The sequence below is a fragment of the Pelmatolapia mariae genome, linkage group LG20 (assembly GCF_036321145.2).
Source record: "Pelmatolapia mariae isolate MD_Pm_ZW linkage group LG20, Pm_UMD_F_2, whole genome shotgun sequence".
Classification (NCBI taxonomy): domain Eukaryota; kingdom Metazoa; phylum Chordata; class Actinopteri; order Cichliformes; family Cichlidae; genus Pelmatolapia; species Pelmatolapia mariae.
In genome coordinates this window covers 28,662,077-28,792,177 of record NC_086244.1, presented here as the reverse complement: position 1 = coordinate 28,792,177, position 130,101 = coordinate 28,662,077, and the positions used below count along the sequence as shown (strand labels likewise).

The 130,101-nt window shown below is 40.9% G+C and overlaps 4 protein-coding genes across 4 annotated transcripts; all 4 read right to left on the bottom strand.

The window, feature by feature from the left end:
• Window positions 1-19,117: 19,117 nt before the first annotated feature.
• Window positions 19,118-44,214, bottom strand: ctnnbip1 (catenin, beta interacting protein 1). The gene is made up of 4 exons (XM_063463406.1): window positions 44,051-44,214; window positions 33,088-33,202; window positions 32,484-32,574; window positions 19,118-22,443 (listed from the first exon to the last, which is right to left on the bottom strand). The coding sequence occupies exons 2-4, from the start codon at window positions 33,181-33,183 to the stop codon at window positions 22,385-22,387; spliced, it is 246 nt and encodes an 81-aa protein (XP_063319476.1). The 5' UTR covers window positions 33,184-33,202; window positions 44,051-44,214; the 3' UTR covers window positions 19,118-22,384.
• Window positions 44,215-45,429: 1,215 nt separating this feature from the next.
• On the bottom strand, window positions 45,430-65,298 carry pik3cd (phosphatidylinositol-4,5-bisphosphate 3-kinase, catalytic subunit delta). The gene is made up of 23 exons (XM_063463405.1): window positions 65,023-65,298; window positions 64,008-64,205; window positions 63,031-63,259; window positions 61,275-61,501; window positions 60,772-60,948; window positions 59,500-59,655; window positions 58,936-59,025; window positions 57,707-57,928; window positions 54,481-54,577; window positions 54,037-54,167; window positions 53,664-53,714; window positions 53,394-53,561; window positions 52,503-52,624; window positions 52,270-52,413; window positions 52,055-52,154; window positions 51,797-51,963; window positions 51,339-51,448; window positions 51,093-51,171; window positions 50,830-50,997; window positions 49,496-49,619; window positions 49,149-49,294; window positions 48,710-48,842; window positions 45,430-48,623 (listed from the first exon to the last, which is right to left on the bottom strand). The coding sequence occupies exons 2-23, from the start codon at window positions 64,146-64,148 to the stop codon at window positions 48,486-48,488; spliced, it is 3,120 nt and encodes a 1,039-aa protein (XP_063319475.1). The 5' UTR covers window positions 64,149-64,205; window positions 65,023-65,298; the 3' UTR covers window positions 45,430-48,485.
• A 7,061-nt stretch (window positions 65,299-72,359) lies between these two features.
• tmem201 (transmembrane protein 201) lies at window positions 72,360-84,997 on the bottom strand. Its single transcript, XM_063464841.1, has 11 exons — window positions 84,818-84,997; window positions 84,270-84,390; window positions 83,976-84,170; window positions 83,709-83,888; window positions 82,263-82,627; window positions 81,970-82,170; window positions 76,332-76,534; window positions 75,470-75,532; window positions 75,053-75,343; window positions 74,716-74,844; window positions 72,360-74,238 (listed from the first exon to the last, which is right to left on the bottom strand). The coding sequence occupies exons 1-11, from the start codon at window positions 84,943-84,945 to the stop codon at window positions 74,141-74,143; spliced, it is 1,974 nt and encodes a 657-aa protein (XP_063320911.1). The 5' UTR covers window positions 84,946-84,997; the 3' UTR covers window positions 72,360-74,140.
• Window positions 84,998-86,287: 1,290 nt separating this feature from the next.
• Window positions 86,288-87,103, bottom strand: foxl2l (forkhead box L2-like). Its single transcript, XM_063464844.1, has one exon. The coding sequence runs from the start codon at window positions 87,101-87,103 to the stop codon at window positions 86,288-86,290; it is 816 nt and encodes a 271-aa protein (XP_063320914.1).
• Window positions 87,104-130,101: the final 42,998 nt, after the last annotated feature.

Below are 130,101 nucleotides of genomic sequence, written 5' to 3'. Positions count from 1 at the left end.
CGTGATAACCTAACAGAGCACTGTGGTCCACTCAACAGGGTTCAAGGATCTTGCAGATTAAACTTTCACTCAGCACGTTCAGGAATATTCATGAGAGCTGTATTTTAGTTTTATCGCTGGTACCAGACATCACATGTGTTTGATTTCATTTTGAAGGCAGATCTAAAACATAATTCTTAGCCACCTTTGTGTTTATATGTGGTGGATTCCAGATGGGCATCAGGTTGTTCAGAAGGGGGCGGGTGCTATGATTGTTATATTATTGTTTTAGGACCTTCACCCCTGAACCCTACAGAAGGTCACCTCTGACACGCCATGGAGACTGTTCATAGGGGGTCAAGCTGGTGTGAAACTCTCACCTCCTTGGCTTTATTGCCTTGGAGAGTTTAGGGAGGGGGCACTAACATGGCTGTCACCCCAACTCCAATCAGTCATTTGTGATATGCAAGGTCTCTTGACTCCCCAGAGTCTTTCATTTTAAGCGCCGAATATTAGGACCCTGGGGATGGCAGCTGATGAATACAGACATGCCGGACAAAGTTGGAGTGTTCAGATGTAAATGAAGTACCAGCGATTTCCAACCACAGATACTAAAAATGCCAAGGTGGTACTCAGAACTTGACTTATAAGAGCAGAGCACCAGCTCAGCAAATATAAAGCAGGACTTGATCCAACAGTGTGCGCTGTGGCAGTGCATGAAAAGTGGAAATCGAGGGGAGAAGTTTAAACGCTGATGATAAGTGATGGAAAAAATGGTTCACACTGATAATTTCATAAATTAGAGTAGAAATGATTAAAGCATTAAAACAGCTGCTGGAATAATAGCTGACAATTGAAATAAACCATAAAGTAGATAAGTAAAAGAAACAATTTGCTAGATTTACTGAGTAAATGAGACAAAAACACTGCAGCTTCTGGCCACTTGAGGCAAGTCGGTCACCTTAGGCCTCAGTCACACAGGCCTAGAGGCCTTCTGGCAGTTGCTAGGGTAAAATGTGTATGCCCCAGTTCATTGGCAAGTGGTTCCTGGAAATTGCTGAGTGTCTGAGTTTGCAAACAAATCACCACCTTCCATAGAAATTACCAGTCACTGTGGCAATCTGCAAGCGACCAAAACATTTGCAAGGTGGTTTTCGATGCACCACCACACATCACTTTGTGACCAGTTTCACCTATGCATGACCAGGCTTCAGATAATCAATCCTGTAGTATTGTTAGTCAGCTTGCCCATTGATACGCTTATTGATTCCACTTACACTTGTGCTACAATCAGCTGATTTGAGTTTCTGTGCAAGAGGAGAAAATTAGAGGCTCAGAAAGGATGAGAAGGTGATGGTAAAGTGGAAACTGTATCCAGGACAAGTGCAAAACAGCATTATGCTACTAACGCCACTTTGGCTGTTTACAAGCACCTGCACAGACAGTATGCTAATGCTAAGCTAGACAAGGACCCAAAGTGTCTGCTGACCGCAGCCCAGCAGGCAGACCCTTAACTTCAACAGGCTTCTGGCTACAAAGAAAAAAAACATTTTACAGGCCAAAAAGTTAACAATGAGGTTTTAAAATATTGAGTCCAGAAACAAAAGTTAGCTCTGCCCATCTTTAATGCACAACCTTTAATAAATAATTGAAAAAAGTTAGTTCAGAACAGTCAAATAGTGCAAACAGACTCCTATACACTAACTTAGAGTTTACTGCATAACAGTCTTCAGCTTCATTTAAAACTAACGAACAAACAAAAACTCTATTAACAGCCACTCCCTATTTAAGATGGTACCTCTTTGTCACAACAAGACTAATGGAGATTGTGTCTATATCAAACGAATAGGAAGCAGAGCTGGAAGTAGAAGTGTTGAGTGGGAGTGACCAGCAGGATGGATATGATATTCGTATGTGAGAGGGACATCTCAGGTTGGGTGGGTTAGAGACAAAGTTGGAGAGGCAAGGCTGAGGTGGTTTTGACATGTGGAGAGGAAGCTTAGTAAATAGATGGAGCAGAGGGTGTTGAAAATGGAGCAACCAGGCAGGAGGAAAAGAGGAACACAAAAGAGAAGGTTCAAGGAGGACATGCACAGGGTTGGTACGACTGAAGAGGATAATAGGGATAGGGCGACACACAAATGATCCACTGGGATCAGCTGAAGAAGAAGAAGAAGAAGAAGAAACTCTAGGACCAAAACTTTGGATATAAATCAAGCTCTGAAAGTTGTGCTCAAAAGTATGATTCCAACAGCACCACTAATAAAGTTAGTATGAATGAACCTCAGCCTGTTCATTTTTTTCAAATATCATCCAGTTAAAACATAAATGTTTGGAAAAAGACACGTGAAGGTGATAAAGTTTTGACAGGCTTCTCCTATTTCAGCTAACAAACATAACACTTGACACACACACAAAACACACACAAATGTGTCCACCCACACACCGGATAAAGCTAATAACACAGACCTAAGAAACACTGCCCACCCATTTTAACAACCCCCAAGTTGAGACATGTCTGTGATTAAAATCTCTGTCCCTGTTTTTGTATATAGGAAAATCTGCTGTCCAGACAGGGGGAAGTGAGCAGTCTTCTCCATCATTACCCTTGAAGGAGGCTCATATGGTGAGTGGGTTATATTAAAGTGGAGAAGGTTAGAAATGGCTCAGAGCCAGTGTGTGGTGTGCTCCATGATTTCTGGCTGAGCAGTGTAGTTGGGAGCATGCTGACCCAGAAGCTGTAAAAAAACGAAAAAGAAAGAAATCTGCTAAATCCAATGAATTCAAGTAAGTTTAGAGATGTGAAAAGAATACAAAAGGAAGGTTCAGTACTCAAAGTTAAGCTTCATTTCAGGTGTTTACATAAGACCTACATAGCTTTTTTAAAGATCAATTTAATTTAATTAAAGAGCAGAAATATTCCCCCCTTTGAAATTGTAAGTCTTGTGGGTTCTAATGATAGTAATTTGTTCTCTTAATCTCTTCCCCAAACAATATTTGATCCCCTCCTGTGGTATTTAGTTACTTAGTTCACCCTCATGTCCCTCAGCACATGTAAAGCTGGTGTTAAGACATTAGAGCAAAGGACATATCAGGATCTGTGCAGTCAGCTTGACTACACTGTCGCTGAGGTCCCATTATGTTATAGTGTTTGTGTCCTGCTCCCAGACTGCACATAATTATGTAGTTAGTCTGCCATTAACTCAGATCAGTGATTATTAACTGACCAGGTCAGCGCTGCAGAAGGGGAGCAATTGAAGTATTCCCAGGTCACACTCAAAGTCAGTTCATGCCCCCACCCGCTAAAAAACCCCCAAACAGTTAGAGCTACTGGAAATGACTCTGAGCTTTAACACAGTGTGACACATGATCCCCAGGCTCATGTTTTAAGATGTCCTTTAGACTCTGCAACAAAGTCCATGGCTAAGATTGTCAAAATCGACGCATCAGCACTGCGTGATGCTCAGGAAGGTGGAAAGCTGCTTCTAATGCATCCATTTTGTTAATTGGGTTCGTTCATTATAGATTTTGTTGAGCTTGGCCTTTTCTCTACAAAAGTCTGTCTCTTGTCCAAGTTGAACGGCCAGTGATGCACTTACTGATTGCACTGGTTGCTTTAATGCGACACATTGCACAAGGTGATTGAATTTTTTTGATTATTCAAAATCTCAGTGCGGCAAACAAATAGAAAGAACAGACAAAGACTTAAGCATTCAAAAGGAGAGTGGCCGGGCTTAGGTGAGAAAGCTCTGTCTACGTCATCAAACCGAGGACATCTTTGAGGTCACTTTGATTCAGTCTGATGGGATCACCTGGATTTATAGGGCAGATATCTAATATTCTGTTCATATAATAAGTCCTGAAAGATCAAGCGCAGTCCTATCTTAATGACCTCATGGTGACATTGCAGTAAAGCCCTTTGGACAACGAGAGGCGGAGCCATCAGCTATCAGGCTCCTCTACTTTCCCGCTGAACCAGCTCAGTTTGGGTGTATTGGATACGATTAGTCTCCTAGCCATGCTGCTATAGGCCCAGGAATGCTCCCACTGAGCTCTCTTTCACCCATCATGCTTTTATATGTCACTACTGCATGCCATTAACTTTGTGTCCTCTCTCTTCCGTAGGTTTGACCCCTTTTCCCCCTCGATACTTTCTCTCCTTCTACATTTCTGCAGCTGTTTCTGGATCTAAAGTGCTGCATTTCCCGATCGGCATGTTCCACTAGTCCATGCTCTTCCTTTGCCTTACTACCCCCCCACTTCCCAGCCCAACTGGTTAAGCCTGGTTCTGAGATTTCTTCCTGTTAAAAGGGAACATTTTTTCTGCACCGTCACCAAGTGCTTTTTCAAATGCTCCTTTGGCATGCACTAAGTGAATACCAGCGTGTGTTTAACATAATGCATGAGTCAAGTGTTAGAGGCACACTACAGTATATTATTCAGCAATAACCACACATCACCGGCCAATTCAGGACTCATTCTTTGTGTATGTACACTACACATATGTGTGTGTGTGTGTGTTGGTAGAGCAGGATATATATTTTGCATGAATAAAGCCCTGGGTACATTGGTGTCAGCACTCCCAGAGACCTGATGGGATGAGGAAGCAGCAGATTTTGGCAGCTGCGTGTTAAAAGAGGATTATTTAGTGAAAGGACCTTCACTTTCTCATTTCGTGTGACCTTTTAATTATTGATTTTCAGCTCACTAGGACTCATCTCGCCTCTCATCTCCTTTCCTTCTTCTCGTCTGTGCCACCGCCTCTCCCTTTATGTTCGCAGCTCTTTTTCTTCCAAAACACAAAATCACTCATAGCAACCCAAATGCACATGCACCAAATTCGTCTTGTCCTTTCTCTCCCACTCGCTTCTCCCTCATGTGCTTCTCCCTGTCTTGTCTCCATATTAAAATGCGTCGCTGCCGGCCGCTAGCTGCAGTGTCAGCAGGGGGGAATGAGGAAGGTAATTCATACCGGGCTGTCACTGAAACTGGAGGTGAGTAAGCACACCTCTACCCTGAAAAGACAGCCAGAAATGAGCCCAGCAAAGGACCTTAGAGGCATCAATAATCCAGCATCTCTCCTTGCACTAACGACAGCCTCACACGATCTCATTAAACACTGCACGCTCCTGGTGCTGGCGTATATTTGTACTGTCGGAGCTCAGATTGAGATAAATGGGAGCTCACGCTACCTGCAACGCCCCTGAGAGCACACACCCCCTGAGTTATAGCTATCAGTGAATTATATTATTTGGTCAGATCCACTTAGTTCTCCGTGGAGATGGTGACACAAGCCTCTCGATAAGAAGCGATTCCTGTGAAAAGATGTCGGTTCGTAGAAAGCCTTGGATGTGTTTACACCCACATGAGGTATATTTTAGAGCACCAGCCCAGTTCTCTGAGACACCAGTGTAAACAGACTGTCACAGTTCTCACTGGAGCTCTATTACCAAACCCACAAGGACACACACACACAGAAAAGCAAACAGCCACATTCCCAGTGACAAGCAGACACTCATTGAGACAAAAATACAGTATATAGAGCATATATCTGTGTATCTTTGTGAGGGGTTGGACACTGTTCCAATCTGTCACTGGCCCTTGTGAGAGACAGTTGAGTAGGGGTGGGTATACTTGTATCTGCCTCGGTTCTCTGACTGCACATTGGGGTTTTTCTCCAGTGAACAACCGGATTGTTTCCCTGTACCTTAGGGTCTGGGAATCGGTCCTCAGGAGCCTTTGAACTCATGTGTCAAATGAAAGTTCAGAGTACCCAGCTTTGTTGGTCCCTGGGTGGAGTGCTTGCAGGTGACCCTGCTGGGGATTCCACTGTTCTGGTGCGGGACAACAGCGAGATCTGGAGGTGTGTAAATGGGAGGAAGAGCCTGTCCAATGTGTTATTGGACTTCTGTCACTGGTTGTCTATAATGATGTTTGAGCATAAAGGTGTTCATAAGGAAACCACAGGTTGCAGATCAATCAGTGATTTTGTAGTTGTATTGCTTGTCTATGTCTTGGACATTCAGGTGAAAAGAGGAGTGAGTTGTCAACTGATCATCACCAGCCATGTGGCGAAAGTGTGCTAGAAATCGACGGAGGTCTTCAATTCCCACCTTCAGCAACGCGTCGATTGCATTCCAGAAAGGCTGCCGGCATTTAATCTGTGTGGACCGTGTTCTTCATCTCCATTGCCGAGGGGGCTGCATGAAGATGTGGCTGCAAGGTAGCTGGTGCTTTTTGTGACAGTAAACCCTAAATCAGGTGGTGAACACTGGAGGTGAAGTTGCTGAAAAAGGAGTTCTGTCAGGTTTGGTTAGCTTGTGAGACTCTGGAGGCAGTTGGCAGGTACCAACAGGCCATTGGAGCGTGACTCTGGAAGTAGCTGAAGCATAAACTTGGGCGTGGGAGGAATTTGGTGGGGCGAATGAGCAAGATATTCTTTCAGCCTTAAAATGATTCTGGCAAACTCTTTGGCAACTCAGTAGGGGAAAATTCCATTTTGTGGAATGACAAGTCTGAGGCCTTCCATACAGGAATTAGAGTCTGAGGACGAGCGTATGACTCGCCCATTATTGGGGCAGGGGTCAATGAGGTAGTTAAACAACTCCTTGCTGGCAGGGTCCCCGGGGGGGAATGAGATGCAGCATGAGTTTCTCAATTCTCTGGATGTTGTTGGAGTGTCTTGGCTGACACATAAAAGTCTGGCACAGTGCCTGGTGTGGTAGTCTGCCTTTTAAGAAGTGAGACCAGTGACTGGCTTCCAACTTCAAGGTGATCACAGTCCTCAAATGGGGTACGCCAGGGTACTGAAGAGCAGAGTCCGTCTGTTAGTCAAACTTCGGATTCAAGAGGAATGATGTGGTTTTTGTCCTGGTCATGGAACGCTGGACCAGGTCTTTGTCCTCTCAAGGATTTAAAGGTGCATGGAAGTTTTCCCAACCAGTCTATGTCTGTTATGTGGCCTTTGAAAAGGCATTCAATCACATCCTTTGGAGGATCCACTTTAGTTGCTGAGGAACTTGTCTCTGCTTCTTGTTGATGAAGTGCTTCTGTTGGCTTCAATGTGTTGGGTGACCTCCAGCTCACACTGGGCATTTTGCAGCCAACTGTGAAGCGGCAGGAATAGCAATCATCCTGTATCTCTACCCTCACCTATAGTCACGAGCTTGCCTCAGTGAGCCCCCAGATGAGGTGAAGGAGGTAGCCAGGGAAAGGGCGGTTTGGATCTGGACCTGATAAGGGGTAGAAAATTGAATGGATGAATGAACATCCTGACACACAAAATGAAATACATAACTAAGCACATCATATAATCCTAAAATAGATGGTTTAAGGCACTGGATTAAGTGTGATGCCCTAGCTTTGGCAGTTTGTTATAGAAACACAAACTAACATGCATTCATTCCTGCCAGGCTGCTGCCTGAGTACCAACACAGTTCAAAATAGTCATTTATGTACACTCACCTCTAAAAGAGGCTCTCTGCCCCGTACCTCCTCTTTGCATCACCCCCAGGATAATTCTGTCCCAGGTATTTTAGGAATCTGTCTCGGGATAAGACAATCTGGGGACAGCTGCTCTCTAATTTTAAGTGGAGGGCCTGAGGATATGGGCGTCACAGAGAGAGCTGAGAGCCAGTGGATATTAAAACCAGTAAGAAAGCTGCATGTTGCATGTGCGTGGCAGAATATCATTGCACCAGCACCTCTGACTACTATTCCCAAGGGACCCCTACCGAGGAGGTCAGGACCTGATCTAAGGGCAAAGAGTGAACCCCACTCCCCCTCTCCACCAGTCAACTCATGATCCACTATGACAGTTTCAGTTGTTGTTGCCGTAGCAACACCACCTGCCGATCCAAGGAAAGCATTCACAGTGACACCTCCCCCTGTGTCATGGGAGTATGATTAAAGGGTTTGTTTGCTGGTGCAAGTGAGGCAATTGTTAAATGAGAAAATATATAATTTATGTCAGCAAAGAAAAAACAAACTTGTTTTGTGTGATCTGGTTGGTCCATATGCCATTACTGAAAATAATTAGCTTGAAATGTTGTCATCAGTCACTAATATCTGCATCATCATCTGATGCTAACAGGTGCTAACAGGAGCTGCTGCTGCTGTTACATAAGATCCAGTTGGTTCATTACAGTGCATTAGCATCAGACCACTGATGCTCTGAATCAAAGCTGGTTCTATTCCAATCATGCCAGCAACGCTTTCCGGAACTGGTATTGGCACATGCATTTCCACATTCTTACGTGGGAGTCATGCACGAGGTCAATAAGGCGTTCCAGAGTGTGTCCTTCAGCCAGAGGCTCGCTGAGGTGGTCCACAGAGAAGCTACTGCAGGGTGCCGTTTTCCAGATGATCCTGACCTCTGCTGCCTGTGATGGAGGAGGAGAGAGGAGGTAAAAAAGGAGTGAAAAATAAAACTATGTTTTGTGCAGGGCAAAGGTAGAGGGCCTGCAGGAGATTAAAACAAATTTGAACCTCCGTGATGTTATTGATTCTTTAACACAGAGGTAAAATATGGGGATTTCTTACAGCTGTGGCTTGTGGTGTTATCATTATTAGATTGTAATAATTTGTAGAAGGTGTTGAAGCTTTTTCTTGTCCATTTTCTTTGTGGGAAGCAAGAAAGTTACAAAAGGTAGTGATTGCTATGAGTGTGATGGGTTTTTTTTTGATGATGTGTTTCTCAGCCTAGGCTCTGTCAGTGGAAAGGCCAGTTTCTCTCAGGCTGATTGCTCATTGTTAGTGTAAAGGGATGAAGCTGGGAAGAAGAAGTGATCTTGTGCTAATTTCTGGAAACAAACAAAAACTTGGCGTGGTGTAGAAAGAGAAAGATCTAGCTAGGCAGGATAGTTTCCAAGCATTGGAGCTTTTGTTAATTACTTAAGGGGGCTTAAGGGAAAATTTAATGAAGCTGCCCCACAACTCATGTTTGCACCAGAGGTCCTGCAGCTTGTTATAAAGCAGGCATAATCCCACTGAGACAGTCAGTCTTGATTCAGACCTAATCGCTGTTTATAGTTTGGCTGTTCCTCGAAATGACTTCTCCTCAGATTAGTTTGACCTCTGCTCAGAAAAAGACTAATATTTCTTCTGCAGTCAGCAGTGTCTGCTCCACCTGCACAGAGTTATAATGTCAGAGGAGTCACTATAGTCTACGGCCACACCGTCACAGTGGCGTGATGGATGTCAGCTCTGCCAGCTCCTGCTGAGAACGCTGAGTCATTTATCGCATTCCCAGCGTTCAGCAGGACGCTGCACCGGTTTCAATGCACCGAATGTTTACCTGAGGTCAAAATCCACAAATAGCTCCGTGCATCGCTCTTTATCCTGCTTTGAATGAGTCTGATTTGATAGTTTATCATATTTAGCACTTGCATCAACAGTTTGTTCCAGTTTATAACCCGAGTTTCAGGCGAGGGAAAACAAAAATCTCAGCCTACAGACTCCATCGTGTAGCGAAAAGAAAGCAGAGTAATAAATACAGCTTTGAACTTGAGAGCTCAGAGTCTGTTTCATTAATCAATGCCAGAGCTGCTGCTGGCTGTTCATCTTTCTTCTCCTCCCCTGCCTCCTCAGGGAGGAATTTTATCACTTTAAGGTTTCAGCATTTTTACATTCCTCCCTCACTCATTCTGTGAATTGAAATGAGAGAGGGAGTCTGGAGAATTTTATGGAGTGTCTACTTTTCATTTTCTTACATTGCAAACCAAACAAAAATAAACAAAGTTGCAACAAACGCTCCATCCAATCCAGGGTTGTGGGGAGAGGCTGCAGTCGATCCCTGCTGTCACTGGAAGACGGGCGGGCCAGACGAAGCTGTCAGTATCTAAAAATACAAAATTTGCTCCCAGTTTTTTGCACTGTGAAATCCAGCTTTCCTGTTTGAGGCACAACTGCAGTTGGCTGCAGCACTCGTGTTGTTGTAGTAGCTGGATCTTCTCTAAACACAGTCTAAGAATATGCCGGTCCTCCAGCAACAGTACCCTCACTCACTCAAGCTTATTTCAGTCAACATACTTCAGGCCTGATGGCGCACCCATAAACTGACACCAAGTTACAGACCTGTGTTGATATTTTAAGGCTTGAGGGGAAACTTGTGCGTATGATTCTTGAATAGTAATTATATTTATAGCGGTTGAACTGTTTGTATTTGCACATATACAGGATGTTGGGTCTGGATTTCCCTTTCACCACCTGTTAAATTATGTCACTACACTCTGATAGCATAGCAACTATTAATTAACCATTAATAGATACAAAAATTAGACTAGCTTTCCAAATCTCATTGTAAGTTCTGGATTTACTCTAGAATGGTTTAACACATGCAGTATTTGATTACCCAACACACCCTTGTGAATTCTCTCCACAGTATTCTCCTTTTCAGTGTGTCAAATGCAAAGAGCGGAGATGACATCTCCATATATTTTGCCTACGCGCTGTAATGTGTGCACGAAATAAATTTCACTCAGAGGAGGCACTGGAGTGGGAATCCTGGAGGTGGACAGGTATTTTGATCCTGAGAGTATATTGTGGAAATAAGCTTCTGTCAAAACGATATCACAGCTAGAAAGAAGTCGAGCAGATGGCGGGAGTTGGTACGCCTTCAGGGGAGCTCAAAGACCGAGTGGAAGCTGTGGATCTTTGTTGCCACTGTTCTGGCTGTTATGGTCAGTGGTTGACCCCACAGCAGCTCAATGGCCATATGGCCTGGTTTCACAGCTACCAGGCACAGCATGGAAGAATGTGGAACTGACTCTGGTGGGAAAAGCAATGTTTCATTACTGCACTAAAGAAATGCTGTTATGGATTAAACAGCATTTAAAGGCACACAATACAAATGCAACTGTGGCATTGAAACTGATAGCAGGTACGGTCAGTATAATAATAAAACACCAGGGGAAGTAGCGGCTAAGTACTGATAATCAAATACCCTTGGTAAACTGATCATCAGTATGTGTGATCACCTCTATAAAAACAGAGGTTTTGGCATTTTGCTGGTCCGTCGCATTCACGTGTTTATTAACAGAATTTTACAATCTTCCCAGGAGTGAACGTCCCTGCAAATTCAACCGTTCAATGCTCACAAAAATGCAAGAAACCCAAGCGCTGCAATAGCTGCATTAGACTCTACAGGCCTCAGTTAGCATGTTGAATGCTAAGATTCATGACAGCACACACCAGGAGAAAGCCTCTTCTCTCTAAAAAGAACATGGCAGCATGCCTCAGGTTTGCAAAGTTGCATCCGGACAAATCACAAGACTCCTGGAACAACGACAAACAAGATCGAAGTGGAGATGTTTGGCCATATCGCACAGCATGCCATCTGGTGAAAACCAAACAGCATATCAGCACAAATGCCTCATAGTAACTGTGAAAGTTATGATGGAGGGGTGATGATTTGGGCTTGTTTTACAGCCACAGGACCCGGACCCCTGGCAGTCATTGAGTCAACCATGAACTCCTCTGTATACAAAAGTATTTTCGAGTCAAATGTGAGGCCGTCTGTCCGACAGCTAAAGCTTGGCCGAAAGTGGGTCATGCAACAGGAGAATGATCCAGAGCAGACCCGGTCCGGACCTCAACCAGACTGAGATGCTGTGGTGGGACCTTACAAGAATTCTTTCACAATTATGTGAGAGACTGATAAAGTCATACAGGAAAAAAACAGCTTCAAGTTATTACTTGAATCATGAGGTGTTCACAGGACTGCAGAGAGTCCTGTGAAAGAAATGTCTCTCTCACAGGACTGCACATGAGCATGAGGAAGAAATCTATTTGTAGTGAGAAGTAATTCCTCTACTTTCATGGCAGAAATGGAGAGCAGTAATGGCGGGTATGTAATTTCAGACGCCTTTTCCTTAAAGCATCGGCATATCAGAGGGACACATTTTACGCAGGATGTACCAAACGTAGGTGAGTTTTGGTGATATTCCCCTCAGGATATACACAAATTAAATAAAAGTTGTTTTTAAAAAATAGTTAAATTATTTATTTGTTGTGGTGTTCAAAATATGGATACGTTAAAGCAATATGTAAGGAATCTTCGGAAATTAGACCCCAAATTAGCAATATTATTGAGTTTTGTGGAAAATTCTATTTTAGCAGATGAAGCAGTGCCTTCAGTCTGATGGGATGAGTGGGAGCATGAAGAGAAAGCCTGACAGAGAATATGATATGATAAGATAGTCCAGCCAACTCTACTTTTTTTTATTTTTATTAAGCTTCAAGTACATAATATATAAAACATGACAGATTCATGTGAGATATAGTCTCACACCATGGAAGGAGATTATTCTAGACCCTACAGGGGTATAGAGTTACATGAGTTTTCAGCAGGTATTATCTACTAAGAGGGTTAATGTGTGTAGAATAACAGCAAGACAGGAGTTTACAGTCATACTGGCAAAGCTGTGAGGCTGTATGCACATCTGCATGTCCAAGACAGCGTTAGGTGAACTAAAAGTGAACCTTTGACGTGATGACAGCGCTGAAAGAAAAGCAAATCCCCAAACCATCCAAAACCATTTCCTCCAGTTGTTATTGTTGGATGTGGGTGGATCTGTAGTCAACTGATATTATGTTTAAAGTAATGCTTCAAGTTTTGTATTTGTATCTGCAGCACAGTTACAGTAGCAGTCCAGCTCTATCCTTAATTCATGTGTGGTCATGAGCTGTGGGGAGCTCGCGCTTTATCGAGCACTGGAGAAAGTCATGACGAGTAAAACAGATAAAACTGAGACAATTGTGCACCAAAGAAGTTTTACAGACTCCAAAAGGAGCCAGAAGGTTTGTGGAAAGTATGGACTCAAGCCTAAACCTTTTATCCACATGAAGCTGCTTCAGTATTAACTTTAAGAGTAGCTGGGAAATAAAGGTGGTCTGCTTCAAAAAGACTTAAGGAAACACTGCTTGTAGTTGCTGCAGAAAAGAGTCACAACAGTCCAGTTCACAGATCTTTTCCCTAACCTTTTTAAAAAGCATCTTTCTGATTGGCTCATCTCAGGCTCAGGTCATGTGACATGGCTGCTTAACTAAACAAGGAGAAGCAGCATTATTGTTGGATGTGGATGGATCTGTAGTCAGTTTTATGCATCACCATCATAGAACCAAAATAATAAATTTATCATCAGGTATGTAGACTTTTCTGCTTGTCACTGCATTTTGTTCAATTATACTCAGGCCTATTTTTTTGCATATCTTGCACTGCACTGCAACTACCAGCTAAATTTCATTATTTTATGGAGCTGATTCTATTTTCGCTTTCATTTTATTTTACTCTTTAAAAAACCCAGCCCTGCCAGTTAGGATGTCTTTTATGTTGGCTCGTATCTCTTTCATCTCGCTGAAAAAGCCTTTGATGTCTCAGGGAAAGCTCGCTTTGAAGAACACAAATAAACCTGCCTTGTATTTTCTTCATAAAAATATGCGTTTCTGCATGTAACAGTCATGCTGCGGACGAGCGCAGGAATGATCAAAGTTGTCTTATCAGCAGAGCATCTGATGCAGAAAACCGGTTTAATTTCTCTCCGTGAAGCAAGCGTGAGGTGCTGCGAGTAGAAGAAACTGGGAGCAAATCTCATCTATTAGTCATGAGGTTTAGGGAGTGTGTATCTGCAGAGCTTTGTGTATGCCCGTGAGTGACTGTGCAGTGCTGCATTACTCCACATGTGCCCCTCTTTGCCTGCGCGCCTCTCCCTCTCTCTTCTCTGGATACTCTTGGCTTTGCCCGATGTGTTGAGTCACAAGGTGGGAAGGAGCGTCACCTCCCTCGCTCCTGGAGCTGCCACGCTTTCAACTCGCTTTTTGCTTTGAAGATGAAAGTCGGAGCTGATCACATTCATTTGTCCCATAAAATTATATCCTTCCCCCTCAAACGTATGGGGGTGGAGTAATTTTTAGTGCCGGTCAGAGAGTCATGTGGCTTTAAAGTTTCTTACTTTCAATAATGCTGACTTTAAACTCTGGTAAAATTTTCAGAATGCTGTCAGGAGTCCAAGAACCCACTGTCACCGGAAAAAAAAGAAAAAGAAACAGTACTTATATTTTCAATTGCACACCGATCAACCGCAAAATTAAAACAACTGACAAGTGAAGCAAATGACATTAATCTTCTCATTACAATGCAAAGGTCTGCCACTGCTGGGAAAGCTTGTGTCCTTGCCCAAGCTTTGCTCCATAATGGCAATGACACCCCCCCAACAGCTGTGGTCTCCTCCAGCAACAGAGTCCAAACTGCTCAAGACATCGATGGAGACCTACCGAGAAGTTCATATCTTCTATAATCAAATCTTATAATTATTTTTTAGATAGGTTAATAAAAATACTGAACTCCTGAATGTCATAGGCATTTTTTTTTCTTTTCTTACAGTTGTGTTTACAAATTGATTACAGGCTAGGCAGACAAACTACCCCTACCCTACATTCGTCCTCTTAAACTTCTCCCTCTGCCACAGCAGATCAGCTTCCTTTATTTCACCCCATCCCTAGCATCCTCCGCAGTCACACCAACTCTCTGCATGTCCTCCTTCACTACATCCACAAACCTCCTCTGTGACCTTCCTCTTTTCCTCTTGCCTGGCAGCTCCATAATAAGCATCCTTGGTCCAGTATCCACTGTCCCTCCTCACCTTGCCTCTCTAGCTTTGCCTCCAAATTGCTCAACCTGAGCTTTCCTTCTGATGTGCTCATTTTAATCTTGTCCATTCTGATCTCTCCCAAAGAAAATCTGAGCATCTTTAGCTCGGCCACGTCCAGCAACACCTCGTCTCTTTCTGTCAGTGTCACCGTCTTCAAACCGAACAGCACAACAGCTCTCACTACCATCTTTTAGATGTTCCCTTTTGCTCTTACTGCTCCCCTTCTTTCACAAATCATCCCCGACACTCATCTCCACCCACTACAACCCGCCTGCACTCTCTTCTTCACCTGTCTGTTACTTTGGGTAGCTGACCCCAGGTATTTAAACTCAACCTGTCCATCACCACTGCTGACAAGAAGGGGCTCAGAGACAATCCTTGTTGTATTTTTGCTCCCAACTTGAACCCATCTGTCACTCCTGCCGTGCAACTCACCATTGTCTCTCTGTCCTCACATTTGTCCTGCACCACCCTCTCACACTTCTCCGCCACTCCTGACCTCCCCATGCAATACCATAGTTCCTCTCTCGGGACGTTATCATCTGTTTCCTCTAGATCCACAAAGACACGGCAGAACTCCTTCTGACCTTCTTGATACTTCTGCATCAACACTCTCAAATCAAACATCACATCAGTAGTTCTTTTTCTCTGCATGAAGCCATACTGCTGCTCACTGATCGTCACCTCTCTGCTAGCCTAACCTAGCTTCAACAGCTCTTTCCCTCATCTTCATTTTCTTCTTGAAACACTGAAATCAGGAGAATCAAACTTAAGTATAGTTGTGTGTAAGTGGGACTGCAAGTGGGCCTCAGACAACCAAGTGAAAAATATGAAATGAAACTAAGCCGAATGAATACATTTGTATCAAAAGAACATGAAAATGAGTTGATAAAGCTTCGTAGGGGTGTAGAGTGGGGTCATGTTAACAATCTATTCAAATCTGGCATTTGTCCACCAAGACCTTCAAGGTCAACTTCAGGATTTATTAGTCAAAAAGTGACACATGACACACATGCTCACCAAACTTCTTAAAGTACGTTTAAAAAGAACAAAGAAAAGGAATATATACAAAACACAACACTATTCAATTAAAAGTGAGTATTCCAGAGGGCGCTTCCTTATAATGCAACAACAGGCACTGCTTTAAGAAAAACCATCCTTTCAAACTTATTTCATATTTTAAAGAACTTAAATTCACAAGCACTGATGTGACTGCGCATCACACAGTTGAAACGTTTCTTAAACAGCTGTCCGCAGTATATGAACATCATGATGATGAGCGCTGCACACACACACACACACACACGCAGAGTTGCGTAATGCAGTGCGATTGTGCTGGTGGCAGTTATCAGCTGGTTGGCGCACAGATCAGCTGCTGTGCGCCGAGCTCTGGGTCTGATCTGCCTGACATCAGATAAACACAACGTCAGAGCTCACGTGTACAGTGAGAGTGGGAGCTTATACTGCCGGGGAGAGAGAAGTCCTCTCACATGCTGGCAGAGAGTCGGGCACTGATGTTCCCCTGTTTGTCTGAGAGGCTGCGTTAAAAATAACTGATGGACAAAAAATGTTCCCCCATGTGGATATGCAAAATTGTTTAAAAAACCCCCAAAAAAACAATGCAAGTTTATAATGTGCACACTTTCATCCATACCTTGGTCCAGTTACAGTTAAAAGACACCTACGGCAGCTGGCTTGTTATCCCCAGAGCTGATAAAGGTATGGGAACAGTAAACAGATGTTCATCATTAGCAGAGGAAAAAAAAAAGAGGGAATCCCTTCTTCAACTTGGCGACCAAGTAGCGCCCCCGGTAATTTAAACATCTGCCTCAATTAAAAGCCGACAGGGAACTGCACAGTGCTGTGGTTGGTTATTGCTAGATAATGAGGTAAATGAGAGAGCTTCAAAGTTTTTTTTTTCATTTGGAAAGATGCCAGTGCAAAGTGTGTCATTTCAAAGGACGGTTGTTAAAAGTTTTTATGGGTAGGATCATAAATCTAATAATTAAATGAAGGTAAAACTATCTGAAACCTTCTTTTGTGGTTCCATGTTGGTCCCACAGTGGTTGGGCACAATCGCTGCCACATCAGTCATTTGTGAAACCTCATTGAAGTCTCGTTGGTACCATTTTGGCTGCTGCTGTGTTAATTTCTTAAGTGACCATCATCAGACTAATAACAAACTGGACCAAAACTGGATCACAGATTTCACAGGTGGTTTGTAAGTAGCATTAACACCACAGCAAAAGTGTTATTTGTAAGACAATCCCACAAAAACACCACAAACATCATGTGGAGGTTCACTTTAGTTACTTGATTGAGGGAGGTGAGTCCTGGTGATCACTTCTCAGCTACAGCCGACATTCACTAGCCAGTCAGTCACATCTCTTCTTTAAGCCTTAAGTTTAAATTGGTGGTTTATACTTTCTCCTACCCTGGCCTTATTGATATGAAGGGGTAAATTAGATTTAGAGAACAGGTTTTTGTCCCAGGCTAAAAACATGTATTTTAAGCTGCAAAATTTGGCATTTTAACATGTTCGTCTATGCAGGTTTACTTGATGTTGGATCGAGGTTTAAGTGGCAATTCAAGAAAATCCATTCTGGCTTCATGTTTTGTTTGCCTGTAGATGGGTTCTGAATCACACATTATCACTGTGATGTATGTGGGAAACAGTTACCTGCTTGTTCTGGAGACAATTTAGAAAAAGTAAGCCAAAGAAGAAGTGCCAAACACTACAGCCACTACAGGCTGCCTCCAAAAGTGAGTCACTCTCCTTACACCCCAGTGTTAAAATGCCAAACTTTAAGGAGTCGTACACTCGAAGCAGTAAGCAGTGACCATGAAAACTCAGTGACATTCAGCAACAACAAGGGAAATAACTGGCAAAGCAAACTGGGCGGGTCCTGAGTCAAACTTTTCTCAAATTTGAGGTGAGCAATTGAAACGACTGCCAATGAGGGTGAAGAATATCGCTGACACATGAGCGGGTACAAAACACATTAGATGGTTGCTTTAGGGAATGCAACAAGAACCTGATCGGCTCTGGTCGGATGTTGACCAACTGTTAGCTACAAAGTCACGTGTGATGAGTATGTTGCTGCTGTGTGAATGCCACTTAAAAACAAAACTACAGCCTGGAACAAAAAAGCGAAACGATGGTGTTTATTGTGATATTCAGCTCTAATCCTACATCTCTGTGTTGCACCTGTTAAGTTTATAGATGCAGCTTGTTCATGGTTCCCTCACAGTAGATTAAAAATGGGACACTCCCTCCTTGCAACTAGGAAGAATAAGGGGTTGCAAATTTTTCCCACATTTGACGACAGAGTGCAAATAGTTGCACTACCTAACTGGTTGCATTCTCAACCTCTGGGCAACCAGTTGCCTTTCGATCACAAGGTGATTGCATGTGTGACCTGGAGAAAGGCAACATGGTTGCTGTCCGAACTGAACTGACTGCCATCGCTCACACACAGATTTATGAAGATTTGCAAGTAATTGCTGTCAAGTTTATAAACGCAGCCAGGTTTCCAACAAGTTGCAGTCAATCTGAGTCAGTCTGCACCACATCTCTTTGACTCAACTGGTTGTACTCTAGGCTACATACCTATATATAAACAGCTGCAAATAAATTGCCATCCTGTAGCACCTATGTCGCTATTTGTGGAGGAATTTCTGTTTAATGTGAATTTCTGAGCATAGAGCCTGTGATTTATCACAGTTAATTGCTGTATAATCACAAACAGACTGCAGGCAATTGTCAGCCTGTACCAATTCAATTGCAAACTGCTAGCAGGCTTGTTTCAGTCTCAATGACATTTTATGGCCAGTGGTTGGAGATCCCATCGCCGTCTTCAAAGGAACCATTTCGAATGCAGCAGATTGTGAGTTCATTGTACATGGATGCAATAATTATTGGTTGTGTTGTGGTCTCCAACCACTCTTGTCCCTAGTGTATCTGTAGGATAAACAAAGATAAAAATAAAAACATGACACTTCAAAATTGCAGAGTACAAAACCAGTGGGAGATGTCACAGTAGATATGTCCATTTTTTTATTCTCTTCAACAAAACTTCAAAACTGCAACCTCAAACACATTAAGGTGATCATGGTTTTCTGGTGTCACTAAACCCTAATACTCTAGAAGCGAGTTTTGTGAATCGTGGATGGGCAACGGACGCCTCACTGCAGCTCAAGCTCACAAGCTAAAGCTCCCGCAGTTTTGAGATCAGTGTCTTAAAATTCAGATTTGATCAAACGTGGACTCTTGGTTTGGTCTACAAACCACATTTTTCACTTATCAACAGGAACAAAAGGTTAATTCTCTTTCTAAGGCAGATAAGCTGAACACAAACAGCCGTGATTTTGCCCTTATTATGACTCCAGGATGCTTTTGTTCCCTGGATCTGGCCTCACCTGAAGACAAACAAGTTTCTTTGAGTTTGGTCGACTTTAACGGGAAGAAACGAGAGGAAGATGTTTTCACCGTTTAAAAGTTCTTTAATTGTTCAGTTGGTATAGGATTTGGAAGCATTGAGTCAAGACATGGTCAGCAGCCATACAAAACAAAACCAACTAATTAACATCGACTTGAGAGGGGGAAAAACAAAACAAAACAAAGGCAACACACATACATTAAAAAAGAAGACAATTTAGCCATCGTCAGGTCATCACAGTAAAAAGACGCACAGTCCTAGTCTCAACTCAACAGCATGCTGAAAGTTCAATGATTCACACAAACTGACATTCACTCCCAACTCGAATAAAAGGCTGCAGAACAACCCTGATAGGCAAAAAGTACAGTAAGACACCTCAGAGAGAACAAAACAAAGAAAACAAAACAATGCATAGACAACAAAAAAAAAGTTTCAAAATAAAAGTCAACCTAAAGACAAATTTCTTGTGTTGGCTTTTTACATTGCGATGATTGAAGACATTCAAATAGAAGTTATTGCCAACAGGATATAACACTTGGATAACACTTACCCATAAAAAAAGAGATCATCTTTTTAGTTGTTGTTGGTTTTTCTTTCTCCAGAAACATTTTTAAAAGAGCTAGTAGCTTCCACAAACATCAAGAATGTACAAACAATGGTCATTGTGGCAAGGCTTTGAAGATCCTCAGCTGAATGAACATTAAAAGCCACGAGGCAGACATGCTCGGCTTTGAAACATTACAGTTATTTTAAGTTATACAAGTTAACAAACTGTACTTAAACACATTTAATACTGAGCAGTTCACTAGAAAATAAAAGCATGTCCGGTGTTATCAGCTTAGCTATTCCAGTCGTGTCAATTAACAAGATTTATTTATTTTTTTTAAACACTGAAAGGATAAAAACGTGTTTACAAAGTTTTTTTTGTTCTCAAATCCACTGAACCAAACAGACTCTCTGTGCTAAATATCAAAATGTATTTTTTTGCAAATATCCCACTGATAATAGTGCAATAGATACAGTACAGTCAGAAACATACTCCCGAGGATTTAGAAACGCACCGCTTTGCGTTACCTTTCTGAAAGTCAGCTGAAGCAAAAGGAAGCGGAAAGGTTTTTAAATTCTCTGAGTATCGCACGCACTTCTCGTGTTTGGCGCCATGTCTTTAGTTACAGGTAGTTAAAAATTAGAGTTTGTGACTTTAGTGTGAGCAAAGAGCCACTGATGGTTGATGATGTTACAGAGCGACTCGTGGTTCTCCCACCTTTAATGGTGTGTTTGAAGAGCCGTTTGTCGACTCAGTAAGCAATAAATTACAACTACAGCCTGTTTCTTTCCTAACTCTCAATTTCATCTTACAACTTAAAAAATAAAGAAATAAAAAAGTCAAACAATTGGCACACTTAATTCATGTTTCCTATTTCCCAACTATCTGTACAATTAAAAAAAATGTTTTACATGTCACGTCTGGGGTGAACGTGCACACTTGTGTTTCATGATTGATGTGATTACGTCTGGTAGTGTTTTTAACTCTTCCCTCTCTCTTTTACAGCCTGCGGGTCGAAAACTAAGCGGCAGAAAGAACAAGCGGGGTCTCATTTATAAACCGATCCATGGACTTCACAAAGAAATAAAAGAAAAAGAGAAACGTGTAGATTTTCATTTACATAGACCTCGCTGGTCATGCCGTGAGCCTGCTAACCCATGTAGTCAAAGATGAATGATTAATGACGGGCCTGCTGTGAGTGTTACTACACACATCAATCAGCTGATCGTACTAGTATTCAAGCAAGCCACACGGAAAATTCCGGAGATCTCAAGTCGTACTTGTTTTTGAAAACATTCTGGGTTAATCTGATGAAGGAGAGCAGATGTGAGTTAGATATCACTGTGGCTTACTTCTTTTGCTGATGACATTTCCGTGTGCAGTATTAAGGGGCGAATTTAAAAATCCGCACCTCCAAATCTGGCGTGGTTGTCTGGCAGAAAAGGATGGGGTACCAACTCTGGGATGGAAATGAGTTGATGCGTCTAGTGGAAGAGTTTAACTAGGGTGTGTTTCCAAAGGAAGGGAAGAAGGTAGCGGGAGATTAACACATGGGCTGGCGTGGTCTACATTGAATCTATGTTCCCAACCTCATGCACAGTTTTGGGTCATGAATGAGCCCACAGATACAAGCGGCTAAAACGAGAAAGACAAGCAGAGTAACAGATAGTCTGAGGAGCTCAATCACATGGGAGGAGTTCACAGTAACCCTGCTATCACCTCCATCTAAAACTAGCTAGCTGAGGTGGTCCAGAGCACTTGGTTTCCTATAGGTGACGGGCATGTCCAGCTAGGAGAGATAACATCTTCTCCGCTGGCTCGGCAAAGCCTCAGTGTCCCTGTAGGAGAGTTGGAGGCAGCTGCTATGGGGGAGGGAGGTCTGAGCATCTAAGCACAGAGTGCCTTCCCTTTGAGCTGGACGTGGATAAGTGGCAGAAAAATGCAAGGATGGATGGATGTTTACCAAATTACATGGAAACTCCACTAATGGGAATGTTTACGTCTCCGCAGAACTATAAATAATATATTTGTCTTTTTTTTGTCCTGTCGATGGGGTTCAACGTATTTTACTGTATTTCCAGAATGCAGGGTCGAGTTAACATCTGTATCTGTAGGGGAGAGCATTTAGCATTTTTCATGTTTATAAATGAGGCCCCTGGTGGAAAGCAAACAAAAGCCTTTATAACACAACAGCTAAACCAAAAACAACTTCAGCCCAGCCGGGGTAAGCAGAAATAATCAAAAACTCTCCTCTAACACTCATCAATCATCGCTCTCGCTGCTTGACCAAAACTATAATTCTCTTTGCTTCGGTCAGCCCGCTGGTCAATTCTACCAGCGACAGCAGATACAACATGTAACACTGCTAAAAAAAAAAAAAAAGTCTCAATACAAACAGAACGATACACATCCAAACCCTCCTAAAAAAAACAAAAAACCCAATGATAATCATCCACACGATCTGAGTGTTTTCACTGACTGCCTTGGTGCCAAAGCTTCAGCCCGCAGTGACCCACACTTGAGTGCATCTCAGGTAATGGTGCGCCGACTTGTACGAGGAGGAGTCGAGGGGTGGAAAAGGCCGGGTGGAGGGTGAGGCAGCCCCCGCCCCGTCTCTTCCCGTCCTCTTCTGTCCCTCTCAGGCATCCTCCCTTCACCTCCTCTCCTGAGCTCAGCAGGGGTCGTGTTTGTGGAGATTAAAGGTGGTGTGGATCACGTGCAGGGAGGGATTGGGGGTGAGGTGGGTGGGACGAGGGGCGCGGGAGCCAGGGTCACTGTCGTCGATCCTCCGTCTCTGACCGTGAGAACGCCATCACCACATCCTCTGCACCTGAGAACCAACATGAGACACAAATACAGACTTTTAATGAGACATGCTTTTTATCTAACAGCAGCATCGATCGATAAAGTACAACAGAAAGGATAAGAAATAAAAAACACTACTCGGGCTACTTGTGCGCTTACATTTGACTTATGCTGTGTCTCTACTGTTGCGCTGTAATGCTGCTGCTGCTGCTGGGCCCTTGTGGCAATAGATACACACTTTGAATGAGGTAGTATGTCATCAATGACAACAGCACATTGGAAAAGGATGGAAAATGCCCTTCATTTTGTTCGCACTAATAAATGCTGCCGCCTGCACAAGCTGCAAGCATCGATAAAAAGCTATTTAGTTTTTCTTTTTCAGACTGTCAGAAATATCATTATCGTAAATTTCCTTTATTCCAGGATATCTTTTTGAGGCTATATTTCCCACCTCTAGTAGCCACCCGGACAGGACATGATGGAAAACCAAAAAAGGTAAGGATTTTATTATAAACTGGGAAGGAAACTTTATTTCCAGCTTCAGAAGATAAGGTGTAAAAGAAACTATTTACTCCTCTGACTAACAGGAAACGTGTTGTTGACTTTTCTTAGAGTCGGTCTAAATATTGGACTAGGCACAGAACCAGTAATTTCAAATACTACCATACAGAAATACTAAGGAACATTTGTGCCAGTCATGAAAGATTTGAGAAGAGGCCTCAGGCAGAGACTTATGAAAGTTACCTGGTGCATTTATAAAAAAGTCAAGTGTGTGAAGCATTTGTTGGGCTGCATGCACAAAAAACAAGGCCGCTCTCTGCCGTGAGGGATCAATTTGCATTCAAACTGCACTGCTCTTCTACCTACATGCATCTATCCCAGTCAGTCTTCCACATGTTTTGAGCTATCGAATAACCCAAAACAAGTTTGAGTTCAAAGTGTGAAGCCAGACAAGTTTTCCACAGGTCCTAGGATCCCGTCGGTATCCTGTAAATCCTGTCAGCTGTGACTATAAAGCCGAAGGGGAATACCCTACCGTGAAAATCCGTTTGGTGCATACAGGTAATTTCATGTATCGCCATATATGTATCACCTACTGTGGGAACCCACCCTCAATCTGAAATCACAGCACTCTGACTGGAGATACTGCAACACCCTGAGTGGCTCACTGACCTCCTGCATCCTGCTCTGCAATGATAACACTTAAATCTGAGGCTTCAGCACCAGTCAGTGTCCTCTCTGTAGTACAAGTGTGTCTGCCAGTAAACTGTGTGAGAATCCAGCAGATTTCCAATTTGTGGAAAAACTATCAGTGTTTACCATTTCCTTTATTCTTTCTGTGCTTCGTTTCATTTTGCCACCTTAATGAGGACCAACTGATAATTACAGCCTCATTTGTGTTGAGTCAACTAATGAATCCTGCCAGCTACACAAAAAGGACTTTCTCAGCTGGCTTCTGCTTAACAAGAAATCATTCATTAGTCTGTTGCCAACTGTGATTTGTCAAGTGATTTGGACACACATCCACTGAGAGTGTTTTTTTTACTCTCATAAGTGGATATACATTTTCCACTTCTGTTTACATAACATTAAATAAAATATACAAAGGTAAGTCAGTGCCTCATATATTCAGCTGTTCTCTCATATTAAGCACTCTGGTATTCTGAGTTTAAACAAAGAAGAAAATATCTAGTTGTCAAAAAGGAAGTACTCTCCCTCTTTTAATTTTAAGGTTTTACATACAGGACAACACAACTTCTTCACATCATTGCTTCAGTTCATTGATGTGTGTTTGCATTCATTCATGCACAGCTCTCTTAAGGTCCCCCCCACAGCATTTCAATCAGGCTGAGGTCAGGACTTTGACTGGACCGCTGCAAGATGTTACTTCTTTTCTTTTTCAGTTATTCTTACAGATGTTTTGCTTTGCTCGATTCATTGTCCTGCTGCATGAGGCAGTGTGGGCTTCAGCTGTCAGACAGATGGCCTCACATTTGACTCTAAATACTTATACAGGCTGCAAAACAAGCGCAAATCATCATCCCCACCACTGCGGTGACAGTTGGTTTGACTTGTTTGTGCTGAAATGATGCGAGCAAATGGTTTTCTGCAAATGTGTTACTGTGTGTTATGACCAAACATCTCCACTTTGGTCTTGCATCTCTGAAAGTTATTGTTCTCAAAGTGCAACTTTGCAAACCCAAGAGAAGCGGTTTTCTCCCGAAAAAGCTTCCAAACAGGCTATATTTACATTTAACATGCTAACTCAGGCCTGCAGAAGCTGAGATGAAACTCTTGGGTTTATTTTGTTGTCTTGTTATTCTGACCTTAGGGTGAATTTGCTGGGATGCACACTGGCAATGATTGTTTGGAAATGGCCTCATAACCCTCCCCAGATTGTTGGACCAGCAACTATTGCTTGTGTAAGATCATGACTGATGGCTTTCCTCCTTGGCATCATGCTAACACACACCTGAATGCTCCAGAAACAGCAAACTTCCAAACCCTCTGCTACTTCGAGGCGCAGATACCTGTTTATTATTATTAGATTTTGTGTTTTTTAAGACGCCGTCTTTTCTTTGTCACATGACTATCAAGTACTTTTGCACCACTGCGTAACTGTTGCTGGATAGGATGTCAATGGCCATTTCCTCCGCCAGCTCTTCAAGTCAGAGTAATGCCGGAGAGGCTGATTTGCACCCATGTGATAATACAGTGGCTTAGCTAAATCACAACGAGTGACTGGGGGTCATGTGTCCTCCCTTATGCAAGCTCTAAGCAGGCAGCACCCTCATCTAAGCTAAATAGAGTATTTCTAGTCTACTGTTGCGTGTTACGTGTGAAAAAGCCTAGCGGCAGATAATGTCCCAACCTGATTCATTTGAGAACGACGTGGGAGACCCATTAATGTCTCCCAAAACCTTAAATTAAAAAAACTACCTCAACGATGAGAGGAGAAAAACGATAGCAAGGTGCAATAGTCCACATCTACAGTACGCATGAGCATGTGATGACATAAAAACCATCTAATAAGCAACATCTAAGAAATCTCATTAACACCGAGCTCCACACCTTTTCAAATGGTTAAGAAGAATCTCTATCAGCACCTCGTGTGTGCCTGCTATAAAAAGCCTTTCTTCTCTTCAGCCCTGAAGTGCATGTTAGATTTAATTATTATGGAGATATGAAAGTAGGCCAGGGACTGTGAGCCTTCACATGTATTTGGCACAAAGGGCGGACCCTCCTCATCAGACGGCACAGACCCTCCAAAAAAAACAGAATTTTGTTTTTAATTTGCTATCGTTCTGGGAAAATAATTTGCATCTTTCTATAGCGCATTCAGGTCATCCTGGAGCTTGATGAGATCAAGACTTTTTTGAGGGGGGCGGAGGGTTAATATGATCTTTCAAGCTCCCCCTCCCATGGGAGCTCCCTGGCTTACCCAAAAGAGACTACAAGAAAGAACGGCAGCGCAGAAAGAGGCAACTACACAGAGCGATGAAAAAAAAAAAACGTATCAGAAACATGCTGCTTGACTTCAGCTCATAACACAAACCTCATCTGCTCTGAGACACCACGTGGGGATAAATGGTGCTTGAAAAAGAGACAATTATGTAATACCACACAATAGGAGAGTCGACCTGAATTACACCTCTGCTGAATAGCACGGATCATGTTTTGGTGCAGCAGCGTGTAATAACAGCCATTCATCAGAATAAACGCCTGCCTGAGTTATTTTGTGTGATGGGAGTTCGTTATTGTGTAGCGGGTGGTTCACGTCACACTCTGAGCAACTTGGGCAGAATAAAGCAGCCGATAGTTTCTCCAAATACTTCCACAGATGGATGGAAGGGCTTTATCTGAGCACTTTGCCCTGCCACACACACACACACACACACACACACACGCACACGCACACGCGCACACACACACACTCTCTAGCCAACAAAATGGAAACGTCAGGTCCCTCAACACTGTTGCCTAGCGACAGATAAAAATCAAGACTGCATCACTGCCGTTGCAGCCTATGAGCAAAAAGCTTTCGGTCTGTTTCGTTGCAGCTCTGCGTCCGGCCCCCTTTCTCCTCCCTGCTCCCCCACCCACCTCACACTGGCTCCTTCCTCGCCACACGAGAGCGGCACGACACCGGATGGTGGATTATATGAATACAGCGACAGTAAATGTGCTCAGCCCACCAAAAGAAACAAAATAAGAACATGTACGTTCACATGAACATATTCATAAGCAAGCAGCCTTTCTTCGCTTCTCTGAGACTACAAATCAAAATGTGGTTGCCTGGGATTAACTGCAAAACACACAGGCCTGCAGAAAAACCTCAGAGGACAAGAAAACTGTGAATTAACCCAAAAAGAAGTTTATTTGATGTCAAAGGCGCCAAGCTGCACTCCCGAGGGTGTCTCCAGCCTCTACGTGATGACTCCAGTGTAGCAGTGAGGAAGCACCAGCAACATTTCAGGTCACAATCTGTGCAGGGTCAGGCCAGGGGATAAAGGCGTGGGACACCCATCATCCCCCCAAACTCAACAACAGCAGGGGCGAGTTAAGAAGCATGACACACAGCGGGAAGTGTGTGTGGTCCAGCTCAAAATATTTACCAAACACAGTGGGTCTGTCAGCTCAGAGCCCTGCACTTCTTACTGCTTAGTAATTATTACAACAACATAATTTTAAACTGTCGTTTTAAACAAGATAATAAAGCTCAACAACTTTGTGGTTTAAAAATAAAAAATACTATTTTTGTTTTTAGAGAAAAGAACTAAAAATCAGTTTTGGTTAAGGAGATCATAAAGCAGTTCTTTCAGACATACTCTAACACACCTACTGGCAGATTTGGAATAGAAATATAAGGAGAAACTGAGGCAGACGTGGTACTTAATAAATCTGAGTGCTGGGCAGCAGACTCATGCTGCAGTGAGGAATCGGGTAAAGCCAGGATCGATACGGCTATGGCCAAGCCAAGAAGCCAAACAAAGCGGGGGGAGGGGGTTTGCTCAGTGCTCTGACCTGGTCTGAATATATTGATCAAACATGGCTGCGGTGAATGAATGGATGAGACAGACAGAAAGAGACCCGAATATCACAGCCAGGCTGTGTAATTAGCACCCCAGCCTGGCCCTTTCATGACACCTGCTCCAATCCTACCAGTGTAGCACATCACAACACCACCGAGGCCCAGAAGGGAAGGTCAGCTTTCCTGGGACATCTGAGGTTGCCATGGCAACCCCACTCCTCCTCCACCTCTATTGTTGAGGCCATGCGGCATCCTTCTGGGAGGAATAAACTTCCCTCGTCAAATCAGAAAGGATAACAAGCCCCGAGACTGCTGCCTTTATGAGCGGTTTTGACAAACCGTATTGTTTAAAGTGACATGACGCCAGTTACAGAAAGCTGTGGATAAAAGAGTTAAAGAGGAGGAATAAAAAGCCCTATTACAAAGACAACACCACTGTATTTCCCGTACTGCGCGTCAACTAGTGTGTCAACGAGGTCTCTGCATCATAACGTGTTAATTCGCTTTAAATAGACACAGTTATTGTTCAGTACTAGTCAAAAAGTGGCAATTAACACTCAAAGGGAGCGCCAAAAAACACAACTTCAGGATTTCTCACTTCAATGCCAAACATGGTAACAGCATTTAAGCACAGCTTATTATCCTTCTATGCAGATTAAAAAAAACCAACTTCATTAAGGCGTTACAGAAAAAAGCTGTGTGGAAAAAAACCCCGTCTCAGCTACGGAGCCTTCGGCAGAGAATTTCTCTTTGGCCTGATTAAAATCGCAAAACAAAATTCTGTATTTGCATGTATGGTAATCAGCCAATTAAAACTATCTGAAATGCAAATCCAGTGACCCATACTCTTACAAGAAATATGAGTGGCAGAAAGCTGATTTTCTATTGTTTTTTGTTTGGTTGTTTTTTTTCCCCACAAGGAAGAACCAGTAAAAAAAATCTGGTAGTTGAGCAGAGTCTGAGAAAATGAGTCCCGTGTGAGCTACATTCCCACTCAGTCCACTCGACACGATGAAGACTGAACACTTCTCTGCTGCACATCATTTTTGCACCAGAACGTGCTAAGCAGACAGCAACCCTAATGTTATCCATCAGTCACATCAGTAGAGCTACACCTTAGGAGATGTCTTGCAGACAACTTAACCTTGATTTCGAATAACATCAGAGGACATTTTCACTGCTCCACTGTGCACGCAGCGCCCTCTAAGCACCCCACCACCTGATCAATGACGCCATGTGTGACACTATTGCTCCATGCTGACACCCCTTGAGGGTGCTGGTATCAGAGCATCCTGCGTCAGCATGATCAAACTACGCTGCGTTTCACAGAATCACAAACCAGTCCCAGTTTAGAAAGTGTACCAGTATTGATGACCGTGTCACCCGTTTGTGACGCTGAGAACATGGGCAGACCAATTGTTCCCCAGACAGAAAAACTCAATAAGGAGATTGAAAAAAATGAGGCCTATAATTCAACATGATCATGATGCTGGTATTAATAAAACTTTATCAATATCAACCCCTGAAGTAGTACGAAGTGAATAATAATTAAAGTTGTAGCTTCAGCATCTGCTGCAGAGATTAACCAGACGTTTATGGAGATGCAACTGCCAGCTTGACCCACCCTCACTTATGGCAACATTTATGACATGTTTTAGTAACAGTGTTGACATCCTTGCCAATCTCATTTAGCAACCAAAGAAAACCCCAAACAACTGAAGATAACTTTATCTTATTGGATAAAAAGATATTCATAAGTTTAACTTGAAATAATAAAGGTGACAAATTGCAAAGCTATGCATATCACAAAATGTGAAAAACAACAATATCATATTGTGAGTGAAGTATTGAGATAATATCGATAATTGTGTGGTGTCTGTATTCCGATAATGCAGTATGAGAAAGACAAACACCAATTGCCTTGAGGTGCGTGTCTGGCTGCTGCACCGTGTGATAGCTCGCTGGTACAGACAGTTCTGCTGGTTCATCTGGCGGGATGAAGGAAAAGGTCTGCTGTCATTATAATGAAGTGTGAGCAGTGCAAACTAGATAGAGTACAGCATGAGTCAAACCTCTCGGTACAGGTGTTAAGAATTTGTCTAGCAGCAGAAATACACATTCAAATACAATCTAGTGCAAACGCCCTTTCCTCAAAGTGTATGAATAAAATTAGCATAATTACCTATGTTTATCAGCTTGCTGTGTGACTCACTACCAGGCAACAAATATACTTCCTTTCATCTTTTTTTACTCCCCAATTACCAAGTGTAAATGAGATCAAATACTGGACTTTGTCTTCACACCATTTGAAAAGATCCCATGTGTGCTGATCCCTACAAACCGCTGTCCTTCAGCACAGCGCTCAATATTTAAAACAGATTAACTCTCAGCAATCTGCACGATGCTTAATCACAATACCTCAGACATAGTGCAGACCACAAATTATCCACTGGCACACCGAGGAAGTGGCACGCTGCCAAATGACACTAAATGTGTCCGTTTCTGTGATGTATAATGCAGACTTGGAGCGCCATATTCCTCCATAATTGATGAGACTCTTCCTAGCTTTATTGACAAAGCAAAGACTTTGCATGGAGTGAGAGGCGGCGAGCACAGCAGCATAAACTGACAGCTAGACTGCAGTTAAAAAAAGAAAAATGTACATCATAAATTAATGACTTCAAACCAGTACTGATCTCCCATTCGGGTGCTGTAGTTTGAAATATATGACACGATCATACGTCCTGTCTGCTGCAGTTCTTTATATTCTGCTGCCTGATGAAGGAACGCAGTCTAATAATGAAATACACATCATCAGTGATGCAATGACCCATATTAAAAATTCAATGTCGCGTCCCACACTGCACAGTGAGGGCGCGATTAACAAAATGTCAGTGTACTTCGGCGGCACGGCACAGCACAGCACGTCGTACCATTTACCTGCATCTAACTCAACACCTTATGTAATCACAGCCTAATCCCTTCGACGCAGAAAATGTGATGTTTCTAAATTCAAACATGATTGTTTCCCCACAGAGCAAGGACGCAGACAAGGACACCTAACACTTCCCTCTGGGTGAAGCATCAAAGCCAATTTTCCAAGCTGGAAGCTCCCCTGGGGAACCCAATATCATAAAGGGCAAAGCAAGACCGGAGCCCCAGCAGGTTCACCACAGGAGGACAGCGGGACTCCGAGCTCACAGATGTGTTTTTGGACTGAGCTAAAGTCTACTCACAAATAAATAAATAAAATAACAATGCTGCTGCTTTTTTAGGTAACTGCAGTGCCTTTTCACATATACCATTTTGTTAAATATAGCGCCCTCAGGTGGATTAAGCTCAGGAGCACCACAGACAGGTTTAGAAAGCTCAACAGCATCCTCTGCTGTCTTGACAAGGCATGACCAGCATTTGTAAGGTTACATCTGTAATGTAGAGTGATTTACAGAGCAAACATCAAAATATCATCCATTAAGTAAAGCAGAGGAGAAACTAGTGATGTGCTTGAGCTGAGGATGAGTCACTTGTTTCCAGCCAGTCATGCTGTTTGCGGCGTGAGTAATCTCGCAGCGCTGGTGGGCTGCTGAGTCGGCCTCCTGTGCACAGTCAGCGAACCAGTTCGGCCTGCTGGGGTGCAGACTGTAAAGGATGATGTGTGTGGAGGGATTTTCCCCTCGTTTTTGGGCGGGCATTTTTTCCTCTAAGGGTGGTGTCTGTGGGCTAATGTTTTATACATGTTTAGCAATAGCACACTGCCATAAACACCTTTGATTTGTACACATTTACAAAAAACTATGAAAATTAGAACTATACTGATATGCAAAATAGGAGCACAACAGGGTTTTTGAGCCTTTGGGGGTTGAATATGAGGCTGGTATCTGATCTCTATGAATTTCGCTGCCATTTGATAAACAAAGATAGTTAAAAATTTGTCTTTTTATAATAACAGTGATTTTCTTTTCACCCTGGATAAAACTTACTGGGGCGTGCCAAAACCCATCTTTCTGCAGTCCTATGAAAAACTAAGAACACCACATGGTTCAGTAGCTTGTAGAACCACCTTTAGCATCATTAACTTAAGTCATTATTTTCTGTATGACTTCATCAGTCTCTCACATCATTGTGGAGGGATTTTGGCCCACTCTTCTTTACACAGTTCCTTCAGTTCATTGAAGTTTGCCAGAGTTCATTCATGTACAACTCTCCTAAGGCCCTGGCACTACTTTTCAATGTGGGTGAAGTCTGGACTTCGTCTGGGTCATTGCAACACATTGTCCTGTTGAATGACCCGGTGTGGGCCAAGCTTCAGCTGTCAGGGATATGGCCTCGCATTTGACTCTAGAGTACCAACATCTGCACTTCGGTCTCATCTGTCCAAAGGACATTGTTCCTGAAGTCCTGTGGTTTCTTCAGATGCAGTTTTGCAAGCCTACACCATGCTGCCCAGCTCTTTTTAGAGAGAAGAGGCCTTCTGCTGGCAACCCTTCTAGCCATAATTGTTTAGTCTTATTCTAATTGTAATGCCATGAACATCAACATTTAGCATGCTAACCGAGGCCTGCAGAGTCTGATGTGTAGCTCTTGGATATTTTGCAATTTCTCTGTGTATTGCAGTCTGACCTCGGGGTGAATTTAGTGAGACAATCTTCCAGGGAAGAGTGTGGCAGTGTGTTAAACACCTAATGCTCCAGACCTAAATTAATGCTGACAAAAGATCTGATTTTATAATCAATTAATAAAGTGCTTTTGTTTATCAGCACCTAGTGGCTACTTGCCCTCTTAATTTCTATGGAAGCAGTAAGGGCGTAGTTCATTTTTCACAGAACAGCATGAAGTGCTGAGAAAACTCTTTTTCACATGAATGTATTTTGCAACTACATGAAGAAGTATTTCCTAATAAAAAATACCTCAGCTAAAATGACTGCACCTTTAAACTCTGTGTGTATGTGTGTGTGTGTGTGTGTGTGTGTGTGTGTGTGTGTGTGTGTGTGTGTGTGTGTGTGTGTGCATGCGTGCATGTGTCACAGCCTTACCCTGGTCTATGTTGTGCTGCGGTAGCTGGCTCATCTGACTGTGGACCACACCTGCGTAATTTCGGAGAAAAGCCTCTTCACTCGGCGTAAGCTGAAGAGGAGTAAACAAAGTCACTTTAAAAATCACAAAAAAAGTAAAAACAAATTGAAATACTGACCTCAAAGACTAAGTCAAATACTTCTGTTCAACATGCTGATTAATGAAACATAGCAATTCTCCCAGAAACAGCTATGAGGCAATTTAGATCCAAAATATTTTGATTTTTAACATTAATTATTTCAAAGAAATTGATCTGTTTTTCTTCTCTCTGCTCCTTTAGCACACGTTGCTTCAACAAACAAAATGTGTGCCAAATAAACTGAGTCATTGAGGACTATCTTCTGTTGTTGTTTCTTGGTAACCAATCTAACAACATCATTATTAGGTGATGACCTGTGCAAACTGCATAGATCAGTTGAAGGTTTGGCTAGGGAATGGATTTCAGGTTATTATAATGTGTGTCTTTGCCAACTAAAGCAATAACCACAGTGTGCATGAGCTGTGCGTGCCTAAATCTGAAACTTCAAATGGCAAAGTTTTGTGGTAATCAATGTGTCTCCTTACATTTGATCCCATTTTCTTGAGCATGAGTAGGACCCGCACTTTCTGTTGGATGTACATGTCTTCAGGAGACTTTCCCGGGGCCTCCTCGCGGTTCATCCCCCCTGCTCCTGTGGCTCTGGACACACAAACACATCAGCATTACACAAGATCTGTGAAAATCAGTTACACAAACACAGTATTGATATGAGACAATTGGGTTGTTTCAGTGACACAGTGTGACAAGAGCCAAGCTCAAAGAGTGATTAGGCAATAAAGATTAGACCATTTCAACGAGTATCTTCAACATTTGTGTTATTCTGCATGACAGTGGATATTACCAAGACGTCACAATTACAGAGAAATTCAACCTGACCAAGCTAAAGACACAAATTGACTGATCTACTGGAATTTCCACACTTGATCCTCTCTCGAGTTTACAGAAAATGGTCAGTGAAAGAGAAAATATCCAGTTAGTGGCAGTTCTCTGGGCCTTTTTGATATCAGGGTTTTGAGGAGAATGGCCAGACTGCTTCAAACTAACAGGAAGACAACAGTAACTCAAACAACCACTTTTCAAAAGCTAAGGTCAAGGTATATCGAAGGGCATCTTTGTTAGTGTAACACCTCCAATCTTGAAGCAGGTGAGAATAAACAGCAGCAGAAGACCACACCCGGTGCCACTCTTGTGAGCTAAAACAAGAAACTGAAGCTTCATTTCACCAAAATTGGACAACAGAAGATTGGAAAAATGCTGCCTGATCTGATGAACCTCAATTTCTGCTGCAACATCTGGAAGGTAGAGTCATAAACTGTCACAAACAACACAAAAGCATGGATCCATCCTGCTTTCCAGGCGGGTGGTGCTGTAATGGTGCGGAGAATATTTTTGTGCCACACCTTGGCCTTCATTGTGCTTATTGCATTGGTCAGTCTGGTTGGGTACGATTTATGTAAATTTCATCAGCATTGTCCATCAGGATCTTTCTACTGAGCATTTAGTTTAAAATTTAGATAAAAATGTACCAAATATATATCCACAACAGGCCGCAGATTTTAAAGTATAACAGGAATGACAACTCGGCAAACATATGTTCAGATGTCCGTGTCGAAACAGAATATAATCAAGGATCTTAGGCTCAACAGCCTACCTGAGTTTTGTTCATGACAATGTCCAACCCTTAATGACCACAGTTCACAAAGCTTAAATCATTTCAACTGGTTTCTTGAACGTGACAGTGAGTTCACTGTAATCAAATGGCCTCCACAGTCACGTCACTGTGTGGTGTCATCATATCAACATGAACCAAAAATCTTTGAGGAAACTTTCCAGCACCTTGTTTGCTTTGCCACAACAAAATAAGGCAGTTCTGATATATATATATATATATATATATATATATATATATATATATATATATATATATATATATATATATATATATATATATATATATATATATATATATATATATATATATATATATATATATATATATATATATATATATAAATATATATATATATATATATATATAGGACAGCCACACCCACAGTCTTCCAGTACTTCCAGACTACTTCATATAGTTAAAGTGCAGGTTTGGCTCTTTGCAGCATCATTAATATTGCACGGCAGTTTTTACACAGAGCTCGCCCCTGCCTGTTTCCATCTCTTATTCTCCATCTAACTAATGACCTATTTTCACTGTCAGTCTGCAGAGATGCGAAAAACAGGCAAAGGGGGGAAAAAAACTGGGAGCAAAAAGAAGGTGATAAAAGGAGCTGCCAAAGCCAATGTGTGTGACAGGAAAAGGTTCTGCTGTGATATGACACACACACACACACACACGCCAAGGTCGGCTGCTGTCACATTAGATCTCTTTTATGCCGCACCAACCAGACAAGCATACAGCACGTCTTCACATCAACCCTGAATTTAACCGCAAAGGCTAAACACACAAGAGAAACAATTCACACAAAAGAGCAAAATAAATCATTAAAAAGGATAAATTATGTGAGGAAAAAAAGATTTAATAGAGAGAAAATATCAGCATGCATGGCAGGATTTGTTCTTCTGAGAATATTTCATAAGAGCCACAGTGACTATGATAGCACTTGCAATTTATTTTGGCCTCTTATCTATACAAAGGACCACTAATGCATGTTGACAGGCCGTTTGATGTAGGGTTATATTTAATTGAGGAGCTGGCTTGCTGTTCCCCCTTTCCAGAGCCCTGGGGAAAGAGGCTGAATGGGGTACCGTAGGCCACTGGCTAGCGTTTGCCACTGTGAGCATGTGGATTCATCCAGATCAGAGCAGCTGGAGACCATGCTTCTGGCACTTTGTAATTATAGCAATCTTTGGTGACTGTTTACTGCAAGTAGCTAGTACTTGACGTCTCCTTGTCAGCTAAAGGAAGTAGCAGGACGCTGAACGAGGAGCAGATAAATACATTAGTTATTCCCTTCAACCTGAGCATCAGCCGTAGCTTAATTGGAGAGCTGCTCCAGAAGACTCAAAGCAAGAAAGACATGAAAAGACTGAGGCGAGCTTGCCAGCATCAGTTCAGTTGCTCAGTAAACCTTCAGGGGATTGGCGGTGATCTTGTGTGAATTTATTCGGATGGGGGTAGTGATGGAGGGAGGATGTTGGTAGAGGGTGCCGGGGAGGTGTCAGTGTCTTTAGATCAGCAGCAGTGACACGTTTGATCACTTCTCCGAGCACCTAACCTCAGACAAACGCAAGAGCTAAGACTCCCAGAAAGAGACCTACCAGCACGTAGACGAGCAGCATGAAGAATGAATGACACTCAGGAGCTCCGATCTGCCTGCACACTGGGAATATGACAGTCATTGAATACGACTAGATAAAGAGTAGAGGATGAGGAGAGTGTCTGAAGTGAAACATTAGACTAATTGCCAAAAAGTGTTGTCTTGAGATCTATGAAGGCTGAAATGATGATGGAACAAAGACCCATCAGTTGTCTGTCATATTTTGAGATGTGACAATGTAACCATTTTCCCCCCTCCTGCACTGGACCGACATATTCAAAATTCACCATCTGTATAAATAGGCCTACTGCTTTCATGACTGAGGCATTTCAGATCCTCTGATGTTTCCTTTTGAAGTTTAAAAACTGTCCATATTTAGCACCATGTCTACCCGGCCTCACTACTGTTTAGAGAGTTACAATTTGTATTTTTATCAGCCTGAAATTATTTTATTTTATCTCACATTCACAGCAATATCTGCTGTAAGAAGAACAAACATGCCACATAGTCCCATAAGGACAATTTCGACAGAAATTAGAAACAATGTGGAAAATGTAAATGAGGACGATCAGAGATATTTTTTACATTATCATAATGTGTTTGAGAGTCACTTAAAAAGGAATCTTCTGTGGATTTCATCTTTGCTTCTCCTGGCTGGTAGAGAGCAGAAGGATTAATTCACAGATGACTATTTTGGGCAGCAGAGCAGCTACAGAGATAAAATAAAATAATTACAGCTCTGGTACAAACTGAACCGGATTACAAAATGTACAACGCTGTAATTAACGCTGTGAAGATGCTTATGGATCGAGTAGTTTCACACATGCAATCCTACTAAACAAACTGATTTTCCAGCCACGTTGATAATTACCCAACAATAATTCACATGTACTCTGTAGATGCTCTCAGTGAAGGCTAAACTAAGCTTAAATAACAGGTAACAATTTGTGACAGTGGGAGAGCAGAAAACAGAATATGTAGTTCTATATGTATATTGTCTAATTTTAAATTGATAAACACTAAGATATCAATGCCAAATTAATGTTTTTTCCCTTTTAATTTTACTGTGTACAATGTATTTTATTTTATTTACATGTTCAAAATAAAACAGACAACCAACCAAACAACCAACTAGCGTAGGGTAAAGTCCAGTTTGAGATGATTTTCAAAGCATATAACAATACGTGTCCAAACAATCATGTTTATTTCATGCAGGGTTTACTTTTACATATCTGACAAATAAAAAAGCCACATCAAACTTCAGTCAGTGACTTCATGCACAGTGCAAAACTTACATTATAGCTAAGTGAGATGTGACCACCTTATGCCTCTAACAGCATCAATCTTTGAAAGGTCCTTCGCATGAAGGTCATTACGTGTTTCCTAGAGTGCCTGCTGCAGCCTTTCTGTGGATTTAGTCTGTCTTGCCTCTTTATGTTATCTCAGAATGACTCCTTGATGCTGGGGGCTCCATGGGGGCCATGCCATCTGTTGTCGGCTCTTCTCGTTGCCAAATCTTCATGAATCTGACTACATGCTCGGGATTGCTATCACACTGCACAAATTAATTTGGGGGTCAATAAAACCCATCAATCGTGATAGATAAAAACCTGCAGATTGTTCTACTCTGGTTTTTCAGAACATGCACAGAAAACCACTAACAATATCATCCAGGAGGCATCTGGATCAGACTTATGAACAGTAGGTCTACTCTGAGCTCACTCTGGATGCCTGAGTACTTCACATGCTCTGTAACACTTATGCCAGCCAACGTTACAGCAGAAACTCAATGCTTGCACTTGCATTCTTTCTTTCTTTCTTTCTGTCACTATCCCAAGCTCATGTTCAAAGCAGAGGAGCTTAGGACTGGCAAATTGAACTTTTGGCTCCTTGACTGATTTCCTCCTCACCTGTCTCTTCATAGTCCAGCACAACAACTGCATTTGCCACTAATTCTGATCAATTCTTTGCCAAAAAAACCAGACCCAAACCTTCAAGAACCTATATTCTTCAGCGCTGCCTGTTGTAGTGCTCTTAGCTCTTCTTCTACCATAAATTTAGAACCAAACATTTTAAACTTCTGACTCATCTGTCCAGAGTGTCTATCATTATTTTTCCACATCCTGGTTTTTCTCGCATAGGCTTTGTTTCCAAGTTACAGCAACGCCTCTTTGACCAGATTTTTCTACACTGTAAATAGGTGCACCGGAGTCCAACCATCGCTAGCTGCTAGCTCACCTAAATCTTCTTATTTTGAAGGAAAGTCAACTGCTGTGATCTCAACATTAATTTTGTGATTCATGAGTAGACAACACATCTGGTGTCTACCACTAGATAACATGCCTTCAAAAGTTGATATTTTTAATCAGCACAATAAGGCATAAGATTTAAAACAAAAAACTTCATAATGATTGTATATGTATGTAAAAGATTCAGATATTAAAGATGTAATATTAGGAGTAAAACTGTCTCCTGCTCTGCTGAAATGCTCTGAATATAAACATGGTTAGGCATGGTGATATTTGCTGCCTACTAGGATCATGCTAGCAATATTCTGGTGTGCTCTGCTGTGTAACGTCTCAAATCCTTTCAAGGACCACAATAAGGATCCTGTCAGACTCCTTTGTGTGTTCCCGAGGTTAGGTTCTAGAGGTGGGCTGGCTCAAAGCTAATCCCTCGAGGGATACTCAGCCAGCCCCAGACACATACGGCTAATATTCCAGACATAATCAAAGGGTTTCTTTTGTGCTGATCTAGCTATAATCTCCCCCCTCTCTGCCTGTGTTGTGCTTTTGTCAGTGTTGTCTTGTTGGGCTGAGCTGAGACATCAGGCTCTCTGAGCCCCTCTAGGCAGTGGAGCTAAACTAAATCATCACTGAAACTAAACTAAAGAGTCTAAAAATGAGAATGCCTGGAATTTTATCGTGTTTTTGTCTCTATTTTATGGATTTTTAAGAGTTTTTTTGTCCATGACTGACCTATAAATGGACTAAAATTTCCAGTTGTACTGAGTGTGTATCTTTACAGTGCTCATTTTAACAATTTCAGTTCAACCCTCTATAATTTATGGCTTTTAAACCTTCAAATAACAAGGGCAGTTATGCAGCATGGCGTGGGCATACACAACAGTTTGTCGCAGTCTAAGTTCTTTGATGTCTTTGATTAATGTGGCATTGCATCTGAAATCCCAAGCTATGTGCCATTGTTCAGCCTGTCCTGTGAATTACCAATAGCATACATTTCTATGGATGCACTACTTAGTACATTCACATTACTACTTGAGAACTGGCTGGAGATATGTTACCATGGTAACCCAACCTCATTTAAGATTAACCAAGTAAAGATTAGGAAAATTTTTAAAAGTATATTATGCCTAGCAAAGTAAAACCATATATTTAAACACTTCAAAGGAAGAGCTACTGACTTAGATCTCAGCTGCCTTAATCTCTGTCTAGCAATTTCTTTCATGTACTACTGCATTGCATTGTGGGATATTTATGCTGGTGTAATGATTGGCATACATCTGGCCCATTTATATGATGTACCTAAATGGTCATTAACAATTAAAGTGCATTGTCACTTTTCAATAAAATAAACATATTTAATGGGTACTCCCCATTTACAGGTATCAGGGTGTAACATAGATGAGGTTTAGCTTAAACTGAAGATCGGCCTATACATGAACAAAAGCACTGAGATGGCATCTGATGCCCTGCCCTGATTGCACGTGGTAAGAGACTAAGTATCTCTGACTTCTGCAGTAAGTCATACTAGGGCTGTGCCACAACATACCATCCATGACAGTACAGGCAGAAAATTGACAAAACAGTGTCATATTACATCAGTCGATAATATATTAAACATGTAAAGTGCTTATGTTATCTAGTGCACACAATAATCAGACAAGGCCAGATCCTGTTTTTGACAGCAGGAGCTGCATGCCAGCCTCCGATGACTATTTAGTACCCACAAAACTATTCGCGCTAAATGTGGAAACAACAAATTTGTTTCACCACTCAAAGCAAAAGAAAAACACAGTCGTGTAAAACCAGGCTACGAAGGTGTGTGAAGAGATGCTAGCAGCTGCTGATGTGCAACCCAAAAGTAAACAAATGACTCAACCGAGCATCGCCGGAGTGCCGGTTAAGTGCACTCCATACAACAGGAAGAGCAAACGTTGGAGGGAAATTACTGATGGGGTTGCATTGTGGAAAAGGAGGGCTTTAAGCAGCTGGTCAAACAGAGAAAAATATCAGGTAGGAAATATTTTTAATTTCAGCTTTAATATGTGACTATATTGTCCTTGCTGCCCTACTGGTGCACCATAATGCTACTGCTGGCACATTGTTTCAGCAGATTCACACTTTGAATTACGTAGTCTGTCATGACAGCAGCTCATTTCAAAAGAACGATTTTGTTTGCACTAATAAATGTTGTTGCCTGCAAGCTGTAAACATCAATAAAACTGTCCTCAGAAATATCATTATTGCAAATTTCCTTGCAAAATTATGATATAACTGTTGGGCTTTATCGCCCACCTCTGAACTCATATTTGGTTGGATTAGTAAAAGGTCTCTATGAATACTTTTTCAGATTAAAATTTAAATCAAGTTATGATAAACGTGCAGGAAAATAAATCTCACATTAGACTGTGTAGTTCAACGTGTTATGAAATATGTACTCAAATCATGCATTCCTTCAGGATTTTACACATTTTAAGCTTTTTATCTACCTTGCATCAACAACCAGCTCAGGATCACCAATTAACCTAATAGATTTTCCTCCCACAGTCCAAAGACATGTCTAACAGGCACAGAGTGAACATGCAAACTTGATTCGAGAACCAGAAACCTTCTTGCTGTGAGGCTGCAGTGCACCACTAACATTATATATACACTTTTTAAAAACATGGAGGCAATTATTGTTTCCACTAGTGTCTGCACGTAAAACAACCAGAATGACAGATCACATTGTACTGCTTTTTTCATCAGTGTGTTTTCTCCTGTTATCAGGGTGAAACATGGGACACTAGTGTCATGCTTGCCAAGATGGAAATAACAAGCAAAGGCCTTACTTTAAAATGACTACTGTCACCAATGTTTGCTAAAAGTGCACAGTTAAAGATTGCTACCACTCCAGCAAATGGGATTATGCTTGATTCAAATGTCATTGCAGTGCCACATCTCTTAAAAGTCACTACACATTCAGTAATGCCACTTTAAAAATAGAGACAGGCCTATTGCTCGCATGCTGAATATTTTGTGTTGAATTGTGATTGTGTGTGTGTTGGTGCCCATTAGTGTCTCTGAGAAACATAAACTTCTCAAGACCATTTCAGGACTCTGGCCTGGCCTAACAGTGCAATGAGGGTCTGCTGCCAGGGATTACAGGATGCAATGTGATAGGTCTTCACATTTGCTGAGGGTCAAGCAGGGCGGAGGCTGCCACAGTGCACCGACCCAGTCGCACATAGCTCGCTCCACTGTTACTGGCTCTGCAATCAGCTGCTCACATGATGCATGACATCTGATTTACAAATCAAATTCCTCTGGCCAGCAGAACTCAACTGCACAGGGCTCTTGAGAGGTCAACAGCTTAAACTGGGGGAGGAAAAGCCGAGACAGTAAAATAACTTGAATGGAGTCACGGGCTGCTGCAACATCCCGAGCAAATGTGTGAGAAACCTAAGTAAGCTTGGTGTGGCTGCCAGCTGAGCTGCCAACAACCTGGCCTGGTTCTGCACAGCAGCTGTGCTGCTGCAGGTACACACATTTACGAACACATGCTCTTTTCTACCAATGGGTCATTGCGTGTATTAAAACTAGCCGACTGGAATTAGGACGGCACAATGTTGCCATTCAACACTGTAGTTTGGCAAATTTAGCCCAATCTTATCAGTTTTGTGAATTCTATACTAACACAACAGGGATGCAGCATGCACTGACATGATTAAATATTAAATATCAACATCGTGTAATTTTCATTTTGTGGTTTATTGAGAGTTTTTGGGCCTTGTTATGTGAAAATTTGAAATTGTCATAGCCAAAAATCCCACATAAGGAAATCTACTTGACACCCAGAGAATTGAATCCCTATTGAACAGGCAGATCGAGGTCCCGACACAGCAAGCCGAAAGGCTCCGACTTGAACTTTGTGTCTGTCTGCATGCTGTCACCTCTTCATATGTACAATGTTCCCAACAATGGTGACAGTAAATGGGGGACAATGGCCGTGAACTAGTTTGTGGAAACATGATTGATAAGTAGGTCATGTCTTGTTGTCACCATGTGAGGCATGAACTCAACCCTGCCCAACTGTTCAAGCTTTAGCAGGGCTTCTCCATGTATTCAACTATTCTTCACGTCTATCCCGACTTCACTTTTTCCCTCCTAGATGGTTCCGAATTTAATTGCAAATTTACATCTGTAATGTCACGGCTTTCCTTTGAATTACAAAAAAAAAGTTTTTTGCAGAAACATTTTACATTAAAATTCACACGACTTGATTCTGCGGTTTTGTTTTGTTACGTGTAATTCGATAAAGCCACTTTTCCCACAGACTGTACCATATTACAAAATAAATAATTTTTATTTATTTTTTTACGATCACAGAACTTGTCAAGCTTGTCAAGTTGAAACGGAAGCTGCTGCCTTAAGCTGGTCCCTCGAGGGCACTGGCTGCAAGATTTTCAAAAGAACCAACGTTAAAGGCAGGGCACTGAATTCTGATTTATGAGATCTATGTGCTTGGAACTATAGAACAGACAGATATGAGCATATCTCTGAACTTCCATAAAACTGTGTTTTTAAGTTCAATTCTTTAAAAAATCAAATCTGGTGTTCACTGGGAATGAGACTGGGCTTGTAGGCCACGGGTAGATGCAAGCAGCTCTAGTGTTACGGTGTCAGTCCACAAAAGTCTACTACGTGGCCTGGTTAATGCTGACAGGATGACAAGTGCTGTGCCAAACACAGAGCAAGCAGTCATGAGATAAAACAGCATTGCCTCCCTCCCAAACTCTGCTGGCAGGCAGCTGATGAGGTCCCCTCGGGGCTCGAGGAGGCTGAAGAGCAGTGAGCAAGAGGAGGCCAGTGGTCCTAATCTCTCTGAGAAATCCAGACAGCTAGGAGAATGTGCAAACTAAGGCAGGCTTTACATTACTGCGGTCCGTGACTGGTATTCGTCAGATTTCAAGTGCGCTTGCCAATGTGGCAGAGGCCCAACACCCACACTCATCAATGCCCTGCTCCCAATAGGGTGCCAGCTTTGCCACTCTAGGAACTGTCAGCTTTCTGACATGTAGGAGGAGGTGGTGTTGGTGTAAGCAGACATGGGTAACTGACGGTGTGGCACAATGCAGCCATGGGTGAGACCGTCCAAAAATAGAAAAGCAGCCTTGTGAGTTATGTGAAAAGCAAACTTGAACACAAGAAAGTGGCCAAAAAAGCTTTGGTGGAGCTTCATGTTTAAATTTTAAACTCCAAGCTCAAGCATTGCCTTTGGGTGGGTGTTTGGGGACTGGGACAAATGTACTGTGCACCGTATGAAATTTCCTGCAGGAAACAGGAGTCGTTATCTGAGACACGTTATGAACAATATTGTGAACACCATGAGCGTGAGTGCAAGTGATTCAAACAGCTACGATATCGCAGGGTCATTTACAAGTCTTCTTAAATCTTCCCCAAACGTGAATAAAGCAACAAAAATGCCCGGAAGCCCAGAGTGAAATAAAAACAGCTGTTTCTCTAAGAGGTGGGCACGCATGACCGTGGACTGGTTCCGTTGTCATGCTGCGGGACGCAGACTGTTCAAACTGTAGCAGCGCTCTCGCTAGCAAGCGGCGAGCCTCACTCCGTTTTCGATGCGGGTCTTAAGCTATATCCTTCACGGGAAGGAAAAATCTACGGACCACACTCGTTTCTTTAACTTCCGAGTGGCTTTCGTTTTAACGTGACCACCCGCTTCATTTAGTCTCCACCAAAAAGAAAAACAACAACCAGGCGCTACACACTGGCAAAGCGGGCGATGCTAACCAACCAAGCTAGCTCGCTAGCATGCCCCAGACAAAAGCCTGAATGAAGTTCCTATGGGTGCAAACACCATCCAGGTATCGCTGCTCCGCCAGAGGTGCAAACGCTGGGATTCGAGCACACGCATCGTTCCTAAACCCCCTGACAACGTTTCCCTCGTAAGAAAACTGGAGATTTGTGCTTACCCCTCCTGGTCCAGGTTTACTTTCTTCTGTGCTCTGTTTGAATGGTGTGTTGTTGTAGGAGGGCGTCCTGTTCCGGGGTCACATCCCTCCAGTCGGCAGAGCTACGGCGAACTGACTCAACGCAGCGACTCTCCTGCTGGCTCCCCGGTACCCCTGCCGGCCACCAGGGGCGCCACCGGCTCAGCCATCATTGCACACTCATCAGTGGAGTCTGAGCCGTGAAACGTGGTCTGGGTCCGACAACCGGGTCACCAAAGGGTAAATTCGGATCTCTGTATGGCTGGTCTTTTTAAAGAAATAAATAAGGTGATGCTGGAATTAGTACAAAGTAGTGAGAATGTACAGAAGGTATTTCTAGCTCTTCATAAGTTAAAGGAATCATAAATAGTAAAAGAATATATTCGTTTAGGTCTATAAACTCAACTTAAATTACATTCATGTGAGTTTGTGAGCATAAAATTATTTATTTATTATTTATTTATTTTTTTAAATTATTTTGTTTAATTTGATTTATTTATTAATTTTATTTTGGAGAGTTTACTGTGGTGTAGACTCTTTATGCCTTTTTTTCAATACTACACTAACAAAACAACAGGACAAATTAGGACAAGACAGACAAACTGTGCATTTAAAGACAAATAACATAAATTCAAATAAAAAAAACAAAAACACAGGATAATGTTGAAGGTGTATTTGATGTGCGGTGCGTAAAAGCTGAACACAGGCATTACTTTTGTTAGTTCTTGGCTCAAGAGAAAGACAAGAAAAAATAAATTAAACGTAGTTAATAACAATGATTATAACCATTATAAAATAATATAATACTAATAGCCATCATTATCATCATCATCCTCTTTCCATTGTCATCGTCATCTTCTTTTTTGTTAGTATTATCATATAACATATTATCATCATACATATGGCTATTAAAGTATAAATGAGTCTCTAACTACAAGTTAGAACCTTATAGCTTTATATAGCTATACTTATATCTACACAAGTATAGCTTTTATAGATTGTGATTATAATTAGTTAAAAAGTTAAAAAGAAAAATAATACTAATAAAAATAAAAGTAAAAAAAGGAGTCACCTGGGTCAAACAGGTAGGGATTATGTTGTAATATCTTTTTAAATGAGACTCACCGTCGCACATCTCTGAGTCACTTCCGTGTGTAATAGTTTTTCAATAATATACCTCAGGCTGTTCATCACCTGTTTTGTGTCTGGATTGTTCATTACATGCAAAGGTTTTTACTTCTGTTGCAGTGAAATTGGGCCATATATGCCCTATAAGCAAAACTGAATGTGACACTCTTGATTTAAGAGAAAGCTCACAAAATTCTTTTGCAAAGAACCACTCAGTTAGTTTTGCAGCACTTTTAATTGATGTCCAATGAAAAATATAATTTTCAAATTTTTTGTTAAAAAAAAAAACCCAACAAGCAACAATTCAGATTCTTCCTTTTCAAAAAGACATTCCTGCCGGAAACCTATTAGCCAATTTAATAGAAAAATTGATACTGCTTTACCACCATATTTCGATGAAATATGATCAAGTAAGAGAGAAAAACACAAAAAAGCAGTCATGGTTTTACATAGCTTCCACAACATACTCATACTTAATACAGATAATCAGGTCAGACTGCAATATCTGTGACCAACATCTATACCAAAACAATAGACAGATGCGGACACATTTGATGGACTTTATCACATCTGCAAAAACCACTGTACATTATCACAAATCACTTTATTGCCACTTCCTCAAATATGGAAGCTAAACTGCGAATGTTTCTAATAAACAAGGGGGCTACTGTGTATAAGGAGGTACTGAAACTAGTAATTTATTTTTGTAGTGGTGTTGCACACCAGACTGATATGACCTAAAGAACAGTTGGAGATAAGCAAGTCCCTCAGACTTGAAATGCTGATGAATATTTAGGGAGAAATGGAACATGGGGGTGACTTTGGTGGATTTGGCCTTTTTCCAATCAATCTGCCTATTTGAAGTTGCAAAAACGAGCGTAACATTCAGCTAACAAATGGTTGGGATTCTAGAAAGTTCTCCCTTTACACTCTGTTTACTGACATCGCGTTTACCTCCTCATAACAACTGAAACATAAGTAAAAACAGGATGCAGAGAAATGACAAGTCTATACTGCATCTCATAATTTTTAGCTGCACGCATGTCAGTCAGGGCAGAGCCTGAAACTGATTCAGCAATATACTTTACAATTTGCAAAATAAAATAAAAAAATAAAAAAACACACACAACAAAAAGTAGCCCATTAATTCATTTTTCCTGACTTAAATCAGCAGTGCTTAGTGGAGCCCACATTGAAGGACACTGGCGAGCTGTATTTTAGGTCTGTTCCACAGTGAATCGCTCAGTAGTTTAAGGTACCTTAAATCCTCATGCTGTGTAATCTACACCTACACTTGCTCTAACTGTACAGAGACTTGTACAAAAAGTAGAGACCTTTTAAACCGTTTTGCAAAAATAAAAGAGGCTATAAATAGCACATTATTTTCTTTCATTCAAGTGGACCCTGCGCGACTTACTGAATGACATACAGCATGTAAAGTAATGCGAATGCACCACAAAATGAAATGACACAGCATACTAGCTCACTTTAAATAAACGCCATATTTTACAGCATCAGATATGTCAAAGTGTGGTTGTGCTTGACACTGCAAGCATGAAATCGCCCTCATGGCACCTTGTACACCCATTTAAAAAATGCAATGGAGATCACAGTTTAAGTGCATATTTAAATATTAGAGAACAGACACACACACACACACACACACTCACAGACGCGTACTGCTCTTTCTAAGATCATAGACCTAGTCCAGGTTTACACTTTCAAAGAAGGCATGACATCAATACTGCATTTTGAGAAAAACATCCACAAGTCTATGGCTTACATGAGTCTACGGATTGTCTTATTCTGGGACCTGCTGAAGCTTTTTTTTTCTGTTCTTTTCACCAAACACATATGAGATCTTTGCCTTGCGCATAAAAAAATCGTATATTTCTCCAGAAAAAGGGAATAGAAAAATAAAATAGAATTGTAACTTCAAAATCTAAAATAAAACTGATTACACTTTCATGGTGTCTTTTAAATATGACGCTGGAGTCAGCAGACAGTCTGCTTAGCTTAGCATAGTTAAAGCAAAGCAGCTAGTCTTTCTAAAGGAAACAGTCACTTTTAAAGATGACCAATTAACATGGACTGTGCGCAGTGGTGCAGTGGTGAGCACTGTCACCTCAAAGAAATAAGGCTGGTCTGCAGTGGGGGCTGTGGTGGAGTTGGCGTGGTCTCCTGTGCGTATCCCTGTGAGGTTTTTCCTCCCGCGGTCCAAAGATATGCTTGTTTGATTAACCGATCATCCAAAATTGTCCATAGATGTCCATGGATGCGAGGAGGGACATTACCCCGCCCCTTTCTTAATACCACATAATATAAGCTCCACCTTCCCTAGTACCCTAAACTGGATAGGATAAACCTAGTATACTTAAATCTCACTTAAGCTAAAAGGCAAGTAAGTGTATTTCTTAAAATAAGAGTAGTATCAGGGTACCTTTAGCTATAGGTACACACAGCCTGGTACACAGGCATGTTTTCAAAATAAAAGTCCTACATTTTCTTAGACTATACTATAAAATGCTTCATGTGTATTGGCACATATTCTTCTTCAAGGCAACATTAGACAACAATGTTAGAACGACAAAAAGCATAACCTCTTTTTGAAATATTCTTCGCGACCTAACAAGTACATCAGCACTCATTAAGTAGTTACCACAGTTAAATAAAAATACAATAATGATAATATATATTTTTAAAAAAAGACACGTTTTGCAAAGATACAGTTGAAATGAGAGGAAATAACCTCATAACAGCTATCGTGGGTTGTAAACCGTACGAAAGTCTTGAGGTGAAACTGCTGTTCCCTGCCGAACAGAGCCTCAAGTCATCATAAAGTTAGTTTGCAGCTTGCTCCCTGTTGAGTAATGCAGTCGATGAGATGAACTTTCTGTTTCGGTGATTCATGACACTTTGCATGAGCAGGTGGTTTTCAAGTAGCAATTTCAGCAAATCAAAACCAGGTTTATTCTCTGGGTTGAAATGCTCCTCGTGGCAAAGACATTCCACTGATATATGGGAGGAGGATGAGTGCAATGGATTTTCTTCACTGTGAAAATACTTGTGTGTGTGGAAGTGATGCTCCAGGATTATCTCATTATCTTTGGATGCCTCTGCTTAGTTGTTATTTACCACATACAGGCCACTGAGATGTAAAAGTTTGCTAAAGAGCTTTTCAGAGTCTTTGAATTCCTTCTGTCAAGTAAAATATTAGACTGTGTTTATGTATATAAGTTAAAAATCCATGTATTTGGCTGGGCCTCATGTTTCATTGGTTCAGTGTTCTTCATGGTCTATTATCTTTGGCCAGTGAGTGCATCATCCAGTTGACCTTGGTCTTCCAGCTTTCCCGCAAGGCTTCGTTGAACTTTACTTTGAAGTTCTTCAGCGCCTCGTCCTCTGTTTTGCCCAGCGCTAAAGAGTCCTTTTAAAAACAAGAAACCACTAATTATTAACATTGTTGTCATTCTCCTCATAATCATTAACTGCTACATCATTACTGTGGCATACCTTTAGATACTGTATGTCTTTGAAGGACGTGAGTTCAGGTAGCCCCGCTGCCTTCATCATGGCGAAGAGGTTGACAAACAGCGTCCCGTTCCGACACAGGATCTTATAGGCCCGCTCACAGTACTCCCTGAACCTGACAGCAAAGATGCAAAAACAAACACGTGTCATAAGTTAGCAGAACCCCAGAACAATCCATCCATCCTTTACTGCTTATTCAATTCAGGGTCACAAGGTGCCTGGTTCCTATGCCAGGGTACACGGTCTATTACAGGGCCAACACAAACAACACAGACTCCACACAGAAAAGCTCCAACTGACAGGTGGATTTAAACCCAACACCTTCTTGCTGTAAGAGGACAGTGCTAGCCACTGCACCATTGTGCCACCGTCTATAACTATAACTATGTACGTGTGTTAGAGTTACATGTTTTTATCGTACCTCTCAAATTTCTCACTGTTGTTTGTTCGTCCTTGCTGGATCACGTGGACAAAGTCATACGTCAGGATAAAAGGCACGCGCTCCCTGTTGATCCCGAGTTTCCGCTTGAAGTTGCCCAGGAAGTGCCCAAAATCAATGTGGAACAGCTAAAAAGCAAAGTCTCACTTTAGTCACTACGTCTGAGTCTCCCAAACACTGACTGACCTAAACAATTTGACTCCAGCATGTTTCTCCAAAAAATTATTAGAATATTACAAAGCAAATTTTTTTACCAACTCCAACCAAAAACATTATACATCAATGAGCAACATAATTTTACTGAGATTCAAACGTGCAGTAAATCTTACCTGTCCAGTTTCCCTGATCATGATGTTGTCGTTGTGACGATCTCCAATGCCCAAGACGTAAGTAGCTACACAGTAGCCAGCGCAGGACAGTGTGAACTCCTCTATCGCTTGATCAAGTTTGTCCCTGGTGACATAAAAGGTCACAGAAACGAGGAAGCAGAACGTGAGCGAGTTTTGTTCTTACAGTGCTTTCACACTTCTCTTATATTTCCTATATCAGCCTGCATTACACAAACGCAGCCATGAAGCAGAGTGTCATCGGTGACAGAGCATATAAAATGTTCAAAGAGGAGTTCCTGTGGCTGATTAACGACTGATCGTCACATCCTTTCACAGCCTAGACGTGCGGAGGGTTCATTGTGTTTTTTATACTAATTTTCTCAGCTCCATTACAGGCGCTGCAGCGTCCGGGCTAATTATCTTTGTATTCTGTGGGGCCATCAGCCTGGACACACCAACGTGAAGTACAGAGGCTTATTCATTACTTCTTCAAGGAGCTTTTAGAATAGACAAGACCTTCAGACTGTCTGGCACCAAATAAAAATCTACTCTCATTTAATGCTGCTAAAGATTCAGCCAGCTGTGGCACTTTGTGCTGCTCTATCCAGTTTTAAAATGCTACAAGGAAAAAACACTTTTAAGCAAACAATTTAAGAAAAAAAGAAAAGAAAAAGAAACTACAAGATGAAGCAGTACTGTTTACTACTTACAAGAAGTGAAATATTTATATCAAACTATGCAAGTTTTCCTGAATGGGACTGGGAATAGGATGAAGGCTTGTGTGCCTTAAACACCCTTTTTTTCATATTCTTAAGTCTTATTTTCTGTCCTTCCCCTCCCCCTTCTTTTCCACATGAACAAAAATGGATAATTGATCGCAAAAATATTATTATTTTACTTAAAAAATATCAATACCCATCTGTGGCTGAATATACGCGGCTACTTTGTGCTAAAATCAAGAGGAGTCGATGAAATGATGAGATGCCGCTTAGGAAAATTCACATGATGTTATCGCGAATTTCAAATTGAAAAACTTCTTTCTTGACACTTGACAAGTCAGCGCTGTCCTAGGAGGACTTGGGGAAGTCCCCACAACAACCTGAGGGAGGTTTATGGGGGGAAAAGGGTGCATATGCGGATTAGCTCACCCCACTCCTGCTCTGTGCCTTCTATGTGGTTTTATGTCATGCTTGGCTGTGTGTATAATGCACCTAATTTGCTTTGTTTTTTGAGGTTAAATAGGGTCATCACCTCTACAGAGTGTCTACACCAAATAAGATGACAATCTGAGAGCTTCTGAGAGTTGCCATTGTGCCAGAGTTCATCGTACTCACTCGGGATTCTTCGATTTGAGCCAGTTAAGCAAGGCGTCCTTGTTGAAGGCAGCGGTAGCGGCGCTGTTGCTGCTGTTACGCTGGATGTTGGCAATTGTGTCAGAGTTCTTCACAACCTCGATGAGCCCCATTTTGTTCCCGGTCGACAGGCAGCCGTACGGGATCATCCTGTGTTTGCCAAGTCGAAAAATGAACAGCGTTAAGGCTGGTGGACAAGATTTCCCCGTGCACAAGAGGCAATTGCTGTAAGAACCAGCTCCTACCTGAGATCCAGACCTTCTTTCTTCCACAGATTCTCCATGAGCTGGATCATCTGCAGGGTCAGCATGTCTTGTCGAAGGTCTAAAGGTGACAAGGAGAAATTGATATATCTAATCCTAACTTTTCTCTTGCATGACTCGTTCCAAACCCACAGTTTTTATCTTCCCAGCAGATTTGAATTTGCAAACCAGCCCTTAAACTAAAACAGGCACCTTGAAAAAGGCATGTTCGACCTTCTTGTCTCTTACCATCTCCATTTTTGAAGATAATGCCCACCATGTCTCCTTCAACTGCGGGATTCTTGAACATCAGCCAGAGTGGCTTCATCTTGGAGTCCATAAATCTGCATCTATCAGTACTGTAACAGCAAAAATGCTCATGTTAATTTTCATCCTTGTACATATATTTTTGCTCAATAACTGATATCCCTTGTGAGCTAAAAATGATTTTTTTTTGTCCAGGACGACACTGACAATGCGCTCATATGTTTGTAGAAGGGAGAAATTAGAGTAAGTTGCTGTGATCCTGAATCAACCGAAGAGTTAATTTCTCCGTGTACCACTTAGATGTATTTTTTTTTATTCAGTAAAGCCAGAAAAGGAGCCAAAGTGGCCTTTGCAAAATCCAATAAGGAGGACAATAATGCATAAAACAATTATGCTCTCTTGTGTGCGTTTGCATTTGTGTGTTTGTCTGGGCCACTAACCAGATCTCAGAGAGGATGATGCTTGGGTTGAGTGGTGACAGAAGGTCTGACAGGACCTCCAGGTAGGACTCTTGTCTGATACACTGCTTCAGGTCCTCTGCCGTCACCTTCTGGGAGCCCAACTTGACAAAGTCACTCAGGGCCTTCATTTTGCCCAGAGCCTCATTCTGAGTGTGTGAGAGTTAACACAGAGACTGAGAATCAGTTCAAAACACACAAGATCAAAGTGAAGGTGAGTAAGAATCAGGAGGTGATTACCTGTTTGGTTAAGAGCTTGATGTGATGGATATTTCCCCTGCAGTAGGCCTCGAGAATCAGGCCAAAGCGCAAACCCACAGATGCCACATGAGTCTCTGACCTACAATAGACACAAATCTCCAGTCAAACAAAAAGCTGACTCGATCTTGTTTTTCTTTCTGCTCCCTTTTTTCTAACTAGCTTGTATTTTTTAAAGCTAGCCCCTTCTCACTCACCTGAGATGCCAAAACAGAAAATGTCCGATCCTCCTGTTGGACAGTGCCCGTTCTAACAAGAAAGTGGTAAGGTCACAGTCCAGGTAGGACTCGTACTTCAGGACCTGGACCAGCTGGATTAGGTAATGAAGCAGCTCATCATCACTGTGTGCAGAGAAATGTGGCTTATGCGGTTAACAGTCACAACACAGCATGCCTGGCACTGTAAGCTTCTGAAACAGATGTGTGTGTACCTGAGCTTTCTGAGGCATCTGATAGTGAAAGAACGAACCGCTGGGTCAGGAAAACTGTAGTCTAAGAGCTCCAAGGCATGGATGGCAGGGAGGTCTGGCCAGTTCCTCAGTAAATTCACCATCTGAGGAGAATTCAATAATTATTTTCTAACATGATGAGAAAAATCAAGGAGATTTTGACAGTTTGAAGATTAAAGCAGGCTGCTGATGTTAATTCACAACTCGATATTTCTTTCTGCGGCAATGACATTACTATAGTTTTGCATAATTCACTGTTAAAACATTCCTTAGTTTTGAAGCTCCAAAAACCTGTAAAGTCACATATTTTCTTGCTCTTGTTACAACAAAGGTTTACTGCAAGACCTCTGTGGTTGGTAAATATTACCAACATAATATTATAAATAAATATTATATTACATAGATCAGAGCTCGTGGTTGCCTGTTTTCTATAGATAGAACTTTATTTTGAAAATGTAAAAGAATGAAGTACAGCTGGCATACATGGACGTTTGCTAAAACAAAATAAAACACACAATATAAACTATTAGTTGTCTGTATATAAGAAACTAAGAATACATATTGATATGGATATGTGTAACTGTAAAGAATTATAGACCCTTCACTCACACACACAGATACACACTTATCTACACTACATAGTATTTATCCCAATAATCAATTTTTAATCAATAATCCTACATAGACTATCATTTCAGATGTAAAATTTGACTTCTTTGAGCTTTTTTCTGATTCGTTCACTCCTTGTTTGAAATTTTGGCCACTTTAACCCTTAAAGCTAAGCTAATCATCAAAAATCAAGGTTTTACATCTCCAGATCGACTTACAGACATCAGTGAAAAATACAAATAATAAATAACGCTTTACTCGTACCTGAACTACATCCTCACGCTTACTCCACTTGGTGATGAGGAGGAGCTTGGACAGACTTTCAGGATAATGATCGCGGACTTCGGTGCGGAGCTTCCACAGGAGCTCTTTCTCGTCCTCGAAAAACTCGGTGTAGTTTTTGTTGTCCATGATTTCTTTGAGCTTAAAGTACTACAGAGAGCACATGATCCACACACAAAGTTATTAAATTTTCTGCTTTAAAAACAAAACAAAAATTCTAACTATGTAAAATTTGTCACATGTGAGTCCTACCTCTTCTTTAGTGGCTAAACTTAGATCACCGTTCCTCTCCATGTCACATATCTGAAAACACATGAGGATTATTGCTTGGACTGACTGTCATCAAACAAAGATCCAAATATGTACTTCAGCCTCAATAAACATGACACAATAATTCTGTGTAAAATTAAAATGATATACATAAAATCATAAAATGACTTATTCAAATACTTAATCATTAAGGAAAATGTTTTTTGGTATAAACTGAATGTATACAAATTCTATAAATTTCATTTAACTGTATTTCATTAAATTTAATAAAATTTTACACTGTACTTCACGTTAGTTCACCTTTTTTTTTTTTTAAATTGTAACTTTTTTTGTGTAGTCTTTTGGGAGATAGTACCTTTTCAAGTGGAGGGTAGTAGAGGGGGTGTGGCCGGATGTTGGGAAAATGAATGAGAAGCTCAGCGGCGCTGTCCACGTTAGGGTTCTTCTCAACAGTTCCCATCGGGTTCAGCAGGTCACTTTTCTCATCTGTGATAAAAATATCATATATGAAATGATGAAATGTTCCATTTGGTGGAATCTTCTGCCCGCTCAGTTTTTAGTCTTTCGTCTAAGAAAACCACTCCCCCGCCTGGCAAACAGGTACTTCAGCATCTGCAAATAGGCTATCTTACTGCATCATAAAACACAAAATGTGTCACTATGTGTGATTTGGGTGGCAAGACATGTCACTCCGGGCATTTCAGAAGCTCTCTGCGTGCTTCAAAGTGTTGTGGAGGAGGTGTTTTTTTTATTTTTTGAAGAGGAGGAAAATGTAAGAAGAGGCAAGGCTGAAATGTACCAGGAACAGACGGCCATGTGGATAAGTGGAACTCCCCAGTCTTCAGCTGGTCCTTGTAGTCAAACACCATGGTGTTCACCCAGGCTATTGGACAATCCTGAAAAGACAAAGAGACAATCTTTATTGTTTCACTTCACACACCATCTGCAAGCTTGAGGATCTTGGAAATGGTTTAAAACTGAGTCAGAGAATGTAAAAGATGTACAGAGGAAAACTAACCTACATAGCTTGCAGCCTGAGCTGAATTATGTTTCCTCAGTTGTAATAAAATCATGTGCAATACTTGGGCAATAAAAATCTTTTATATTTCAAGCTCTTTTCCTCTCTGAAGATAAAAACGTTTGACTGGGAAATCTTTTTTTTTTTTTGCATCATAAAAAATTAAAATCAAGATTCTCTAAAGGCAAAGCTTTTTTATTCTTTAATCTAAAATGTTTTGAATAAGTAACCATCTCCTGCCCAAGATGTGCTTTATTTTAAAGGCTCACTTGAATTCAAAACTTTAATATTCTAATTGCAATAAACACTCTGAACCTTGATTGCAGTATATTTAATTTAATTCACATTAGACTTATAACCCCCTCCAAAAACATGACAAAGTGACAAGTGATTTGTCGTATTTCTAACTTCTGAAGTTCTCAATAAAGGGAATTTAGGTTCCAGGAAATCAGTAGAAAAATGACTTCCATTATTTCAATGTGTTAAAAACAACAAAAACACAGTTAACACATTCAAGTTTAAAAAAAAAGAAGAAAAAAAGGCGGTGCACATAAACAAGAGCGGCTAAAATAGCTCAACTTCCGCCTGCCTTTCTGCCGTCTGGCTGCAGGACTTCTCTTCCAGGCAAACAAAGAGAGAAGTGGCTCAGAAAGCAGAAGTGGTCTTAATGGCCATAAAACACACCTGGGCTACATGTTTGGGAGGTCTGCACAAACTCGAGCGCACAGCTGCTGCGTCGCTTCAAAACAGAAGATACTGCGACTGCAGCCGCAGAAAAAAGGGGAATTTGTTGTTCTTGTTCACTGTACCTTTCATTGTATACAGGGGAGATTTGTGGGGGCTCTTTCAAATGTGGTATTTGAGTGTACTGCCACCACTGTAGCAGCTGTGCACCATCCTGAACAGGACATATTTTATATTTATTTATATGACATAAAAGGAGCTGCTGCAAGAAGCTGCTGAAGCCCTTTAATCCAACTTGCTTATAGTTAAACTAACATATTCCATTTTGCATGCATTAATAAAATGAGAGGTAAAGCTTTTAAACAGATTAAACCGCTGATTAAATCAGTTTCATCTTTAAATCGCATCTTCAAAGCGCTTAATTTGTTTGCTACTAACATGCCGAGTGGAGCTTTTTTAACAAACATTTGTCATTTCGACCATAAACAGAAATGTGAATGGCATCAGTGTCAATTAATTAATTTTATCAAAAGTATGTTTTTTCCCCTCAGGTTAAAAGTTTAAAAATCTCTCTATGCTGGAAACTTCTTGTTATATAGAAAAGAAAAGCATAAATTCTCTTAAATTACTAATAATTAGTATCTGCTCATGAATTTCTGTCAGTTGAATGACTGATTCAGCAGTTAATTTAATAAATGTTTTAAAGATAATTGGTGCATTAATGTCAGATCAGGTGTTATTGTCATTAGTATCTACATTTTGTGCTTTTTTAAACTATATATTTGGGCCTTCCTTGTGTCAGGACACAGGGGAAGACACACTGTAATTGGATTCTGGGCGGATCTGAACTTTTTGCATTAGCCAAACAAAATACAGGTGGCCTGCTGAACCCAGTCAGCTAAACCAGTGTTCAGTTACTGACTGGATTTTGGCAAACAAATGACTCTTTCTTGGAGTGTTTGCCTCGCAGACCTTCAGGTGTCCTGATCAGCCTTAATTTTTCAGTTTAACAATTACACTGAAGTGTCGCCCTGGTATCACATGCTTCATAGTCAATACTAATTATTTTCAGTGATGGAGCTGTAGCTAAACAATTCTGTGCTTATCTTAGTGTTAAACCACTAGCTTAAACCACAAATTATTATGATTTTTTTTTGTTTAGAAATAAAACTTCATCATAAGCGGTAAAGCTTTGTGCAAACGATTACAATGCTTTTTATATTATCACCATTATTACTATGTGCTCCACTCTTCAAAATGTAATTTCCCATCATTTTTGCATGCTTTGCCAGCCATGTATAAATGTATGCAAAGCTATATATAAAGGCTGTCTGTCATGCATAATGTTGTAGGCGTACGTGTGTCTTTGTGTGCAGTGAGGTTTTTTGTTTCATACATACATATTTATATATATATATATATATTTATATATCCTGTGTCGTGTTTGTTTGCCTAAAAAAAGACTTTCAAATGCATTAAAAAGAAGCATAAAAATGAAGAGTCTGGCATCCACAGACATGACTGATAATTATCCAGCTTTTGGTGCTTATACATCAGTGAGAAGTAGGTCTTTAATCCTGAGTTTGATATATATCTTTTAAAAAAATTTAGCCATTTGCGTGGCCCATTAGTGCACTCCTTCATTCATTTAGTGTTTGTCATAATGCGATATACTAGCAAAGAGTCAATCAAAGAGAGCGTTTGTCTTCTGCTGCAGCCCTTACAGCAGAATAAACCTTTAAAAATGCAGCTGAACAATTGTTAAAACAGCTAGAAAGGGTGCAGGTGTAAATCCAACTACATGGATTTAACGTGTGCACTTTTCTTGTGCCTTTCTCTTCGTTGGCTTTTCTGAATTGGTGCTTGTTATTCAAAAAAATGTTGCAAAGCCCTGCTGTAGATAAAATTGCTTTGTAATGTCTTAATCCCCCTCCCCCTCTAAGCTGTCAGCGAGCATGTAAATTTAGAAGGTAAAACACTCAGTGTATATATGTGTGTGAGAGAGATGAGGGCTGTGAAGATGAATTTAGAATTCCTTGAAAATGTTAGCCAATTCCTTCCTTCCTTGGACCGATGTGCAGATAAAAGGGCTGAAGCGGATGAAGTGTTAACCGCAGCCTTGCCACTAAGCACACTTGCACAACCCGACGCAGCAGAAACAACAGACCCACACAGAAGCTACACGCACTACACACTAGAGAGGAAACAGATCTGTTTGTGCTTGTGAACAAATTCACACCACCAGCCCAAAACACTGGCCTGCTCAATCGAACGAGTAGTACGCTGAGACCCCAGAAACACCACGAGTTACTGACACACTCACCGCTTTCTTGTTCTTCTTTTTGGTGCCGCGGGGCTTCTTGGTCTTTTCGATGACGCCGTAGAGCGCGAAACACAGGCGGCTCATGCGGGGCAGGTCGGCCACGTTTATGTCAAACTCCAGCTTCTGATTCCACAGCGGCTCGGAGCTCACTGTCACCTCGGAGCTCGTCACCACCTTACAGAGCAGCTCGCTGCCATGGAACAGACCAGCCTGCACTACAAGCTGCAGGGGAACCACAGATACACAGTAGTGATTAGATGGAGGCAAGACATGTGGTTTGGAAGCCGAAGACTTTAGCACTTTAGTGTGAAGGTGATTGTTTGTGGAAGATTTACAGACTTCACGAGATGATTCAGAGTTTCCTGTGTAATTCGAGCTATGAGTCAAAGAGTTTACACATTCGTAAGCGCAAACAGGTCTCCGTGCAGAGTCAGACACAAATGAAAAAACAACCGCCAGAGTCGTAATTTAATACTGCACGACCATTAAGCTCCTGCCTTTCGCCAAATCAAGATAGTCCGAATTAACATTTACAAAATATATGAGCTGATTTCCCCCCTTCCCTCCAGGGGTTGTGTTTTCAAACCTCTGCCTGCCATCCACAGACATGACTGATAATTATGCGGCAGGAAAAATTAGTCATGAGTCATGATGCTCTAAGGCAGCAGCACCCAGGAGTGCACTTGCACTTAATAACCCATCCAAACAGTAATGTAGTTAGTTATGAAACAGAATTACAAAGACAGACACACATTAACAGAGTTCCCACTCTTTCTTTCACTCTTTCTTCTGACACGGAAGGGTGAGCATGGAGTATTAGCGGATGTTTCCACATCCTTTGGCTGTTCTCGTACGCTCACTGACAGTTGTCAAATTTTGAGATAGGTCAGGAGCCCGTCTGCAATAGTAACATGCAACGCCTTCAAAAAAAGAAGTGCATTTGAAAGCGAAAGAGGGAGAGCATGTAGTCTGTCTTTTTTCTTAGAATCTAGGCCTCAGAATGAGACGTAAAAACCAGATAGACACTCCCCACTTCCTGTTTTGAAGTTTTAACCAACCGCCTTGATGAATTATGGGAAATGTGTGGTCTGTACCATGTGACCCCCCCTTGTCATTTACATGTCAGCCCCGCTGTTCCTACAACTGAAATTGAGATATTGGTAAACAAGTGAATGCCACATTTCATTGAGCAGCAAAGTGAGAGAAAACCCACGCAAAACCACACCGACCTTCATTCCCTCGTCTGCATTGACTCGTTTGCCTTGCACCAGGTGAATGTGGAAAGGCTCATTGATGGACCACAGAGAGGAGGTGTTTTGCTGTGGGAAGAAGTCAGAGGAAAAAAGGGAATTTAATTTCTCACTGCCTTGCATTCACACAGTTGCTCCAATTTCCTGTTTGGCAACAACTCAAAAAAACCAAAAAGAGGGTAGACGCAAAGTAACATCTACTTTCAAAAGAAAGTTGGGGGGGGGGGACTTTCTAACTGAAGAAAACTGACAAAAGATTTTTAGCTGCTTTTTAGCTTTTAGCTTCAGATAAAAGTTTCAAAACATTATAAAACGATGGTTTTTATTATGCTAAGGCAGTTCCAACGTACGCTGCATTAGCAACTATAGCAAATGAAAGACAAGCCGTCAGATGTAAATTATCTACACCGAGCTGCGTGGCTTATTTCAAGTGTGCCAAAGTCCGCAGGCTAGTCGACTAACAACTGCGAGAAAAGAGGAAAGGAAAAAAAAAGAACATGTGCTCCTCTTTTAATGAACGACAGCTACCGCCTGACCTCTTACCTTCTTCAGTGGCAGAGGAGGAGGTCTGGATAAGGAGCGACTCTTGTACACCTGGCTGCACATTCTGCCCTGCTCCTCCTGATATTTGGTGATGGTGGAGTAGTGCACCATGGTGAGGTGGGAGTTCTGGCCATTTCTCAAGCACGAGAAGATGTACTGAGGAGAGAGACAACAGAAGATTTACTGGCAAAGCCATCAGTCAGTTCACCCACAGATATTTCCCAGTGTTCTGATAGCGCTGGTTAGCTCCTGAAGGCTGTTCATTTGCTGTAGGTTAATGCAGCTCAAATCTCATTATGTGTGGATGGATGCAGTTCCTTTCTGCAGGGCTGCTATACAGATATGAGTCACCCCTGCAGGTAGTTGGAGTTTCAAAATCAACAGTGGAGTCTCCGGCCACCAAAATCTTGACTTAGCCTACTCCTAACCAACAGTCATTTCAGTTATTATGGACCCACCTGCACAGGCTGAACGCAGACAAACGACACTAAACAGAAACTCGCACACATTCACAGAGAAAACAACAGCTTGTCTAGAATATAGAGAACGTAATTCACAGTTTCAACAAAGCTCAGCAGAAAAAGTCCAACTTTTCACAGTTCGATTTTCAGTTTGTGAATAAATAGATAGACCTTCATCTTAAAGGCGTTGTGGATTAATATGTCAGAGAGCATGTGTATTTTTTTTTTAAAAGACGGACAGTGATATGAAATAAATTAGGTAGAATAGTTCATACTGAGTCTAGCACATATCCACAGGAACGAGGAGGATAAAGGCCCCTAGTTGCCCTCTGAAACACTTCTTTGTGGCAAAACAGAAAGAAAAATGACATCTGTGCTGATTATTTGTTAGCCTAGAAGCAAAATACAAAAGCTATCATGGCCAAAACTGAGCCTGAAAGAAAACTGGACTCTTGGGAATTATCATCCAACAAAAACAAAAACCCAGAATAAAAATTAGACAAACCTATACAGGATTTGCCTCAAAGCCACAATACAAACATCTAAAATTTCCAGTCCAGAATTTGGGGAAAAACTTGCCTTGTTCCACCCCAGTATAAGAAAACTGTTGCCAAACACATTCATTTTTTTTAACATCACAGTTGTATTGCAACACTTATAATGTATAAAAATGGGACTGAGTCATTAAACCAACAAAACCAACTGTGAAGAAAGGGAAATAATTAAAGTGATAAAGTAAAAAAAAATGTAAATATGCTGCATTTTCACACAATTTTCTGCTCCAAGAGTTTATTTTATTCGATTAACTCACTTTGAACTGACACAGTGGGTGTTTCCCATAGATGAAATCCCATCTCCCGTTGACCTGTAAGGTGTAGTCTTCAGGTTCCTGTCGCATTAAGCGGAAAACGGTAGCCTTTTTCTTCAGAGCGCTCTTCATCAGAGCCAAGGGGAGGTCCTGAGGGTCCTGCTGTAGCATGAAGCTTTCCTGTAAGAGCAACAGACAACATCATTCAAATAAAGAGTCCTGCTTTACAGAAAATCATAAAATTGCTGCTTGTTCCTGAGTGTTGTTTTGAAGGTAGTGTTTATGGTGTGGGAGGGGGCTTTCCAAAGGTGATCACATTTACTTAAAATCACCTCCACAATGTGTCTGCACAAGGTGGAACCACAGTTTTTCCAATCAAAGCTACTTTGCTTTTTACGGGGTTCCCTGCTGCCCCATCATACCAGAACATTAGATTTGATTAGTTTGAACGAACTGGACTGTATGACTCATGACAACTTAAAAAAAACAACAACTGATGAACTCACGTCAGAAGCCTCAAACTTGACATTAATGAAGATCTTCTTGATGTTTTTTGACTTGAGGCTCTGCGGCAGGGAGCGGCATGGCTCCAGTTCACATGGGAAGCTGTACTCCATCCACTTCTGCCAGGGCAGACTCTGTCGATCTTGAGCCTTTTCTTCGCAAAACGTCCTCATCTTGGTCCGAAACTCATTTACCTCATCATTCTTCTGAGCTTCAAACTCATGCAGACCTGGAAAGTTGGTTAAAAAGTAAAAAGAGAACTTAGCTTCTCATTTAATTAACTGAAACACGAAAAACTTTCAGATGAATAAAGAAAACACAGAAAAGAAATTATGCCATCAGAATAGCACATTTTCACTGACTAAATATATAAGAAGCATAGGCTAAAAATGTAACAATGCTATTAGCCAAGTTTAGCTTTAAGTCTGTATATTGGAAAACTTTATCCCGGAATTTTTCAAAAGTTAATTACACTTAAAATATGAGTAGAATCATATTATAACTATCTAAAGAATAATTATCATTACACTCATAATATATTCAGAATACATGAGAATATAGGGGGTTTTTGCTAAACAAATAAATTAGCTTTAGCTAGTTAGCCTAGCCGAGCCCTACTTTTTCAGGTTAGCTACATTAGCTTATAGTATGGAGTGTAATTAATGTAATTTCAACAGTACATATCTTTTTCTTTAACAAAGAAATGCTGCTCAAGCAAATGAAAAAAATGTGTCAGCGGATAAATTGTAAAAAATAAATGTGTAAAATTATTGAAAGAATTTTTGTAGCTCATTGCCTAAACTGTTCTGTAATTATAAAACAGAAATCTTTGGTTAATTCACTGAATCATTTTTTTTTAATTACTGTGGACCTACTGTAAAAACCAGAAATTTCTACAGCAGTGAAAAAACAAGAAGGCTTCTGTCATTTAATGATTACTTTTGTGTAATATGAACAGCAATGGCTGTAAAACCTATATCTCAAATGTAAACCTTCACATTTTTCAAAGCTGTGAAGCGGGCCAGATTGAAGTCTCTGCTGGTCAGATTTTGGCCCCTAGGCTTTATATTTGACATTCTTGGCTTATAGCTAGCCAGCAACCTGCTTTACTTGTAAGAAAAAAGATTAGCATCGTGGATACACGGTAACTCAGAAAGAAAATGCTTTTTTGTTAATAGTTCCTTCTTTTAAGCAAAGTGTTATTCTGCTAACTTTCTAGTCTCCTCAGAAAAATAAGAATACTTTTGTTCCAATCAGCATTTTAACTCTGCCAAACCAAGGCAGAACTACAACCACAGCAACTTCTCATCGGTTCTCATGCTGTAAGTGTGCTGTGGCGCTTGTTGCAGGGGTCTGGATCAACAACTGAGCAAAAGAAGACATTTTTGTGGCACTAAGAACATAACAGAGCCACAGTAATGGTGACGAGTGGATGAGATCAAAGCTGCTGTGCAAACATTAAGACGTTATCAGGATGAGTGTTGCAAGTCAGAAACTCTCATTTCATTTCTCTCTTTTTTTTAAATGCATACAGTCACTTGTTCTGTCTGTCTGACTCTGAGAAATCTAGTAGACTGGGCAGCAATTCAGGGGACTCGAGCCAAACTGGTATATCTCTATAGCTTAATGACAAGAACTCTTCTCTGTAATCATTACTGAAGACTGATTTAATCTCATAGAACAGTACCACAAACCCTTAAAAACAGACAACGAAAAAACAAAACATAAAACCCCTCTATAGACACTGCAGAGGCCCACCTTTGCCAATTAACAGGCTGATTTGGGCGTTGGTGAGTTTCTCCACCCGGTCGCCCTCCCTCGCCACCAGCCTCAGAACACACATGAAGGGCCGCACATCACTTATGCGCCTCGATTCTTCCTCCAGCTCTTCCCTTTCCGCCGTCTCGTTGATGCAGGTGAAGACGTATCCATCAGGATCGCCGAGTCCACAGAACAGGGCCTCACTTCTCGCATTTTTCCAAACCATCTGAAATAAGAGACAAGAGGGATAAATGAACACGAGAGCCCCAGCGTTGATGACCTGCCATGCCCAGTTTTCATGAGAAAAAAAACCAAGACTGTCCAGTTACTGTTTTCAAAAGTAAAACAAAAGCAAATGATCCTCTGATTAATCTAATGAGCTGAAATAAAGCAAGAAAATCATTGTTTCTAAAGCTTTCCTAAAATTCCTAGTGAATTAGCAGTGACTGGAGGGTCATTTCATCTTTTAATCATCCTAACAGCATCCATGAGTATCATTTACTAACGCAGCTAAATCAAACAGCCCGAAGTGGCAGAAGTGTTGGCCCGTTCAGCGGCACGTTCACATTTTAACAGCAGATCTGCTTTGGCAGAGTGCTGGCTGTGTTTCCCAGGGAGGAAAGCTGCAAGCTCCCTCTCTGACGGAAGCATCAGAACCGGGGAGCATTGTCTGAGCGGGGTCTGCGTTTTAATTAGTTTAATGTCTGAAGAAAACATTAAGTCAACCAATTTGTTTAAAAGCGTATTATTGTGACTGACAACAAGATTTTGCAGAGTCTGAGCATCTGAGCTGTTATGCTGCAGTCAATCAATTACAGTCTCCTGGAAATACAGTGCTCTCTAATAATAGACGCAACGTGTGATTACATTACACATCACGTATCAGTGAGGAGTTGAGGTTTCAGAGACCCTTTTAAAAGCAGATGCCGATGCATGTGAGCGTGGGGTTGGGGTGGGAGGGACGGACGCTGTACCTTTTTGATGTTTTTGATGGTGTCGTTTCGAGACACGGGGAATTTAAGGAAGATCCCAGTAGGCAGCAGGAAGTCCATGTTGATCGCCTGGTCCCCCTCCTTCTCCCACTCCTCCTGCATCCCATACTTCCCTGGGGGCATGGTGACGGCCTCTCATTTACTGCCAGCTCCTCTGCTGCTCACCAGAACACGAGCCGGCTGTCCACACACAGAGCAAGCACAGCCGGGGTTAATATGTCCACTATTAACAAGTGTCCCTGCATGAGCTGTCTGCTGTTTGTTCCTAAAACTCTGGATAATGCATCTTTAAGAGGTTGTAGCTGAAAAAGGAAGAGGACGTGCACGTTGTGAATAACGTGAATGAATGGTAGCTTATTGAAGGGCCTGGCCTGCACCTGATCCCCTTCCTCCTGATGGTGATATAAGAGCACACAGATATAGATATTTAAAAAAAAGATTAAGACGACCTGAGTGCTTCTATCACTTTTACCACGTGCAGTTCTGCTTTTTATGATCTGTCAGAAGGAAATATTCAAGGGTCAAATCAGATGAAACGGCGCTTAAAGAAACTTCAGCTTTCTGGTACATCTGCTGAATAAAATGCAAATCAGAAAAATGGAAATGTGCTTCTGCTTCCCGCAAATGTAACGAAGTGTGTGAGCAACGACAACAAGTAGGGTTTGCAGCGTAAAGTAATTCTACACTATTGATTTTCTTTGGTAAGAGGAAACTTGCGCTGTGTGCGCTGCATGTGAATAACAGATGTAGGCTGACTTGTGCCCACAGCCTAAACAATAATAAATAAATAAATGTTAAGCTTTTAAAATGAAGTTCACAGGACCGGATGGATGTCAGATACGCTGTGATATATCTGTATATTTTTAAATGAAAGGCTAGAATGGAAATAAAAAGATACGGCGCAGCCAATCCGACACGCAAACGTGACGCTGCGCCGTTGTCAGTAAAACTTGTGTCATGGCGAAAGCCTTGCCAACCTGTTAGCGCACACACTTGCCTGTCAGCTCTACAACCCGGTCATCTCTTCATGGCTTTTCCCTTTCCCCCCTCCACCCCGTCTTCTTCTTCTTCTTGTCTTTTATCGCAGTGAAGATGGAGGATGGAACATCACGGAGACGTGGGTCGCTCGGATCCGGCGGCTGCAGGATCTATCCGTTAGGAGGAGATGAACAGGGTGAGGTGCTGTAAATCCGAGCGCTCGTACGGCTTCTGTGAAGCAGTGGAGTGCCTCCCTGCCTCGGTGCTGTGCGCTGTCAGTCACTTAGGCGCTGATGTTGCGCTGACCCTGACGGATGAGCGGCTGCGCGCTGCCTCACCAGCTCTCTCGCTCTCTAGCTCTCTCTCTGCGCGCGGGCCAAGGGACCGTCCGCCAAAAGTTTGCGCGAAGTGAAAGTACACCGCTCTCTCCACCTCCCGCCCTCCTCCTGTCTTAGGTGATGTGTGTAGGAGACTATTATTATTATAAAAAAATTCTTTTAAGCTAAAGAATGAAACAATTAGCTAAAACCAATTTATAAGAATTTAACTTATAATACCTGCTTGTGCCGAATTAGTCACAAGCAGGTATGAGGGCATGTTTGGTGTCTGAAAAGTGAGTCACTTTCTGGAACTTTCACACTATTAAAGCTGATTTATTTTCCGTATACATGCAGCAGGGGAGCACCTGCGTGAGTAAAAGCCTGTGATAAAAGAGATGTTTAATATTTCTCTCGATGTTAAATGGGAGGAGGACTCAGTGTGTCACCGAGTCCACTGGAAACTATTATTACTTTTATTTTGGAGCATATATATATATATATATATATATATATATATATATATATATATATATATATATATATATATATATATATATATATATATATGCTGTCTGCAGTGGCGCGTTGTCACACGTGACTACAAAGGCAACGTGGGATTTGGAAGGTGGCGACTACAAAGGCAACGATCCACAAAATGATCCCCCGCTCCTGAGGGGAAATATTTGAAAATCTTGAGAGGGATGCAACATTTGGCTTGTTTCATTCATGAATGAGTGATATGAACGAGACATATTTTTGAGTAATAAAGACATAGTTTGTAAGCTGATGCTTTAATTTCAATGATGGTATAGAAGTTAAAGAGCAGTCCAATGCAACCTTTTTGGCTTTAAGGAGAAAAAACCGTCTCACTTATTTTATAGACAAACTAATTAACCAGTTATTCATGTAATAAAGCTACAGATTAATCGATAGAATCATCATGTTGCCTCTTGATTTTCATCAAATTAGGAAAGCTTTGCCAACCTGTCAGTGAGACTAATAAAACATAAGTAATTTATTAAATGAACAAAGATAAATTCAAGTAGATTATTTCCCCTTTTGATTTCCTTCCACTTTTGCGAGTTTCATGAGCCAAAATAGATCAGACGAGGCTTTTAGTTTTTGGAATTCACACAGAATTTAATTCGGTACATTCCCAGTTATTTATGTCTGAATTTATAGATGCAAATAAATGTAAAGAAGCAGATATTTTGTGTGTGTGTGTGTGTGTGTGTGTGTGTGTGGGGGGGGGGGCAGTAGATTCCAGCTGGCAGCCAGTCAAACATCTTAAATAACAAAATTAATCGTGTTTCTTCAGACAATTTTTTTTCTTCTTCTTGAAATGTTGCCGTCTTCTGTCAAAGTGAAAATCTTGTTGGGAAGTCTGCCTTCCCGTTTTCTTATATCTGTTTAAGTCTATTTGTACTTAAGCTTTACCACAATCAGTGAACAAAGACACCGCGCTCATCATGGAAGTGGATCCCGAACCACGGCGGTTGTACTACCATAGAAAGGGGAAATGCAGGGGCCAACAACAACAGCAGCGTGACTTTACAACTGTTCACTATTAGCAAACAGACAAAACAGGTTTCTCTTTTCTCTGAATTCTGTGCCAGACTTTTTCTTAGCAAGTCACATAACATGCAAATAAATAGATGATCTCAGTTGTGTTTGTTCAGTTTGGTTTGCAGGTGTTGATATTTCTGAGTTGTGGTCTGGTGCTGCTAGATACGTTGGCTTCCTGTTTAATGAGAGGCTACTGAGCACTCAAGAGCTACAAGATTCTGATCGGTATTTAGAGAACACACACAAATATGTGTTTGTGAGTTCACCTTATACCAGCTGGTGAAAAAAAAAACAAAAAAAACAGGAAGTGATTGTGCAGAAGAGAAACTGTTTGGCCAGATCGGCAGACTGAAAGCATGAATGCTTCCCACCCTTTGCCCCGAACGGAACTATTTTTAACTAGGAGCCAGAAAAACCCCTCGACAGTAAACAAGCTGCAGAGCTGAATCTCGTAGCTGCCTGATAAATGCGCTATTCATCTAGCTTGATGGCAACTCAAGATTAAACTCAAATTAAGAAAGCATTAGTGTTATAGTTTCGATAAAACTGAAAGTATAGCCGTTAATCAGGCAGTCCAACACATGGCACAATAAAAAAAAACAAAAAAACACCAACAAAGTTTAGACAGGAAACTTTTACAGTCATCATATAAACACATGCGAGCGCTGTAGTTTGATCACGTGATGTTCAGACGCGTGTGCCTTGTTTACCGTCTTTAAGCTTACCCACAGTTCTGTGGTGCATCAGGAAAAGGGTCTTGACTTCCTTTCTGTGCGTTCTTAAGAGCTCGTGCTTCTTTTTTTATTCACATGCTTTTTCTCTTATTGTGCCTCGACTTTCTTTCTTAATGGATTGTGTAATATACGACAGCGCAAGGTGGCTTGTCAGTACTATCAGGTCCCCATTTCTGTGGTTCACAGAAAGCCGCTGTTTAACATCGGTTTGGCTCATTTATGTGACAGAAATCCCCACCAGTTTCACATTCAGGTAGAAAATGAAAGTTTTCTTCTTCTTTTTTTCAATCCACTAGAAAAGTCTATCACCTAGATGTGATTAAAATGTAATAAAATGTGCTGAAAAGGAGTCGTGTTTTCCAGCTGGCATAATTTAGCACATTTGGTTTTGAGTTCACCCACGTTAAAGCACTTTGTTCGCCGTCTAGTCACGATACTCAGAGCTTCTTTGCATCACTTTGACTCATAAGATTCCCCAAATGGATCTGTCTTATTCTGTTTCGCAGTCTGCAGCCAAAACTCTCCTGCTGCCCTTAAAGATCATCTCACGTGAGATCAGACAAAGCTGAAAAGAGATTTAAATGCTACCTGTGAGTTTCATGACTTCTCCAGACACCCAATGTAGTTTTTGTAGAACTAAAATTGAGAAAGAGATGAGAAGAGATTTGAAGATGAGCCCAGTTTGGTTGCAATAGTTGAGTAAACATTTTAAAAAGAAGCGGAAAGAAGAGGAAACCTTACATTAAGGGTGTTGTATTTTGTATATACATTTTAATTCAATTGATTTATTTAAAGGGAACAGTGCATATTAATGAACAACATGCCACTTTTCACCTGCAATCCCTGCCAGGTCAGAACAAAAGAATAAATAAGTTAACACAACATCAGACAATGTACAGCAGTATGGTTCAGACAGCAATACATAAAATTACAACATGAAAATTCACAATACAATAAGAAAACACATAACAACAAATAAATATAAAAACATACAGCATCAAAGATGACACATAACAGTATAAAATTAATGGTAACAGATCTGATTCCTCTTTAGCCAATTCACTTGTTACAGCAGCACAAGGCACAGGAAGAAAAGGTCAATTAGAGATATATTAGAAAAATAGAAGTCGAAAAAAAGACAGAAAAAAAGCTAAAATACTATATTATGTGCACATGGTTACAATAGCTAGTAGTACTTTATTTTATTACAATTTTATTCCAAATATTATAATAATAAACATTATTTGGGGGAATAGGTGAGAGATACTGATTAGTAAATAACTGGACATGAATCACTTATTAGAGAATATTATACTACAGTTTATTAGGCAGATATATAAGCAGCTCGTTCTCTTTGTCATGACAGCACTTTCTTTAAAGATAAAATATTTTGTGGTGAACTTAAAAGAAAGACAGACGTAAAATGTAACAGTGTGCTCAGAGGTCAATGTGACATGATGTGTGGCTGCATAAATGTGATATTTATAATCTCCATATAGCAATATCATTTTCTAAATGCTGCAAGTACAAACAAAGGCAGCATAGCTCATGATAGCACTTCTTTTAGTTATCAAGAATAAAACAGGATCCAAATGGGATTGAATTAAATAAAGGTAAGCACAATAGCATCGGGAAACTCATCTTCTTGTTCTTTGGATGCAAACATATCTATTCGGTTTAGTTTAATTTAGTATTTTTCACTTGGTTAGCCCCACCTGCAGTTTCAAAGGGGCTTTTGATGCATGTATTTCACACCCTTTGCCGTGAAATTCATGCGGTGTGTCTGAATGATCTGAAAAAGAGGAAGCGTGCCGTGAAAGGATTGGACCTAAGTTTAATCTTTGAGGGAGTGCACAGGGGATTCCAGCAAAGAGGATGAGAAACTGCTCTTGCTGACTGAAAATGTTCTGTCAGGCACTGTAGGGTAGACCCGCAGACCCCTACAGACAATTGGCGTGCCATTTATAGGACAGCTGCACAGCCAGTCCGGTGCTTTGCAATTAATATAAGTCCAGAGAAGTGCTGTGTCACGGGAGAAAAACAGCAGCATTAGTAACTAAAATTAGATTTTAGTAATTTATAGAAGTTTCATTTCCTAAATCTACAAAATGTCTCAATATAATTGCAGTGACTCAAAGAGGGGTACTGTTGAAATGCATTTATTTCTAAAAGTGTCTGATCTAATGCAACCAGTCAGATTCTACCACACTGCTCTAGATGGAAAAGCTAAACATCTTAGCTCCAAGTGGAAGAACTGGCAATGACACTGTTGTACAGACATTTAAGTCATCTGTTTCCCAGATTATTAATCTTACTAACCGCAGGGATCACCCGATTCTTCATCTCAGCTGGTGAAAATATTTCACTCTTCCAAAAATATTCAAAAACTGCAAATGTAATGCGATTCTCATCACCTCCACCTTACTTAAACTGCGGTGCTGCTTCTCATTTTAAGCATCATATCTGCAGAACATCAGCACATAATTAGTGATCAAGTCAGCACAACAAACGTCCAGTGTTTCACAGTTTAAATATGTTCACTTGCTTCTGTATGTAGCTTTTGATTGGATTTAAAATGATGAAGTCAGCTCAGTTAAAAAATATATTACTTTCATTCATGTTTTCCATGGGATTAGGAAAGCATAACTTACAAATGGTGAATTGAAATAACAAAATGTTGTGGGTAGTTTTGTGTTTGTTTAAAATTAAGTGAACATAGACTGTGGTGCAGGGAGGTTAAACTCCTTTCATATCACGGGTCATATATGACCCACTTTGAGATATGTTATTTAGAAAATGAAGTGCTATTACAACACAAAGATATTTGTTAAAACATCTCTTTGGGCTTAAATTTTAAGAAGTAAAATTTTAAGAAGTAAGTTTAAAATTACAGAAATCTATAACTTATTTATTTTGGTGTACTATAACTGGTCACTGGGACATCTTTATTAATAGGAGAAGCTGTAAAACCTATGAAAATACAATTAAAAGTGCAAAATTTCTGTTATCTCTCACATTTACCAAAGACGTCCAGATTGGAGTCTGGTCCCTGCTTTAGAGGTTTCATATCGATTGCTTTCCTCTCACTCGTTCAATAAGTAGAGTGAAAATGTACTTGTGAGTGATGCCAACTTCAATGCAAAATGGTTGAAGTTAATCAAAACAATATTCAATTTCTAAAACTCAAAAAGGAGAAAATATCACTTAAAACATTTGAAACAAGTTTGCACAATTTAATCTGTTTGATTAATTCAGCATTCAGCTTTGTAGAGTCATGGTTGTTACAGAGGGTGCAAAAAGCAAGTTCTAAAAACAATCCTTTGCACATCTCGAACACGTTTTGCTGATGAACGCGAAGTGAAAAAAAAGTCATGCTTTTCCAGACATTTGCCGTATTTCATCATTTATTCTAAACAGTGACTCAGTGTTAAGCTTAGGCTCCCTTCCTTAAGATAATAATGCGATTAATGAAGATTAAATGTGAGATGATGTGCAGAGAGGAAAAAACAAAAGAACTTATCTGACGTTAACGCAGAATGGGTCGTCCATTCTCTGGAAGAACCAAAAATAACATCAAAACTTAACTCGCAATGAAAGTGGAGAAAAAAAAAAGTGGAGGAGTACAGCTCGGGGCTTAAAGGGAAGGAAATAAAGCCTTACGCAGAACTGATGAATAATGAGATATGAAGATGGCTATTTCTGAACTTTGGACAAGAAAACAACACATTAAGATCAGAGTGCAAACATAATTTACGTTGTTATTATGTGCAAGTTATTTTAGAAAGAGTCATAAAGTTACCCATGATAGGTCAGAAAGATAATGGCATGATTTATGGTATTATTTGGTCATAAATAATTGTTTTTATACCTAAAACCTTTTTAGAACTAATAAAAAGAAAATGTTCTGATGAAAAGAAGTATATAGTGGCTCTATAATGTAAGGGTACACACATTTACCTAAAAAACAAAAGATCCCAATCTGACCCATGGAGGAGACCCATCATGGTTATAGTGGAGTGAATTTGTGGCTATAAAATCGAAATTTCCCTCCTACAAGACTCTTTCCTTCACCCTTGACCGCTTTGTCTGCCTGCAGTCCACTTACAGTTAATCTCTCATCAGCTGTGTAAATTCAGCTTTTCATTGCCATGGCAACCCTTTAAACATATGATTATCTTTAACACTTCCGGGCAAGCTTCAGTTTGCTGAGGCGGGCCAGAGATCAGAATATTTAAAGACTCAGACAATGCCTAACAGTGCCAGAAGGGGGCGAGCTTAAGGTAGGCTAAGGCACAACATTTGGAAGCACACTGAACACAAGTGTTTCAATCACTTCCATGGCCACACATGTATAAAATGAAGCACCTAGGTATGCAGAATATTTTCTCAAACTGTGGAAAGGTTTGGAGATGCCCCTTCCTGTTCCAACATGACCGCCATCACTGCACAAAGCAAGGTCTATAAAGACACAGATGAGCAAGTTTGGTGGAAGAACTTGACTGGCCTTGGAGTGAAGGCCAGTCAAGTTGGAGTGAAGGCAGCGAGCCGGGCTTTCTCATCCAACGTCAAAAATTCCTATAACACACTCCTAAACTTTATGGAAAAGCTTTTCCTATGGATTAAGAATGGCACGTCACTCAAGTTCATGTGTGTGTGTGTGAAGGCAGATGAGCTAATATCTTTTGGCAATATTTTGTAACATCTGTCTTGATAGAGCAGGTGTAACTACACAGAGGTAATTAGAGAAAGAATTTTGTTTATTTATTTAAAAAAAAGAAAAGAAAAAAAAGCACAGGTCCACATGAAACCACTGTTGTTCCACAATTACAGATCAAACGTGTTGCTTAGTACAAGGGCATAACAACCCATCAAACAGACAGTGAGAAAAAACACGTCACACTTCTTGTGAAAGAGTTTGAACTAGACAACCTCTGATTTTAAAAACTGGTGATGTAGGCTGTGAAACAAAACAGTTAAGTTCAAATACATGTTCAAACAAACTGACTTTCAAGTGAATAAAATGATAGCTTGTCTATTCCAGAGAAAATTAACTGGGATTTAAGAAAGCATCAAGACTTAAGCACATTTCATGCTTTTTCAATGAATGAGTCGATTCAGAGTCAGAAAAAAAATCAAGCACAAACATCTGCATACAACACTGAATGATTAAAATGAACACCACAAATCATTAGAAAGTCGTCCATTGATAGTTTTCTACAACTATTGCCACACAAATGTAATAATTTATAACTTTGGTTCAAAGTAACTTTGCACAAACCAATAAGTAAACTTAATATTGCAACAAAGTCAAATTACTCACTTAATAATTCAATAATCACCTGAACAGAACAAAATCTTTCCAAATTTCATACAATTTTTGTTTTGCATCACATGCAAAAGAAACACAAACCTGTTTAATTGCAGATTGCGAGTCTAAAAATGTACAAGTTTTCTGAGAATCGGTTGATTAACATGCACACAAATAACAATCAAACATCCGTGCTCTCAATTTCAAAGAATTTTTAAATCACGTCAAGTAGAACACGTCCGCCAATTCAGAAAAACAAGTGCAAAAATATTTCCAATCTGTAATAACGTACATGCTTGACTATGAGTAATAACAAAAGTAACGTATAAATTAGTTCACAGCTGAGTTGGCAGGAAAACTTCCCTCTCTGCGGCTTGCTTGTGCAGACTGACAGAGACAGCAAACATGATTTCTTCCATATACTGGAAATGTTTTATTTTTATTTTTAAACCACACTTGACCTTAGGAGCCGTCACACTTACAAACTTGCTTATGAATAGCTTTACAGTAAGAAAGAACCGAAACTGAATCGCTTTGGTGAGAACCTTTTTGTAGTGAACTGCTGAGAAATGTTTATGAGATGGAAATGTTAGGAATTATTTTGACCCTAAATAGGCCAACAATAACGGAGCACCACTTTTTACTTTCCTCAGCTGACATGTAATGGCACCAGTACAAATGCCAATAAAACAAAAACTAAACCACAAGAAAACATGTCGCTTAACGTTTACCAGTTTCTGGCTGCTGTAGAGATCCAGCGATGTTCAGTTGAGGGAGGTAATGCACTCGGTCAGTGTAAGTAGGTAAGACGCGACTTTGTGCCCAAGCAGCGTCGACTGAACAGTACATGTTTATTGCACAATTCACAGCGCAGGTTTTAAAAAGCCATCAGTGCAATTTCATCTTTTTTTGTTTTTTTCCCCTTCTTATCATTTGCACCTGTCTTTGTGTAAGAGGAGCAGTGATCAAAAGGCAAAAACAAAACCCATTTCACGTTTGAGCACTAATGACTCACAAATATACGATCTGATTTTACTGCACAGTTCTTCTGACATCTGCAATTTGCATCGGCAAACAGTAGGTAAAGCACCAGAGAGGTGATATTTTCTTGCACTGCTGTATGTCCTCTCGTTGCACAGGAACAACAGGTTAGTCAAGGGGTCAGAGGCACACTTGCTCTGTATGGGGCAGCAGCAGCTCTGTCGACATTCATCTCCAGTTGTTGTACATGTAGAGGCAGCCGAAGAACAGGTTGGCAGTCAGGCTTGCAAACAAAAGCCCCGGCCATATGAGACGCTTCGCAAAATCTGGAGAAAAAAAGCAAACGTGAGCAATGAGCACTATCATCAAACCACCTCATCTGGTTTTACATTTTGTGTCTGCGTCACAAAATACTTTTTTCCCCCCCTTTAAATCAGAACAAATAGAGAAGAAGTTACAGAAACTACAATCAAGTTCATTGAATTGATTTTAATGAAGCAAAGACCCACAGGTAGCTGTGTGGTAGCAGTGTTCTTAATATTCTGTCCCTCATATATGGGGTGCTGCATTAGTTCCCGTCACTTAAACTGAAATTGCTTTAAGAGGGAATCTGTCTGCAGTCACTGTAGAGATCTACAGAGATCAAAAGCAGCTTCAAATGATACACACAGACATTCTGATGTATCAGCCCAAGCAGACTGAGATCTTTAAAAACCCAGTTAGCCAACAGGCATGATACAAATATTAAATTTTCTGACATAGATACATCCATCTCCCTGCAGGGTTGAAATCAAACTGCTTACCTTTTGGAAAACGCCTGCCCTCTGGACACTGAGTTGTAGTACCGACCAGGCAAGCAGAAGATCCTGAGGAGCTGCTTCGCTTCTCTTCCTCTTCAATCACACTATCGTCTCTTAACAAGGAGCTCAAATCTGCAAGGCCGATCAGGTAAAGTCATTAAACCACAAACCAAACCATCTAAACATGTTCACAAGTTGATTTGTTTCATTGTGTGGTGGATTTGATCCCCCCCCCAAAGTTTATATTGCCACCTGGTGGTAGTTTCAGGAATAACAGACAAACAAAATAAGAAATATTGCCAGAAGTCTTCCTACAACAGTCAGCCTTATGTATACTTGCCATTTTGACTTTGAAAGGGTGACACATCGGGTGAAAAGCAGCCGCTGTAAACCGAAGGGGTCGGCTCAGACAGGAAATGTGATGGAGACGCAGGTGGGAACATGAGCGTGGGTTCTGGCTCTGCTGAGAAAAGCCGGAGTCTCTGGCCACCAATGTTGAGACGAGCGGGGCTGATGAGGGGACGCCGTTGTCTGGCAGAACCTGAACTGGATGTAACAGAACCAGCTACCGAAGGAGTTGGGGAGGGACCCGGGGATGATGGGCGGCTTCCAGACTTGAGCGAAAAGTAGTCTGTGCCAAAAAAGAGAGTGGTGAAAAATGTTTTCACTAAGCAACGTCTTAGTGACAAAAGCACCGAGCTGTTGCTTACAATGAAAAACTGAACAGAGGTCACAGAATCGCCAGGACTTTCAATACCTGAAGATTGTGAATCTTTGTACTGTGAGGCTGGTCTGCTTCCACTAAACAGGTAACCAGAATCTGAAAATCAAAAAATAAATAAATAAAACTTTTCACCACAACCACAAACTGATGTTTTTACTTAAACCTGCATCAGCCATCAGCATTTCTCATAAACCTAAAACTACACAACTTCATGCTGAGGCTCAGGTTTTAGTTTATCACATTCAAAGAAAAATCGATAGTCTTCACACTAAAAATCCACAATATTAGTAAATAATTAGTGACAAATCTGTCAGATTAAGCAGCTGCAAATGGGCCGCCTACTGTAGGACCACGACTGCTCCTAAAAACATACGCTTTACACTGCAAACATGCATTTTTTTATTTTTGCATTTGAGATAAAATTGAGAAATTTAAGCACAGATGTGTCAGAGATTTCTGAAAGATCCTGTTAGAAACTGTCTCCATTGCATAGTGTCTAAAAAAATAATGTATATTTATGCAAACACTTCAGCATAAACGACCTAAATGACCTCTTGGTAAGAAATGCAGATACTTTAGATACGTTTGTGTCTGTAAACAGAGGCAATATTTCAGGTGATATTCCATAAAAACGGAGCTACGCAATTATAAAACCTCATAAGCATGCCAAGTGCTACAGTGTAACTAACTGTAAAAACAAATAATCCCAAATAGTAAACCCAACCTACACCTGAAGCTACTTGATTAATTTGCACAAATGTGTCGGTTCCCTTTGCTGAAATGTTATTTTTTGAGCCGTTAGACCACAGATAAACATCAACAAGCCATTAGAAGGATTACACAGAAATATCTGTCAGCAAGAGCACAAACTGAAAGGGAAAACATCCCACGCTACCTGTCCTGGTGAGGGAGGGCATGGTGCCGAGGCACAGGGCTCTGTTGAGACGCCCGGGCAGAGAGGAGGGGGAAGCCTTCCGCTCGTGACGACCGTGGTGGCGGTTGATGAGCTGGGAGAGGTTAGGAGGTGGAGTGGGGATGAAAGTGTCCGCCACATCGGTGGAGCTCAAAGGAGGGACTGTGGAGCTTCCTGCAAGGTATCTGCAACACAAGAGCAACGGAATTGTCTACTACCTGAAATTAAAGTTGTAACACAGCAGCAAAAACATACAGAAAGTCTAACAATACTTCTGAGGAGGGGAAATTGGGTACTGATAGAGCAAATAGTGTAAACACAATTAAGAATTTTACCTGCTTACCACAATTAAACATATGCTGATTTAAAGACCAAGTACGAGAAGAAAACTGGGGACAAACTTAGAAATGAGCTGCTCTGACAACCCCTTAATGTCAGCACTAATGGAGGCAGGCTACGACAAGGCTGTCGCTGAAACGCTGCAGCAGCTGTGTGACAGCACGCAGCAGCTGACGGGGAGAGACAAGAGAAAGGCTTCACACACTCATGGGTCCACACAGAGCAGTGACATAAAGCTTCTTTGTATAATCAGGTCACTTCTGATTATTTCCACTGCCTCCAAAGCTGAGTAACAAAGTTATTATTTTACAGACTGGAAAGAGACATTCAGAAGGGGACAGGATGCTGGTGGAAAAACAAGCAGAAGACATTTCCTTTTATCAGTCGTTTATTATATTCCATGTACAGCAAGCATTACCACAAAGCCTCCGAAATGGAGCTCATCATTAAAAGCAAGATACCCAAATGAACCATTTAAGCACCCAAAATGCAAAGTGTTTCATCGAGCATGTTGCAGGAAACCTTTGAGCAGGGATGGAGCTCCTTTCTGAGGCTGTTACAGAATATATAAACACATCGTCGGTGATCAAACTGTGATAAACTGTAAAAAAATATCAAGATTTAGCATAACAACGGGTCCTTTTGTAAAAAAGTACCAAGTGTTTCTCCAACACACCCTACTAAAATATTTAGATAAACATACTTGGGATAAATAGTAGTAGTATAATAATGAAGTACAATAATTTGTCACATATAGTAGCTTAAACCTACAGTTAACACTTTGAACATAGTGCTTCTAGAGCTAGACACTTGGCACAAAGAAGTTTACAGTCATACAGCTCATCAGGTAGAAACAGGAGTTCTCCAAAAAACATAACACGCAGAAATAGAAACACTCAAACCAGACATTATGCAAATATCATTTAAAAAAAACATGCAAACTGTGGCTTAAAACAAACAAACTTTTGGGCAGAGTATGTAAAACTTTGGCAGAAACAACACATTTTAAACCTGTAGCTTACAAACCAAAAGGTAAAAATACAATTACTCATATCATTTTTCTTACCCTTAGTACACACAATGGTCCAAATACAGGGTGTAGCAAGACGAATCATTCACTTTCAAAAGGATTTATTTATTTATTGTTTTAAATATTGGACATAAAAGCTTGTGGTAAATTTTAAACTACATGGCTGAATATAAAAGGTTTTACATACAATGTGGTCCTTAATGTGTCCCCCTCTGGACGCATGGCACATGTCCAAACGATAGTCAAACTTGTCCCATATTTGTGTGAGCATGTCTGGGGCCACTGCAGCTAGTGGTGCTACCAGCGACCGCATTAAAACCGACAAGCCCCGTCTTTTTAACGGTATGCGTTTTGGCCGTTATCGGTGAACGGCTGCAGGATTAAAGCGCTTTGAATTCGGGATGGTTCTTTTTGATACACCCTGTACGTCACACAACCAATACAGCTTGTTTTGTTCTGTGATGAACGTTACTTTTGAGTTTAAGCTGCAGTTTGTCACATGTGGAAGTTTAAAAAACAAAACAAAAAAGCCTTCAAGTCATTAGCAATTAACGTCACAGTATAAACAGCCAGTTTGACTTTTTTTTTTTTTTTTTTTTTTTAAACCGCGGTACTATACAGCATTGCATTGTGCTTTTTGATGTATATCAGGTGTGAAAAGTCACACAGGTTCAAAACTTGATCAATCATCTACCATCTTAGACTCAAAGCATGTGAAGTCTACTACACCACAGGCGCTGGTTTGAGAACATAAATCTCTCAACAGAACAGCGCAACACAGTATAAACCCACAGTTACAACACTACAAAACTGACAAGCAATCACAATCTATGCACGTTGTCTCCCATTATTTTGTAACACCTTCTCACATTAGAGTAAAATAAATACCCTCTACATCCAACACAATCCAACAAAAGTAAAACATAACTATGAAACTCAAATAAACAAGTTAGATGAAATGTTAGCACGTGCACTTAAAACAGTCATTAGTGTTTATCACATAACAACTTGTTAAAATACTGGCAAAGGTAGCATTAGTTATAATGGAAGCTAATACAGTTGTGAGTGCTATAAGGTCGTCATTTTAGCTGTAAATCGCCTCATTTGAAGTTTGCGCAGGACAATTTAGGATTAATCCTCAGAAAAGACTCCAAGATGTTGCTGAGTGGAGCACTTAATGTTCTGATAAAAGCACCGAATAAAAATGAAAAGGGGGGGGAAAAAAAAAAAAAAAAAAAAAAAGGGCACCAGGAACTAATGCTTACACAAGATACCTCAAATGCTAAAACAAGCCAAGTACCTGTCAGGTAGTCACCTACAGGCTATTTTGAACTTGAGTTTTGAGCCCACAGCTAAAAGCATCAAAATATGACACAAAGAAGTACACATAAATACTCTCCAAAACCTTTGAACACTTTGCATATGCAGATCTTTATCATAGTCCACCATCAGAGAGGCCTCTGATGGGCTCTGCTCATTCCTCGAGGTCACAATGAGCCCAAACATACAGTCGGATACACACACACACACACACACACACACACACACACACACAAACCTGTTCAACGGTCTGGGTATTTCAGAAACCGCTAATATACTGGAATTTTCCGAAATAACTATTACAGAGAATGGTGTGAAAAAGAGAAAATGCCCAGTGAGCGCCAGGTCTCTGGGTGAAAAAGCTTTGTTGAACCCCAGAAATCAGAGATCAATGACCATAATTCTTCAAGCTGATAGGAAGGGAGCAATGACTAAAACAACAATTTGTTAAAACCAAGGTATGCAGAAGAGCATCTCTAAATGCAAAACCCACTGAACCTTGAAGCAGATGGACTACAGCATCTCTGATCTCCAACAGCTAAGAACCGTAAACTGAGGCTACGATTCGCATGGGCTCAATTTTTTTGGTACCTACTTGACCAGTATTCCAAGCGACCAGGGTTCTGAGGCGATCTGAAAATGTGATTTCAACAGACTGCATACCACTGACTCAGCTAGTCAGTGGTGTCACATGATGAGTCAGGAGAGCATCTCCTTCACGAAATTGAAAACCGCCATTTTTGTAACCAGGAAACAAGGGAAACGACAGAGAAACAACACCATGGTCCCAGAGCCTGACAAAAAGCCGCAGGCCGAGCAGCAGGTATCACATCGCCTCGACGTCCACCTTTGTTATGTCGCATATAAATGATGTCATGGGATGTTCCACCGCGTTGCTATAACGACCTCACCCATATTAGCTGGTACTCTTTAGTAATGGAAAACGAGTTGCGCCAAGTCGAGTAGATAGTAATGGAAAAAGGCCTAATACTAAATGTGTTCATGATCTGCATGTTTGATTTGGCCAAGATTTTATGCTGGATGTCAATCCCTTTATGACCACAGTGTCGCCATTTTAACGGACCATGTCACAAAGTTCAAATAATCTTGAACTTGTTTCTTGAACATGACGGCGAGTTCACTGCACTCAAATGACCTCCACAGTCACCAGAGCTCAATCCAATAGAGTACCTTTGGGATGAGGTGAAACAGGGGATTGTGTGATGTTATCATATCAATATGGACCAAAATCTCTGAGGAAAGTTTCCGGCACCTCTTAAATCTGTTTTGAAGAATTAACATGGTTCCGAAGGCAAAAGAGGGTCCAACTGGTACTAGCAAGCTGTAAGTAATGAAGTGACCAGTAAGAGTATCTAGAACTCAAGACAATGCAAGGAGCCCTGCTGATGAATGAATAACCACCGGAGAGCACTGATTTCAATACTGGACTCAGTGTTAAGTGAGACAAGTAACAAAAGGGAATCTACAGAAGAACTGATACAAGTTCTCAAAGAAGCTTTAAGAAACAAACAACCTATTCTTCAAGTACACTGAGAAACTTCGTGCTACTGTCTCAAGGTTAACTAATGCCACTGCAAGGCCAAATATTGGCCAATTCTTAATGATACTGTTCAAAGAAAATGTGTATTTGCAAAAATTGCTTACAGTCAAGATCATGCAACTTTAGACGAATACTGAATGTTCTAAAAGTAAATCAAAAGGGTACAAGGTCACAACAATAATGGAGACAGGAGAAAAACTGCAGAATTTGGGAATAACAAACTCGGGCAGCTAAATACTTAAACCGGTCCATTGTAAAATAAATAAATAAATGAATAAATAAACTACAATAGTAAATGTCGATTAAAATTCGCAGATTTTGCAGGCATGCAAATTTTCTGTCAGCTAACATCACTACACATCATGCTCCACGTCACCTCCTAGTGCTGCCAAAGACATGAGGTAAAAACACCAGAACAGGCTGCATTAGAAAATATCCAACGCCAATAAAATTTGTAGGTGATGTGAAGCAATAGAGAAAGAGTGTGATTACGCAAATACCACATCTTATGTGTGGTATAAAGTGTTTACACAAATTATTATTTCATGCAGTGAGTTGTAGTTAGAAACCCCACAGCTTTAACAGTGTCAAACGAGTACATTCAAAACACCTTCAAACAATCTAGTAAAGTGTAAAGTAGCTAAAACCTAAAATGTTAACAACCCAATATACTGGTTGCAAAATTGAGCTTATTTAAACATCATTTTGTTCACATATATGGTGCAGCAATAAAGATGCTAAATACGTAATCAGTCATTTGAATAGAGAACACTAATAGTTTGAAATGTCAGAAGGTCCTGTAAAGTTTACTTGTTAACCTTCTTAGGACTTTATAACTGATAATAATTAGAGTAAGCTTATAAATACTACCTTTATGACATTATGATTACTGAAATGTTTCCTCATTGCTTCTCTCAGTGAATAGATAAAAAACAATGACAATAACAATTATTCAAAGCAGAAGGACAAAGCACTACCATGAGGTAACAATATTACCTGATGCAAAATTGTTTTAACTGCCAAAAATTGACGCATCAAGCACTTGCTCAGCACATGGCTGTGTGGCTGAAGGTGGGATTTGGTAAGGAGAAGGGACTAGCTTCAGGTTGTGTGCCATATCTGGAGATTATCATTCACATGTCAGAACATCACAGTCATTCTCACACAGAGCTGGAAGATTGCAGGTTTAAAAACGGACACTGACAGAAATGAAAAGAAATGACAACATTAAAAATACACCAATAACACTTGTTAGATTGATGCTTTTTGATCCGATGCTTATGAATGGAAAGCATTCATGGAAAGACGACATGTTTTTGAATAATCCACGGTTTCAAATACAATGTGAACATTACTGCTCAGGCTCTGACCTTCGGTATCTGGCTCTCCGTGCGCCCAGCGGTTTACGAGTTGCCACGGCAGCAGCAAAGCTGACGAGGCAACAGAGGAAGATGCCAACAAGCTTCGTCGTGTACATCCAGCTCAAGGCATCAGTCATGTAGCTCTCAGCCATGTAGAGGCACAGGATGAAGAACCACAGGACAGAGGCTACAGCATCAATTCTCCTCAACCTGAAATGCAGCAAGATTTGTTTTTTTTGTTTTAATTAAACTGGGAACTACGAACAGCCCACCCAAAGGCAAATAAAATGGTGGCTGCTTACCTTGCAGGTCCTGCTAAGAAGATACCAGTGAGACAAGTTAACAGGCCAACAGAGACTACAGCCAGCTGGTTGTCCTTCCCATGCTGCCACGCAAGCTCGGCATTTTCTATGGCCTTGTCTGGGATCAGCTCCAGCAGACTCTGCCACACAGGCGACACTCTGCTGCTGTTATCAGTGGGGGTAGACTCATTGTGGACTTGAGGCTTTGGAGGAACAACCCCACCACTTAATGTCTGCGAGCCATCAGGTGACGAAGGCTGGTCTGGCAATTCACAGAAAATTGTGGCAGCAAGGAAAGCACATATTAGGAAGGCAAGGGCCCGCAAGAGTACGACTCCCATGGGAGAGGACAGGGACTGGGCACTCTGCAGGGGGAAAAAACACAAACAAACAAAAAAAAACAAAACAGGCCCTTATTGTAACATTTTCACAGCATATTGAAATTAATAGCATACAATGTCAACATAGTGTTAATAAAGTCTACAACAGGGGTCTGAATGCCAATTAAACAAACTAAAAGCACTGTTAGCTATAGTTCAGTGTTTTACCAAGAAACAGGTAACAGGACTGCACCACATTAATGAATCACTAGTGTGAATAAGAAAGTCAAAGTTTTATGAATTCCATTAAAGCCACAGCAGTGGTTAAATATCGTTCACTCGTATCCTCACACAACCTGAAATTAGACATGACGTCTAACGTCACAGATCACACTGGAGCAGAAGCGGTAACAATTGATTAATCACTTTAAATGCTGAAAAGCAGGACTTGATTGTGTCAAAGCGCTAATCCTTATCAGCAGACCCATGAAAATAAGAAACCTGTGGATCGCTTCACTGTTTGAACACTTGACTATTTTGTTTGAGTAGGTCAAAGAGGATCGGGAATGCACATTAAATAGCTACTGATAAGGCATTATGTCATTAGGTGTAACAACAAAGAGCAAAAGGCTGAAAGTTTCCCCTCTTACATTACACCAGTTGCCACCAGTTGCCTACTGGTGGTGGTCAGAGGGCCCGGTGGCGCCGGCAGCCTCGCCTCTGTCAGTGCGCCCCAGGGCAGCTGTGGCTACAATGTAGCTTGCCACCACCAGTGTGTGAATGTGTGTGTGAATGGGTGAATGACTGATGTAGTGTAAAGTGCTTTGGGGTCCTTAAGGACTAAGTAAAGCGCTATACAAATGCAGGCCATTTACCATTTCAAGATTAACAAATTATGTTAAACATGAAAAAGCAACAAGATGGTATCACAGGAAAAAAGTTAAAATTATGGCAGTTTCCTGCTTGTCTCAGCTAAAATAATCATGTTATTTAGTATCTGTAAGGTCAAACACCCTGCATGCTACAGCATTTGGTCATTTAGTGTCTTTTATGTGTGATTTTTTTATTAAATAATTCACAATATTTGCCTGACTGGGTGAGATCCAGGACTCTGGGTTGCACTGACCTTTACAAAGCCCATATCTGACTCCCGGGTGCGCCGCAGCTGATTATTAAGAAGCACCGTACGAAGCTGGCGGTTCTGATATTTAATGTAGTACTCCACTGCTGTCTGACATGGCCTGCATAACTTATAAGTTTGCTCCAGGTGATGCTTGTAGGCTTCAATTTCCTCATCGTAGTTCTCCTACAGGAGAAAGAAACAGCATTTGGTGTTATTCTTCAGAACAGCATGTTGGGCAATACTATGATGTGACAGAAACAAAGTACATACATCATCCCTCGGGATATATGAGGCCAGCTGTTTGATCTTTGCAGACTGGTTGTTATTACACTTCCGGCAAAGCAACATCTGACAGTTGACCCACTGCAGAGTCTTAGGTGTCTCCGATGAAGGAAGGCTTCCAGATATGCCATGATTTAGATGCTCCATGTACTGAGCAGGAATGGGCTTGTTGTAGTCCCCATTCTAAAAACACAGACAGTTTAAAAAAATGTATATGCGTTAGAGAATAAGAATTACCACAGTTAACAAACACTTTTTTGTTAATACATACATAATACTTACCTCCTGGAAGCCATTGTACTGGTCACAATTGGGGCAATCCCAGCAGTTCCTGTTCCCATAGGGCACAACTGTGTTCTGATTACAGAACCAGCAGTTAACACTTGCATGGGTGGGTTTCTTTCTGTAAGCAACAAGCGACAAGGTAAATCCAGCGTGTTACTCAGTGGCAACCGCTGCTGTTCAGTTATGCAAAAATACTTAACCCAGCCTGAGACATCTGAATATGGCCAATGTATTGATGTCACGTGACATTATAAATACTAACTGCAAACATCAAACAGGGTTAGCTAAAGTTGGACTCACAAAACTGCGAAGCATCAAGTTAGTTAGCGGCACAGCTGCTCTTAAAGTGAGCGCCCGGGCTAGCGTAAATACACAAATCTCTCCAGAGGAGCAATAGGAGCAGAACAGGAAGCACTATTTCTTTAATGTCACAATTAAAAATCAACTGGTGTGTTTCTTTTATTCCGCACACATTAACTGTGTTAGCGTGAATGTAGCGTTAGCTATAAACACACCGCCGCGGTGCCAGAAGTCGGAGAAGTTACCTGGTGGCAATTTTATATATGAGCGCTCCGCCGGCGACAAACGCCGTAGCTCCGACTCCGCTGTACATTAATTCAGGGTATTCCAGCAGAAGCTTGCTAAGCGTCTCCATCTTTTTTCGCAAAAACATTAAACGTAGTGTTTTAAGATCGCAAAACACGGCGCGAGCGCGCACGCGGCAAACGATTCCTATTGTTCACGCCCCTGTAACGGAAACGGAAAGTACGTAAACACCTGGACGCGTTCCAATAGGATTCATTAAATCCTTGCTGTCCACTATAACGCTTACGATGCTGCTTTTCATTTGCGCAAAATAACTCATTTTGGTGGCGGTGTTTATTAAAGTAAAACAAATTAAAAGTGAAAGAAACTAAGCATGTTTTTCCTCGACGGTAAGTAAATAGCTGTGCAGAGGATACATGCTATGATCGTGTTGGAATGCGGGACAGGGTATTAACCCAGATTAAAAAGCCTCTTCGGGACATAAAACTTTATTAACTGTTATTGTTATTGGAAGAGGAACAGTTGCCACACTTTAAATTTCCTTTAATGTTAAAGCATTAATCTGTCTTTCATTAGTGGTAGTAAAAACGGCTTCCGAACTTGTCTTAGAAATATCAGGTTTTATATATTTCCTCAGTATCAAAGTACTTCTGCTTGTAAAAGTTTCCATCACTTTACACAAGTAAAAACCTTCAATACTTAGAAACAGTTTAAATAAAGCATACGGGTCTGTGAAATATTACAGCTGATATCCATTTTAAAACCTGCATTTTCAGGTAGCCTCGCTTAAAATGTATCAAGTGTTCTACAATAATCATCATCATCATCATCATTAATAAATGAATAATAATGATAACAAATAGGAGAGGGTGAAGTTTCTGATGCAAAAATAACTTTATTTGAACAAACGTGATGTATTTTACATCAAACAAACATTCACAATCGAATGAGAAAACGGGTCAGTGCTTGAATGTCATTTATCTTTTATAGCAGCTCACACATTTGGATAAATCCGGAGAAAACAAATAAATAACGTTACAGCAAACGTACAGGTCTATTCAAAATTATATACCAATGTAAAAAAAAAAAACAGAAAAAAAGAACAAAAGTTTGCTTATTTGTAAGCCTATAACCCGCAGTAAAAAAAATTACAAAAATAAAAATGCAAACCTCAGACTTAGATCAGCTGTCTTCCTGCCGTTCACACTTGATGGGGGCAAGTTTGAAGTAAAATGACATGGTATATGGTAGACCTGCCGTCTGTAATTCTTACAAAAAAACCCCAAACTTTATAAAAACTGTACAAAATCTATACAAACAAAATCATCAACAGCATTATTTATAACAGTCATATGAAACTACCAAACTAAACCAAGTACCTGACAAACCAGTGACAGCCGAACTGAAATGGTGAAAGAGGCGAACTCAGATGTGAACTTGCCATCAAAGCACAGAATAACTCAAAAGTCCTACTGGTCCATTAAATAAGCCAGGGCTGGGTCCGCTGGTCTGCCGTAGGAGGTGAACTGCTGGTAGCTGCAAGCCACGGAAACGGTGCCTCCATCCGGGCTCATCGGTTGAGTCACCCCGCCGTAAGGATACCCGTTGTGGGGGACCAGCACGGGCGGGTGGCGGTGGTAAGCGCCGTAGTGAGTATGGTGAAAGTGGGGAGGAGGGGTGCAGTAGGAGCTCATAGAGGTACCCGGAGACACGCTGCGGCTGTGTCCCGTGATGACCGGAGCTGACGGATATCCCGTAGGCTGGGTCGAGCCGGGCTGGCACACGCTCCAGGAGCTGCTCACGTAAGGCTGCAGGTAGAGCGACTCAGAGTACTCCACGGGATTCCCGCCCAGGTAAGGCACACTCGGGGGTCTGTAGGGTCTCCGCACCCTCCTCCGCCGTCGGTAGTTTCCCTTCTCAAACATGTCCTCAAATGCGGGGTCCAGCATCCAGTAATTGCCCTTTCTGTCCCCTCCGCTGTCCCTGGGCACCTTAACGAAGCACTCGTTGAGAGACAAATTGTGTCTTATGCTGTTTTGCCAGCCTTTCTTGTTCCTCTCGTAGTAGGGGAACTTGGACACTATATACTGATAGATCCCGCTCAGAGTCTGTCTCTTGTTCTCGCTGTCCTTGATGGCCATGGCGATGAGAGCCACGTATGAATACGGCGGCTTCTCCAGCTGTCCGGTCTCTGGCGCACCTTTAGGCTCACAAGGGGGCGAGTTTGAGCCGATGTCCAGAATCTGCGCACCTTGGCCGCCGGGGGACTTCTCCTCTGCATCCATGACTCAGGTAAGCTATCGGTTTGTTTGTGGGTCCGGCTGGGACTGCTATCTGCCCGGTAAGCAAGGCAGCTCTATGATTGTGTCTGCAGGTGCACACGGACACATACACACACTCCTCCCACAGGTACCGCGCAGCTGTTGTTGCCAGCTTTGATCTCACCGGGTTTCTCACACTGTTTATGCCATTGTGTGTGAAACCGTGGAGGTTGTTTAGGTTGAAGCAGGGGTCAAGAGGCTGTGTTTTAACTGCAGTCAAAAATATTCCCCCGTTTGAAGCAGGGCGATCAAAGACTTATTTAGGTGTACTGAGTTTACGTGAGTGACAAGTAATGTTCTAACACACAGCAATCCTAAAATCTTATCTACATCTGATCTCCACGACCTTAGGAAAGGCAACAGGTGGGAAAACATATGTAATATTAAACTGTAGATTTGATCTTCCCTAAACTAACAACTCAAGAAAGCTGTTTATATATGACAATTTGCTAAAAGCAATGCTCTTCATATAGTTTTACCATTTTATTTTAACTTGTTGAAGACGTCAAAGCATGCTGTGAAATATCACACAATAATGACAAAATGTAATGTTAAAATAAGTCTTAACAGCAGCACAAACGTGCACACATTTGCATTGATCTGTAATCTGTTACAGGCAGCTGCCTTTTTACAGTTTTACACATTGTTTCAGCTCTGAGACACGTGGTGGCTGGGGTTTTCCAGCTTCTAATGTTGCTGCAGGCACAGAGGTACTAGCAGCACAGGTATCAGAGCTCAGCATACCACCCACATACAGTGAGGCATGAACAGCAGGCCTGTCTGTCCGCTGAGGACAGTAGATAATGATCACCTACTCTCACCAGACAGTCTGTCTCCCCTGAACTGATAGGGAAACACTGATCTCAATAGGAGAGCAACCAGTGGAAAGAAAACTAGTATGTGTTTGCAGAGGATTTGAGGGTATTTCAGTTGGCTTCTGTTGTTACTGTAAATCTATTAATATTTAATGAATGGTGCTTTCACCATTATATTTGTTTAATAAAGTTAAGTACACTCCGCATATGATATTTTGATTATTTATACTGTCTAAAATGTGCTTTTAACTCTCATTGTGCATATAAACACAACACATCTGAAGTTTTCTATTAAAAGTTATGAAAATATGTATTACACTGAGCAAGTCTGCAGGTCAGGGCACCATACACTGTAAATGACATTTTGCACCACTAGATAGTTTGCATGTATGTGATCGAATATGAGTGCAATCGATTGTTTTCTGTGCAATGGTCCTGAGCCACAGTTATTTTTTAATAGTTTACTTGGAAAATGTTAAAAAGGTGCAGTGATTTATTTAATCATGTGAAAACATACATGGAAATACAGTTTCAAAGGGGGGGAAACAGAGTTTGTATATTTCTAAAAAGCATTCAACAAAGTCTGAACTCTTAGGCAAGGTTTCTTGTAATTTCTTGAAGTACTCTAAACAAGTAGTTCTCCAGGTTTCTTAAGGGATATTTCATTAATTCTCTTCTTTGTTCTGTTATCTGTTGGGATGATTCCACATTGCTTTAATACTTTTGAGGTTTGATAGACTTCTGTTGTGTTTTTGAACCAGGTTTGCTTTAACTGCAGTGGCAATGACTTTGGGATAATTTCTGGGCGGAAAATATGAGGTTGATGTCGATCAGAGGCTTTCCAGGTAGTACTGCATGGTGCATCAAAATCGGACTTTTCTTCATTTATATTATCATCAGTTTTGACGCGACCCCAAAACCACTGACAGAGTTTTAACCTCCTAAGGCCCGAACTCTTCCACGACATGCATTTTTAATTTCTCTTTGATATTTGGGCATATTGGGGCCCGATGAATGTAAAAACAAAAAATTTCCAGATTTTTTTTTTTACCTTATTTTTGTTTTTAAGAAAAATGAGAGCCACAAATGAGGATATTCATTTTAAATTTTGATAGAACAGTAGCAGTATAATGTCCTCGTAAGTAGATATCAGGCCCATGTAGAGCAAAATTGAGTATTTTGGTCAAAATAACCAAAAATGTGATGTCCACATATGTGGACGGCAGGCCCTAGGAGGTTAAAGATGCCTTTAGACACTTGCTGTTGTACCTCTCTGCTGACCTCCAGGAGTTTTAGACCTTTTTTTTTAGCTGTTAAGGACATGACTTTCAGATACTGTTAATCTGCTGTAGGTAGTTTTTTTTTTTCTGGAGAACTATTGCTTAAAAAATTACAACAGTCTGGATCCCCAGAAGCAAAATATAAAACAATTATGGGTAGTTCAAGTCCTTCATACTGTACATCAAGCTTTACAGAAATAACCCTGTCAAATGTATGTACAAAAATATTTGCCAAATAAATTGCAAGTGTTGATTGTTTACCTAATAACACACCCAAGAAATTTTGCATGTTTAAAAATGTAAAATTTGGTCAAAATCTTCCCCACTGTTTCCGTATTCACATAAATAATGCCTAGAAATAGTTTTTGGAGGTAAAAAAAAAAAAGGTAATGCAATTACTATTAGGACTACTACTACTACCACTAGCATTAATAATAATAATAATAATAATGATGAGTTATGATCTTGTGTTTTTGTGTGGTCATAATGAATTTGATGTTTAACCACTAATTCTAACTTGCCAGCCAAACACATGAACTTCTTGCAATTCAGGAAAAATCAGCTTGGAATATTCTACACCGCTATCAGTTTTTCTCAGTTTTTCTCACACCTGGAAGTAATGTTTTTCAGATGCATTCTCATTGTTGGAAATACTCCTTGTAGTTTAGGCAAGGTAGCTGCATGGATATATTGCAGAGGAGATAATAGGCATGACTCACAAGCAGTGAATAAATCAGAATGTTAGCTGCTCGCTACTCAGTTTGAACGTAGGTTTAATCTGACATCAGACAGACTTTCATTATTGCATATACCGTCTTCAGAGATGTGTAGAAAAAATTAGGGCTCTGTGAAAGTAGCTCAATCATATATTTTTTGACAAAATTAAAGAAATCCCCTAAAGGCAATTCTGAGGTGTCACCAGAATGGATTCATGGAAAACATAATTATTGTGCCCTGGGCAGAGATGTTAAAACGTCAAAGGGAAATTAGATTGCCTACTGTGCATTTTCTTAGAGAAAAAGATAGATTTACTTCCTGGTGTTACATGAGTGAAGACAGGCGCCAGGCTAAACACAATCTGTGTACCTGAAACTATCTGAGACTAAAGAAGAATGCAACAAAACTGCCAAAAACAAAGATCATAAACACTACTCTCAGTTCTGACCCAGAACAATAACAGAGGCAAAAATGGTTTAAGCCTGCATCCGAGAACTGCAACCATGTTTGCAAGTGTTAAACAGCCTTCAGATATAAAGTAGTATGCTTAAGTTGGCTTTAAAATGAGATTGTTGCAGTCTGTTCCAACCATACTTCTTCATTTAAAGTGTTGGTGTTTCACAATAGATTATGATCCCTGAGTGCTTTCACTTTTTCACAATTCAGCTCTCTTGAAGATACAAATAGATATTAAGAGTTTGTTGGGGTATTAGATAACGTCTTGCTGTAAGCCAATTCAGCAACTTTTACTATGATGACTTTCTAATAAACAATAAATACATGCATCAGTCAACAAAGTAGTAACAGCTATAAAAATGTAATAAATAATACTATCATTCATGTACCATTCAGGTATGGGTGCAGAAACATTACTTTAGGATGGAAAGCCACTAAGCAGATTTAATGAAGTGCAAAAGAAATTTTTTCCATTTTTTTTATTATTATGTTTTCCTGCTGTCTATTCCATTCTCATGACCCCGATATTTCATCTAACCCACGACAGAATTTCTTTAAATATGTGAGAAATGAAACTGAGGATGAACTGGTTTGAATTTGGTGGTAATAGATGAAGGTCACTGTGACCACCATGAAACACATTTCCATGCTACGTGCAGCATGGTAGTGTAGTAGTTAGCACTGTTGCCTGAATGCAAGAAGGTCCTGAGTTCAAATCTACTAACTGTCTGGGGTTTTTCTGTGTGGAATTTCCATGTTCTCTCCAGGAACTCCAGCTTTTTTCCACTGTTAGCGTGAGTTAAATTCTAAATTGACTCCAGATATGAACGTGTGCAATGGTGGCACTTAGAACTCTTGCCCTGTGGGATTGGTTCCAGCTACGCGCTGCTAATTATCTCAAAATTCCACACAAATGTCTAATAGGATAAAGTGACTAGCTATATCCCAAAGGGAAATTTAATTGAGATATAATAATTTTAGGAACAGAAGGACAGACTGATCATATTTCACATTTCACTGGATGTATGGCCCTTCCCAAAGCCTCAGCGTCACTTCTGTTTAAAATTTGCCTAAAAGCAGAGTCTGTGCCAACAAACCAACTAATTTAAATCAACTCTACAAATTATTTCAAGAAGAATAGTCAAATATCAAGCAAGCATTATGTTGATGGGTGCCAAATGTGTCAGAGTCAATGTGTAACTTACTAAGGAACATTTAACCCAGTATTAGTATACTTTTGATCCTGTGTGGATTAGAGAAAATCCAAAATAAATTCAAAACCTTTTCACTCAATTCTAGTTTTCTAAAGTCACTAAAGTTGTATTATGTAAAATCTTTCCACTCTCATAAAAGAAGAGTTCAATTAAGTTATTAAAACCTACAAATCACTATAAAATTAATGCCCATAATGACTGTCTGAAAACTTCTGACCACAACTGTATATGAGCCCAGACCAATATGGATGTAAACTGTAATTTGATTGATTAGTCTGTAAGCTCACTGAGAGGAGTTAAAGTTTTGTAATATAAAAAAGATGCATATTTTAACAATCTGAAAAAGCTAGTCTTTCTCATTTGTGCTTGAAATTTCTTTCCCGGAGATCAGCAATGCAACAATAAAGAAAAGTCAAAGTCAAAGCAGTAAAGTGGTCGGAGCACTTTTACATCGAAGCATTGCTCTGTAGAATGCTTCTGCCACACCGGTTTTTGGCAAGCTACTGTACCAGCAGCCAGGACAGGTACTTGAAAGAAAAACAGAGACTTTTCACCTTGCTACAATCAGGAACTCCCCTGCAGTCATACCATGAATACCTTTTATGCATAGACAGTGGCTACAGAACTGTACTAGTCCAGAAAACCAAACTCTCGTAACAGATCAGGTGGCTCAACACCTTTCCTCCTGTTCTTCCTGCATGCTGACATGGGTATAAAAATTGATAGACACATGGTACAATGCTGTATGTGCTTAGAGGCTAAAAAAGGTCTGAACCTGCTCAGGTTTGTGAAACATGATACTCTGACGTTTATAAGTGAGAAGTGATGTTCAGTTACCCACATTTTCCCACCACTACACTTCTCATGCTGCCATCACTACTCATTCAATTTTACATACTTTAACCATCAATGCACGAGAATGAATTTGCTTTGGGCTATGCACTGTCTAGATAACCCTGCACAGCAGACCCCTTTTTCACACCTGATATTTTTGGTTTGCAATAGTAGGAAAAACACAGATGTTACTCGCATTAACGATCGCTCTGGGTGTCAGTGCTGACAGAGTGACAGTGAGCCAGGTGAAGACCATGCCCCGAAACTAATTCATTAATTCACACGTGTGCTTTTTCTTTTCTGATTATTACCTGTCACCCTCTGAGAAAAGACAAAATTTAAAATGTTTAAGCTGATGCTCTTCAGATTTGACACGCTATATATGATTTCATTTAAAAAATGAGAAAACCAAATAGCTTTAGTTTTCATTAATAACTGACGTGACTAATTCACAACCATAACACGACACAAGGGGCTGACCACTAAACTGTGCGGAGAAAATAATGAGTGTTACGCATGTCTATATTTGAGTACAGTGGGAAGAGCAGTTTGGAAGTGACTTGTCATTGGGGCACCTGCAAAGGTGCATCAGTGATGAAAGGAAATAACTGCATGTGTTGAGGCTTCTGTCTGAACACAAGCACATATGGTAAACCACAGCCTGCTCCTTTACCTACAGTAGTCATTTCAGGCACCACTCCCAGACCTTCCTAATCCGCGGATTACAAGATGCCTGACTTTGCTCTGGTAGTGACAGACCAGACAATGCTGGCTCTCAAACAGACCAAAAAGTCAACATTTTTTCAAAACTAATCAGATTCAACAGTGCTAAATCAAATGCTAAATCACAAATGTAATACCACGTGAAACACTGATAATCCTCTGTGTTTACAGAATGGCTGTATGTGTCGCATGACAGGTGATAATTACCATCATGTCTTTCGCTCGTCTGCCATTGCTTTTTGGCTACATTCTCACACTAGGAGTGGCGTGCTCTCAGACGGGTTACACCACTTCCCTGTTCAGTTCACGCTGCCACTGACCTGTACCACCTCCCAGAGTACATTGCTCTGTGGGGTTCTACATGACTGCCCGACAGCCAGTCCTGTGCCAGTCTGGTCCTGCAGCCCACATCTCCAGCAAACCACTCCCAACTCCAACCAACACTACTGAGGTATAAGTGAATGCCAGTGTTCTTGGTTGTTAAACATATACATATATTTAAATCCATGATTTACTCTGGCAAGTATACTGGCAAATTTCTTTTACATTTTCTTTCTCGTTTGTATCCCTTGGCTTCAGGTCTACAGCTAAATTAACCTCATTGAACCCTCCTGTCAGATATTACAATAAGAACTCTGCCAAGGCAAAGTCAACATGAATACCTTAATGACAGATTGAAAGTGGAAACTCCTTTGTCACTGAGATGAGGCTAAAAGCCTCAGTGTAGCATTAAATAGTCTTACAGTCGTATAGTTAGTGTTCAGCTTGCACTTGACTTTTCAAACCACTGAATTTCAAACAGAGATGGAATCAGTCATCTACAGGAACTGGTTAGTATCGGACCTAAAAAGTGCTGGACTAAATCAAACTGACAACTGTCCTGTTTGACTTGTTTTCTTTCTTGTTTTCTAGATTAGCCTGCTGCCACATGTGCGCTCTTGGTTTGAAGCTGTTTTTGCTACAGTACACTCACCCTTTTTTCCCTTTTTTTTTTTTTTACTTTCCAAAGAAGAGCTACAACTACATAAGACCACAAAGTAAAAGCGAAGATCATGACATCTCTCTGACAAATGATTTCTGCCTAACTCAGAGCCCTTCCTCGTTGGCATGAGATGAGTGATTGAAGTTAGATCTCACTTATGTGATAAGGACACTGCCAAATTCTAGCCATGGTTGAATGATCACCCAGCATGTTCCCACATGAAAATACTTTGTCATTTTTCCCTATGCTTTAGTCCTCTTAGCGCTCTTGTGCATTACTTTAGTTGTCCTTTTTTGCAATTAAAATGTGTTCTCTTCTTCTTCTTCTTCTTCTTCTTCTTCTTCTTCTTCTTCTTCTTTTTTGCTCAATTTCACTGCAAAAATAATTTGAGTATATGAAGAAAAATGAAAATGCTCTGAAATGTTAGTTATAAACATGCAATATGCTACCGTAAGTCTCCCAAGATGCAAACATCCATGAAAAAAAAGCAGCATATGTACACACAGTCAACAATAACAAAAAATGTATATCTCTACCTGCTGTACAAACAGGAGATCAACTTAAGATAGTACATTCCTAAACAATTAACACACATTCTTAAAGACAGGACTGCAGCACGTACAGGAAATGTAATACAAATGACCATTTCACCTTTTTTTTTAAACATAAATTTTAAACACATATTTGAAAAAGAAAGAAGAGTAATTCTCCATATGTCTCAGTTCGGTTGGATGTGCACACGATCCACGTTTTCTGCTTTAAAAACCTTTAAAAACCTGGTCCTGGCACACACCAACAGGCATTCGTTATCCTTTTTTTACTCTCCTTCGCCATCGTGTGGACAGATTACTGTAAGCAAGCTGAGGCAGATTTTTTTTTCCAATTTTGGGTTATTTTGCTTTTTGCCTTTTGCTTTGATTGCTTGTACGGTATAAAAGAGAAATAAAAACAAGGGAGTAAACTATTATTGAAGTGTCAGGCAAGACTTAACTCATGAAGGATGCATTTATGTGGCATACCATATAACCAGTTGACTACCAAACAGCTGACTTCTCATTTGTCTGTAAAATTGCAGAATGGAAATGTAAGGTCTAAACACAGCTTAAACCAGCATTTAAGTTGGGTGAACTAAAGAGGAAATGACATGATCAAAATAATATGTAGAATGACTCACCCCAGAACCTACCTCAGAATTTAGCAGCCATCAGTGACACAATATTTAAACCAACACCACAATTATCCCTTACAAATGAATATCTTATGTAGTTTTTTTCCTGCTGAAAGCATGCTTTTAATTTATTTTAAAATCTTTTACTATTATCTATTGAATTTAAAATAAGAAAAGAAAGGAAAAGGTGGACCTTTGTTCCAGTTTGGCCTTGTACCTGAACTGGTTTCAGTTAAAGGTAAAGTAAAATGTCACACACTCTCTTTTATGCATATTGGCTGTGAATACAGATGTGTAGGTCTTCTCAAGACACAGTGCTTGTTATAACAAAGACCAGACTGCACGCCAGCCTGTCCTCAACCCTCATCCAGGACAGTGTCAAGTGGAAAGTGAGATTGACACCTCTGTTTCAAGTGAGCTGGATCTTTGATCTTTTTAAGGTCTTTTTTTGAAGCACTAAACCAAATCAGGAATCGACTCTTTAATGGTACTCTCTGTTTATAAAAATAAGCACACTTTGTAGTGTAAATGCCTCAACTTATAGTATCTAGATCAAACTCTTGGTGTGTGCAGAAACCCAGTCAACCACAGCTGAATTTCGGACCAGAGATATTGCTAACCCTATAACCCTGTCATGGTTATTGCATGAGCTGATTGCTTCTAAAGTTCACACTTGTAGCTTGTAGTTAAAATACAAATATAGTACCTGTATGGATCAATACATTGCACACATGACACCAAAACAGATGTGGACTCTAAAATTCCTTGTCTTAGCCATAACCATTACAGCTGCTTTCACGGATGAGTGCAGCTTTTTCACTGGACGGCTGAAAAGGAGAAGACAAATATGCATGCAGAATTATACCAAATTACAGTAGAGGTGGCACAAAAGTGCTTGCCCTAACATAAATGAGTAGGAAAAATTTCTATCATCATCACCCAAAATTCACCATACTCAGTGTTTTGGGTCACTTTACAGAAGAGTAATAACCATGATCTAATAAACAATAAAGTTTACACAAAAAAAATTATTTCCATCTTTAAAAAGCGTTTACCGATCCACGGGATGAAAATAATAAAATTAGAACAGCATTAAATTACAACCCCAATTCCAAGAAAGTTGGGACTGTAGAAAAGTAAGTTGTCTTAAAATGAGCTAACTGGGGGGAAAATGTGCAAATATTTAGGTTAACTGGCAACAGGTCAGTAACATGACTGGATAAAGGACTTCTGAGCTTTCCAGAAGTAAAGATGGGCAGAGCTTCATCATTCTGCAAAAAGCTGTCTCCACAAATTATGAAACTATTTCAGAATAATGTTCAAATAATGTAAAATTATTAAGATCTTGAATATGTCTCTGTCTGCTGTGCATAGTGTCATCAAAAGAAATTCATCAAAAGAGATTCAGAAAATCTGGAGAAATTTCTGTGCGCAAAGGGTCACGTCCGAAAATCAATATTGTATGCCTGTGATCTGCAGACCCTCAGGCAACTCTGCATTATAAATGGTCATGATTCTGTCATAGAAATCACTACACAGGCTTAGGAAGACTTCCAGAAATAGTTCTGTGAACACAGTTCACTGTGACATTCACAAATCCAGCTTCTGGGCCAAAGCTCATTTAAAATAGATTCAGGCAAAGTGAAAAACTGTTCTGTGTTCAAACCAATTGAAACTTGGAAATCTTTTTTGGAAAACACTAATTCTGCATATGTCAGACTAAAGCGGGGAGGAACATCCAGATGTGTCATTTAGACAGTGTCGTGCTTATTTCAGCATGATCATGTTAAAACACATACTCCTTCTATTACAACAACATGGCTTCGTGGAAGAGTCCGGGTAATGAACTGACCTGCTTGCACTCATGAAAATCAAATTAAAAATCATGAAACAAAAAATGCAACAAAGAACACCCAGGACTGTTGAACAGCTAGGATTTTGTATCAGGCAAAACTGGGTCAACATACCTCTCCCAGAAGTCCAGCAGCTGGTCTCCTCAGTTCCTGGATGTTTATGGGCTGCTGTTAGAAGAGAGGATGTTACATAGTGGTAAACATGGCACTGCCCCAGCAATCTTCTAAAAATGTTACATTTTCTCATTTTAAATACTTAATACGCTTTTTATGTTCTTTCTGAAGAAAAGATGGGTTTATGAGATATGCAAATAATTGGATTCAGTTTCTTTTTTACATTTTTGCTAGAGTCCCAGCATTTTTTGAGTTATGGTTGTAAATAACCAAATAAATAAGTTGCAAAAAAAAAAAAAAAAAAGGAAAACCTAAGAATAAAAAAGGTAAGCGTGCCATTTATTCAGAAGATTGCAGATGTATACGTGTATATCAGTCACGGCAAAGCCTGTAATGTAGATACTGATACGTGACATAAAAAAATATCCGCCTCCACGGTTTTTCTATGCTCTGACAGCAGGGGGCAGCAGAGTGACGCGTTCAAGCCTGCAACGTGAAATTGGGTGACACCTCCCAGTACTTAAGGATAATGAATGTGCGGATACCTTTACACTGTGAAGTGATTTATATATATTAAACTGAGCCAAGAATCACTAATGCCATATAATATCTTATGCTTACCTACAGAGCCTCTTAAAATAAAATGAGATAATATTATGTTAAATAGCAGACTAAGATAAACAGAGAAATAATGTTGGAATATATCTTCACAGGCTTCAAACAAGTGACTGTGGCATAAGTTGATGCATTTTCAGGTTTATGAAAATACTAACTAAAGTCATCAAAAACAAAGATGTAGACAGGATGGAGCTTTATGCAAGGATTGCCTGTAGGTGTAACCCGTCATTGATTGCTTGAAATTTGTTTAGTTTAGTTTGCAGTCAGTTTAAATGCTCTTTGACACGGTGAGAAGTTTAGTAAGCAGCATCGAGCGTTTGGACCTGTTGACCTCTAAGTTTCTTCATTCCATCACGTCCCGTTCCAAATAACTTTGTAGGCAAAGACAAAAAGAGGAAAATGTATCCCTGGGGTTTTTGGAATTCATGTGTGGAACCACAAAAACAACACTTCATCAGGGGCACCATTCAGACTGGTGATCAGCAATATATGGGGAAATTCAAATGAGAACCATTGTGTGGAGGGAAAGCCAAAGAGATTTGTCTCGTCCCTGGCCCCCTACTCCTTTTCTTTCTTTTATTTTTTTTAACCATCTTCTCACGACTGACTTTGATGTAGATGTAGACAAGATGCCTGAGAAACAAAGCAGCTCAATTCCACTTCGAGAATCGTCAGATGAGTGGGTGGGAAGGCGAAGCAAACAGAGGAACGCAGTTTCATATGAGACACACAAGAAAATTACATTTCAGCCAGTGTATCAATCTGCTGAGGAACGGGAGGGAGGAGAGGGCAGGGCAAAGTGAGCTGGGTGTGAGAAAAGGAGCTCCAGTTGATCTCTCTTTAGAAACCCCCCCAACTCTCCTGCTGGGTAGTGCTCGGCTCTTGTCCTCATGGTACAATGCTGGTGGAACGGCAGCCCCCCCCCGACAACCACACACAACCTCACAACACCCCCAACAGCCCTCCATGTGCTGGAGCTACGCTGACAGCCTGGACCCCAGACCCTAGCATATGGAGGCCAGACCAAGCGGCCTGCTCTCCAATACGCTCCACAGCTGGGTCCCTGCTGGAGTGGGCAGCAGTCTACACGCTCTATAGTGAAGTTTAACCTGGAGAGTTAAACTTTTGGATGAACACAGACAAGTTGCTAACTGGCAGACTCATAAGGTCAGTTCATCCAGATTATTCCAAAACAAAAACAAACAATAAAAAAGAAAGCTTTTTGTTTTATTTACTTCTAACGATATAAGGTCATACTTTTACTTAAACAGATTTTGAATCTGTCTGTTAGATCTCTGTCACATCTCCAATACAGAAGGTCTTTCTTAGAGCTCTTACTTTAGGATAAAGCACAGAAGGGAGACCACAGGGTGTATTTATAATAATAACGACTGTGCTGTTGTATTCACGTGTATGCACAAAAATCTGAAAATAAGTAGGACAAATTCATTACCTGTTTGATTTACAACTGTTTTTCTATTCTATGACATATTAGATGTGGAAATGCCCATCAGGGAAGAGTTATTTAAAACAACACCAACATCATTTGGACCCAAAGAGCTACAAGAAGTGGTCAAGAAGCTCTAAATGTTTCTAGAGACACCAATTTGTGTGCTATCGAGGTCAACGTTTGAAATCAGAACTTCATCCATTCGTTTTCTTTGGCTCGTTAAGTTTGGGGTTGCATGGAGCTGGAGCTCATCCCAGCTGTCATAGAGTGAGAGGCAGGATACACCCAGCATAGAAAAAGCCAGGCAACCCCTCACATTCATACCTATGGCAGATTTAGCATTGCCAATTAGTCTAACATATCTTTTGATTATGGTTGGGCAGCCGGAGTACCCAGAGTGGACGGGGTAGGGGGCCAGCTGGTGGACTCAAACCCAGGACTATTCACCACACCATCGTGCTGTCCTTTTTTAAAGCCTTTTGGGGCAATTCTTTGTAAGCAAAATTAAAGACAAAACTATTTCATCCAAAAAGAGCTGATATGTGGTATGCGTATTGGATGGCGGTGCAGTCTATTCTAGATCTTTCCCCCATAAAGACAACATTTGACGACCTCCTCTGTACCCTTAAGGACAAGTTTTGACAGTATGTAGCAATAAATACTTGGTTTGATGACCATTAGAATAGTTTCTGGATTCTTCCAAGAGTAAAGCACACTCAGTCATTTTGTTCTATAAGCAGGCCTGAGATATTACAGAAATTGCTCAGTCCAGAAAAGGATTTCAAGGGTTGCTCCTGGACGGCTTTCAAGCAGTAAAGAGCTGGAGAAGCATGGATGCCTTGCTTGCCTTTAGCATTTTCCAGTAGAGTGTGTTTTACTTGGCTGAAGCTACTCAACAGGCCTTCATGTTGAATGCTTAACCTGTAAAATATTTAGAAAATTAAAAGTGTGTTCAAGAGGTCAGATATGAACAAATATTATCAGGTCATAATCGCCTGAAGTGGAAATTGGCTTTCATGTCCTAGTCACTAATATACCGCCACCCCCCACAACCAACCCAAAAACCTGAGCAACAGTAACATCCTCATTTACACTTTCACACATTTACAAATCATCTAAGCCCCATGAATCAAACTATGAACAAAGTACCCTTGTCAGTGAGAGTCGCTGGCCTGTCCTCAACCCCTCAATTCTGACACAAACTAATGTTGACTCATGGCAGAATATGTGGTCATTCTGATGCTAATGGCAGCTTTAACCACCTACTTAACCACATAGCCCTCACTCTCTATACAGCTCCACTCAACCTGATCCCTGTGTGTGTGTGTGTGTGGGTGTGTGTGTGTGTGAGAAAGAGAGAGAGTGTGTGTGTGTGTGTCTGTGAGAAAGAGAGGCAGAGAGTGTGTGTGTGCAGGAAAGGGAGAGCAAGAAAGGAAAAGAGCTCAGATGAGTATGCAGGAGAATCTAACTTTTGCTAGATTGCATTGCAGTAAGTTGGTGTCTCATACAATAATGACTGATTAAGGCCAGCTGAACCTTATTTGATATTTTGCACCTTTGAGTTTTGCATTTCCCGCACACTTGTTTGTGGGTATTTTTGAGATAAGAAATGCTGAGAGTTGTTAGCCGTCTGGCTGGCTTTCACTGTCAGGCTTGTGTTAGTGGAGACAGGGGTCACCAGTTAGCACCGTGACCCTTTAATACTGGAGGGATGCTTGCTTCTTGGCCTGGCATGCCATAACACAGTGCTGGAGCGAGAACAGGTGGTGATTAAAACTGCTGTAATCCCCTCCATGAATATCTCATGGGCAAGGCTATGGAGGAAAGAAAGCAAAAGCGAGAGATGAAGAAAGAAAGACAAAAGGAAAGAGACAGATGTGGTAACGGGGACTGGGAGAAAGAGTTAAAGGTGGGGAGGGTTTGATGCTTGGACCGTGGGGCTCTTCAGCACAGTCTGCGGGCCGTGCTTCAGAGCGGATGTGTTAACAGTTTCAGGCTCAATGGAGGGAGAAATCCCCACAAAGGGAGGTGTACAAATATTGTGGGAAATCCGTCCGCTCTTTAATATTTCATGAAGGCCCACAATCTATTCATGGGACTCCATTCCTTTGGAGGGGCCCACATTCAGGCTCACTCTGCAGTCTCAATGGGCAGCCCTTAATTGAGTGCCCGCTCATTCTTCGTCTCCCTGGCAGATTGTTCCCCATGAAAGCCCCTGCCTCTTCATCCTCCTCTTCTTCTCCCTAAGAGTGGCCAAAGAAAAGGGGGCATGCCTTGCTGGTGGTGTATATTGGAGGGTGAAATAAGTAAAGCGGGGTGAGTGTGGATCAAATATGATAATAGGGCAAGTGGGGATGGTAGTGCACAGGGAGGTGGGGGCAGGGGGCTAATCCTCATGGTGGGTGACAGAGGGGAGGGGGTTGCATTCCCCTAGGTGGCAGGAGAGTGTATCGTAGTCGCCTGTCTGTGTGTGTGTGTCCATAGCATAGTTTTCTAATGTCCAGTGTAGTCAAATTGGGCATTAAATGGTCTTTAACCTGCCAGCTCCCCATTGCAGAGTCAGCGTGATGTCCGATTGTGCTAGTGAGAACAGAGGAGGTAATAGTCCCGTGAATTCAGAGCAAGCAAATTGTCCCTGTGTGTTGCTTTCTGCACGCCTCCCACTAAGGCAACTCCCAGACAAAAATTTCCAGTAGTGAGACCGTTTTAGAAGCAGAGAATCTCCTGTTGTGCTTTGCACGTAAGAAAGGCCATCTGCGGACAGGGTGTCGACCTGATTCTTTCGACATTGTCTGGAGTTCATGTGTGAAACCAGCTATTCCCATGCTCCCAGTGGGCAAGTGTATGTTAATCTTTGTATCTTTGTCTTGAATAATATAATAATTGTATAATAAAATAATATAATAAATATGGAAACCAAAGAGTAAAAGTAGACTGTGGAGACATAGGACAAATTACAAAATGTTTCTTTCTGATAATGAGCAAAAATCCATTAAATTTATGGACAACACCAATTCCAAAAATGTTGGGACATTGTTTAAAGTGTAAATAAAAACACAATGCAGTGATTTGCAACTCTCATAAACACGTATCTTATTCACAACAGAACATAGAAAACAAATCTTAATGAAAAATATTAGCTGATTTTGAATTTCATGTCAGTAACATCATCATAACAACGTCAGTATCACAAAAAAATGGCGGACCTGGAGGAGCAGTTTGCAAATAATTAGGTAAACTGGAAACAGGTCAGTAAGATGATCAGCTATCTGTCAATTCAAGTCAGTCAAGTGGCTTTATTGTCATTCCAGGTGTGTGTGTGTGTGTGTGTGTGTGTGTGTGTGTGTGTGTGTGTGTGTGTGTGTGTGAAATTGTGCAGATAAGTGTTTGAAGTCGTGACATGTACGAAGGTATGTGCGTGTGTGTCAGTCCAGTCACTGAGTGTTCAGGAGTCAGACGGCTCTGGCAGTGAGGGCCAGAATGTTCTGGCGAGAATGGGTGTTGGGAGATGGGCTTTTCTCAGCTTCCGCAGGAAGTAGAGACACTGTTGGCACTTCTTAGTTATGGAGCTGGTGTTAACAGATCAGAAGAGGTTCTCCGCCAGGTGAATACCAAGGAATTTGGGGCTCTTGACGACCCCTACAGAGGATCCATCGATGTTAAGTGATCTCTCCATTAAAAGAGCATCTTAGAGAAAGTTTTTCAGTAGTGAAGATGGAATTATTTCAGAATAGTGTTTCTCAACATTAAAATTGGAAAGACTTTGAATATCTTATCAGTACATAACAGGAAGCACAGCATTTAAAACAGGCATGATTTTGTCATGTAAATCAGTGCATGGGGTCAGGAACACTTCCGAAAATCATACTGTGAACGGTATATCTGATATCACTATGTCGGTGTTGTTTCTGCAGTATCATGTTGGTCAGGGGTCATCATTGCAACTGACTTTTCGCAGTGCTGTGATGTCATAGCTTTGCAACGTGGGGAAAAGAGTTCATACAAAACTCTCTTCTGGATCAACTGGTGATACTTCTTTGTCAATTTATGCAATATAATAAAGAAATAAATATATTATAAAGTTAGGCTCACTGTCAAATTACATGCACAACACCAACACAGTGATATCAGGCTGTATGTCTTCTCTCGGTCAAGGCTCATTTAAAATAAACTGAGGAAAAGTGGAAAACGGTTCTGTGTTCAGACCAGCTGAAATTTAAAATTCATTTTTGGGCGCATGCATGCCTCCTCCTCTAAACTAAAGTGGAGAGGGTGCATCTGGCTTGTTAGCATCACTCAGTCCTAAAGTCTGCATCTCTAATGGTATGGGGGACTATGGATTAGTCCCTGTGGAACTGGCAGCTTGCACATCTAGAAGGACACCAATCAATGCTGACGGGTGTATACAGGTTTTAAAGCAACATATGCTCCCATCCAGATGATGCATTTTGCAGGGAAGGCCTTGCATATTTCAACAAGACAATGCTAAACTGCAACCAGCATCTATTACAACAGCATGACTTTGTCACAGAAGCGTCCCAGTGCCTGCAGTCCAGACTTTTCACTAACCAAAAGAATTTGGCACATCATGAAATGTAAAATGCAACAAAGAAACCCAGCAGTGTTTAGCAGCTACAATCCAATATCAGAAAAGAATGGAACAACTTTCCTCCAGCAGCTGGTCTCCTCAGTTCCCAGATGTTTTGCAGACTGTTGTTAAAAGAAGTGAGGATGCTACACAGTGTTAAACATGGCCATGTCCCATTTTTTTTGAGACTTGTTGCTGTCATCAAATTCAAAATTAGCTTATGAATGCATTTTTTAAAATATGATTAAAAGCAACCTCTACATATGACCAAAACCTTTTCACTGCACTTTATGTGACTTTATGTTTAAGAAGGCTTAATTGTTAATTAATTAAGATCAGTTGAAAGGGTGATTCATTTTTGTCCTTTTCCTCTTTTTTTTCTTTTTTTTTTTAGCTGTGAACAAAAGTTTAACATCTTGTGAAATCTTGGAAGAAGCTTTCCAGAGAAAACTGGGCATTTAGGAAGATTAACATGGAAAATGTAAGATCTTTTTTTCAGGGTTATGTGAGAAAAAAAGAGTTTAAAACTGTCATCTGCACATTTGATTTGGATCATTCTTTGTTGCATGAGTCTGATATTAATATTAAATATAAGTATGGCAAAGACGTCCAGTGTTAAACAAATGGAGTACCCCTTTCAGTGCACTGAGTCCTTGAGAATTCAGTGTTGGCAAATCCACTGACCCCAAGCAGAGAAGCTTTCAGCATTTAACGTCATTCAGTTTGACATCTCATCATTCCAAATGTCTTGGCACTACCTTCAGTAGCGATAACAATGAACGCAAGTTCACCCAAAAGTTTTCCACCAGTCACTGCCAGAACACTTGACTTATTGTTTTTGATCCTTAAGTTTCAGATGTGAGGGGTCAAAAAGGCAAAAAAGAAGGAAAAAAGGAGAGATTTAGGTGGAAGCGAGTGAGACTGCTGGTACAACATGCTGCTGATGTTGTTCAGACTATGCAGATGAAGACTTTGCAGATGAATGTTAAGACTCTGTAATAAAAGTACACCTCATGCCTGCACTGAGCACTTCATCCGGCCTAAGTCTGCCTCAGTGAAGTGGCTCAAGGTGGACAGCCCAGCTGGTAGTATGACCTGGGGGCCTCGGACATAGTCAGTGCTCCTGTGGGCTTCCAGCTGCAGCTCGGACTCCTGATCCCTGATTATAGGTCATCCCACTCCTTCTAAGGGCCTGTAAGACCCTGGGAGCCAGGCTCACTCCCAGTAACTCCCCTTCACCGCTCCGATGTGTGTCCAACAGGCTTATGCTGGCTCATGAGGGATGGAGAGGACCTGCAGTGCGGAGACTCAGAGGGGGGAAAATCCTCTACATCCACGACACAAACCCACAGTCACACACACAGAAAACACAAGCGAGGAATTACACACACAAACACTGGATGCATAATTTATCCTAGCAGTACCACGCCTGGTATCCAGCCGAAGCACCCCCCCTGCGAGTGTGGCAAAGCCATGCTAAATGGATTCTGCAGAGGAAGGGATTTAAAGCTTTCATAGTTCTCAGTGTGTTCCAGGCGGCCGCATCTCAGGCCTTTGATGGATTGTTCTCGGGTTCATTCTGGATTTTCTAGAGATTTTGCAACATCAGCCGTAAACTACCCAGCACTGCCAGGGCATCCGGGCATTTGTATGACCACAGATTCAATTCTGCTTTCTAATGAATGTCCTGTATTTAATTGAATCAATAAAGGGTTCAGTCACAGAGCTCAAATATTGCTTTTCATTCTCTATCAGCGCATACGTCAGTGTACTTAATCTGTATTTATCTAAAGAATAGCAAAATTTGTTCAAAGTAGCTGATCTTTCTATCACTCTCACGAAACGTACTGTTTTTCAGGTTTAAGGAAGTATAAAAAAGAAATTACAGAAAGGTACTTGAATACATTTTATGACTGTACCGTGCTTGTTAACCTAACAAATGTAAATGATTAAATTCACAGACTTAATCCACGGCGGCCCATGGGTTCTCAAACACTCTAATCCAGTCATCTCCGGATATGGGGCACTCTCACCGTGCTGCTCCACTGGGCCTTTGTATCAGCAGGTATTAACACCACAAGTGCCGCCCGAGACTGAGATGGGCACATGATTAGGAGAACTATTGACTGGGTTGACTGAGTGCTCGACGAAGGGGAGGGGTGGGATGGCTTTTTCATTAATGTGCCCCCTTTTTCTATTTTCCGCGGTTAAATCTCAGCATATATTATGCACTCTGTTACTTATCAGCCGAATATCCTCATTCTTGGCATTCCTCGCTTAAAATTTCCCCTTGAATATTTTTACTCATGTTGTCTGTGAAAGAGTCGCGAGAGCCTTTACATGAATTGCTCTACAGTGCGGCCAAGTGTTGCCACAAATTACTGGACTATAAATTAATTCTGCTAAGTGGCAGCGCACATCACCCCTCACCACCCTGATTATTTATGCTTTTACCATTGGTCAGGGTGTCACTTAGATAAACACAGTGGAGGTTCATCTCATCTGGTCCACAAAACACCAGAGTGTGCCTCTGCCAATGGCTCGGCTGAACTTTGACCCCGATGGGTCGCGAAGAGCATTTGTCCCTCGGTAATTGCACAGAAGGGCCCTTTCGCTCTTCATTTAACCTTTGGGGTCCGAATCTTTCTTCCTCATCTACCATAAAGTCCCTGGTCCTGACCCAGTGTTTTCAGGCCTATCTTTCCACCCCCATCATGGGTCTTTCAAAGCTGGAGAAAAGCTGGAGTGTGCTTGCCCTGTCAGACACAATGGTGGAGTTAGTGACCCCTGACCCCGCAGACTGAAGCCTTTCTTCCTGGATCAGGCACTGCCTTTCGCTACGGTAGGTTATTGCTCCACAGCTTGGCAACAGAAAGAGGGTAAACACTTGTTAAGATTCTTCTTCTCCAGGCTCGCCCCCAACTTCTTTTCTCTTGTGGTCGTTCTGCTTATATTTTTCTCCTTTGGAGGGGGTTTTGTGGGTCTGTTTAAGGGTGGACAGGAGTTAAGGCAGGCTCCTTGTTTGAATTTCAGGCAGCAGCTTCATAATCTATCATTCTGACAGCTCTTTGTCACCAATCCAAAGGAGACAGGAGTCACAGTTGCTTTGGGCATGAAGGAAAATACACTAGCTAAAGTAATGTAAATGGTTTAGACATGCATCTGCTTTTGTTTAGAAGCAATTGGATTTTTCCTTGAAAAAAAAACACTTCTTTTTTTTTTTTGACAAAAGCTTTGGTGCGAGTGGTCCTTTTATAAACTGTCCAACTGCGACACTGATGCAAATAAATGTGTTACAAACACGTGTGAAGGAGTACCCTGAAAAAACTAAGAAATCAGAGATGATGTCCAAGGGTTTTGCAGTTAGGAACTTTGTTATCCACACTCTGATGCCTTTCATCTGCAGCGCTTTAGAAACTTTCATTACACGTGTTTTGTCACTGTGTAGGCAACGTTCTTTTTTAATAAGCCGAGCTTGTTATTGCCATGGGATTCATTCGTGTTAGGTGTTTGCGGTGTGATTTTTCTGGCTCTAAATCCAATACAATCGGACTAGAAGTACTTCCTTTCCTTAATCTCTCGAGTGCTGCCCTGAATCCTTGTGTATCACTACTATGTTACCGGGGAAACCCTGCTGCCCTCCCCAGCGCTGCACTGGTCACTGCAGAGAGACGGTGGACCTTATGTGTCCAGATGCTGAGCATGCGGCCATGGCAGGAGGAGCATCCTGTGAGGCACCTACAGACATATGGGTTGAAAAGGAGGACTCCTCTGGAGCGGCTGGCCTTCTCCTCGGAGACAGAAGCCCATTGTCCTAGCCCTGCCCTCCATGCCACTTAATGGTGCAGAACAGCATTGTACAGTATTGTAAATTGCTTTTTGCTCCTTTTTGCCCTGTCGGGTCCTCAATAGCCAGGCCCTCTCCCTCTTTCCCTCTCACTCCCTCTCACTCAGTGGGTGTTTTAGAGCCCTCTTCTTTCATCCCTTTCTTCAGTCCCCTCCTCCTTTTTGCTACTTTTGCTGGGTTTCTCAGTGTTCTCTTGAGTGATGGCCTAATTGTCAAGGAACAATTAAGCCATCTGATTTCTCCCCCTCTCCTCTGGTCATGTCTGCTTTGTTTCAGAACGGGGCTGCCTGAGTACAGGAAAGGGCTCGAGGTCACTTCAATATCTGTCTGGGCTTTTAATGTATCACCGTGTGCTCATAAATATCTTAAAACTCTCTGGGTAGAGGTCCATCCAAATGTCGAGTTTTTTTTCCTTAACATTAATTTGCTCACAAATCTGTTAATGACTAATACTTACATGCATTCTGCCCCAATAGAATACTAGATATGTATGCAAAATGAAAAGTTTATTGGCTCCTGTCTAACAATCAAACAGCTCTAAAAGCCTCCCCCACCCACCCACTGACCCTTTAGGGCTAATAAATATGTTTCTCCCTGCAAAGAAGGGAAGAAATACGTTCCCTTTTAATAGACAGGTAAAGCAAGCAGCTGCGAGACAGCTTTGCTTGTCTGCACACTTTCACCCCTGCCATTCCTATTGTTAATGTAATGTCACATCTGTGACCCTGTCTGCTCCCTTCTCCCATTTTTCCTTTCATCCTCTTCTCTGCTCATGCTTTCCGCTCAGTTTCATACTGTCTGGGTTCCTCCCAGCACGTGGAGGCAAGGCCCTGCGCAGCGGTGTTGCAAAGATGACCCTCCTCCGCAGGCATCCACCCTTACAGCATCGCTTTACCGTCACCTACTGCTGCTCCGATCACTTACTTTCAAAAAGCCTTTTGTAAACTTCATGTTTGTGGTGCATGTCTGCATGCTATAAGGTATTTCTGAAGAATATCAACATGCTCAGTTAAGATACTTTTTATTTCCACGGCAGTCATGGAATTATTAAAATGCTGGAATTGTCTCTTGGTTTTTTTATGAAAAGACAAACTTTTTGTATTTTTAATTACGAAATTGCTTTTTTTAGTTGTGTAATTGAAATTCTGCCCAGCATGCTGACTTTAAACAATTTAATTACATAAAATATTACATAAAATTGTAAATGTAATTTTCATTACATACTTTTAATGAATTAAACCTTGATTTGATATATTTCAGTTGCCTTTTACTCAAAGTTATCGCTTCATCTTTGAGTGTGAAGAATGTTTTTAAGTGTATATGCGGATTTGTGATTTCCTCATTTGCATGATGCAGTTTTGCAAAAAAGGATGACGTTTTAATCACTCACTTTCTTCAACTGTCAGCAACTACCATTTCCCAGATTTCCACATTATTGATTAACGATGCCTCGCTTTCACTGCAAACCATATATCTGACCCAGATGTCCCTTTTAACTAAATGGCACAAGGTTATTGTTTTTTATTTTGCACACAGAAAGCACTGAAGTAACTACAGCAGTCTTGAAACAGCGCCTATGATTACATAGATCCAAATTTTATTGTTGCATCGCTGGCTTGTTCAATACAGCACATAGGCTTGCAGAAAGAACCACAAACCAAACCATAAAACCTCTGGTGCTCAGTAGATGAGAACACTCTGTTTTTCCCCCTTTTTAAAAAACATTCTCAGTCTATGTAAGATTCACATCCAAGCTAGCGGTTAATGATCTGCCTGTGAGGGCTCACCGTGTGACAGCAGTGCAGGGCACTGAGGTGCTAATGAGAGAAGAGGACGGCCAGGCCTGCCCTCCCACGCATACAGCCCTTTGTCTCTGCCTCTGCCCCCCATCATTAGCTTAATGTGGCCCTCTCCCTCAGCTAAAAAGACCACTGCCAGTTTGGCAATGGGTTCACAGATGCAAATCCCAGCCCAGTGCTAATGGAGGTAAATGAAAATTAATTGATTCTCTTTCAAAGGTCTTTTCAGATGCCTGTTCTCACTCCGTGTTTTCTTAATATGCAGACCTCACCTCCTCAACAATCCTCGCTCGCCCACATCGACAATTCAAACATATTGCAATGTACTTCTCATTGCTATGCAGAGAGGAGAGCACAAAAGGAGCAAAGGGAGGGTTGCACCATCCTGACACCTGGGTATGTAAGAGATGACTATCTTTACTCTCTGACCCAGACCATAGCCTGGGGTGGGGCCTGCTTGTTAAACAGATGAAAGGCAACCATTACATGTCACTCATAGATCCTGGGACTGTATCTCAAATATAACTTTTTCTTTTAGCTGCCAGCGTAGACGTTATTAGTAATTTTTGCACAACCAACGCCTAACAGTGTCAGAGCTGTTCAATCACAGAGGTTCCTTTACTGCTTTCAGACGTGCTTTTGCACACGCACATTGTCAAGTTGATCATCCAGGCATCTGTATTTGATGAAGCCAGAGCTTGGCTCCATTGTTACAAGAGAATGTGCAATAAGTGTCTGTTTACCCGCCATGCATTTGACGTGTGCTATTTTCACTAACTTTGATCATTCATATAAATATGGAACATTATAACAATGTGAAAATGTTACACACTTCTTAGTCAAGTTCAGCAGATCTTTAGCCTGGAGCTGGTTGTAATTCCACATTATAAACACCTCTTATCATCTAAGTTATATATAATTACTGGGGCCAAGACACTATGAGACATTCTCAGTCACATGTGAAGTTTAGGTTACTTGTGTTACACCTATAAAAAAAAAAAACAGTGTTTCTGCGGTATTAGATTTACAAAAAATAAAATAAAATAAAAAATAACCACGGACATCTAATTTTGACCCACATTTTGTTTTTATTAAATACACATGTTCCATATGAGCTGCTCATCAATGACTATCATGGTCCTTGGATGTGGTCCTGGAGGTTTTCATCTTTTTCTTTTTGGATTATAAAATAATATATTTGAGTCTTGGCTTATGTTTGGTGTTCTTTGTCATAGTGAGGTTTAATTTTTGTATTTGGTGAACTTTGGATCCCTTTATTATTCCAGTAGAATATGAGATTTAGTTTGACATTATCATTATTAAGAAGAGTTTTGCTTTTACCTTAAGGTTATCAGTTTGGGTTCTAGTCTTGATATTTATCAGTGGTAGTTTTGTTCCTTCAGTGTTTCCTTGTCTGTCTGATTCCTCCCTCCGTGTTAATGGTCCTCCTGTATTTCCTACTCTGATCCCTTGTTAAGGGTTAATAATCAACCCTGTGACAAATGACCATTATGCAGCTATCGGCTACAGTCACTGCAGGATTTGGTGTAGACCACCTTTTATTCTTTAAATTTATCAAACATTTCATGTTAATAGTGAGGATCAGTAGGGAATTACTAGGGATTGTCAGTACTGACACTTCCACGCTTACATGTCACATGACCATGGCTAACTGTCTTGGTGCGTTTCACCTCATTTTTGGCAGGTGACTCCCTGCTGCCACTACCTTTGATTGAACGAGTGTAGAACAAATCTAATGACAATCCAATCTCACAGAAAGTCAAACCACTGCAAACGAATCAACAGACAGTCTGTGGTAAATGTTTTGTGAAATCCAAAATATCCAGAGTGCGACTGCTGATGGACATGTAGAGATCAAAAGGTCCGTCACTGATGTATTTGTTTGAAGTGGACATGATCCAGTAGGTTATAGGCAGGGATGAGTTGCATATCCACACCTTTACAGCCTGGAAAAAAAAAAGTAAAAATAAATAAATAATGAATAACTATCATTTCTGCACATTTATTTCACATCTGCAAGTGTGCAATGTGAAATAATTTTTTTTCAAGGCTAGGGAGATGATTTCTATAAAAAAAGAAAGAAAAGAAGAAACGGACTCAGTTTTACACGTGACAGATTTAAACATTGTTACTTGATTTTCTCAGTTCGCTACATTCATTCCCAAAGATTAGTGGGCTGCACTTACAGCATTTCAACTAAAAAGTCGGTGACAATCAAATTTACAAAACCTATTTGGCTAACAAAATAAACAGTTTTCTTTGATTAAAAAAAGTGTTTCTTGTGCACTGGACTGAATTACTAAGCCAATGAAACACAAAAGGGAAAAATAAAATTTGCTGACACACACTGTTCCCTACAGTCACATCCTGCTGTGTGGATTTCTCCAAAACATGTACCGATCATAATCATGGATAATCTAGTTTTATATGTAGCTTTTCCTTTGTGCAGCCCGTGTCTGTGGCGCTGTTTAGCAGCAACATGAAGACACGTTGATAGCAAAAGTGTCCAGTAGGAGTCACGGTGAAGATGGGTTTCAGATTATTATGAAACCTCTATACAGCTCGAGCACAGCTACTTCTGCTGCTGATGAACTACATGTGGTTCAATACATTTGGCCCGGGGTATTTCCTGGCTTCTCAGAATAACTTTGCGTATTATATGTGTCTCTCCCAGAAGCTTTAAACTGGGTTCAGACCCCCAGGGACACGCTTTCCTGAACACCCTGGAAAAGACACAAGGCAAAACAGGTGAGTGAGTGCCACACCATGATTCCTCTTGGAATAAAATCAGCACTCTTATTCACAATAATCGCAAAAACACACTTACCCACACCTTTCCCCCCAAACACATAGTAATCCATTACATTTCTTTCTAGTGTTGCCTTTTTATCTTGCAGCATCAGTCTACTGTATACTGAAAAGCTGTTCAACCTTCTGGAAGACAAACTGATTAAAAAACTCAATAAATATATACAATAAATATCAATAAAAATCAATTAAAAAAATATTAAAGAGTTCTCATGTGCAGCTTTATGCGTGGGTCCTCATTCCAGCCTCATCATGACAATATTAATGACCCTCATTAGCATGAAGCAATAACTTTGATTAAACTGCAGATGAAATATTTAAAATAAAAACTTTATTTATTTAACAAAAATCATTAAGGAAAATATGCTTTATTTAAACAGCATGTTTGCCAATCAAGTAATTTTTATTTGATCAGATTCCATTACATTTATTATTTTACTTATGTAACAAATTAGATGGGAAATTTACATGTAATCCAGTGACTTAAGTCAGCATTTTGGGCATAAATATTCTTTTGAGTGCACACAAAGAAGCAGGAAAAAATATTTTCTATTAAGAAATTATTTTCCATTCTATGTTTGAGGAAGTTTAAAACTTTGTCCTTATGTCTGCAATGTCTTAAGGTTTGAAAGCAGGCATTTAAGTAGTGGTAATCATCCCCATCAAACCTCTCGACCCAGCTCTGATAATAAGGTATGACGGATGGAGATGCCACATGTGGAAAATAAGCAGGCCCGGGCTCCTGGGGCCTGTTTGTTTACCAATCAATCGATCAACCTTTGTTTTCCTTTTGTGAATTACCAAGCATCCTGTGCTGCCGGTCCATCTCCCCCTCTCCTGCAAGCTGAGTAGCAAAAAAAAATTTTTTTAAATGGAGGACTAGTGAAACATTAACCAGACGGAGGAGAAGTGACAGTGATGAAATGAGCCTGGAGGGATGATGCCGATGTTATCTGCCAATGGGATGATTGTCCCTGAGCCTGTAAACCGCTACCCAGGGTCAGCTGAGGGGTCACACTTTCAGTCGGGCTTTATCTGCTGATGAGACAGGCGCTCATTATGCTGATATAGGAGACCATAACAGACAAATATATGACTTTAGAGCTGAAGAGACAAAAATAAATGCACTGCATTGTGGGTTCTTTCTGAACAAACAGGATGCTACTTGCAGAAGAACCAATGCAAAGATTCTCAAGCGGGAGCCGAGCTGACAAGAAAGGATGTATTGTTATAACTGTGTGAAAGTCTCATCACTGTGTATCTGAATTTATGGTAAGCTGTGAAAATTGCACACATGGTGTTTACCTCGCTGAGTGAAAAAAAAAAAAAAGAAAAATCCTACCGACCTCCCAGGAAGTGCCATTCATATAAAACTGAATCACACTGAATGGTTTGGGCCAGTGACAGATAGCTTTACATCATTCCACGGCCCCTGTCGTGAGACCACGGCACCCATCAATTTAACAAGCAAAAATGTACAAAAATGCAACCCCCACCCACCATCCTCAGCCGAACACCACCAACACACCCATATACACAGATACCACTCCGCCCTGCTCCATAGTTCACACATACAAAATCACACAAAAACCAACACGTTTCAGAATCCCAAACCAATCAAACCCAATAAAACTAACAAAGCTGGGCAAGGGTTTTTTTTTGAGTAGGGTATGAAAGAAAACGAGAGATGGCCCTACAATGAAAGCCAGTGAAAGGAGGGCCATTTGCTAAGCTATCATTCATGAGGTATGGGTCCCATGCCTGTACAAGCTTGCTCCCAGCTCTGCACACTTGTTGCCATTGTGACACGCTGGCAGAGAGAAGCCTCTGTAGTCCCGGGGATCAATTCAAACCCTGACAACACCACACTAAACCAGGGTGCCATTTGTTCAGAGGAACCCCCCGAAACCCCTCACCCCATCTGTCAGGGGGCCCTCCGAGGCATTTTGTGTCCGTGTGTATGTGTGAATGTGAGTGGGTGGGAAAGGAGGAGTGAGAGAGGAGGTTAATCAAGATTTGGATGTGGATGGGTGTGGAGGAGGAGGGCCTGCGTGGACAGAGAGTGTGTATGCAGTGTGAGAGTGTGAATGTGTGGCAGGAGAACACGGTCATTATGCTGATTTTCCTTTTTCTTTTTTGCTTTCAAGATGTTGGAAGAATACTTTCTTTTACTTTCCTTTTTCCTTCAGCCAGGCCGTCTTCTGCCACCTATGCTGCCCACTTTTATGCTACGGCAAGGGTGGTCAGAGGAACAGAAATCTGGGAATCAGGTCAATTATGGACGGTGGCTTGCTGATAAGAGTGAAAGAGCGCAAGCAAGAGAAAGAGGGAGTACCAGGGGAAAGGAGTGAGACTGCTGTTTTTTTTCCCACCTTTGGTTGAATACTGCTGTGCCAGTGCAGCCAGCCCGGCCTGACCCGACCGCCTGTTTTGTCACATCTGTTGTGACGCTCCTAACTAGATCTGTTCTCACACAGACCTCCCCCTTGAGTGCCACATAAACTTTTTTTTTTTTTTTTTTTGAATGGCGGCAGTCCGTCCAGTAACTTCACACGCATCCGTGCACACCTGCAAATTCTCAAACCGCAGCTTTATTTCTCTGTTTGTGTCCGGGCCATTGATGACGCAGAAAAGAAGCAACAAAGCAGGACAGCTATTTGTTCTTTACTTGATTAAGAAACCCAAAGAGTCCCTTTCAAACGCTTCCGTGCAGCAAGCCACCTCAAAGCACAACTCCTGTTCGGTTCACACATCCGTGGCCCTAAAAACCAACCGGGCACTGTTTCCTGCTGACCGCAGTATTCGATTGGGGTTCTTGTTGGTTCTAGCTCACAAAGGGACAAGCACTGACCTCTGGCCTTGGCACTGACCCCCTCACTTCCAGGGGTTAGGTGAGGAGACAGATGTGGGTAAACTTCCCCATGTGAACAAGAGAATAGGGGCCCTCTTTTAAAAAGACCGTTTTCTCACTCATCTCGGAGTAAGTAAACCTCAAAGTGGAAGGTGGGCCTAATTGGGAATGGTCTGGATATGGGGTTCAAATAGCAGTGGACAAGCTGAAGTGACAATGGTTATCAGTGGGGGACGCATGAAAAGGGCTTGGTACCTATGCTCCTAATTGGCGGTATAAACGTGCAAATGCTTTTTATTATTTCTTGCAACTAATTGCTAACATTTCCAGAAAAAGGATGAATGAGGTTTGCTGCAACAACTGCAGGCATTTCAAGATAATGCATATTGTATGTGTGGATAACCTGGTCGGCTGACTCCAGATATAAGTTTTCATGCTTTTATGATGTGACACCAGTAGGTGGCACTCCAGGCCTGAAGGCTGTAAGGCAACATAAGCAAGCTGGAGGTAAATGAGCCCCTGCAAAGGATCCCTCTGAGGTCAGACATCGATGCTCATCATCTATCTAAGATTAAAAATAATCCGAAGAAACAATAAATGGTTTATTTATATAATGTTAGTATTTGCAACATGTTGCCTAGAGTTGCCTAAAGTTCCTTCTTTTCTGTCAGAGTGGTGCGTGCAGAGTGACCAGATATCCTTCTTTATATTGGACTGGACAGCATTTTTATTCCTTGTCCCACTCTCCCACATTTTTTTTTTTTTTTGCATTTCTCACGTCTGACTTTTACCCAGTCCATATGAAGGGAAGGCTTTGTGTTATAGTCAGAAGAAGGTCAGCCTGTCTGATACTCAATGGGAGAGTCACCAAAAAGTCACAAGATTTGCAGATTTTGCTAAATGTGATGAAAACTAACACAGAGAAAATGAAGTGGCTGTATAGTCAGAGAAACAGAGTTTTTGTCTTTTTTGCTAGAGTTATTTTTATATTTCCTTCAGGAGGGAATATGTGGTGGTTAGTGACACATTATATGTGTTTCATAATTGGATCAGAATGGGTTAAACTGTCAGATCTGGCTAAAAACAAAAGTATCTCGATCTATGGATACATCCAGACTAAAAAAGTGAAATAAAATTCAGACATTTAGATGATCTAGATTACGTTAGATTTCATAGTTTGTCCGAAGGAAAAAAAAAAACAGCGTCTGCCCCACACTTATTTTGTTGGGATTTGGTCACCCTGGTTGTATAAATGATACCATTTAATATATACAATATATTAGGTTCTTTTTTGTTTTTTACTATGCTTTTTTTCTGTTGCAATTAACCATAGACTGAGTAGTTTGAAACTGTGATCATTCAATTTTAATCACCAAATTAAGGCAAATTAATTTTATTTGCTAGTTAAAGCCTAAACAGGAGTTGTAAGTGGGCAGAAATCTCCAGCAGCACTCTGTTTCTATTTTGTCTTCAGTTTTTTTTTTTAGATTGTTCTGATTGACTTCCTGCTTTTGTTGTATTTAGTTTGATTTTAATTAATAGTTAGATCATTTTAATTATTATTATTATATGATGTCTTTTGGGGAAATGAGAAAAGTTACACAAGCATGACTATATGCAGTATATACTAATAATACTCTTCATGATAAAAAAAAATCATCACAGCTTATTAAAAAAATGCTGAAACTGCTCATTCTTTGTTAACATTATTAATCCAGCCTTCACTTTAACACAGTTGGCTTTCCATATTAAAATATTGCATAATTAAAACATGAAACGTTTTCATATTTCTGAACTTGGTCATTTCTTCCTAATAGTCACTTTTCAGTGATGCTCAAAAGCCAGCAAGTAAGACTCATATTCTCATTTTGGTTGCCCCGGTTATCAATAGTTATTTTTTACATGCCAGGGAAATACCATGCCAGAATTTTGCTGGCTCCTGTGTAATGAGCACTGGTGAAATTAATAATTAAAGGCATCATAAGACAGGTCTGCCAGCGGAGAGGCAATGGAGAAGAAATGCAATAACAGCCCATTTAAATCACCCCAAATGGGGCAGCGTGGTTGGATTCAGGGGAGACCTTTTCTTCAGCCCTCCAGACACGGCCCAAAAATGTGAGGGGTGTGAGCCGAGAGCAGCATCTCTCTCTGAGAGTCAGTGGGAGCGCAAGAGCCCTGAGTGGCCTGAGCGTGAACCTCTCATTTTTTCCCTGGCTGAAGAGTCATAAATGTCTTGTTCCTATTGTGTGGGAATTCATCTTGGACATTGTCCCCGTGGCTCTGCTCACCAGTAGCCAATAAGTGGAACATAGTCTCCTATCGAGCAGCAGTCTAGCATTCCTGGCATTTCCAGTCGGCTGTCTGGCATAAGGTCGGAAGAGACACCACCGAGCTGACTGGAAACCTTGTTTTTGTCCATTTTTTGGTGAGGAGGGTTTGGTTGTCTCTACGCTGGAATGCTATTGTCTTCACGTGTGTTTTAAAGTAATAAAAGCACACTTGTTTTAATGTGATGGGGACACTGAAATAGTAATGTATCCTACATCTGGAGTGTTATAACAGAAAATGACAAAGACAAGTGTGCTAGAGTGGGTTACATATACGTACATGTTCAATAGGACTTTTCAGCCTCATTCACAGGTTCTTTTTGATTGGCTTTCAGTGTGGGGCTAGAAGTATTAAACCACTGTGCCAACATCTTTAATATTTTTTTAAATGTCCCTAAACACACAAACAAACTTTTTAAATTAAAAAAATAGCACTACACTGGGTAATTTTGGCCAGCACACAGTGCAAGAATGAGCAGGATTAGTTGGCAACAATAAAATGCATGTGGGGTTTAAGGGTTGTTTGCTATTATGCATCGGGCCTTTCACAGACCAGCACTCTGTTAGGGCACAACAGACAAGAGAAAAGTGACAGTTTTTCCATCTCAGTCTTCATTAGATACTATTTAGTATAAATCATTAAAAATGTTGTGCTCTTTTCTTAATAAATGCATGAAAGCTAAAAAAAAAAATATTTCAGGAGTTCCCAACCTGGATTGGATGACTTACAAATTAATTGGAACATTAGTGATTAGTCATCATGTAAATAAACTATATTATTAGTTTTTTAGTTATTGACATTGACTTTAGTCTTTTAGTTCAAGCGATTCAAGACAGAGGATGCTCAACCTGTAACAAGCAGACACACTGTAACACTTCTGGAAGCTTAAGTAAACTCTTGATGAACAGCTGATGTCTATCTTCAGAAGAAACTCGTTCATGTTAAGTCTGAACTGCTAATGTGCGATCAATTAAACATCACAGAAGGTGAGGTTTGTCATCAGGGTGGATTTCCTTTTTGAGGCCGACCTTCGCAATCCAATATCTTCCATCTCTGGGGATCCTTCCTGCCTTCACGCTGCTTCAGCCGAAATTAAATGAGCACAAGGGAGAGAGGGTGCAGCAACCCGGGCAGTGTCCTTGTTGAGCATGAATTACAGTGAATGAATAAACTCCCTGGAGGGCAAGAGATGGGACTGACGCTCAGTCCCGTAACCCAGTGAAGGCATCTGCTTAATCAGCGGACCAGTGGGAGTCCTTTTGGAAACTGGTAACTTTTACACTGGTGCCTTTTTGACTCACGCTTTTATTAAAAGTTTCCACAAAAGAAAAAACAGGCCACGCAGCACTCTTTGGTACAAGAAAAAAAGGTTTGAAAAACTGTATTAAATGTTTGTCAGGTTATAGGTTGCATCAATTTACAATGCACTACACAAATGGGGAACAATAACTCTAACTTGTAATGAGAAACAATGTAAAACAAACACACACACACACACACACACACGCACACACACACACACACACACATTTCACATTACTTTTACTAATCTGCGATGCAGTAGAGGCATCCATGCAATTTGTGCTAAAGACTAAAATCACTCAAGAAAATGAGTGTTAAGTAATCAAGAGTCACCTCCAGGCCTTAAAAATAAAGCCACAGTGGAAGTAAACAAACAAACAATTAAACAAAAAAACCTGCAATTCCTTCACATGAAATAATTGCCAGAAAATTGTATTTTTTGATGATTGAGTGTTTATTGAAACTTAATTTAATTTGCACGTGAGTTTTAATTTGTACCATATTTGCTACATTTTTTGCAATTGCTTAAAAATATACAATTTATTTATGGGGAAAGAAATCATTCTGATTATGTAGAAGTCGCAAAAAGTCTCACAAAAACACATGTAGCAAATATAATGCACTGTGACACACAGTGTAATACACTCTGCATAGGCCTGAATCCCCTCAGTGAGATCACTGACAAGGCTGGCTACAGATACCGACTATGGAACGGAGCAATCGTTAGCCACCTGCTCTACATGGATGACATCAAGCTGAATGCCAGAAGTGAACAAGACATTGATTCACTGATCTACACCATCAGGATCTACAGCCATTGGAATGTCGTTCAGATTGAAGAAGTGTAGTCGAATGGTAAGAAACAGAGAGGAGGTAGTTAGAACTGAGGGGATTGTACTACCAGAAATCAACATTGCAGACATTGAGGAAAGCTACAAGTACCTGGGAATGTATGTTCCGCTGGCAGATAGAGGAAGTGGCTGACATCCAGAAACCAGTGGTTAAACAAAGCTGGACTGAAAGACAGCACAGAGGCACTGATCATGGCAGCACAGGAACAAGCTCTGAGCACACGATCCATGGAGGCCGGGATCTACCACACCAGGCAAGACCCCAGGTGTTGGCTGAGTAAAGATGCCCCTGAGACAATCCAGCACATTACAGCAGGGTGCAAGATGCCAGCAGGGAGGGCATACATGGAACGCCATAACCAAGTGGCCGACATAGTATACAGAAACATCTGTGTCAGTTATGGCCTTGAAGTCCTGAGGTCAAAATGGTGGTTGCTAATGACTGCGCAAAGATCCTGTTGCACTTCCAGGTAAGAGAGACAAACTGGTGATGGCTAACCAACTGACACAGTAGTGGTGGACAAGCAAAAGAAGATGGCCTAAGGGATAGATGTAGCAATACTGAGTGATAGCAACATCAGGAAAAAGGAACACGAGAAGCTTGATATTAATTAGTTTTGCTATTTTCATGTGTACTAAAGACTTTGCTGTAGCAATCCTTTGGTTTTCCAGATCATAGAAACCACTTTACTGAGTCTTTTTCTGCTATACTATTTCCATTACAACATACTGTATTTTTACCCCAGTGTAACACATATAAATATCAGTGACTTTTAACCTCTTACCACTGTTGAGATCCTTGCAGACATTTTTAGGATGCCCCTGAGATTCTAGTTACCGTCTCACTTGCATTTGTGCAGTCTCTGCCAGCTGTCACTAAATCCTCCTCTTTGCTCGTGGATAAAGGGAAAGTTGATGAGGAACATATACTCTTACTTGTAGTCATAAAATAAAGTGTTAAAGGCAAAACAGCATGCATTGTATGTTAGTGAACCCCGGGGCCCAGTGTTTTACCGCTCTGGATTTTAAGTCTCGTTACTGGGAGATTATTAGACTTAATCTAGTAAAGAGGAGCGTGACGTTCTGATCACCCTGAAGGCTTATGAGCGCCTTTTGAAACAGTAGGGGAATTCATCCACCCTGGCCATATGCTGCTTCTCTCAAGGGGGGGGGGAGAGGTGTGGCTAATTCTGGAGTGAAGCCATTCAAACATCACCTGAGGCAGTGAGCTGGCAGGTAGCGGTCATAACAGTTCTATGTGTTATGAATGGGCTGTAATGGTGTTGATGAAGCACTGGATCACCCGTGGTGTGGAGCAGGGTGAGCTTTGCCTCAGGGTAAGTTGTGGCTGGATAGCAGTGGAGCAGTAAGGTGCAGAGGGTGATCATCATGGGAGTCCTTTGAACTGCAGGCTGCAGGTGGAATGCGCTTAGTCAGCAGGTCACTTTTTTTCATCCTGCTTAAGGGCTGAGCCTGGAGAGGCAAGCTAATGCTAATTGTCCTTGATGTGGTGGTCCGTGACTGAGATTTACCAGTCATCATGACCAACCCATTGTTCATGTTCATCAAAAGTGACCCAGAGTCCTCAGATTCCTCTTTGATCTGACAAACCAAAACTTCACTGTAACTGAAGACCAAATGTTTTCAATCACAAAAAAAATAATAATTTCGGGAAGAGTCTAAAGACAGTCAGTCAGTTACAGTGTATCAAGGATAAAGAATATAAAGTAGGGTTGGGGGGGAGCCTGAGAGCCACAGCTTCCATTTACTGGCCAATCAAAACCACAATGTCCAGTTTACTATTTAGTTCAGCTCAACACTTACAGATACACTTAAAAATCTTGGTTGGCTGATGATGACAAATGTGTCAAAAATTTTCAATCATATAAATCATATTAACATGGACAAACCAGTTTGAGGACATCATTCACCAAACAATAAGATTCCTCTTACAAATAACATTTGTAGTGTGACTAAAAGTTTTGAGTCACCTGTCCTTTTCTAACATTTTGCTAATAAAATGGAAAATAGGTGCAGTGATTTATTGAAAAACGTGGAAACATATATATAGAAAGTAAAAAATGCAAAAATTGAGTTTGTAGAATTTTAAGGAGATTGAAAGTTAATATTTGGTATGACTGTCTTTATTCTTCAACACAGCCTAAACTTTCTTAGGGAGATTTCTTGTAATTTATTTAAGTAGTCTTCAGGAATAGCTCTCCAAATTTCTTGAGGGACATTCAAAGATCTATTTTGGATGCTGGATGCTTTTTGTTCTGTTCTCTGTCAAGATGATAGCACACACTGCTTCAATAACATTGAGATCTGAGCTGGGGAGACCAATCCATGACTGACAGTTTTCCACTGTGTTTTTTCTTTCTATTTCTAGGTATGCTTGTACTTCATTGGCAGTGTGTTTGGGATCATTGTCATACCAAAAAATAACTGTTTTTTTTTTTTTTTTTTTTTTTGGGGGGGGGGGGGTTCACATTTTTTCCAAACACTCCCCTTCCGGCTCTCATCTCTGCAAGCTGTCATTCTTGTTTACGTGCCCCTCCCTCCCCTTTTCAATTCTTTAACTTCTTCACTTCTATTTAGTGCATGGGGATCTGCCAGGCCCGGGAGCCAGTCTCCTTCGAGGCCTTCCTCAAACCGCAGGTCAATTCATGTCCAAGCATTCACCTTTACCTACTAAAACGCTGTCAAACATAAAATGAGGACGTGGGCCCAGCTAGTGAAATGGTATTGCCCAGTTAGAGCCCCGATCTCAATATGAAAAAGTCAGTCAGTGGTCACATAAAGAAAAAAAAGCTATTCATGGCATAATTTTTGACAGGTTCATCACTTTGCACAGTCCTGTATTTTTATAACAACCACAAAAGGGCAACCACGTCTTTTCTTTAAAATGCTGTCATTTAGATTCTGTGCTGTCAGACAGCGACATGAATCTCTGGATGCAGTCTGTGTGACCGGAGCCGCATGACTCGGGAGGCTTGCTGTTCCTTCAGTGGGATCCTTTTGTGTGCCCCCGCCCAGAGCAGGGACAGCTGACCAGCAGGGGCTCCATACCTTCATTTTACACCAGTTGATTACACACTAGCATACCTCAGCATCACTCCCCCTAACCCCAACAGCTGTCATAACAAATACTCATCCATAGCAAACAACTTCCCCAAACAAAAAGATTTGTAAATAAGAATGAAGAAGGAAGGGCAGATAAGATAAGATGGTTAGAGTTCAAAGAGCACATGCACAAAGGGTATCCATTCCCATACTTGTTTTACAAACAGTTTCATAATCTACACAAGGAGTTCTTTGTTTTCTGTCTGTCTCTGTGAGGGAACTTATGAAACGGTGCTCCTCCTGGGCTGACAGAGAGCGCTGTACCTTTTTGTCTGATTGAACAATTAAACAGATTAAATGTGATCAGCTCAGGACTGTTGAAACGCTGGATATATTTGATGGCTCCCTGTGCTTGTATACCACGCTGCACGCGGTCCTGTCCTTACTGAGTGCCACAGCACTGCTCACAGCCAGCAGATCAAGGCTCCTCTGTCAGCCCCCAGCCAGCCTCCAGGTGGGCGCTGCTAATGAGCCCCAGCTCTAGCTCTGGTGTGGGCCTCTTCTTCCCAGGGTTGGAGGGGGCTGCGGAGGGGAGGGGGGCAGAAAGAGTCTGCTGGCAGGGTCAGCACCAGGCAGGGGGCTGAGGATGGGACAAGGATGAGGAACACCAGAGTGAGAGCTGAAAATCACACTTTTCAGCCCTTATTAATGGTGAGTTTGTACATGAGTGTGGGAAGATCGAGTGTGAGGGCCGTGCAAGGAAAAAGGTTGTGCCACAGGGTGCATTATGAAACAGAAGTGCATTTTGTGCTCTTTGATCTGTGTTTATTGTGACTGACCACACACTGTTCCACTTGTTTGCATGCCGGCTGAATGGGCCAGGCGGTAGGTTCCCTTTGCCTTTACAGTATGAGATATTCCAGAGTAAACAACCCCTCCTTCATCCTCGACGAGATACAAGAGAAAGCAGTGACTAATGAGAGTGTTTGTCTGATGCTGCCAGCCTCCACTTTTGTTTCCCGGGCTTTTGATGTGATTGAAACGTGTGCTTTCAAAGACACAAATCATCTCCTCTGCAGTGTTTGGCCCAAAATAAAGCTTAAAGGGAGGGTACGTGCTGTTGGTGTCTCCACATCACAGGGAAAAAAGAAGGGCGGCGATGTTTGGGGTGTAAAGGGGACTTTGATGATGGGATGATGTTTGAGGTGACCACAAACATGGAGATGCGATAATCCCTCTGCCCCCGCTTCAGCCGTCGTGAATGCTAGTCAGCGGTGCATTCAGATGACTTCAACAATGAACAGCCCACACAATAGCTCCCTGTGCCATTTCAGTCTGGAAGAATAATATCTCGTCAGATTGTCCTTAATGGTGTGCGTTCTGTGTTTAAACTCTGGCCTTGTGCAGGAATGTGCTGAGCTTATAGCCTCAACATAAAATCTGTCATCAAAATCAACCAGCATTGTAAATCCAGCATCTTCTGCTCTCAAACTGCTGGAAAGAGAGCGAAAGTGTAGTTTGTCACCATCTCGTCTTTTGTACAACAACAAAAACAGCAAGACTGATGTAAGGGGAATACTTTTGGTGCTTATGGTCGGTGGTCTGGCTGCTGAGTTGTCGATTTCGCTTTGTAGCATTACATACAGTTTTAAAACAAAGAGAATGAAAACCAGCTCAGCAGAAGCACAGATATCATCTTTTATAACGGAGGCATTTTTTTTTCTTTCTTGGCAAAACCTGTAGCTGTATCTGCATCCATTACTCACAGTGTGGCTTAGCTAGTGACAGTTTGGTCAGAGACCCAGCTGGGGATTTGTGCTTTCGTCATGACCGCAAACCTCTCTGAAACCCTACAGCGTAACTTGCGCACAATGTGCACCTCCCCAGAAATGTAACTTGCAGTAAGCTGCAATACCTGCTAAGGGTATATTTTTTTTTAGGCCAACATGAAAATAGTAATGGGAAAACATCCAAAGAGACTTTACTAACACATTTACGTGTAAATACATATCAGCCACCGAGCTTAATTGTTCTTGGCACAAGAAGGAGTCTGGATGTGTTTGAAGGTTCTCAGTCATCCAGGTCATCGTAGTCTAAGGAGCTTGGAAAGAAAAGCATCTGGACTTCTTTAAGTTGCTTGAAGACGTTTCACCTCTCATCCGAGAAGCTTCTTCAGTTCTAGGGTCAAATGGTGGTGAATCCCATATTTAAGGAGTCTGGATGTACTTCATACTTTACTTGGTCACTAGCCACTTGTTGGCTTTAAATATACCATCTCCCCCTTCTGACACTGCAACTTAAGCGTATGTGTCCATATGAGGCATATGACATAAAGTAAACCATCACATCTAAGTGGAAAAACTTGAGGGCAGTCTGTCAAGGGAGACACCCCATATAAAACACCTGGACCTGGATACGAATGTCGGCAGTGACATCAGCCACTTATGTAGGTTACATCACAGGCTCTAAAAAAAGATTCCCCACAGAAAATCAGGACTTATGCTTCATACTTCCTTCTAACTCTGCATCTCCAGACTTTTTTTTTAACAAACCTTTGGATTTTTCAGACACACTTTAAAGTAAGTTGTTAGTGAATTTCAGTAATCCAAGAGGATATATAAAGCAAGTCTAAGATTCTCCATTTAAAAAAAAAAGTCCTAAAGTAATTCGTAATGAATATGTCAGTGTCAAGCTGCCACACAGCCCCTGTCCCTCAGAGCGTGCACTCAAGAATGGGCAAAGATTACTGCTTTTTTTTGAGGCGTCTCCTCCTTTATGCGTGCGTAAAAAGAGTTGGTTTTACGGGGGCACCGTTTCAGCACATGTTGGAACTCCTGCGGTGCTGGTCAGTCAGAGTGGAATACCCCTGTTTCATGGGTTCACACCAACGCCATAAAGGATTCTTTGTCACCCATGAGCAGGGTCATCTCTCTTTCCCACTGCCCAATAAACGTTCACATTCTGCACCTTTCTTATGATTTTGTTTAGCTCACGGGCCCCAAACAAAAGTGCAAAGACTCGAATTATTCACAGGGAAATGAATAAAGGATTAATTTGCATTGATTTCGATCCACCATAAAAGGAGTAATTTTTTTTTCCAAGATGAACCACAAAGCAAAGCATTTTCCTTATCCAACAAAGCCTAACAAAAAGATCAATAACACATTCTAATATGGGAAGAGAAATCTCAAAATTGGTGCTTTTGTGTTTTATTAGTTTGGGGGATTTTCCACTTGGTCTGCAGTCACAGATAGACATTGACTTTTGTGTGGAAATTACGCTCTCGGTCACAAATTAAGAAAACATCAGTCTAAATTTGAATAATTTGGCCTGTGAAGGTTAAAAAAAGGTTCTTTATAAATCAAAAACTGACTGAAGAGTCAGTATGTTAATGCAGCAAACAAATGTTCTCTTTTCCACATTGTGTTTGTGTGTGTTCGACTCATTCAGCAGCATTCACCGTGGCCTGTGAAAAAAATCCTGTTCTCCTTGTAGCTGTGTTTGGTTTGGCTGGAATGGATTGGACACAAGCTCGATTTAAGCCTAAAGAGTGAAAAAGGCTAATTTTATGCCTGATTCATCTGTGTTTGTGTTGGTTGTTTGTGATGGAACTAGCATTTTTGTAAAAAAAATTTTTTAATAAAGTGCATAAAACTTCATTTTTTACCTGGAGTTTTGATAACTGCATGAAGTAAAAGTGTTTGTGTCTTACAATGAATATGAAAGGAATCCAACTGAATCAAGAGCAAACCATAAAAGACGAACGCGATGGTAAAGTGTGAACTAAAACCAAAGTAAAACAGTGAAAAAGTCTTTATGTATTGCAGTATTTATCAGAAACTCTCTCTTTTTAGTCGTGTGCAAAGACATGAAGTAAGAATAATAAAGGTTAACAGGAAAATGTGCTAACTGTAGCACTCAAGCAGACACCAAGTCAACTTTTTACATTTTCTTTGCCCCCCACATTTGATCCTTTGTCTTCCACTAGCCACCCTCTGATTCAAATCCAACAACTTGTATACAGAGGGATGAGGAGGGGGGGTGGGGGTTGCCCGTCCCATGGAGCGCAGCCTTGTTCCAGAGCGCCCAGGACGACCATATCTGTCATGGCGCATTCCACTGTGGGACCGTGAGTGGAGTGCCGTGGTGTGCCCGAGCTGCAAGTGTGGAGAGCTCAAAGGCCTGCTGAAACGCTGTAATGTAATTATGTGGACAGTCTCTCAGATCCATTAGCTTGAAATGGTGCTACAGCCCCACGCCCCCTCCTCATTCAGTCAGTGGGCAACCACGTCTTTTCTAAGGGGTGGGGTGTTAGCAGGGGGGCTTCTGAAGTCATCTGAAAAGACCTCCTCTGTACTCATTGTGCTCATTGTCTTTGTAAGCCTGTTATTAGTGAGGGGAATCAAGTTACGGCCCTCTGCTGACAACAACTTCAGAGATTTTACACACTCAAAAAATGATACCTTGCACTAGTAGATGTGAAGCAATAATTTTTAGTTTAGTGATCTCTTCCGATTCCTAATCTCTTAATGAATTATTTAGGGACTTTAACAATAATTAACATATGTGAATTCACATCAGTATTATTAATGCATTATTTTATCATCTAAATGATCCTGAACAAAACAAACACTTTTCTTACAAAGCACAAAGGTTGGCTATGTTTTCTTCCGTAGAAACAGTGAACCGGGCATCGTAATTTAATCTCTTGCTAAAATCCACTGAGTACAACTGTCACGTCTGGAGCTATGTAAACAATCAGATCTTATTTATTTCACTTAAAAACCATTTAACAAGTTAGCCATGAAACTGCTGCTCAAGTCCGAGCTTCAGGATAAAAGTGGAGATTGCATTAGCCTTGTAGTTTACAAAACATCCCTCGAACATTTATTCGGGAATCAAATTAAAGGTTCCAGCGATTTCCAAAATTTGATTTGGTGCTTTGTGTTTACCTAATCTCTGGCATTCACACAGACACCGGTGGAAATGTCCAAATGCGTCACTGCACAACTTTAAAGGCCTTTCCCATGTATTCCAGCCTAGTGACCCATTCTAAATAACCTATATCATTGGGGAACTGCTGTTTATAAAAGAGTCCATTGGGCCGTCCGCTGAAAGGGTTTTTTTGGGGTGGAAGCCTGGATGAAAAGTGCAAAGAGGAGGATAAAGAAAAAGTATAGGAGATGTCAGGACGCCTTTGGAAGGAAAACAAACTGCGGAGACCAATGTGAGTTGACTTAATCTGATTAGACTAACCTCATCAACAGCCCACTTAAAAGGGAGAAGAAAGCCTTGAATTGGGGCGAGAAGCAAGAGAAAAGGGTCTCTCTCTCTCTGTTCAGAAAGCCACAGAGGCTCAGTGAATACACCACATTGTACTGGACATGCTGGTCTGCAGATGGCAAAATGACAACAAGCCGCTTGAAAAGTGAGGCAAATATAATTGATCTCGGTTTTTTTTTCTCCTTTCTGCAGGTATGAAAACAGCTAAGGGAGTAATGAGATTAAGGAAGAATAAAATGAAAATACCACTTTTCCCTCACATTTGTGGTGCAAACATGCAGCTTTGAAGCCTTTGACTAAATGCACCCATGCCTGAAATGCCATGAGAAATATTTCCAGATTCATATTAATTTATTCAAATACTGACTTCTTATAAGGCACCCTGCGGTCGTGGTAATACATCAAACACAGAATAGCTGAAGAGGGAAATAGCTGATTTAATACCAGCACAATTAGTTGGTGTTAAAGAAAAACATCTGGCCGCTCCCAGACTGGAGAAATCCCCAGCAACAATACGCATGAAATATCTCAACTTGGCAAGTTCCTAAACATTGCTTGGCAGTATCTGAGAGGACACAGGTCCATATTTTTACACACCTTCCTTCTTTAATATTTGCTTTAATCACATTCCATAATAAACTATCCACCCAGTGTTTTCAGTACTCTGTAAATCCGCCTCCCCGAAGCGAGAGGTGAATGCAGCAGCTGCAGGTGTCCTTTCAGTCGCAAGCTTAGATCTGCTTTGGTCGGGATTCTGGCTTCACTTGTTTCAGAAACCTCACACCACTAACTAGCACCAATGAAGTCCTGCTGTCACCTCAGATTTGGAAACACACCTTCAGATGAGTTTGTCCTCACTTTTATCAATCAGTGCTGGAAGAAGTATTCAGGTTAATATCGCACTAAATAAATAAAATGCTGCATTTTGAGTTTTAGTTCTGCTTTATGACTGAAGTGAAAGACTAAGTGTTATCATGCTGAACGACCCATAAGAGTATTAAACTGTTATCATGAACTGAAGGCAATGAGACATTCTTCATCTGGTCGTTTAGCTTAGCTTAAAATACGGATGATTTTGTAACTTACCTTAAAATTGCTATTGAATAGTTACATTTAGCTATCCAATGATCAGAATGAGTTTACAGTGATTCATCTTGGGCTTTTGTGACGATCAAAGTAGTGACTAAAGGTTTGGGTGAGCTTAAGAAGATTCTGAGATTTCGAACGGGCTGTAGCCATCTGAGGTTTTAGGTGATATTTATGATGGTTTATGATAATTTCATTACTAGTTTTCATTTCATGACAAAATATATGATTTGTTGCTCTAATCCTATTTAAAAGAAATGTATTATTTCAAATAGGATTAAGAACTTTATCATGAAACACATAATGATACCTGATGTGCAATTAATTAATAATAGAGGGGGAAAGATTAGCAAATGCATAAGTACCAACATGTACAAAACTAGACTATACATGAACATATTAATTATAACAATTATAATGAGCTTGAAAGTCAATATTTGGTATGATCGCCTTTATTCTTCAACACAGCCTGAACTCTCTTCCCAAGCTTTCTGGTCTTCAGGGATCATTCCCAGGCTTCTTGAAGGCGATTTAAAGCTCTTGTTTGGATGTTGGCTGCCTTTTTTTTTTTTAATGACAACACATCCACAGTGTTTTACAGGTGACTACACATTTGCCAAGACCACTGATTTTCAGTTAAGTTCTTATGTAATTTGGTATACCTGTGCTCTTTTTCTTCCTTAAGAACGTCTTCTTGACAGCCACAGCTTCAGGTCTTTGCTGGACTTTTCCCCTCTTTCTCAGGACATGGGTTTTGGATACTGTTAATCTGCTGCAGACAGGTTTTCATGTCTGCCACTTCTTCTTTTAACCCTCCACTTGTCGTGTTTCCTTAATGTTTTTTAAGAACATGCTGCACACGAAGGTCTTTGGTTAAAGGCGCTTTGGTAATCACCTTCTTGGTGCAAAAA

Excerpts from the sequence above, each read along its gene's own strand:
- ctnnbip1 (XM_063463406.1), bottom strand. The coding sequence starts at position 33,183 with ATGAACCGCGAGGAGGCCCCGGGAAAGTCTCCTGAAGACATGTACATC. Across the intron at positions 32,575-33,087 it reads TCAAGAAAATGGGATCAAAT|CTTACGCCGAGTGAAGAGGC; the intron begins GTAAGGAGACAC and ends ACTCCTCTTCAG. Across the intron at positions 22,444-32,483 it reads GCAGCACAACATAGACCAGG|GTGCAGAGGATGTGGTGATG; the intron begins GTAAGGCTGTGA and ends GTTGGTTCTCAG.
- pik3cd (XM_063463405.1), bottom strand. The coding sequence starts at position 64,148 with ATGCCCCCAGGGAAGTATGGGATGCAGGAGGAGTGGGAGAAGGAGGGG. Across the intron at positions 59,656-60,771 it reads ACCCACTGTGTCAGTTCAAA|TACATCTTCTCGTGCTTGAG; the intron begins GTGAGTTAATCG and ends CTCTCTCCTCAG. Across the intron at positions 54,168-54,480 it reads CACATGGCCGTCTGTTCCTG|ATGAGAAAAGTGACCTGCTG; the intron begins GTACATTTCAGC and ends TTTTTATCACAG.
- tmem201 (XM_063464841.1), bottom strand. The coding sequence starts at position 84,945 with ATGTTTTTGCGAAAAAAGATGGAGACGCTTAGCAAGCTTCTGCTGGAA. Across the intron at positions 84,391-84,817 it reads ATATATAAAATTGCCACCAG|AAAGAAACCCACCCATGCAA; the intron begins GTAACTTCTCCG and ends TGTTGCTTACAG. Across the intron at positions 82,171-82,262 it reads TTCTTAGCAGGACCTGCAAG|GTTGAGGAGAATTGATGCTG; the intron begins GTAAGCAGCCAC and ends GCTGCATTTCAG.
- foxl2l (XM_063464844.1), bottom strand. The coding sequence starts at position 87,103 with ATGGATGCAGAGGAGAAGTCCCCCGGCGGCCAAGGTGCGCAGATTCTG.